Raw genomic sequence first — 144,179 nt, forward strand, 5'->3', positions numbered from 1 at the left:
GTGTCCCACCATTGCTTGTGCTTGAACCCCTTACACAAGCAGGTGTAGCTGGTTCATAGACCATGGTATGGCACCATGCAAAATTCCTATGCTATATAAAATATTTCAAGTAGGTTATCACCTTCACTGGTCATTCTTTTCTTCTTGGTGTTCTTCTTGTTTTCTCTCATTCAAAAGAATAAAACAAAGAAGATCATCTGCCAGCCTTTGCACCCAGGGAATGACATGCTCTGATTAGAGGCACCATCACAAGTCACAGGTCAGTAAATATTGCTGCTGTGGAGCACATGGGGGCTGTCTCCTGCCAGTATGGCAGCCCTTTGTCCTCGGACTCAGATACTGAGGCCATGCTGGCAAATCTCCTCTTGCTGCCCAAATGTTTGTGGTGGTGTCACTTCGTAATCCCTGCAAGCCACCGGTGTGACAAGCAGGGCGCAGTTTGCAGCACTGCTGCCTAAAAACAAAGTTGGGCTCCTGGCAATATTGCAGAACCCCCTGGTGCCTCCACATCTGCCACAGGGCTCCTCCTACCTGCCAGACCCTGGCTCCTTTCCCATCTCAGCCTTTTCTGGTTAGATAGGGCCAGCTGGGGAAAATCAAGAGAAATTAGAGGACTCCAAGCAAGTTCATCATCTTCAAGCAGCTTCACTGTCATGTCTCAGGATCCTGGCAAACTCTGAGCAGATTATATAATGGATGCTGATGGTGAAAAATGTAAAAGTAATGTCATCCTTCTCCCTGGAGGTCCAATCAAAGGAATTGCAATCAACAAACAGTCTTTGAATTATTGACAACATTGTTTTTTCCTCTGGTGTTTTTGTCCCACACCAGTTTGTGCTGATGTGCTGGCTTCTGTTTTGCTGAAGTAATAAAAGCTACTAAAATTGAAAAATTTTTGAACTAATGATTGCATTGCTGCCTACAGTGTGTGCCTGAGTACTTTTGCACATGCCTGAGAGACACAGACTAGAGAGGTGTGGCATAGACCTGACATGTAAATCCCTTTTCCTCTTGAGCCTGGAGAAGAGGTGCTTAAAACTACACAGAAAGCCCTGCTCAGCCTTCTCCAGTGCAGTGCATCGCTCCAGTTTCAGGACAGGGTTTCACACAGATGGCACCAGTTTACCAAAGAGCTTTAGAGCACATCCTCAGAGACACAACTTCTTAAAAATAAACCCATAATTCCCAGAGTTAAATAAGCTGGGGCTGAGGATACCAGTGAACTTGTCTCCTTTTTCTAGACCATCAAACACAGGCTCATTCAGTGGGTTTCTGACAGCAGCCACTGTGTGGGGAGAGCATCACTGGGATCTCAGGGATCCACCAGCTTTGCTAGGACAGGGACAGTGCAACAGGAGAGCAGTTGAGGGCCCATGAGGTCTGAAGGAAGGAGCCAGCGGATTGAGCAGGCTCTGCTCAGTGGTGCCCAGCAACAGGACAAGAGGACACTGGCAGAAACTGATGCAGAGAAAGTTCCACCTGAACTTGAGGAGGAACTTCTTTGTTGTGCGGTGACTGTGCACTGGAACGGACTGTCCAGAGAGGGTGTGGAGTCCCCCTTACTGGGGGTATTCCAAAAATGTCTGGGCACAATCCTGTGCTCTGGGATGACCCTGATCAAGCAGGGAGGTAGGACCAGATAACCCACTGTGGGCTCTTCCAACCTGAAATATTCCATGACCCCAACTTTTTGGGAGCATGAGGGAGCCTCAGGGACAGCAGTCCGAGGGGCAAAGGTGCTGAGAGCCATTAATGTTGTGCTTACAATGATCACCTGGGCACACTCACAAATGGTCCTCCTCCTCCTCCTCTCCAGCAGCTCTGTGGGCCATATTTCACACCAGATAATCTAGAAATGAATGAAGCACAGGATTATCACCTGCCCAAGTCAGTGCCCTGCAGCACAGTGTCCTGCTCCCATCTACCTCCGTGGAGGAGGTACAATACAAACATCAACTTGAGTTATTTTAAATGTCCAGGGAGAGACTCTCAGGAGCCCAGACGCTTTTGGAACTCCATTTCCAGGGAAAGCCAAGCTGCAGCTTAGCAGGGTCAAGGTGAACTGAACTAAAAAGAGTCACAAAAGCCCATTAAAAGCCCAGCAACCAGGACCAATGTGTTATTGGTGACAGTGACCTGGCTGTGGGTCACCTGCCAGCCATTCCCCCACGTTGGCTTTGCCTCTGCCTCCAGAAGCCAGTGGTTGTGTCTGTGACAACATATCCAAGGAGCTGAAGTACAATTAGGACTGAAAAGTGAACACATGATTATTATTATTTTTTACCCTCCCTTCTGCTGTGGGTGACAGAACACAATCAGCCCCTGACGTGCTTGGTTGCTTGGTAGCAGACAGGCACATTTTTAATTATATATTAAAATATGCTAAAGAACATAAAACGGCTGCGTGACTAATATGTGTGTATCAAGAAAGGCACATGACAGCAGCAAAATTGCTTCAGTGTCTGATAAAAAGTGCCTTTGCCAGGCTTGTCATCAAAAGATCAAGGGAAAGGGGTGGAAAGTATTATTAATAAAACAGTGACTTTTTAAAATACCCCTCATTGTTTGAGGTGCATTTTTTTTAATGTCTAGCATGAATTTAATTCTTTTCCATTTATTCAGCATTGATTTAGTTCCTGCTTTTTCAAACAGAACTATTATATTAGACCTAAGATCTCTGCTTATTCTCTTATGATGCATTACTCCAAAGAGAAAAGCAGAAAGTCCCAGCTGGGTCCTTGCAGTGCAAGCTCTTCATGGATCTGTTTGAACAAAATTACTTTAGTGGTCAGAGAATAAGAAGTTAATTTATTATTTACAAGTGCTAAAGTAATTTCTTTTGCAACAACCTGCTCTATAAACTGCTTTTCAGCAGGGAAAAAAGAAGAGGAATATTAATGAAGTCCCAACCCAAACCAGTCTATGATTCTGTGGTTCTGGAATACATAAAGGAGTATCTAAGCAGCAATCACTCATGCCCAGTGAACAGCAGCATTCAGTGTACTCACTGTAAAATGAGGATCAGACAAAAGGTCTTGAAGACATTAAAAGATTTTGACTAAATGTATTTGAAGTGGCTAAAGGAACAGTGATGAACGCAAGAGCAGTGCCCCGTTCCTCGTACAGCACCTGCTCCCCCGCCGTGTGCCTGCCCGCCTGGAGCCGACAGCCCTGGTGTGAATTTCACTGCACTCACACCGAACAATCTGCAAACGACATCAGGGGACCGCAGCTCGCCTTGGAGCAGGGCGGGTTTGCCGGGATGGAACCGCCGGGATACGGAGCACAGGAATCCGCACCCGGTGGGGCTGTGCTGGGAAGGACACAGCCCCACAAGAGTGTGCTGTTCCCCACTCTTTTAATCCAAGTCTAAATCCTGCTGCAGCCACAGGCAGAGGAGGAAAGCCAGAGGGAGCTCTGGAGAGGCGCTGCTGAACAGCGAGGGAGCAGGGAAAGTGTTTGAGCAGGACCAGAGTCCACAGAGCTGTGTGCTCCATCCACCAAACCCTGCTTTGAGGCAGCATCCTCAGTATGGACATCAACTCCATGGTGACATTATATATATATATATATATATGTTAAAGAACAATTGATATTTACATACTTTGCACATAAATATTGCATATCAATATTTTTATGCCCTGGCCCTTCCTGCTGAGCATAGCAGCCTTCTCCTTTCCTTGCACAGTTCTTGGACAGCACTAACACAAAGGGGTCTGTCACAGGAACCATCACTTCCCTCTATGATTCCAGAGCACAGGTCCTGTTAAGAGCATTGCTCCCAGAAACTGAGCTGGAAAAAGAGCAGTTTCCAGGAAGGGTGAAGCTCAGGTCACAGGCAAAGACAATGGTGTTGCTCAGTGCACACACATTTGCCTTGTGAGCCAGCATCCTGTCAAGCCTCATTGATTTTAATAACTCAGGAACACTTTTCCAAGCCATTCCCCTGCAATTTTTAAACAACATTCCCCTGAAATTTTAAATGTATGTCAAAGGAGCTGGAGCAACAGTGTAGGACAAAACTTTCAGTGCTGGGACCACCCCCAGATGTGAGAGCAGAAGGAGCAGCACTGCTGAACCCACCAAGACAGAGTCATCACCATCTCCCTCCTGCCATCAGGAGCTGCTGGGCTCCCAGGTCTCCTGGAGAGGAATGCACAATGAGGTCACATGGTGGCAGTGTCCTGCTGTGCCACCACACCACACAGCTGAGCCCTTCAGCATCCTCCAGCCTGGACATGGAGATTGCCAGTGAAACAGAACACACCAGGCACAGCTGGACTTACTCCTAAAATCCACTTTCTTACCCTGCACTGAAGTTTTCAGGCTTGTCCAACACAACTGAAAAAGCTTCTAAGCAGAGCTGCCACCAACCCTTTACTGACACAGATCTAGTGCCAATATCCCCATGAGGGATGTTCTTCCCTGCTCCTCCTGGGTTCTCTAACCCAGCCAAAACCTTGAGGTGCTGCCACCCACAGCAAGAAATTGACCACAAAAAAATCCAGCTGACAACCAAAAGCAAAGTCTAAATACAAGCAAGAACTCAAACTTAAAATAGCAATTCCATCCTAGGCTGCTACTAAATAGATTTTCTAATGCAGTACTGCTACATTCTAATATTCTGAAATTACATTACAAAACCTGCTGGAAACACTCACAAGCTTTTACTCAAGTATCTTCTATGCAGAAGGAGTGGGACTGTTCAGGTGTAGTTCTAGTAGAGTCAGGCATTTTTGCTGTGTTGGTTTTAAAATTGAGCTAGTAATTTTTAATTCAACTGAATTAGGTATTTTCTACTCTTAACAGGTAGCAGACTTTGAAGACACTGGGCAAATTCAGTACTCCTGTTTACATTCAGGGCTCAAGCCCCCTGAGACAACACTCAATAACCCCCAATGCTGCTGCAGCAAGGTCCACAGAGAGCAGGAATTCAATGCTGTGAGCACAGGAAGCAAAAGGCTGTTGAAGAACAGGACCAGAAGGGATGAAAGCAACAGAGACAGGAGAAATGATGAAGATGGGAAGACACAACAAGACTGCAGCTGGTTCCTCACCAGCAGAAGCCAGGAGCAGCTGTTGGCATGTTGGCTGAGAGGAGGTTTGGGAGGAGTGAGCAGAGAGGGGATGGGGATCCTACCATGCACAGCTGAAGAAGGGGTGAGGTGCTCCTGTGTAGGACTGCTGGGCACAGGTGACCTTGCAGGAGTGACAGCACGGCAAAGGGGGGCAGGTACCCCCAGGCCTCACAGAGCCCATGACCTGATGAGCTCCAAGGGGCAGGGAGGGAGGGAGGCAAATGACATGAGCCCATGGGAGGGGGCTGTGTTAAATAAAACCCACCTGGTTTATTCCTTACTCTGGACCACAAGCTCTGGTTCTTTCTACTTTGGCAGGTAATTGCAAAGCCCAGGTGGGATCTGGTCTGCAGCTTCATTCCCCTGAGTGATTGCCACAAACACAACTGGACAGCTCTGGTGGAACCAAGGATGCCAACCAACACCAGGTCAGGGACATGGACACATCCATGGCCAAGTCACAGACACAGAAGCACTGCAGGGACTTCAGATGCACAGGAAAACAAGATCCACTCACATGGAAAACGAGGGACTTACACAGATGTATGTGAAAAACCAAATGCTTTAATCCATCTATCAAGAACAACAGTTCAAATTATTTCATTGGATACATTAATATTGATCCATAATTTACAGTGCTATGGACCATACACAAATTATTGCTGCAGTCAACAGCAGATGAATATCAACATTACAGTACCAAGCATCATAGCAAGAGGCAGTAATTAATGTCACTTTTTCAAGAAATATAGGTATTTATACTATTATCAACATCAGCTTCCCCCCCAGTGCATTTTATGTCAAACAACATAAATGTAAGTGCATTATTTTGTGCTTTGTGCTTTCCTTATGTACCTTCTTTTTGCTTTTACAGGTTGTAAGAGTTAAATATTGCTTTATAGGCCAAAAGCAGTAAAGAAGAACTTCTCATGGTACTCTGCACATCCCTGCCTGTTGCATGGCTTTGGCAAAGTGAGAATTGGTCGTTTCCCCACCCACCTGCTCAGGGAAGCCACCACTGCCCAGCGTCACACACGTCACTGTCACCAGACTGGGCAACAACTTCTGTCCATCTCACTCCACCCAGCCCATGCCAAACCATTCCTGTGACTGCTGCCTCTGTCCCCCGCCACCAACCCCTCCAAAATGTCACAGCCACACCCTCCACCATGCTCAAACAGGTAAAGACACCTCCCATTAGCACCCACTGGGGGCCTGTGTCTCCTAGAGGTGTCCCCACTGCAGTGTCACCATTCCAAGTGTGGACAGGCTCAGAGGAGGGCTGTAACCTATGGAAACACAGGGGGAAGAGTGAGCAGGGCATGGCCAAGTTATGTGTTACCCCAGAAAACACAAGGTATGGGAGCACACAACACAGCTGCTGCAGCCACAGAGACTTCTGCCAGGGAATCCAACTCTTGATGGAATGGTTGGCCTTGAATCCTAACTCACCTCCACACAGCCAGAAATCAGAAGTCACGGCTGTCAGCGAGTACCAGTGGTTTCACATAAGCTTGAAAAATATTCATATACCAGTCTAGACTTGAATTTCTGAATGCCCAAGGCAGGCACCAAACCGAAAGCCTCATTCAGTACATTCAGTGGTTCTCAGTTACTACACTCCAGCATGCACACCCTGATTTGTTGTACCAACACTGCAGAGCTGCCCCATTCTTTGGGGAAGGGCAACACAGCCCTGTGTTACAGCTACAACCATTTTTTACAGATTTTCCCACCTGTCACCCCAGCCAAACAGCAGCATCAGAAGCTTGTACCCCCACACTTGACTCAAGAGCTATGGCACAGCTGCCTTGCAGGGACTGGAGGCATTTCCTGCCCCAGGACCATGGTGGCAACAGCACATCCTGCAGCCTCCTGGTCCTGCCTGGGCCAGAGCTTCTCTACCCTAGGAAAGACACATTCCCAAAAGCTGTGTGGGCTGAGGGGGAGAGGCATCACTACAACCCAACTCCAGCTCCTCCTTCAAGAACTACAAAAGAAAAGAAAAAAAGCCACAACCCCGTGGTTGCATCAACGCTAACACATCGCTCAAGCGGGAAGGGAGGGCTGGACACAGCCACGGGAAGAGTGACAGGAACACAGACCCCGAGTTCCACAGCCCTGCAGAGCCTGAGCCCCTGTGCTGGGAGCACAGCTGCCAGGCAGGGGACACCAGGAGCCCTTGCCCCCATTCCATAGCAGGGAATCCTCCTAGGGAAATGTCTGGAAAGAGGGCTCAGCGCTGTGGGAACTGCCATCACTACCCCCAGCCACCCTGTCCTACCCAGTTCACATTTGGTTTCTGAACACCACCTGCTGAGCCCAAGGTTTCCTTGGAAAGCTGGCCAAACTGGCACTCAAGTTACTCACCGTTGCACCCATCCTACGTAATTTCCAGTGTAGCACAAAGGAGAAAGGGAAGCTCTGGTTTTCTATCCGTAGGCACCATGCTACACCTCAAGGCCCTACACACCACCACCCCAAAGCTCTGTCTACGCCACACTTCAGTCAGTGCTAGTCGAGGAAGACTACAACTAGAGTTTAAGGCACTTCATTCTGAACGAGCTACGCCTGCCAGTCAGCTGTAGGCTGCCGTGGAGAACTCCATTCCCTCGAACACCACCTGTCTGTCACCTCCGTGGAACACCTAGGCTGGATATAATACAAGGAAAACTACCGTTATTGCATAGGACTACACTTGAGTAGATAATGCACCAAACTACTTTTACAACATGGTTGCATGTTAAAAATTAATAACATTGTTATCAAGTAACAGTTATTTGCAGATACAGTAATTTACTCTTTTTTTTTTTGTTGTTTTTTTTTTCTCTTATGTCAGCCCCAGTGCTGAAATAGAACACGAATTGCTCTAACGGGTATATTAACTACATAGTTATGTTTCCAAGCATAATACTACTTTTTTTCTGTATCACTAAAAATAAATATGTAAGTTCAGTTTCTCTACAGAGTTGTTTTATTACCTAATCTAAATTTTTACTCTACCTTAAATGCGTTTAAAAACATTTTCAAAGTGAGACTGTAATATACAAAATATTCTCAAAATCTCTCTTAAAACACAGAACCCTGCATAAAAGCTTCCTTTCAAGTGTTTACAAAGAACGCAGAAAACTTCCAATGAGTTTTAAAAATGTCAAAAAATCGCTGCAATATTAAGAGGCAAAAATCTTACAAATGAAATACAAATAAATTTAAAACAAAAAGTTGAGGATAACTAAGGAATCCATGCAAATCAAAAGAAACTGTACAATGCAATTAAAAAAAAAAATAAAGCCAATTAGATATGTACAACATAATGTGCCCAGCTATAATATGCATAATTTTTTTTGTCCAAAGAGTGTATCCCAACTTACAGTGCTCCTGCTTGCTTTGCCATTGACAAAGCCACCCATGTGTGTCACAAAACAAAATAAAAATTTAAGAGGAAAAACTTGAACCATGATCAAAAGGAAAACCCAAATCAGCTCAGAGTAAAATTAAACAATACTCTGAGACACTCATATCTCCCTGCAGTTTCAGCAACAGCATTTTATATCACAATCAACACAATCAGGATGTCTTAACACTTGGGTTTAGTTTCTTTTCTGAGTGAAGTCAGGCGGGTATTTTCCCTAAACACCTGTCATGTAAGACCAACATTTGAGGGACACTGTATCTTTAAGGCAGCACTATTCAATTAATACAATTACAAATTGGACTTTTGTTGTTGTTGTTGTTTCTTTACATTCTTAAACTTTACATTTTGTTTCCAAGTAAATAGGTTGCATTTACAATCCTACAATTGCCCCCTCCCCCCCAGTAGAAACAGACTCTTCATCTGTAATTCTATTGCTTTGAGTAGATTTGACCAGTTCAAAGTTCTTGGCGAATCCAGTTCACAGATTCTGTACATATGCTGTACAATATTTTGGAGGCATTGGTAGTTTTAAAATAGAATATACAAGTTTCTTCACAAAAATTCTAAAAAAAATTCTATATATATAATATATACACACACGCACACACACTGATGAAGCACGAGGGGAAAAAAAAAAAATCAAAAAAATTCTACAAAAGGGTAAATTATTTCATCTACTGATCAAAGAACCAAAGCAGTTTATGAAAGGTGTGCCAACAGGTGCTAACAGGCATGGTCAGTGTCCTCCATGCTCACGCTGCTCCGCCTGCTACTTGTCTTTGATGCCCCAGGAGACACGGAGGAGAGCAGTGGGTCAGTCACTCCCACGGGGGACAGCGTATCGTCCATCAGGATGTCTTCCAGTTTGGATCCCATTTTGGCAGGAACGCCGTAGGTGCCAGCTGGTTCAGTCACGTTCCCCAGGTTGTCACTGAAGGTGATGGTGCCGTCAGTGAGGTCCAGGGTGGTGGTGCAGGACAGGTCTGTGTGGTGTGGCATCATCTCCTGGGTGCAGTTGTCCAGCACAGGCTCCTGTTTGATGACCCTGTTGACCATGTCAGGGGAGCAAAGGCCTGTGGAGGGGACAAGGGACAGTCCGTGTGCCCGGGCTTGCATCTCAAGCTCCTGTGAAGGAGAAAAAGGGGCAAATTTAAAGAAAATCTGGAAATAAAATCTGTTGTCTTATGCTCGTCTCGCAGCTTCCAGTTTCCTTCTCCTGTACACATTTCCTCCCTTTCCCATAGTGACAAGGGCTTGTACCTTGCACACTCCAGCCCTGCAGATTTTCACCTGAACAGCAGAGTCTTGAAGAGGTGGGTGAACACCATCCCACACAGGCCCTTCACACTCCTCCTCAGCACCTAGACCAGAGCCAAAACCCAGAGCCCTGCAGCACAGACATGTTCCCCTGAGGCTTCTTCTCAAACCAGTGCCAGATAGGCAGGTTTGCCATCAGGTAGGGTGAGGAAAACATTTAAAAATAGGAAAAAAAAAAAAAAGAACTAGCAAAAGCATGTGTTTTTAGTAATTTTTAAAAAGTCATATGTGAAGGCACAGCATGTCTATGTGATCCTTATCAATCCCTGTTGAGACTCTGGAGGGGACATTTCTCACTCTACAAGTCTGGCAGAGCTGGAAGAGGTCAATCAAAACTGAGCAACAACACTATTCCTGTGCAGAAAAAATCACAAGGAAGTCACAGGAAGGTTTCAGACTTCACACAGAGCCAGGATTCTTCAAATTTCCATGAAAAGTTTAAATCCCACCTTCACATTTAATCATACAGAAACGCTCTCTCACAAATACATCAGCAAAAGAGACATTTTGTTTCTACTTCTGCATTATACTAGGCAATCACAATCTCTGTTGTGATTGTGCTGTTTCTGGATATTCCTGTCACTGAGGCTGATTATTACCCTTTTCCATCATTTCCAGGCTGAAACAAGCTTGTAATGGCACACTGCAGGATCGAGGAGAAGGTGGAATGAGCAAGCACTTGTTCCATCAGCTAATGTGCCAGAACCAGGAGTTTCTTATTCCATGATTAATCAGAATCAACACAAAAAGGAAAATACACACTTGAGGTTATTTGCTGCCAGATGTATTGCCCATTATTCAAGGGTCTGGGTTTTATGGTATTTTGATTGAAGGAGCCAGAGCAGATGGGTAATACAAAGCAAGATGAAAGATGTTTGAGAAGTGATTTCACTTAGCTTTGAAACACCATTGCCTGATGCTGCTCTGTGGAAGGCTTGTGTGTTTTTATCATCTCATTCTAGCAGCAGATTGCTCAACCAAGTACAAAACTGTGCTGAGGCTCAACTTGACCTGTTCTATTTTAAAGCTGTTTACTTCCACACTTGACTCTCAGGTATTTGCAGCTTCATTATCTCCCTGGTGGATTATCTGGGGTGTTGAGGGGTCTCCTGGCAGGCTGCAGCTGCATGCAGAGCTCAGCTGTTCGTGCTGCAGGGGAGCAGCAACACGAGGATATCTGGGATATCACTGTCTCCATGTTAGGTGTCCTTACACCCAGTTCTGGTGCACTTTAATTACCCTTCTATAGAGAGGGGTGGCTGTCCAGAAAAAAAAACCCTGTATTGGCATCAAGATTAAGGTTTCCTATCCAGCTTGAGGTGAAGACGAAGGAATTAGTTAGAGAAATGGAGTTTTCACCCTTCCATTTCTGTGTAGCTCAGAACACTGAGAACCTGGGTGAATCTAACAAGGCAACAACCCACAGAGAAAACATATTCATGCCACCTACTGCTTTTCAGTGCTGAGAACTGTTGTACAGTTCTACAGACTGCAAGCAGCAGGGAAGACTCCTAAAGAGCTGAACTTAATTTTGTGACTATCAACAACTACATGATACATGAAGTCCCAATGCCTTAGGCCTGGCAAACAGAAGAATATATTACTATATAAATGTTTTTGATTGTACGGTTTGGAACTAGCACTGGCCATGGTAGAACAAAAACAGACCACTCATAAGTGCTTCTACTAGAGTGTTAGGATTCTTTTTTTTTTTTTAAGATATTTTTGGCTTTTTCTGGAAAAATCTCTGCAGATTTCTCAGCACTGCCTGCCATTAATTTAAACTCTGGTTCCTTCTAACTCACACCCCACAAGCCACCACTATTTGCAATCACACGCTGCAACACCAAGAGCATTTGCAGCTCATTTCTCAGCAAACCTGTATTCTGAGCAGCAGGTGCCTGTTGGCATGCTCCAGCTTCTTCTGCCTGTTCTCCAGCTCCTTGGTGCGCTGCTGTTCCCTCTGCAGCTTGCGGATGTAATCCACCGACGCCTTCAGGATCGTTCCCTTGTTCCAGCGCATGTCACTTTGGAAGGACACAAAAGGCCGAGGTAAGGCTCTGTCTCACAGCTGTTCCCTTCACACCTGTACCTGTGACTGCTCCTTATCCACACATAACACCCAGCTGCTATTTAGTGCAGGTTTGTGGATGCTGAAGGCGTTTGCAGTGCACTAGAGGGGGCTGGAGCACAGCCCTTGGGAAGCGCGTTTGCTTCAGAGAGAGAGAGAGAGAGGCTGCTGCATCACCATCTCCTCACATCATCTCACTTTCTCTAAATGGGCAAAAAACATCTTACTGCAGCCTGTCAGAGAAAAAATCCACCTAAAAGAACCAAAGCAGTGTGTCCTGGAGGTTGGTACTAAGACATATTGTCTTGCTGGCCTTGGAGGAGGCTGCAGAGCCTCTTTGCAGAGTAACTGTGAAGTTGCTCCACAAGCAAGTGCCTCAAAATACTGGAAAATCTCCCCAAAATCATCACAGGGCATTGATTTAAGTGGACTTTCAAATTTCAGAGCAAGGAAGATTCCTTGCTACTGAATCAGCATTGAGAAAGTGTAAATACAAGCTAAAAGCACCAAAATCATTGTAGAATTATCACAAAGAACATCTGGGAAATTACAGCAAACACTGACAAATTATCAGTGAACAAGCACAGAGTTATGCTCTTTATTTTCCTTCTTTTTCTCCTTTGGAGGGAAGGGGAATGGATGGCTTCCCAGATAAACTGCCCTCCATTTTCACTGAAACAGGGACCGGTTCTGTCTTGTCAAGCTGTAACATCTAAATTAATTAAAAGAATCACTTAGCAAGACCTGCAGCCATCTAAGCAGCCAGACCAGAATAAGGTTTCCCATCCTCACAACTCTGGTAAGACAGTCAGTGACTGCAAGCACCAAAGCCCAGATTAGAGACAAAAATAATCTAATTAATACCCACACAAGCAGGTTCCAAAAGGGGAAAAATTAACCCCTCAAAAAAAAAAATCTTCAAAAAATATAATGGGATCTTTCAAGCATTTCTGCTGTCACAGAGTGCTAAGAGCAAGTAGAAAATATAGGAATTTGGGGGTTTTTTTTACCTCCTCCTTCCCCCAGTCTCCCTGGGCATGTTGTACTTACGGGTCATTTGACTTGGGTATCAAGGTGCCCAGTTCTTTTATACGATCATTAATATTGAATCTTCTTCTTCTTTCAACTTTAGGAAAAACAGCACAAATGTTACAAGTAATATTCACACTTAATCACAACTTATCTATTTTTTTTTCAAAGATTTCTTTAAGTGCCACTGAAATGTATGCCTGAAGCTTAAAATCCAGTGATAATTTATTTTGCTCTCCTACACATGGACTAAGACAGAAGTTCTGTCTATACTGTATATTTTGGGACTGCAGAGTTTAACTGAGACTAAAAATCAGAATGACTGATTCTAGGGATAAGGTTCACAGACAAATTCAGAGACAAATATTCAGAGGCTCAAGGAAATCCCAAGACAGAAAAAAGGACAAAAGGCACAGTCTCTTTTTTCAAGTAGTCTTCCATGTGCAACATTTTGAGGATCCAAAAGTCAAATTTAAATACCAATTCTCCTGCATTACCTTTTCATGCTATGGAAAAGGCTTCTGAGTGGCTCAAGGCAGGAAACAGTTCCTTTTTTCTACTACTATAAAGTATAAAAAGAAAAATTATGGATCCTTTAATAAGTCATAAGATGCTCATTATTTTAAACCACTTTTTTCCAATTTGGAAATACAAGCTCCTTTCAAAAATAAAATTTGTAAAATTGTCATACTGAGGACCCATTTGTTGTTTAAAGTTACAAATTGACCACATATCTAATATTTTTGAAAAAAATTAAAATTAAAAAAGCAAAATTGTGCAAGGTGGATTTTGTAAAAGCAATTGGGTCACATGTTGAACCCAGCAATTCCATTGATAACAACCACTCATTCACTTGCTTTATTGAAAATAAATAAAAATACAGTTACAATTCAGTAGTAGATATAAGGACACATTTTTCAAGAATTTGAGATATTTGATCTATGGGCATAACACAATGATCTAGTGCTTTATACTATGTGTAGTACCTCATCCAGATTTAAAATACCAGTATTTGAACGTTTAATACTGAAAATCATTTTGAGAATTGGTGCAAAATGTGAGGAACCAAAACTTACTCAAGTTGTGATTGTCCTTCTTTTGCCTCTCCTTAGCCAACGCTCTCGCTTCCGACTCTGTAGGAAAAACACACGTGTGCATGTGAATGAGGGAATCAGAATTAAAACAATTCAATCACAGCCTTTCAGCCTGTGAAATGCCTGCACAGGAAGCCTGATGGGTATTTGTCACACCAATCATTACCCCCATTCCAAGGAGCAAGAAGGGCTTGTGGATGCCAAAACACAAGGCTGGGACTGAGCTTCACCTCTGCACCTGTGGAGCATCTCTTCCCACACTTCCCAGAGTGACTCCCATGATGGGAACGTTTCCCACGGAGGCCCTGACTCAGCAAGGGATCCGAGGACAACAAAGTGCTGAAATCCAGCATAGCTTCTACGTGTGCACACCTATTCCAGGGGAGCTGAGCCACGGGAACAGCATGCCCAGGGCATTGCTGCCTGCTCAGGATGTGACACAGGCAGGACACACAGGCTCTGCTCACCCACATTAAGGCTGCATCCTTCTGTGGCACGTGCACACACACCACCACAGCACTCAAGGGATCACTTAAGGGACCTGTTAAGAATAGTGTATTTTCTAGCTATGCTAACTGTTTCTATTATATGAAGAAAAAAAAAAAGGTGAAAAATTTAACACTTTTCCTAGCAATAAAGTTGCAAAACAATGGTTCTTGCTTGGGGAAAAGCAAAAAAGAAAGTAATGGCAGTCATGCTGTGCAGAATTTTTCTCCTCAACTCAGAACTGCCCTTCACCTTGCTCCACACACTTAGTATCTATCTTTAGTATTCTAATATTATCGCTATTATATTCTACAATAATAACATAATTATTAACTTCAGGATGCAATAGTTCAGGCAACAGCACAACTAAATTTCTTCTTTTCAGTTTTCATTTGGTCCTAAGTTTCTCAAGCAATTTCAAGTATTTTATCTTTGCTTTACCCCTTTTCATTTTTTTAAAAGGTGAGGTCATTATCCTTGCCCCATTGCATTCAAATCCCCAAACCAGCAAGCACTTTGCAGTTCCTTTATTACACATTCCATTGTGAAAATAATCCCTCACTGTAGCCAATAAGTTTCTTTCCTGTATTACTTTGTTTTGATCAGAAAAAGACTCATCTAAATAAATTCAGGTAAGCGTAGCATATAGACATTAAACTTAGTTCTGTTTTGATGTATTGAGGACTTCAGTAAGACCACTTCACTCACAATTTCCCCTCTCTTTCTGCCTTCTTGGCCTGAAGCCTGACACAAGCACCTGCAGAAAATCCACCAGTCTGCACATCCAAGCTGGGCTGAGCTTGCAGCCTACAGCCCCTGGAACTTTCTATACTTGGGGCAACAAAACTGCCTGTAATGCAGGACTTTGAGTAGCTCTCCTCCCTTCCCACCCTCCTCTTGCATAGTTCCATCTCTGTACAAGCTTTGCTTTTTCCTAGCAGCCACAAATCACTGCGTGCTCTGTGTGTCTTTTTTTTTGGTGCTGAGTTCAAATTCTGTGTTGTCCTATAAATGCAAATATCTGCTGGCTCAGAGAGGTGGCATTTCCTCCTGGCCTATTAAAACTGCTCTGCTTAATCTAATTTCTGCCCAGAACCTGCTTTGCAACTGAGTCAGCCTGTGAGTTTTCACAACAGAAACCCAGAAAGATGACAGACAAAAAAGAAACCAGACCCCTACCCTACTGCATGGTCAGTGACTCCCTGCTGGGCTTAAGAACAGGCATTTCTGAGCATTAATGATTTTGCCATCAGTTCTAGAGTGGATCTTCATTTGTTCAGCCTACACACAACCATTCTTTGTATTTGTACCCTATGTGTGGTTATATCCTTCCAAGTGAGCAGAAATAAAAAATGCCCGCAAATATGAAACTTATTATTTCCTTCAAACTATCTTGCTCCTGTACACATGTGCTTGAGAAAAAGGTTTTTAGTGTCCCACTCTCCTGCCCCTGCCTCCCACAGCTTGTTCAGAGCATCGCTGCAGGAACTGGCATAAAATTTTAAGGAACATTTCATTTTAATTTAGTGATGCATATTCATGGATCACAGAATGGCTTGGGTAGGAAGGGACCTTAAAGATCATCAAATTCCAATCCCCCAAGTGCCTAATTTTACATTTTAAAGGATCTACATGCCCAGACTTCACATCATAACAGGTTATTTGTTCATTACTGCCCTCCCCTACTGAAGTAAAGCCCCAATGTGCATCATTCCTCAACATGAATCCCACAGAGACTCCAGATGTGAAGTTGTTAAAGTTTGGTGTTGATAGAGCAAACAGTAAGCCCAAACTAGAAAACAGCTCTGGAAAAGGTGCATGGAAGCTTCCTAGAACACAACACAGTGCAGGTGTGACTGTAACAATTAAGGACTTTATATGAACTTGTGACAGTGAACACACACGCACCCACACATGAACACAGGGTGAAAGTAACTGTTCATCCATACATTCTTTCTCATAATCACAGAAATTATGTCCAGTATCACCCGAATTAAAGTGATACTATTACTCCAAGGTGGTATTTTAGATGTATTTACCTGTGAGCTCCCTTTTTATATTAGGAAGATTAGCTGGACATGAGTTGCTGATGTTTAGTCCTGGAGGAGGCATGCTCTGGTTGCCATAAAGGTCAATCAAATTGCCAGACACAGGCAGCTGGAAAAGATAAACAAGGAAAAGGATCATTTGGTTTGCCTTTATGAATGCCTTTGTACAGAAGAAGAGTCAGGATATGCTAAGTAATCTGTGCTCTTTTCCATGTGCAAACAGAGCCTGCAAGAAGGTCAGCAAAATCCACAGATATTCATGGGTATGAGGGATAAAACATCTACACTGGGAAAATTCTATTCTTTCTCCTCAGAAGTATGCAGACTTAAAATATTAAGAGGTAACAGAAGAAGTAAAATGCTGATGATATTGCTGCACTGCTGCTCCTTATTTTTCACTAAAATTATTACATCTATATCCCTTAAACTTCTCTCACATCTCAAAGAGCCTACAGAACTCTCCCAGAGAAACCCCCCACTTTTTCCATGGATATGTGAGTGGAAGCACTTTGCAAGTTGTCACATGCTGGAAGAAGAACACTGTATTAATTAATCACATTTTTCATGTGATTTGAAAGCTACCTACACAGAAAACATTTCAGTTTACTTTGTTTTTTGCCTTATATAACAAGAACGCACACCAGTAGGAGGAAGATTATTTTTACAGTAAGTTTCCTCAATTGCTTGTTCACTCTGCTGTGTTTGTTTAGGTATTTAAACAAGTAGATTTATACAGAAATAGGACAGTATTTCAACAAGATCTATCAAAGCTATCCCTTTATATTGAAACATATTTAAAGAAGCTTGCAATTATCCTGAATGGATTATTTTACCCATCTCTTCTTTGGTTTTGAAAAGACAGGTATAAAACACTCAGGTGTCTTATCTGAGTGGCAACACTAATCATCACTGCTGCAAAGAAAACCAATCCCTCCAAGACACTGATCCTGCAGAGATTAACTCAGGTATTAACTTTACACCCATGTAAATAATGCCGGTGAATACAATGCAGTGAGTCACAGCCAGGACTATTAAACTCCTACTGATGGGCCTTGCCAGACTGGGACCCAAGAAAATTTCTCTGCCATATGGAAGCAGATTAAACAGGAGTGGATATGTAAAGTACCACCAGCTAGAAGCCATGCTGATGGTTGTTGAGAACAACTACACAACCAAAGTCCCCTGGCTCAAACTTTAACAGACAGAGGAATAAATGTAACTGAATTCTCACTATGAGTCAGCCTTATTGAAAAAGAAAAAAAGGAAAAAAAGGAAGATCTAACAGTGCTGCTCAGGTCACAGCTGTGCTGGTTGTGACCTGCCCACATTAGTGCCACTCAATCTCACTGCTCTACAAGGCTGACCCTTGTGTCTTTGGGTCCCCCAAACACATCCCTGACACCGACACAGCAAGAGTGTCACACACCCTTCTGACTTGGATGTGCTTGAACTATTCATGCTCCTAAGCATGGGCAGAGCACAAAGACCTTGTTTATAGCCCAAGGACTTGAAGTTCATAACCAGACATGTGAAATCTAATTAGGAACTTCAGGGAATTTAAAAATAAAAAAGATTTTTTGTTAGAAATCTCAAAACTGGCATCTCAAATCCTGGGTTAAGCAACCAGGTTGTAATGAAACATGGAGAACACTGAGCTGCTTTCCCTACTGCAACATGGACCCTGATTGTTACAACAGTTTGTGATTGGTTTTTTTTCCCCAAAGGAGTCAAACACTGAGCCAGATTTCCATGTCAATAAACAGGACCAGTGTGAGCAATGATCACAAAAGGGGACAGAGAAGACAGGCAGCAGCTGCTGAACGTGCACATGTGCATGGCTGCTAAAGCTGTCCACAGGAATGCTTATCAGAGAAATTCACATTAGGGGGAGGGAGATGCCAACAATCTCCACTTATATCAGTGATCCATGAGCAAAAGACTGATCAGCTCCTTTCGTTGACCACTTAAACTCCAGCATCCAAACTCCACAGGTCAAAGCTTCAGTTGTAACATTTTCCTACACATGGTCCATGCTCAGTATGAGTCCTGAGAGGCCTCTTCTCCAGGATGGCTGCAGGTCACATCTCTAGTACTAAGTTACAATAATTCCTTTCCAAAAACATGAAGTGCATGCAACACTCTGGGCCGTGTCACATAAAATACCTGCAGCTAAAGATAAGTTAAAATTGAGGCACATCCTCAGTTCTCAATTTTATAACAGCTCCCAGAGGAATAAAATCAGTTGACTAAGGTAAATCCAATAATAATTTGTGCAGGGTTTAGGGAATTGGGAAAGGGCAGAGGACCCCTGTGCTGAGGGCATTGGTTTAAGATGAACAAGACAGCAGCATGGTGAGCACACAAAAGTAGCCACTAGACTTAAATGGGGCAAAAAAAGCCCAAAAGGAATTTATTATGTGCCCACTGCAGTGACACCCGGGCATTTATTTCAATTGTTTCTTATTTGAAGAAACCGGGAAAAAATACACATTGTTGGCAAACATTTTGGCTCTAAGACAGTCGAGCCTTTCACCACCATGCTCAAGTACAAGAAGGGGAGAATGTCAAAACTTCCACAGCCATTTCATAGGGAAGCTGGAGTCTCAAACTTGAGAAAGACATGGAATTTTCTGGAGCTAAGGAAGCTCCTTCCCTCTCTTCTTCAAATTCTAGCATGTTTCCAACCTAAATATGGTTTTCCTTACAGCTTTCTTAGCTATTTCTGGCTAAGAAGGAATTAAAATGCAGCATCAGCCAGATCATCCACCTTTACTCTTCCAAAAAGTAAATGAAGGAAGGGTGGCTTATGCCAGGTTTTGCATGTTATCTTCATTGAAACAGCATGGTTGAAAATGCTTTCACTTGGGAGATTTCACAATTCAAGGTCCTGGCATCACATATTGCACAAACACCAAGTAAAATAAATTAAAATCTTCCTATCACTCTGCTTCTGCTTCTTTCTTTTTTTTTTCCCTAATAATGGCTTTTATATAACAGAAATTTGAAATATGGTAATTATGACTGCAGATTCATCATAGTGTACATTCATGGGAGTCTGAGGCTTTCATTTCTCCTCCACTACTCCAACAAAACAAGCACCCACATTCTGTCTAAAATCACTGAGACATCAGCTGTATGATAACAAGGCTGTTTCTAAGGTACCAGTACACACTGGATGGGCTCTGCACCCCAGCTCATGCAGCCCACAATGTATTGTGATGTTCCCTGACCTACAACCATCAGCCCCTGTAACAAAACTCCTCTTCTGTGGAGTTTAAATTCCAGAAGAAAGCCACATTTAGAAGTGGAGCTGTACCTATTCACAGAGCTTTCCACGCCAGGCTCTGGCTGGAGTTGATTAGCTGGATGAATTAATTGTTATCTCCACAAGAGCACTTTGCACAGTACTCAGTAATTCAATTAGCAGGTGACATCTAGGCAGAAAACCTTCTCTATAAACTAGTTACCATTTTGTGATACTTTCCACCACAGATACTATTCCACTCTCACAAACAGTTGACTGCAATGGGCCATTTTCAATTCAAGGTACTTGGAAACTCCCTTAGCTTGCCCTGCACAGAAATCTCTGATTTTGCTTATCAATTAAGTACTGTTACCAACTGTAACAAACTGGTCCTTTTGTTCTTTGTTGGTTATGGAACAACAACTGCCTTTGTCACAGACTCAGCACAGCTATTTATAGCCTGTGTCTCTTTAGAGACCATTTCCTCTCTTGATTTCTCCTACCTCAACTTAGCTCAGTCAGTAGGCATTAATTCATTATTAATAAAATGTTGCATGTTTTAAGAGCTAAGTCCTGTCCCAAAAGAAAAGTGTCTGGCTTGGTTTTTTTTTTTCCCTAAACCAATTGTTGAGAAACATGGTTCAAGCTTCATCTCTTCAGGATTGGTACTATGCTGATTTAGAGACTGAAATATTTTCCTCCAGTTATTTAAACTTATCAGTAAAGAATTCTTAATTTCACTGTTTCATATCCTCATTTTTCAGACTTCACCACACAGAGTGGGAAAATTCTGAAATTCCACAGTAAATGTGGATCAAACAGTCTTTACAAGGCTTCTTGCCATGCACCAAGCATAGCAAAGCACAGGAGGGATGCAGACTACCCTAAACAATGACTACAGAGGCTCCTTGCACCAAAAGAGAGCAGAGTATTCTTCTATCCCTGTCTGGGAGCAAAGAGCCACTCTGGGGTCCCTGTGAAATGAGAAAAGAAGAACAGCATGAAGATATTCAAGCCTCTTCTGAATTAATGTGTCCCAATCCAATGGAACTTCAGAGAAAGGACTCCAGAAGAACCTCATCCCTCAATGGAAAAAAAAAAAAAAAGATAAATTGAAAAACAGATTAACTTTTTGAAAGCTATCTTTTGTCAGCTTCTTGAGGTTTTTTCTCAAATTCCAGGACAGCTGCACTTTGCAAGTCATCTTAGATTAAAGGCAAATTTATTCTCCCCAGCAGGACCGTGCAGCTCTTTCCCCGTGTGCTCAAAGGGCACCATTTAGAGAGGGAAGCTGGTGGGACGCTGCCTGCGTCATCCACCACGTCCCTGAGAGGGCTGTGGGAATCTGTGGGAGCACAGGACCAGGTTAACATGACATCAGACAGCTACTGTCAGCAAATGCAAACCTATGCCACAAAATCAATGCTCTGTGGTAAGCTGCAAATTCTGGCACCAGATGAAACAGAAACAGACGCCAGCACTGGCAGACATCTACTCAGCCAGATCTAACAGCACTTAAGCCTAAGGCAAAAAATTCACTGGAGCTACCCTCCACAGAAGATCAAAATCAGATTATGCCAGAAGTATGATTATATTAATTCTCAAAGCAATGTGAACCAAAGCAGAAGAGCCACTTGGAGGACACCTGTGCTTTCCCTCAGTGCTTTCTGCACCTCTATGTTCTTGGCTTTTATCACAGGTTTCTCACATCCCGTGCCTTGTTCAGTTTTCAATCTTCTTTCTTCCTTCCCTTTTGTTTGTTTGGAAGATTGCTTTTTTAATTATTTTTTTTTCCTCCTGCTAAATTCTGTAACATCTTTGCTGACATCTAGCTGGGGACTTCTCCCCACCTGAAATCAGGCAGAGATAAAGCTGTGATGTTAGAGATAACAGAAAGTGTCTCTGGATAGAGATGCTAACACACAGCAGACAATTTCTTACTTGAATATGACAACATTCAGGAACCTGGGATGGCAGAGGTTCCTTCTTTTCTGAAGACAAGTATAAAGTCCATGACAATCTTCAACATCAGTGGGGATGAGCTACTCCTGGTAGCACAGTTTACTCCTCTGCTTCAATACTCTTACCACTGACTTAGAAATAAGAAAAGAAAAATTGTCCTTTGTATTCTTTCCTCCTGACTCCAGCTTGTATTTTTAAATTCACATTTTTCATTGCAACTGTATCACCTTAAACTCTTCAAAGGAAATCTAATTACTCTCTGTAGAACAATGCAATAACTACTTAATTGCAAAGAAGAAAAGTCCTGCTGCAGTTTTGCTTCCTCTCAAGGAAAACCAGTTAGACTTAACAGGGAAACCAGAAGGAAAGGCCCATTGTACCGTGTTTGCCATTTGCAGGGCTGGGTCCACCAAGCCGAGGATTTCTTCATTATAACTGGACTCCAAGCTAATGATGTCATCAATCACATCATCCATCTGTAGCAGAGAGGTGCACAAAGAGAAACAGGACAGTTATCAGAATCACAGGGACACACAAAGCACTCCAGAGGTGCCTGTGCAGCTGGGCAATCCCTCAGCTGTGACTCCTGCTGTCCAGGCAGGACACTCAGCTCATGGCAGGGCTGAGGATTCATGGTCCAACCCCCTCCTCCCACCAGCAGGTCCCCTGCACCTCCTGCCCACGGCCACACAGCTCCTCCTGCAGCAGTGGAGGAGGAAGCTGCCTGTGGAATAAGTGACTCTAAGGACATGATTCCCTCTCCCCACTGCAGCACTGCTGCCTCCCCTCCATAAAATGGGACAAAAACCTGGGCACAGGCAGAACACCGAGCCCTGGACACTTGCAGGGAAGGAGAGGGAGCAAAGATTTGCTGCTGGCCCCCAGCAGCAGAATCCATTGGATTTGTGTGTCACACACCCTCCCAGGAAGCACCACCCAGGGGAAGCTCAGAGCTGATTTTAGGTGGTACAAAACACCTTTTTTCAGTGGCTGGGCTGGAAGGTGCCTCCATAAGCTCCTGCACAGGCAGGAGGAAACAGCCCTTCACAGCACCCACACACGTGCTCCAAACTGTCCTGCAGGATTGACTATTTCAGGACAGGACTAATTCCTTTTTGCTCACTATAAAAACAGAGCTTAAATGACAGAGATCTACAGAATCAATGCATAATGGTGATGGGAAAAGTAGCAGTACATGGGATTTTTTTATCAGCTCCAGAAAGTGTGATCACAACAAATTACACTGACTGGAAGTGAGGGCAAGAAAGGAACTAACAGTTACAGCCCATACTCAAAGTCTTGTTACTGATTCTGGTAAGAAATAAAACCCCCTTAGTTTTAAGAAAAAGAATGGAAATATAAAAGGGTGGTTACTGAGGATGAATTACCACAGACAGATTAAAGCCTTCTCATATCATTTTTTAAAGCACAAGTGTGATCTGCATAGAAATGTGGACTTAGAGATTATCAGGGCAAAACCACATCTATGCAGTCTTGGAAAACCCAGTTAGAAAAGACTTCCTGATGCAAAACCTCAAATGGTTGATGTGTTCTTCTGCTATGGCACCACTGTGCTAGAACAGCATGAGCCTTTTCCAGGTATCTTCACGTGCTTTTGACACCAGTGCTAATAAACAACATTGCTGTATTGTACCTTAAATATATCTTATATTCAACTTCTTAAAGACTCTGTGGGGTAAGTTTATTTTTCAACATAACATGAAAGAAACATGCTCATTAGAAAAGGGACCTGTGCTCCACCTCCTGTGTCATCCAGTACCTGCATGCATGATGCTCGTGAGTGTGTATTCAGAGCCGGGCACTCACTCTCAACCCTGCTTTGCTCTTCAAATTTATAAAATCCCTGCAGATATAAAAAGAAAAAAAAAAAAAAAAAAGAAAAGGAAAAAAAAAAAAAGAAGAAAAAGCAAAGCATGGATCTGAGTTCATGGCACAGTCTCAGTCCCAAAAAGAGCACGAATGAAATAGTGTCATGCACACATGTTCCCGATGACACAGCAAAGTGAAGCTGTAAATATCCTTAAGAAAAAAGTGTTTGGATACAGCTGGGACAATAGGATGGAAATATCTCATTTTAATTTCTTTCAAAACTATGGAGCACAAGTATTACCCTTGCATGTGCAAAATATGTTCTGTAATAACTGTTTCTCCAAGCTGTGTAACATTTTGGCCATGGAATGCATCTGTACTAAAAATCTGGCACAAAAGCTTGAAGGGGGAATTGAGGGGACAAGAGGAACTCTACAATTGCCTCCTACTTTTCATGTTACAAAAATTCTGACATGATTCTTATATTTGTTCATATCTTCCCAACCATTTTCCTTTGGAGCCTGAGCACACACGTAACCTCTAACTCAGTTTTGCCAATAAAGATGAAGACAAGGTTGCAAAGGACTCCTAGACATAGGCTATTGAAGTCTTATATTTGCAGCACTGGAACAGCAATCAGTGACATTTTAGGGCATATTAGCTGGGATAATCTGGCCTTCCAGCTATGCAGGAGACTTGCTCAAATTTTACCATAAAAATACCTAAAATATCTCAAAATAGCTTTGTGTTTTTTCAGTTATTTTTGCTTTGCTCTTTGCACTTTCTAGACGAACAAGCCATAATTAACATTATTCCAGAAAGCTACAGCTTAAAAAGCTGCTTTGTATTCTCCAAAGGTCAATTATTCACTGTGTGCATCAAGCAATGGGCTGGAGAACAAGAAAAGTAGTTTTAGTAAGTATAAACTAGCTAAAATAGTTCAAACAAGAAGCTGGAGGGACATGGGCTTTTTGCCAAAAATATCTATTAATCAGGCAGACACAGAGGTAGCAGTTACATTTTCACGATGAACAGAAAAAGATAAACAGAACATCTTAACAGTGAGCAAACACGGTTTTAAAACAACTTAATTAAAGCAGATGACAGCTCTGTTTTCCTGAAAACACGAACGGGAGAGCTCTTACCTCTTTCTCACAGTTGGAGTTGAGGGTGAGCATAGCCATGGGGCTGTTGGGCGCGCTGCTCCCCGTCCCAGGTGGCATGACATGATCCCCAGGCTGGTTTGGACATGGCAAGCTCAGGGCTTGGTTGGCATGTTTATTTGCTAGAGTGGTAGAGAGGTACTGCTTTACCTGCTGCCGCTGGGCCTGCTGAATGTGGTACTTGGTTGGATTCTCAAGGTGAGTCTGCACCTATACGACATAATTTGAAAAGGATAAAAGGGTTTTATTTTTTTACAACATCACTGCAGGTGCTGTGGGTCTCAGCTATAGGTTTGTGACCTAAGGGGAAACCTGTACAGCTCCAAGGAAGTCCACAGTGCTTCACTAACTCACATTTGATGGCAAGAAACCACTTTATGATTTGGTCTTTCAACCGCTGACTTACTATCAGTACACCAAAAAGTTCCAGTTATTTTTCTACAACATGAGAATTCTCACTTAAGACCAACACTTGGGTTTTCAGTTGATACAGACACTCCAGAACAGTCAGTTCTGAGTTCAGACCTTCAGCTATGTGACATTTAGTTTTCACTAAAATATGGAGAAATGACTTGTACTGCAGGACTCATTTTACTTGTTAGTAGCTAACAATTAAAATCAAGAAGTATGGATTGCTATCCTTAATCCAGTATTAAATAACAGAGATATAAAAGGTCTGTTATTGGTTGTTTAGGTTTTGAATGTTTGGGGTTTTTTAAAATTAATACCTTGGTTAAATAAAAGAAGAAACAAAGACACCTTTTTCTGCCTACAGGCTATTTATACCTCAGATATACAGCCTAAATCATATACAAATAAGACAGCCTGTTTATAAACACATCATGCAAATAAGATGCAAGAAAAGAAGTGTTTCATTTCAGATCAATCACTGTCGTCAGCAACAGCTATTTTTGTATTTAAGATAAGCTTCTCAGTACTTAGGAATTTTTTACATACAAAATATGAAAATCCTCATACTGAACAACTGTTGCACATTCTAAATAAGCAAGAGAAGAAAGGCCATTTTTTTTCCCATTAAAATTTTCCACCATATCCTAGAAACTCTTTGTTGCCTTTCATTGATAATTAACGTTTTATCAGAAGCTAGAAATCAACCCAAAATATGGCAACACACTGAGAACTTATCTTGCTTTAAAACAATTCTATTAAAGTGACTTTTGCTGTTACAAGTGACCCCCACTTATTGGAATGAAAGAAATTAAATAAAGCACCCAAGAAACCAGAGGAAAAGGGTTTCCTGTACACTGTACACCTTCTTAGCAACAGGTTTTAAAATAAGTCTCCAATAACAACTCACCTGATAATGGTTATACTCAAGCATTTCCAGCATGCTACCTAGAGGTTGCAAGAGAAGCGACTGCAATATCCTTGGTCTATGCTACTCCAGTTTGAGGTATCCACACATGGAAGCACAACAAACCCCAGAAGAGCGGAAGAAACTTGATGGCCACTGCTCAGACTTTTAGTAATCTATGCTAATTAGCCATACAAGTGGACAAACAAACAGTTCACACAAGGCCTCCTCTTGGAAGTTATGCAAGTTTAAGTTAAGCTCTAAGTATTGGTATTTTTTTCCCCGGCTTTGATGTCATGCTTTTTCATAAACATAAAAGGACCTTTTAAGTGATGGGCTATCAAAGTCAGATTGACAGTTCGCTCAAGGCAAATTCGCTATTCAGCTTTCGTTCCAGTCGTACTAACACACAATGGTAGTTTTCTTTAGCAGTAAGGTTAAAAGTTTTAAAGTACAGAGTAAGAAATAACTGAATAAATGCCCTATGAGCCTAACACATATTCCCTGGTAGTGGGTGCCCTGGATAAACCCACAGGGCTCTGCAGCCCTGTCCTCATCTTCCCAGCATCAACCCAGGACCTGCAGCGGAATGTGAAGCACTTGAAAAAGCTCTACCCCATCCTGGTCCTTCAAAGCCATTAATTCTGTCCCAATCTAGAGTTGCAAGAAGTTTTCCCATTCAGGAATGGCTGACAAAGGGCTAATGCATGTTCCAACTGCATTTGGGCACAGTCCCCCTACACCTTCCAGAAGTTACTTTTTCTTTCTATCCAGCTCCTTGAAGAAGTCTGTGCTCAAACACATAAAAACTGCACAACTGGCATTATTTTCTGAAATCTGAACTTCCAGGAAAGCACATTAAGATAGCATTTCTACAAATTTTAATCTGCTTTGTTGCATTGTATCAACAGACAACACTGTGCTGTGATATGCTGTTGCTGTCAGTCCCAAACTGCATTATCAATTTTCCTATCATCAGTGCTAAGAGCTACACTGTCCAGGTAAGTCTATTTTTCACAAAATTTTCCTCTTCCAAGTAGATGAAGTTTTCAGTAAACAAGTGGTTTTTGTAACACTTATCTTTGAACATGTTATTTTAATACCAATCCCTAACTGCCTGGCAGAATCTGCACATTGCTTTTCCTCCACAGGTATCTCTGCTGTTCTCCATACCAGGATAGAGCAAAGTCTCTCCTCTCTGCACTCATCACCTGCCCACCCTTCACACTCCCTGGAGAGACACCAGCAAAGTTCCAAGATCTACATCACAATCCTGTATCATCAAATACTACATTATTTATAATATATACCAACACATTTAACTGAATCCACTACCTGTCAAGTTTTGAGACACACACTGCCTAATTGACAGGATTTTTGTTGGTGAAACATAAACTTATTTCACAAGAACATACTCTCGCTGTGATTTTGTTGTGCTATTCTACATTAAAATATTTTATTTTGCTACTCAATTAATAATTTTTTTTATGGTCTGCGCTGCTCTCGGCATGCCAGGGAAGGCAAATTCTGAGTTCACGTGTCACAAGCCCACTCAAGTCTAGTAATGAACCAAAGAACATAGAAAACTGCCTTTTCTGCCATTAAGTTGCTCCAAAATGACATGAAGAAGACTTTGATTCTCTGTTTTGTCACTGGCTGCTCTCTTGAGTTTCCTTGGAGTTCCATCATGGAAATCTGGTGGGGACTACCCTAATGGACTCTATGATGTTTGTTGAGAATTTGTCTTTAGCCTAGAGCATCCTATTCTGCAGATTCTACATCAAAGACAAACTACATGTGCCTTCTTGGGCAAACTCCCCAAGATGCCCCAGAATCACTCTTTAGATAAGCCATAAAGCACTCTTCCTTTTTGACAAAATATCCCATGAGCAAAGAGCTGCAAAAAAACCCCAGAAACCCTACAATGAAATTCCACAACCCTGAACTTGAAACCATGAATAAAAGCTTTGAATCAAGGTCTAATTTTGGTTCTCAGCCCCTTCTAGCATTTTGGGTGAAGAATAGTTCCTGTTGTTCATCGAAATTCATGAGACACAAAGAGCAAGATGATAAATTATTGGTTTGGATACACTTCCTAAGAAATGTGACTGAATAAGGACATTAAAGGAAAAATAAACCCACTTGAAACCAAAACCTCTGGATCTCCAACCCTCTATCTCCAGCAATCTCAACCAAAGTGTTGCTGTACTGTTACTCAATTGAGCAGAACATTGGGTTTTGGGCATTTTGATATTGACAAACAAGAAGTAATGTAAGAATTATTATTATCATCTGCAGAACTTCAGAAATGAGTTAAGACAAGATGGCAAAAAAAGATAAATTTATCACAGCATAGTAACAGAAGAATTTGACTACAAAAGTAAAACACTGCCTCAGAAGTAGAGCCCCAAAACTGGTTCAGTTCCAGAAGAGGCTTCAATGCCAGCTCAGCAGCATCTCCCCTTCTCCATGGGCTGGCCCCAGCATCAGGCACTCCTGCACTGAGTCTCTCTCTGTCAGCCACTCAAGCTCCATCTGCTCTTGCCATGCTGGCACTGAGGAGGATCTCTTTTCTTCAGATGAAGCACAGAGAAAGGCAGTAGAAAGAAAACAACTTGACTGCACCCATGTGTAACCCAGCTCAGGCCTACAAAGCTGAGCTGGGCTAGAAAAGTGTTGGATGGAGCCACCCTGACTACTCAGCACTCATCCCTCACACTTTGGAATACCCTGGAGAACATTATCTGGAGCAGGGGAAAGGCTTTCTCATACCTTCACTCATCTTGAAATCTGATGCTAATTCCAGGGCATACATCCAGTTCAAGTATCTGAGTAGCTGCCCTTTTTCTTCCACATCATGGAAAGAACAGTAATAACCCACATACATAGAGCACATTTCCCAGCCTTTGGGTCTTGTATCAATCAAGCAAACATTTAATCAATGACTTTCACTAGCTTTAAGCACACAAACCATATCAGTGGAAATTTTAGGTGAATGTCAGATGACATTCTTCAGAATCTGCATTATATCACACAGAAATGACAGAACCTCTGAGCAGACCCACACACTTCCTTCAGTTTCCAAAAGTAAAAATATTTCCTGTTAAGTGATCAAGGACTCAGGAATTTAAACACAAAGCATAGTTGTGTGCTTAAGCACAAAGCACATGGCTCAAGTAGTTCCTCTGCATGAAGCCAACACAAACAACTGAAACAATACTGCTGATACTCACTCCTTCTGTCGAGTCTTGCTGGGAATCACTCAGACTTAAATTTACTAATGACTTGCTAATGATGGCAAGAACTTGGAACAGTGCTGCAGTAACCAAATTCCTTCTGGAGAGGCACCCAGGAGAGCTCACTCCTGGGCAGGCACAGGCCAGGGCAGCCTAATGGCTTGGCAAATGTGTTTTGCACAGTGTAATCCAGAAATTAAATGGCTAACAATAAAAACTAACGGGACTTATACCAGAATAAAAATATTTAATGAACTGTGGCATTGCTACCACTTGTCCTCTACGAAAGCTTCAAGGTCATGGAATCACAGAAATATTTAGGTTGGAAAAGACCTTTAAGACCATCAAGTTCAACCATAGCTGGGAGTCAATTAATTGCTGTAGGCTCAAGCTTTGAGTCTCTGGTACATCTGGATCAAGGTAACCAGGCTCAGGTAGTTGATCTGGGTTATTTATACTCTCCTGAATTTGTCCTTGCACAGGTTTGATTTCTATGCAATGGGTAAATCCTGGAAGCAAGCACAAACCCAGCAGGTCTTGTGCTGAGAGTATTTCTTGAAGGTGGAACACCAAGAATTGCTTTTCCCGTTGTAGTTACAACTTCAAATCACATCATCTTGCTTGTTCCATCTCCAAATACTGCTGCTTTCAAAGCAAAGCTGGAGATGCCCCAAAATCCTCTGTTGTTACAACACAAGTGAGCAAAGGCCATGACAATGCCAGCAGCTCCAGGCTGCCCCACTGTCCTGGTCCCCATGAGCTGGGAGGGAGCATATCCCTGTTCCCAAAACCACACAGATGATTTTTCTCACCAAAAACATCCCTGAAGCTCCCTGTGACAGTAAAGCTGAAGCACTCAATGCTTTATTGAAGCAGGGACATACCAGAGATGTCCAGAGGACAGTGAACCAAGGGAGAGGAAGACTCTTCTCCCCATCCCACTCCCCCCCGCCCCCCGCTCCCTTTTTTTTTTTCTTTTTTTTAATTAAAAAGACCATTTGTTTCAAGCAAATTGCCTTAGGACTTACAGTTTGCAATTACAAGTAAAATACTTTTGGGTCAGTTTTCTCAGTTCAATAGAACTTTTTGTTGCCTAGACAGCTAAATGTCATGGGATTTTTAAGAAAGGTTAAAATTCTGTGTCATTTAACAATTAATGGTACCCAAAGAAAAACGATACAAAACCACATCCACTGATGTGTTCTGCAAGGGCTTCAGGCCTCAGCTGTGTCCACTGCATAACCATGCCTGTTAACCATGCTAGCCCTGGGCTTCAAAGCTGCTTCAACCCATCATTTCCAAGTATAAAGACCCAACAACAGCAGGAACAAGCTTTTTTCTAGGACTTTGAATAAAAATAGGGAGCTGTATAAATAAGTGTCTGTTCTTTGCTGCTAGGGAAAAAAAAAATTAGGAGACTGATATCTGAGAAAGATAATCAATTAGTGCCACTTAGATTAAGAGTGATTTATTCTCCTTAAGTTTTCCAGTACAGGTTCAAGATTCTGTTAATCTGTAAAATCATATTCACCATAGGTTGGTCACTAAGTCTGAGAATCTTAAAGACCATAAAATCCCTTTAATTAACTTCATTAATTATTGATCATGGGTTTCACTGCAATGCCAGGAAGTACCCTCCTACTATGAAACTTGGAGCAATCCAAATAACCAGACAATGGTTTAACTCATCCTCAAAGACATCTCCTCACATGCTGCATTCAAACATTACAAAACAACATCACATTTCCCCCGCTACAGACGTCAGTGGCCTGCAGTAGCTTCACATGAGAAGTTCAGTCCTCTTGCTTTCTGAGACCTTCCCAGTCCTCCAAGATGGAACAGCCACCTCATTTACAATGTCATCAAAACTAAGTTGATTGGGTTGTGATTCCCCATAGGGCCTACTGTGAATTTAATAATAGATAAACCTTTTCAGCAACTTCTCCAGCTGCCATTCTCCCCTTAATGCCAGATTTTCTACAGTACATTTGCTCCCCTTTCTTTTAACCCATTACCCAGGAAAAATGGCCAGAACAACACTGACCTGAAAGCCCAAGAGCAAGAAAAAGATGAAAAGTGACTTGTACTGACTGGGGAATGACAACCATGGTGAGCTGATTCCATCATTTCACCTTAGGACACAGCAAACACAAGGGAACTACATCAGTTAGCAAACAAAACTCTCTGGTTACCTAATTCATCCCAAATCCCTCTGAACTTGAAAACCAAAGCAGACAGGAGAAAGTTATTTAAGATCTGCCATCATGACTGCAGTCTAAGTAAGTGAATCCAACACTCATCTTCAAGCAAAAAGTTATGAAAAAGAAAAGGCAAATTGTACAGAATTATCATCGTTTACACAACCAGGGATTGTTTAGCCCATCAACAAAAATTCCTCTGTGTAATGTGACTTTTCTTCCAAGGGAAAGCCAAAGTTTCTGTAGATTAGTATTTAAAAACTGTGCTTTAGCTATAGAAGCACATGACAATGGTATCTAAGGAAATGAAAGAGAGTTTAGCCAAATGTACTCATGGAGATAGGAACTGATTGAATTTGCATGTTAGTGGCCTGCTGGCTGCCATTCTACAAGTGTGGCTTTCAGTCAGAATTAGGTCCTTTGAAGTCTTGCTACTTGTCTGTTAGGAAACCAACATTTCAGCTGTTTACTTCCCAACACACATGCCTTAAATTTTTATTTTATACAGTTTCTGAGAAGATACCAAAAAACACCGCAACATTTTAGGACAGACAAGCAACTGACTCCATAAAACGTCAGGCACAAATATTTTGCAATGATTTTACCTACCCCTGGTGCTTCAGAGAGTAAATATTTTGACTTCATAGGCAACAACAGCAGCCAGACAACTACACCTGACACACAAGTTTGAGTTATTGTACTACCACGGTGAAAAGCTTAATTCAAGCACCACATATTTAGGTCCACTTCTGCCACCCTTCTCTCTCAGAAGGAAGCTGAGCAGCACTTGCATCAGCACTAGAGGGTTTGAGATTACTCACAGTAGGACACCGATGACTCCTCCTCACAGGAATTGTCAAAGATAGATATAAAGTTTCTTCCAAAATCTCTTGCAAGACTTGGCATAGAGATGTGAATTCAAGAGGGAGCACAGTCACAGGACTACAGACATTTCAGCTGCCTGAAAGCCCAAAACCAGTTCAGGCAGATGGTCTGGAGCGACCTATTCTGCCAGCTTCCCCTTGCAAAGCCTTCCACAGCCCGAGCACAGCCCCCCACCCTTGCTACAGCCCAAGCAGCACCAACACAAGAATTACCAGACAACTCTAGCACAGATCACTACTGGCTTAAAAGAGTCACATTAGAGGGGTAAAACAATTTGTCCAACCTTATCCTCCTTCAGGGGCTGCCAAGCACAGTGCTGGCCAGGCCAGCTCGGAGTGGCGGTCACGTCCTGGCAGCCTGGACAGGTCAGTGACATTTCCCAGGGGTGACTGACCCTGGCACTGCTCCAGCCCACAGTAACCCCTGCTAGACCTGAGGGACAGAGCATGGGAGCTCCCAGGTCTCCAGTGCCTGTAAGACAGCTGCAAAACTGGGGGTGTTTTAATGCCTTCACTGCATTTCCCATGGCAGGGAAGAGGTGCAGAACACCCAGGTCAGAGCGCTGCTTAAATCACATCAACCTTCACATGTGCACAGGATTTGGAGATTCTGGGTATATTTCTGGAGCCCAAACCTGAGAAAGCATGCACTCTGCTATAAAAAAGGAAGAATGTGTGTTTTCCCCCAGCTCCTGAGAAGCCCTGAATATGCAGCTTCCACAAGGGAGAAGAGGCATCCTTCTGCACACCTGGTTTTGCTCAGGTTGCTCATCCATCACTCATTTGTCAAATGTGAAGAACACAAATGGGACTGGGTAAAGATAATGGCATCTTTCATACAAAATGAATAATGGTGAAAATTGAAATCACTTTTATAAAAGATGTTGGGTAAAAAGTAACCAGAGCTAAGCTTAAAAAAGCAGGAGAGACGGCACATGCTGACTTTTAAATGAAACTCCTTATTATCAACTTCCTAGAGATGTAGAGTTATCCATGTGCAGAATGGCACAGGTTATTTGCTTGTCCAGACTTTAAGAAATAAAATTCAAGTAGCTTCAAAATTTTAATGCAGTAAATCTACTTTGCCCCTGTATGATCTTCTCTTAATGTGCCATGCAATACTGATTTTCACAGGTGAACATTAACTTAAAATTGGCTCTTTTGCCCAAACCATAAATAAAAAGTGTAAGAGTGGGAAAAGCAACCAACCTGTTGCTTTCATAAATCTTAAAACCTGATACCCTCAAACCTGGTGTCATTTGTCTATAAGGTTTGTGAAGGGTTGCTCAAATATATAGCACATGGACACACACCTGTGCCAAGATTACTCCCAGTGCTGAGGAGCGTAACTGTCGGCATTTTGGGGCTAAGCAAGAAAAGAGTTTGATTTACAAGTCTTTCATATCCACAGCATTAGCCAGTGAGAATGAATTGGTGTTCAGAATACTGCCTGTGGGCTACTGAAGTATTTATTTACAAAACTTCAACATTCAGCACTGAAACACAAGAGATGTAAAGATGGCACCAGATCAAAATCTATCAAATACCCAAATGCCACACACAGAAACAGTTGTATCCTTCTCTTTTTTAAATAAAAGCCATTTGTAAACTCAATGCAACTCTTGGGTTATCACAGAAAAAAATCTCTTTTTGGGGGCACACTGTATATCAGCAGGATGTCACAGAAGAGTTGGAGTTGAAGGGACCTTTAAAGGTCATCAAGCCCAACCTCCACATCTTGTTGCTTACTTGTCCAAAGACATCTACACTTCTGACCTACTTGTCTGGAAAAGATCAAGTGAAAGACTGCTCCATTCACTGTTCACATAATTCCAAAGGACACATTGGGTTGCTCTCAAGGTCACTTACACAGCACATACCAAGAGCATGCCACCAATCATGACCCCAGTGTGAAAATACAAACACACCAAAACCCAAACAGCTTGCTGGAACAGCTTTCAACATCAACTGGAAAGTCTTCCTACCAAAATATTCAAAGAAGCATCCCAAAATATGAGTGAAAATAATTCTGAAAGGACCATTTATTTTAACAAAGCACTTGGCAACACACTGGCTACAAGCACAAAGGTCACTGGTCCTGGAACATACCTGTTGGGAGGGGATCTGCTTTACAGCAAACACACAGAGCCACCAGAAGAAGCAAGAGAATGAAGATGGTGTTAATCCAAACCAGTTTTACACTGGTAACATGTTAGAGCTAATAAAGAATTAGAAGGACTTAGCTGGGCTCTATACCACTTTGCCTACAGCTGATGATGTCTCATGTCAGCCCCAATATGGAAGGCTTGAATAAGCAGAAGAATAAAGCACTCCAGATACATTCATTTTATTCACACCACTAATATGGCCATTAGACACAGCCTAAAATAATAATAAATCGCTGACTTCACTTACATGAAGGAAATGCAAGCTGGCTTACCACTGAACTCCTTGATTTTTATCCTTCTGCTCAACGAGCTGTGCTGTTATTTATGACTGTATTAAAACCTACTGAGTTATAATAAAAGAGTTTCAGTCCCTCAGAGTGCTTGATCATCATGTTTGCTAAGGTAAGATAATCCAAGTCACCTTCATGCAAACCCAACTGGCTCTGATCTGAAGTATTCTGCTAAATACCAGAACAGGGATTTTTTTGAGGACTTTGGCAAGCCACAAAGGTGGGTCACCCCTTGTGTGGAGTAGCATGACACTGCTCTGGAGGAGAATTAACCCAGGGGCCAAAATGATGCCACACAGAGCATTCAGACTGAAAGCCACACTGTCAGGGTTACTTTTGAATGATGGTGGTTCTTCCTTGGGACTGGAGTGCTTAAGACCAACACTTCCATTAAGCAACATCACTTCTTTTCTTTCCTGACATGTCACTCACAAAATAGATGCCAGAGCAGACAGCACAGCAGCCACAAGAGATTAAAAGTAACAAGAGTAAGAAATTAAGTAAGCTTATTTCACTCTTCATTTTAAACCCAGAAACCACAATGGAATTTAGTGTTTTAGTTATCTCTTAGCTAAAGGCACATCACCATAGTAATTCTGTAACAGAAAGACATATTTAGGACAAATAGGCATTAGGCTGCATGACCTCACCTCTGCACCCCATGATCTTATTCCCACAACAGTCAGACAGTAGCTATCGTCTGGCTCCCAAAAAAACAAGAGTAACATGGGCTCATTTATTAAACAAAGATGCCAAAAATTCAGCCCTTTAAGATCTCAAGCTTTACATGCATGAAGCCATGACATCACAATCTATTTTATACGTACAAAAACAAGATACATCCCTTGGCTGATTTTTTTTAACCTTCCCCACACCTGCCCCTCCATGTCTTCCTGAGATGAGCTGTTGAAAATCCTCCTCCTCATGGTATTTCACATATGGCAGGCAAATAATTATTTACCCTGTGAAATGAGAAGCTGCTGTCCATATAAATGACCCTCAATGAGGCCAAAGGATGGGGCACTGGCAGGACCATCAACTGAAGGAGTGAAATCTTGGACAAAACCGCAGTCAGCTGTCAGGAGCCCTGTTTATACTGCAGTTGTAATAAAGAATGGCACTCAAGGTTCATTACTTCAACAGATGTGGCACAAGCATGTTCCTTATCACAAAAATGTTAGGATTGAAAAACAGGTTATATAAAGAGATAGTCTGAAATTCTGCCACGGGTGTTTTTCCAACATATGCACAAACCTGTCAGAGCAGCATTTGCAGCATGTGAGCAAATATAAAACCTCCAGCTTGCAAGGGACTACAAGCTCTTGTTTCTCTCCTGTGTGAAATCCTGTCAAGGTAAGGGTTAGGGATCTTTCTGCAGGACTGGAAACACATTTTATTACATGACACCAGAAAAATTCCATCTTGCCAAACATCTTACAGAAAACTCTTTTTAATGATTTCATCTGAACTTCAAAAAGCACAAACCATCGACTCACCAGGGGAGGCACATTCACAAAACACAAAGAGCAGTGTGTGTTATCATTCCAGTTCTCCAAAGGTTAGCTGCAAATATGAAGCACCAAGAAATTCAGAAGCAATAGTTTGTCAGAAGATCAAAATGTCTTTTGAGAAAGAAATTCAGGGCCTGCAGGGCTTGGTCTCAGAAGAATCCTATTTTAAACCGCACCTGACCCGCACTAACGCAACCCTTGAAGTGCTATTGCAAGAACAGCTTGATGTTCACAAGGGGAAACTGGCAAAGTATCTTTCACTAAAGGTGTATTTATGCAAAAAACTGTGCATCTCCTTTTAACACTGAAAAATATAAACATGACATGTACTTCACAACATACCTCAGACCACTGATCAACAACACACACAAGGTTGTAGCTGCTCAAGAAAGTGTATGGGAACATAACACAATTCAAGGCAACTAGATGCTAGGGATGTAATTAGAGACTAGATGGAGATTAACTAGATCTTAACTCAGACTTTAAACCTCAAGAATAAACCCATTTAAGCATAACACTACAGGAACAAATTGTTTTTAATTTGCTTTAAAAATACAAATAAGCTTACACTGTAGAGTTTATTTTAAATGAAGTTTGAACAGATGAAAAGAGAAAGTTTAGGATATTTTAACATCTGCTGGAGCCAAGGAGATGCCAGTACATCCACCATATCCAATGATGTGGTCTGAGATGCAGGACCCACAGGTGAATGGCTCAGAACAACTATGTGTTTGAAGTCACTGGTGTCAGACCAGCTCTAGCTGCTCTCACAGACTGAACTCCCAAGAGTGGCTGCATAACATGAGCTCTCTGGATTTAATTTCCTCTGACGAGAATGCAATTAATATTCATCAACAGCACTGGGCAAAAACAAGCTAATATGTAATACCTGGGGACAACTGGGAATTGACTTCAGAACCGTGTTTCTGCTCCACACTAAAGGCAGAGTCAGCCCCAGAAGGTGCCAGGGCTGATGTCCAACTGTTTGTTCTTGCCCTGCCACAGCAGCTCCCTGTGACACAGGTGCAGATATCTGCAGGACCACAACAACAATCCAGGTAATCAAAACCACTAAAGTGACTTTTAAAAAGTCACCTTTCTATGGCAGGAGGATTGGCCTAGATGATGTTTAAGGTACCTTCCAACCCAAATCATTCCAGGATTCCATGCCTGAGTAACAGTCAAAGCTGCTTCAGATTTTTTTCTGAGTTGACTATGTACAGCTGGCAGCAATAGCTACCTGGGCATGTTTTCTGGAATTGCAGCTACCAGAGAAGAAAACACAAAGTTGAACTGGGTTCCTCTAAGAGTTATCTGTCATTATTCCCTGGCTCCAGTAGCAATCAGCGCATTCCTCACTCTGCATCCAAGGAGGAGCATCCAGACTGTGCTGAGATCATGCAGAGACATTGAGACCCAACTCAGTCCTTGCAGCCTTTAACCAAGGCACATAAATGGAATTAATACATTTCTTTGGTGAAGGTGCAAGTTCAGAGAGAAGGATAATCCTGCAGAAGCCCTGGCTGGAAGCTTTCTCCTCATGTCTTAGATGAAACACTGCAGGGAAAGGCAGAAGGCAATTTGGAACAGTGACCCATGCAGGAAGTGGCACTTTGCACAGAGCCACCACTAATTGCATCTGCAGCACTCCAGAGCATAAGGAATCACCCCTTCCCTCAAAAAGCCACTGTACAAAAAGGATAAACTCTTTTGAAAAGCCAAAGTAGCATGATTAAATAGTATTTTTCCTTTTACACAGCAAACCATACAGGGCTGAAGCCTTAAGGAATATATGAACTTTCATGTGAATGGAGCCCATTAAGTGCCCTGCAATGAATGGTGCCTGTGGTCCAGAATTCATTTCCTTTTGGAAAGCAAAGAGCACGGAAGGCTTACGATTGCTACACACAAGTGCTGACTCATTCAAGGTCATTTTATTCCCTCCCTAAACAGTTTCTTTGAGACATGAGTATTTCAGCAAAGTATGGTTTTGGTGGCAGTCAGGAAGCAGAATTGTGTATAGCACTACAGAAAAAAATGCTTTCAGCTCAATGGACAAGTTTTCCATCAGTAACTTTTGATAATATGGATGATTGCCACGATTTTTTAAACAGAAGTTTCATTCCTCAGAATTTTCAGTTTAACAAGACAAAAATGAACTTTAAAGCACTGTTATAATTAATTTTAAAGCAGCTTCTGAAATGTTAACATTGCTCAACAGAACAGCCCTACTTCACATGAGGATGGCAGAACTAACAGCAGGTCTTCCCCCCCGCCCAGTAAAAACAAGCTGTCTCCCCAAAAGCAGGTTTATCACTTAGCTGCTATCAGGACAGATATGCTGGTTAAGGGCAATGGCACCCTAGATCACTGATACTGGTAAACTGGAAAAAGCTGCCCAAATTGACAAAAAAAAAAAAAAAAAAAAAAAAAAAATCCACACACCTATAGAAAAAAACCACAAGCAGACAAGTCCAGCCTGAGGAAGTCAGAAGTAGTCTTAAAATTTAGTGTGTTGCCTGCAGGTCTTGGCACGAGCTTTATGAAGACCTGAGAGAGGCAGACAGGCTGTTTGCTACACCTCAGCCTTCAAATGTCTTCAAGGAATGGACTGATTTCCAAGAAGAGAACTGTTATTTTCCTCTGACAGAACAGAAAGATTTAATTCACAGCCAGCCATTACGTCCACTAACAAAATTTAGTTTTGGTTTCAACCAGGAACTTCTGGGTGACTTTTAGGAAGGCAGCCTGAAATACAAGCTTTGCTTTGCCTTGCTTAGCTTCCAAGCTTTGTCTGAGATTAAAGGAGTGGTTTGGACTGTAGGTGAGGATAACTCCAGGTGCCCTGAGCTCATTCCAGATCCATGGCACAGGCATGGCCTGTGATGCTCCCTGGTGAGCACATCTGCCTCTCTCTGAACTCAGAAGGAGAGGATGGACACACAGACAGATACAAGGAGCACATTGTTCCCAGAGAGAAAAGCAGCTCTTTGAAACTTTGGCTTCTTTAGACACGCAAGACACGCTCCTGCTGATGTCAGTGTGTCCATGGGGGACAGGACACAGATTCCAGCCAGGTCAGTGACAAAAACGTGGCCAGAAGCCAGGGATGCACAGAGGAGGGGTGCCCAAAAACAGCTGATGCCTTCTGTGCTCTGCAAGCCCCATTTATTTAGGAACACACTAATATTTGTTACTGTTTCCACAAGGGCATCAGAATCTCCTCCAAATGATTTTTCTTTCACTAGCTGACATTTTCTAAAAAATCCAGAATTTATGTCACAAAGCAGGAAGGAGTAGAATTTAACACAGAACAGTTGTGTCTTATATAGCTTTGAGGATTGGGAATGTTCAATGGAAAACACTGTCTTTTAACCTTTTCTAATGTTCTATTCTTACCTGCTGAAAAAGTTCATTACTTCTGCTGGACACCAGGAGCAGTTTTATTTAAAATCAGGCAGCCTGCCTTAGTTTTCAAATGCAATAACTATCACATACAGCTTTTTACCTGGTTTATGGCTTAAAGGCACCTCTGGGAAAATAAAATACAACAACACAACCAAACAACACGATTAATATAATGGGTCAAAACAGGCTTAACAGCTGAGTATTAGCCCTCATTGGTGAAAGGAATAGTTTAGAATGATGAATTCCCTGGCAGCTGAGAGCTTTCCCAAGGAATACACAGTCCTGGAAACCGTAATGCCATCTGCTGAGAAATTATGGAAGTGCAGCACTATGAATTACTGTTTAATTACTGTAACACGGCTGTGGAAGTGCCTGCTGCTGGGGATCAACTCAAAAACAATCTGTTTGCACTATATAACTGACACAAGAATTTTCAAACAACTGACTCGAACTTCAACTACTGATATTCAGCAAGTCTAGGACTCAAAGTCACAGAGGTCTATAATAAATATTGTTCCAATATGTTATAAGAGTATGATGATGCATAAAACCCAAACTATTAATTTTGCATGGACATTCTAACTTTACAAAAAGAGGTATTAGAGTTTTGTTTGTTGGAGGTCATTTTGGTTAAAAGATACTTGATTTTCTGTTCAACATCGTAACAAGCTGGAAAGAACAAACCTAGTTTAAAATCAATTTAAACTATCAGAGTTTATTAACAGGTCTCAAAATAATAAATAAGTAGGTAACTGGCATCCAGTGGCAGAACTTCAGTGACAACCTGCAGGGTTGAGCTGTTATCCCAACACCCCAGAGGCCTCTCTGCAACCGTTTGCAGGAGCAAGTTATTTTTATCATTGGTGACAAAAGAATCACTGGCAGAGTTATATTTCCACAGAGGCCATCACATTTAATTTCTTTTTTTTTTTTTATTAATCTGCCAAGCACATAAAAGCAGACACGTAGTTTTGTTGGGTCACAAAAGCACCGATGGAACACAAGATTCCAAGAATAAGCACTACCCCAGGGGATGGAAAAGAGATGGATGGAAGATGAGCAGGAGGATGTTCTTTCTTATTTGCACTGAAACACTGCATCCAATTCTCCTCCAAATGATACTGAGAGGTTCCATGTTCAGAAAGTCTTACAGAGGATTCCATCAGCAAAAGGCCAGCACTGCCAGCTTTTCCTCAAGCCCACAACAGCTTCAGAGGTGTTGCAATCTAAGTCTGACATTAATTATTAAAGGAAGATTTACAGTGAGTTCATTCTTTAATCCAGGCAGACTGACCCAACCAGATCTCCTGGCCAGCAAGAAGTGTTGCTGTAACAAACTCCAAGTGGACACTGAGAAACTCTCCCAGACACTGCAAAGGCAGCAGTGCTGATCCAGTGTTAGCCTGAGCCTCTCATTGAACTTCCAAGTAATGCTATTCCCATTTGTAAAGAAAAAGAGAGACTGGTACTTGGTTTCCCAAACAAATACAAACTAGATGAGTTCTGTCCTCAGCTCAGGGAAAATTTCCACTACAAGCACTAAAGAGATGGGTTAATAAAATGGATAATTTTGCTCAAAGAACAAGACACTTAGCTGGCACTCACTTCTGAGAGATAAAGGGTTAAAACAGTTGCCCATTTCCTCAACTGGACAACTACTACTATTGTAAAGTCCTTATTCAGTTGAATTCCATCAGGCCATGCTTTCTTAACACAATCTGACAAGTACCTTTTCAAGATTTTGGATTTTTCCCCTCTTCTCTGCCTCTCAGCAGTAGACACCAGGAATAAATACACCCTAAAAGCCAAATGGCAATCCAAACAAAGTAATATTTAATTATCAAGTTGGGGAGACTGATGACCAGACGGAGCAATTTCTTTTTTATAAAAAACAAAACAAAACACGCTTGCCAGGTCCTTTGCAGACAACACAATACTGGGTTTTGTTTCAAGTTCATAACTTGGCTCTTAAAGTAGTTGATAATGAACCAGCAGGCATTATTTTAAATCAACCAGTTTTATTAAATGAGCCAGAAAGGAAAGAGGCAGGGCTAATTACCAACATTCCTTGATGAATTACCTAGCGGTGTGTGGTAAATCTCCAGGCGTCTTTGTCTTTATCCCCAAATTTATCCCTTACTTATTTCTCAAGAGGTTAAAGGACATGGGGCTAATTAAGGAACCAATCCAATGACAGACAGAATCATTCAAGGTAAGGCTGGTTTTCACTCTTTCAAGCTTTTGCATCTCTGCCTGGTACTTCTTAATCTAATTTAAAAAAAAAAATTACTGCTGGGGAGAGGGAGGAAAAGTACTAATCTTGTCACGGTCAGGCAGGTTGAAATTGCCATGCAGTGCTGGGCAAAATGCTACATATTTGTAATTTAGCCAATAAGAAATTCCTTAAGCCTCTCTTGAATGGCAGGAATGCCTCCAGCTTGTCACTTTGAATTCATTCACTACACAGGTTCAGCATCTTGGAGAATAATGCTGCCAAACCAGCTGAAGAACTGAAATATTTGTGAGTATACCTAATACCCAACGATTACTTTAAGCAGATCTGAGTTTTCACATTTAAAATTTAAGGCCTATCAAAGGTGTCAGCAGAGGCCCCCCAGGATCTCCCCCCAGCCCCCACATTTGCCAGCACTGTGTGTGGCTCTGGGCATTATTTTCTGCTAAATTAAGCCATGGCTTCAGCAAACACAACTGCAGCGACCAGCACTCACCCTCCTCTTGCAGCCTTGGCTCCAGGAGTAAGGTGGTTATTAAATTCATGTTGCCTGACAAAGGACTTGGTACAAGCTGCTAAAACCTGTTAGCTGGGGGTTGTGGAGCCTCATCAATGCTCTTAATACCCACAACTATGGGCACCTACAAATCTTAATCTGCACAAGATTAACTCATCTTCTGCAGGTCCAAAACAGCCACTGACACGTGGTGAACCGTCATTTTCCCAAGGTCTGGTAACTCAGCCAGCAGATAATATGTCTAGACCATAAAAAAAGGAGTGCTTTGAAGCTGTAACAGACTGAACTTAGCAAGCTCTTCTTAATTTTGTGGCTGTTCCCCTGCCAGCAGGAAGACAGCAAATCGTCAAGACCACCAACTAGGATATAGACCAGCAAGAATTTCCAAGGAGCAATCAGAGCTTGGACCCCCAGCTATCTGCATCATTTTGTCTGAGTATATCCTGATTTCCTCTGTGGCAAATAAGTTATTTCAAACTTCCAGGCAACTACTGTGAACTTGCAAGGCAAGAGCTCTGTGATGAGGAGCAGTTTCTCACCTATTTTGCCACCCTGCTCACATCATTTTCCCAAGAAATCCTCTCAACCCCAGCAGCAGCAGCAGCACAGTTTGTCCCACAACTTTGGGAGCTGCATTTTTGTGCTACAGTGCCCACAGTTGAAGAAACAAGATGGAAAGATCAAACTTCTTCATCAGCAACAACCATTTCTCTCAAGAGCCGAGTACACACATGTTTGCATGCATAGGAAAAAGGACATTTGGGACGAAGGGTGAAAGCAGTGTTTTGCACTAGCAGTCAACCATCAGATACTTGTACACAGAAGTATGTTGCCCCCTCAAATTCCATGCATTTTTAATGTCTAATACCCTGGGTGTTAAGCAAGAGTTTACATTTTACCTCTATTACTGATGCAGACCTCAAGCACCAGTGCTTGTTTTAAAACAACTTTCAACCCACTGAATAAGCAAAAGATTTAAGGCCTGAGAGATACTTTTACTTACATGAAGGCTGAAGAGGCAAGGCAGACTTTAGTGGTTCTGTAGTTAAATGCAAGTTCTTCTCTGCCAACGACTTAAAGTATGTCACCAAGTGTAAGTAACCTTAGTTTAAATGTTTTATCTGCAGCTCACCAAGACTCAGTCTGGCAAATCACTTGTCTAAGTTCTTGATTGCAAATACACACCAGGCTTACCTAACACACCAGCACACACTACTATCTACCATTGTCAAGTGAGATTAAATTAACTTTCAATCAGATAAGCATGTCCACAAACATACATCTGCTGGGGCAGGCACTACCACACATTTATCTTGCCATCCCATTGTTCTGTTCTTCAGAACTGTGAGATAAGTCCTCCACACAATGAAGCCTTATGGTAATTATTACACCAAGAACACTACTGCCAGCTGCTGAGCCTTCCCTGCCAGGCAGAGCTTCCAAAGGTCACTCTCTGGAATAAGCACCTTGGAAATAGAATAGGAGGAGTTTTGTTTTTTTTTTTTATATATATGTCCAATAGTCATTAACATCAAATGGAAGAAATGCTTGGCATTTCAAAAATGAAGAAATACAGGGTTTCTGATGCAGAGATTATCGTGGTGGCACATCTGAAGTCTGAGTGAGTAATGACATGAGGGTGAAGGAGAGAGGCAAGGCTGGCTGCCTGCACTCCTGTCCACTCAGAAAAAGTGGGAACAGGAAAAGATGAGCACAAACTGCAGCAATGGGATGGCCTATCAAAGGTCAGAAGACAACCACACCCACTCTGGTATCAGCAGTGATCAGCCCACAGTATTGCCATGAGGTGGGCAAAGATGTTGGAATAATAAAGCAAGAGAGGGAATCCAGTACACAGGATCTGGCTCTAGGCTTTGAAAAGGTTTCACCTTGCTTAGGACAAGAAAGAAAGGCCATGAGGAAATTCTGGCATCAAAAGATGAATAACATCTACCATGAAGACACAAACCAAGGCAGTTTAGCAGGGGGAATCCAAAGTGAGAGCTTTAGGGCGGACAAATTTTTGAATATTTAGCATATTATAAGCATTGTTGTATGGAGACAGGATATTAAAATGCCTTAATGACAAACATTAAAAATGAATTTGTGGTCTATGCTTCCATACATATGTTTTAGATAGATATATACAAAATATACATGTGCATATTTTGGGGTGAACTGCCCTATTAGCAAGGGCTGGCAGCATATGCACGAGTAGGGATTTTTGTCCAGAAAGCAGAGACCTCAACATGTAGATCCCCAAAGCAGGACCACATTCTCCAGATCCCCTGGAGCAAGGGAACTGTTTTCTTATTCTCCAAAAACAAGCTAAAATGGGATGAAAGGGACCTGCTACATCATCTGCTGGTGAGGAGACCTGCTTTTACCTTATTACCTGCAAAGCATTTATGCAGCTCTCCAAAGATATCCGTACCACTGCAGGTTCCCACTGCAGGCCTGGAGGCTGATCTTGGCAATAGTATCAACCATCTCCTATCTGTGCCAAAGAAAAGTTATATTCTACAAACCCCAGTGGCAGACAAAGAAGGAGGAAGAGGTATGAGAAGTCCAGCAGATTTCTGTCATGCTATTTACTTGGTGTGACAACACTCAGGAGGAAAGGGGATGCGCAGTAACCTCATCCCTGGGAGCATTTGCATGCAGCAACAGGGACAGGGACCCAGAGCACATCCAGTTTAGGTTCCATCAACCCATGACCTGGTGCATCACATCAGAAACATGACAGCAAGTGTCACATCCACGCACCGAGGAACGCCAACAAGTAACATGGAGGGCCAGAGGGAAGAAATGTTCACCCTTCACTTTCCACCTTCCATCTGCTTAGTGAGACATGCAGAGGGCTGGGTGTCAGCTGCCCACCAGAAATGTTTTCAATCCTGCAAGAACTGGTAATATTTTCAGTGGAACTGATTTGCAATTCCGTGGGCCGGTGCTGGCTCTGAGCCGCATGTGCTGCCTCCTGAGGATGCTCCTGTGCTGCTGCTCCCATGGAGCACACACACACCAGCCTGTGCTGCCTCCTGAGGATGCTCCTGTGCTGCCTCCTGAGGATGCTCCTGTGCTGCTGCTCCCATGGAGCACACACACACCAGCCTGTGCTGCCTCCTGAGGATGCTCCTGTGCTGCCTCCTGAGGATGCTCCTGTGCTGCCTCCTGAGGATGCTCCTGTGCTGCTGCTCCCATGAAGGACACACACACAGCCTGTGCTGCCTCCTGAGGATGCTCCTGTGCTGCTGCTCCCATGGAGCACACACACACCAGCCTGTGCTGCCTCCTGAGGATGCTCCTGTGCTGCCTCCTGAGGATGCTCCTGTGCTGCTGCTCCCATGAAGGACACACACACCAGCCTGTGCTGCCTCCTGAGGATGCTCCTGTGCTGCTGCCCCCATGGGGAGGACACACACCAGCCACAGCTCCTGCAGTGCCACACTGGCTTTTGGGCAGGTTCAAAGGATTTAGGGGATTGTGTCATACTTCTTCTATACAGTAAGCTTGATGCAGAAATCAGGCAAAGCAATACAAGTCACATAGCACAGCTACAACTCAGTTTTAAGATGAACTTTTTGCAAAGATGCTAATCCTTTTAAATATAAATAAATAAAAACATAAGGAATGGGTCCTTATGGGACCCACGGGTCCTTATGGGATCCCATCCTTAATGGGATTTACTAGGGCTTGAAACTACTCCAATAAATAATTTTTATGTTATATTCCTATTTCCAAGGCAGAGAAAGAAGGTGAACTACAGCAGAAGCAAAGAATTCCTGGTGACATCTCTCTGTAGTAGTGGAGATGGATGAGAAGGCGCTCAAAGACAAACCAGCCCATGAAGCCAATCCCAGCTCTGCAGAAGCATAACCACAAGCTGTAACAAATCTTCCTTTTGCTATTAGAATTGAAGGGATACTGTTCCAAAAGCATCAAACCTACTCCCAGACCGTCTCTTAATTAGGCAGCACAAAGCAATGCAAAATTTGAATTCCAGCAGGTCATCTCCTACCTTGCCAAGCTACATTACTTGGCAGAAGAGTGATGTAATGAGAAGTCATTACTCAAGAAAATGAAATCCAATTTATTCACATGGCCTTGAGCATAAAATGTTATGCAATTTGGAGATGCCTATGCAACGTGACATAGATTAGTACATATTTCTCTTTCTGTATTGTTTCTAAATGGACATCTTGAAAACAAATATAAAATCCAAGCTCATTAACACCTCTGGCTTCTTTTTAAACCAGTCATTCTGAATTACCATCCTCAGATATGCAAGTATTATTCTCCTTCTCACACTGTGAGATATGGGTGAAAGGGCAAGTCACACAACAGAATTAAAACCACTAAACACTGACAAATTCAACAGGCTTAGAGTCGGATTTTTTGATGCAAAGTTCCAAAACAAACAAACAAACACAACAACAAAACCAGCTGCTAGATTTGGTGTTGTTTGTGAAGTAACACTGAAAAAGATCACTTTTAAACAAAGTTGCCTTGCAGGTTAACATTCCTGAAAGTGTAAAAAAATCCCTTTTTTGTCAATCTCATTATTTAAGGTCACTAAATCCAGACCATATGGATAGTAAAGTTAGCAACTTAGCTCCCTATTTATCTATTAAAACTTCTGTACAGCTCATATGGAAAATCTGTCTACAGCTAAAAAACAACTGAAGTGTAAAAAGCAGCTGCAGGGAAATGATGTCACTGCAGCCAGAGCTGGCTGTCAGCACACTGGCACCAGGAAGATCCTAAGTATTGTTAATCTCAGCTTTTGAGCCAAATATCCTATTTGGAAAAATGAAAAACAAAAAAAACCCGAAACAATCCCCCCAAAAATCACAAAGAAAACTATATGGATCTGTTGCCAAATCTTACTCTCACTGAAGCCTCAGTGGCAATTTTCAGGAAGATCATGACTTCAAACCTGACATTTTGTACTAATTTATTTTGTACAGAACTGGCCCACTGCTAGTGGATGAGTAAGGATAAAAGGGTGAATCTTTCACTGTTTTTCTTCACCAAAAACACAAGCAGCAAAGCTATGCAAAGCAGTTTTACAGTTTTTCTCTCCTCTCACAGGCAGAGCCCAAGAGGACTTGGTTTTGCTGATTTTGACTGTTACTTATGGAAATGTAGGTGATGAGAAGACAGACATCATTTTGATCCAGCAGGTTGCTGATATTTCCACAACTATCACCTTCAAAATGGAATTCCATTGCCAAAAGGTACCTGCTGCCAGTAACTATTTTTATTTTACAAGCTGCTTAAGGACACATTCTCCTAATTTTTTATTCTATGTGGTCATGCATTCTTATTTTGAGCTAAAGACAAGTGGAGGAGAGGTGTCCTACCTCTTTCCAGGAGATCCTTCTCCATCAGAGGGAAATGGGGAACAAATACCTTTTTTGGAATCCTAAGGGACAAGGGGTCAGGATCAAGTCCTTCAGGTGAAGTTTCCTAGCAATGCTTCAGCAGGTTACAGCTTTGCACACAGATCCTGTGACAAGCAGGTCCCAGGAACCCCATTTGCATCACCTTTTGGCTGCAGAGATTTCTGAAGTTTGTCCCTCAGAAATCAAGGGCTGCCTTCCCTCCTCTCCCATAGAAAGAGGCATTTGCAAAATAAACAATAATGACAACTGCTAATGCTTCTTCAAAATGTTATATTCCTTCCTTATCAGTAAAATATCACCCAAAAATAAACACTTTCCTACAAGTTTTCACAGTACTTAAAAAATACCCTAAAACTCATATTGTAACAGATTAGGATGAAAGGATGTGAAAAACGTAATATAAGTATATATGCAATATATGTAATAAACATATATAGGTAATATATGTTTATTTAGCTAGGTGCATGACAAAAAAAACCCTATTTCATAGCACCTACACATCTGCTGGGCCTGAATTATAACTACAGCCATAACCTGGAAACAAGCTGAAGAAATTGTTATACACAAACATCGTGAGTAATACACAAACATTAGACAAAACAATTCTTCCCAGACAATTTCAGACTCCTTACTACAGACATATGCTCACATGCTCAAAGAATATTACATTTAATTTTCAATGGAAATGTGTTTGTATGGAGAAAGAGAATTCAAAATTCAACTGCTGCCTTTTTGCTCCTAGATCACATACTGGATTATGACTCTACTACCCCAAATCAAGTGTTAGTTTTAGTGCTGGCAACACAACATCATAATGCAGATTCAATAAATAAAATTATCCTATATTTTCCCCATAAACCTGTCACACAGACCCCCTCAAAATCCTGAGCCAGCAAGTCTGTTTTAAAACTGAATTTCTGACTGCATATCATTGGTATACAACAGCAAAAAGCACAACATGAGCGGTTTGTCACCAAGCTCAGCTAACTCATGTGGTAAGAATATGCTCACTGACTAAACAACAAACTGCAATAAAAAGATCCAGCAATAATGCAGAGCAAACTCTACAAAACTGCTGAAAATCATATTTTCATGAAATATGTCAGCAAACTTCTCCAAAACATTTGACATTGTTTTACTCACACATTTCACGGTGCTTCAGCCTACTTGAATTGAAGCAGTGCGTGAAATTATCTCTTTTCTTATAGCTGTGCACCTTTTTCCCTGAGTAATTAGCAAGCTACATCCCCTTTGACAGAGGGACACTAACAAGCTCCTACAGTTACCAGTGGGACAAGGAATCCAAAGCTACTAATAGCAAACAAGTCATTTAAACAAAAAAAGGATTACAAAGACTCATTTTGCAAGTAGCTGGAAACTCACCCATATTTCAGATTAAGGCTTTCTGAGGAACTCTTTTGTAAAGAGTTTTGACTCCATCTTACAAAACTATTTCATTGTTTTCCTTTATAAACCAAAACATTGATTTTTTTTATCTACTAATAATTTCTTCATATTGAAAGTAATTAAATACTAGAAAGATGGAGAAGCGTTTTCCAAAGGGAAAATGACGGAAAACTCAGTTTTGTTATAAAACCTCCCTCCAGAGATCTCAAAGTTGAAAGAAAACAAAAGTTATACAAACTTTTTTTAAAAGTTTTCCATTCTTTGCTACCAGGCCAACAAAACAAGCTGCAAACTAAGCCAGAGCGCAGCTCATTTGCAAAACCTGGTTGCCGAAAACGCCTAGAACCACGTCCCTGTTAAATAAAGCGGGTTTTGAGGAGCTCCTGAGCGGAAAGGTGCGTACCTTGAGGACCTCCATGGGCACCTGGGTGGCAGGGGGCAGGCTGGTGGGCACGCTGACGTTGATGGCAGGTGTCTGGCTCACGGGCACTCGCTGCTGCATGAACTGGGCTGCCTGCTGCTTCTGCTGCTGCTCCCGACGCTCCTGCTCCTGCATCTGCTCACGCATGAGCTGCTGTCGGAGCAGGATTCGTGAGGTCATGCTGGAGGAGCTTAAGGGAGGCTTGGAAGCGCCAGGATGCTCGGAATTGCTGTGGGAAGACCAGAGAAAGACAGCTCAGCTTCCACCAAGCGGGATGGCAGCTCCAGGGGCCAGAGCTGGTGGAGTTACAGGGGAATGTGGGGCGCGATGGGTGAGGATCGGCGGCTCCGCGCGAGGGGAATTCAGAGCTGACCTACGCTGCAGGTAACTCAGTGGCCACATTAGGCTGCCTTAACCTGACTGCAGCCAAACCATTCCCCAAATGCCAACATCCAGCTGTAAAGAGCCATTTGCTCTTTTGAATTTTACAGCAACCACCCACGAGAAAAACAAATGCATTTATAGACAGTAGTAGGCACATTTATTCCTTTTTCCTTAATAATAAAAAGCTGAAGCAAGTCTAATGATTGCTATGGATAATTCTTCAGTCCAATGATCTAACTCAAAGTAAAGTAAATCTACCTTTTCCATGAAAACACAACAAAACATAGTTCACTTATTTCCCGCATAATGCTACCTTAGGGTTGGACTTGCTGGCAGTGACTTTTCAGAGTTAGAAAAAAGATCTCTGCCAAAAACTCAACTACCACCCCAGGCCTACCACCATCTTCTGAGCACTACCAGATACAACAGCCAGGCAAAATAAACAACAGTAACAGCTTTATTCCAGTCATACTTTAAAAAGAGCAACAGGCTGGCCCAAGCCAGCACACAGCTCAGCTTTACCACCTAAGAGACATTTCTACACCATCGGCAAACAGACCATAGGATTTCACCATGGACACTTTCTGGAGCAACTCATCATTTTCTTAGCATGCACAACCAAAATCCATGGGCCATGCCTTGGCAAGCCAGCAGTAACCCTCCTGGCTCGAGGAGGAAGCTGCTCTTGAAAGCCCCACCTCTGGCTCCAGTGCTGATACCTGTGGGATGCTGGCAGGACACGCAAGTCTGGGAGCCAGCATCCCTTCCAGGTCTTGCTGCTTGTGTTGCAAAAGCCTGAGCCAGCACTGCTGGAAGTTTTCTGGCTTTGTTTAGGACTGATGTTGAACACAGTTCAGGGCAGAAACAAAAAAAAAAAAAAAAAAAAACAAAGAGAACCCACACTTACTGCCCCAAGAGATCAAACTCTGCTCTTCCAGAGCACACATTTTGGGGGCAGGGAGGCAGGGGACCATCTTGCTATTTAAGACCTGTCATGTTGAAACATTCACAGAGACACTGATCCTTTTGATAAAACAAGAGAAAACCTTTGTGGTGAAACTAATGCAGCTGCGGAATAATCGTACTAATTAGCTGCTCAAGACAAGTCATTGACTGTGATACTTGTAAAAAACACTCCCTTTTCAATTAAGGGTGAAGCATTCTCACATCTAAATCCAGCAGTTTGTTTTCTGGCTGCACATCTGAACCACTTTCACATTTCTAAACCGAAGAGATGCTTTATTTCCATGACCAAGATAGTTACAGATGAGTGGTCTCCCAATTGTTTTGATTATACATTCCTACCAGGAATGTCTGAACATGCATGCTCAAAATGTTTACTTATTTATTTATGAACTACATACATGTATTGCTGAAGTGCTCACATTTTCTTTCTGCCCACTAACAACACTGTGCATCCCACCTCAGAGACCACTGTAATACATGAGAAAAAAAAAAGCCACCCAAATGCTGCATTCAGGGAAGGATTCATTCTCCTCATGTTGGAAAAAGGCCAATTTTGTACCACACTTGTCAGCATTCTCATTTGTGTGCTACTGGCAATTTTTGCAGATACCTAATGTTGCAAAATTGGTAACCCAGCAGTTCCTCCCACCTTCTTTCATTTTGAACTGTTTCTCCGCCTACCAAAGCCAAGTGTGCTGGAAACCATCTCAGAAGAACCTTTCCATATACAAAAATGTTGGGGAAGGAGAGAGAGCAGGAAGGAGAAATTATTTCCACAGCATTTCAAACAGCTCCTGCCAGAACCTCACCTTGCTCACACAACTACTTTACCTACTTGCACCAAGCATCCTTCCATCTTCCTGCAGGTGATTCAGGGTTCTACTGTTGATCAAAAATTGTAAACAAAAGCTTCAAGTATTGTGACTTTTAATGAGATAACAGTCCCAGAAAATGCTGTTCTACCAAATTCTTCCCCAAAAGGCGAAGATACTCCCAGGCTTTATTTCCTCTGCAATTCTGCTCAGTATTTCACATGGCAAAGAGGCAGATGAGCCCTGAACACAGAGAGTGTGGACAGCCACGTGCTGCCAGACTGCAGCTACTGCCACAGAATCATGGAATTGTTTAGGTTGGAAGAGATCTCCAGGATCATGAGGTCCAACCATTAACCCAGCACTGCCAAGCCCACCACTAAACCATGTCCCCAAGTGCCACAGCTACGTGCCTTTTAAATACCTCCAGCAACGGTGACTCAACCATCTCCCTGACAGGCTGTTCCACTGCTTGGCAACTCCTTCAGTGAAGAAATTCCTTGTAATGGTCAATCTAAACTTCCTCTGGCACAACTTGGGGCTATCTTCTCTTAGCCTACCCATTACTAACTGAGAAAGGGAGATGGGCACCCAACCATCACACCATCAGTGCAGGTGAGTTCAAATAATGCTTGATCTGGAATAAAAGCTGCTGCACAACACCTGCCTGCCTAACCAGATGCTTCTCTGTCACAAGCACTAGGAAGGAACACGGACAGATTTCCTGTTACTTATTCCCAGGTGTCTGCAAAGCTCCTCCTGTGTGCATGACAGTCTCCCTACACCAGCATTCCTTCCACCCGCCACGAGTGGCACTGATCAAACATGGAAAAAACACTTTGAAACTTTGGTATCTCATCCTCTAAGTCTGTCCCATGCATCACAAGGTCACTCTCCCATCCAGCTTCCCTTCTGCACCATGTCTGCTCATCTCAAGCGCAGAACAGAAGGAACAGAAGATGGTTTGGGTTCCATGACCATCTTGTCAGAAAATCCCTTTTCCAACCAAAGAAGCGATTAAAAACTTGCTATTTCTAAAGCTTCATCCAGAGTTTTGAAAATGCTAATTTTTAAAGCTTCTTGACCCTTCCATGCTGGTGCACAGGCAGATGTCCCATGACCATGCTTGGTGCCATGTACCACAGAACAATCCAGAGTGGACACGTGGATCCAAAACTCCCCTACACGAACTGATTCACCCCCAGATTACGTGGAGCCAGCAGCAGAGCCCACACACAGCTAATACACGATGCAGTTCAGATACTTCCTGCAAACAGTTTATGGAAACCATCTAATTGCAATAAATGAAACCGACTCATCCTTTTAATTGACACATGATTAAACCAGTTATCCATTAGCACTCTAATAAGCACAGTGCAATTGAGACTGGGAGTTATTAGTTATGTGTCATGAGCCAATCCAATTAATCACGAAGTGATAAAGCTTTATTAAATAGTTTAAATTACATATCCTTTGCACAGATGCCTGGGAAATGTTAGATACTGCATACATGAGTTATTATGCAGGTAGCCATTACATAATAAAAGGCAACTGATCACATTAAAATCAAGTTTGATTTTGTTGCCATCAACCCACAGAGACCATAATCTTCCCAGATGTTTACTGATTATTTTATCTGTCCCTTTAGGCAAAAAGACAAACTCATCTTTTGTTGGACAGTTTTGTTTTCAGATTCTATAACTTGATCAAACAAATGCTCTGGTTCACATGCATTAGTTATGAGTTATCTGATGTATAAGCATGAGTTATCTGATGTATATTACTTTGCACTATGTATGCATTGATTAAGAAACTTCTCTGGAGACTTTGAACTGAAAAAAAAAATTAACTCAACTTTGCTTTTTAACTACTTTAGAAACTTTAACTATTTTTGAATATTTTTTATGAAAAATAAATTTCCCCAATGTAATCTTTCTTATACAAATTAGACAAAGAGCCTTCAAAGCCACTTGTTCTAGTCAGGATGGACTACCCTGCTCTTAATTGATAAATGACACATAAGAGAGAGGCTGCTGCTCTCTTCCCTCCATTCATGCCGACTGTTTGTTAATGGGTTAGTCCACAGAGAAATCAGCCAGGAAAAGCAGATTTAGCACCTCAAGAAATCCACTGAGCTGCACCAGATATCAGAGGTAAGAAATAACACCGGATTTAAACGCTTTTGTTTATGTCTTACCCTTATCCCATTCATAATTATTCATAGAGAAAATAAAGGCATCCACATTTGAGTAGTAATGTTGGCAACCTCTCATCTCCTTGCTTTAAAGACTAAGATTGTTCTATGCTATGATGGTGGATACTTAAATACTTGACCTCCAGAAGACATTTTCAGAGGAGACCACCACTCGGCTCCCTACATCACTCGTAGAAAATTACTAGAGTTTCTTCAAAATTCAAGTTGATTTCTACAAATTCTATTTTCAATCTCTCTACCAAGCAGTAAAACCTCAAGAAATTTTTTGTTCCCTGTACTGTATATGTGGATGAAGCAACAATGCCTGTATTAGCTTCTGACCTGCTAGCCAGCAATGCTGTTTGCCTCAGAAAGAAGTGACAGAAAAGTGAATAGCAAAAGAAAAAAAGATAAATGCAAGGAGGAGTCAGATTGCACACACCACCACCACTCCAAAAAAAGTCTAATACAAAACACAAAATGTCCAAAACAATAAAAAAAAACCCTACACAATCCCTTTTCCCCTTCAGCCAAGGTAAAGGGACTCCAACTACTACAGCATTTTCCCTGGAGCACTTTGTACTTCATTCCTAACATTTAATAATTGATTGTGGGTTACAGCAACGCTCCGCTCACCGCCAACTGCCTGGCGCTGCTTGAAGTATCAATGCAAAAAAAAAACAAGCTCAAGATTTGGCACCCTCCTACGTCCTGACTTGCCAAGGACAAAGCAGTTACAAAAACGGTGTGGAGACCTTTATCAGCCTTTATAATAAAGCCAGGACTGCGTTTCAGGCTCCTACATGAAAGGTTTCCGCACTTGAAGGTTACACATTTAAAGAAATAGGCTGCCTGCCCCTGCTCCATCATCGATGTAAATGTTTTCTGTGCCTCCTAAATGCTTTTGTATCCTGACCTGCACTGCTTGCCTTGCACCATGGGCTGCACCCACAGAACAGAACACAGCCCAAAAGGCACCCACCCATCTGCCTGGATGCACTGAGTGCACCTGGTTGGGGAGGGAAGGCAAAACCCCGCAATATCCATTCACCACGCACACCTACTATCTACTATACCAAGGAGATAAGGGTTGAATTTCAAATCAAATTAATTCAGAGGACCAACCTGCTTTGAAAAAAAATTTTTTTAAACCCACACACATACAAAACCCCTCCAACAAAACCCAGCCCCACAAACAAAATTATTCAATCCTCAGCTAAGAATTTTTTTTAAGTTGTTGTACACCATGTAGTAGTTTTCCATTTTTCTTCCTGTCTTTAAAACACACCTTCACAAGTGGCCGAACATAATGCTTTCTGAACTTAATGAAAACCTCTCTCATGACCCAGGAGCACTCAGTAAATAATTATTAAGCTCTGGAGGTGGCTTTTGCATGAGTGTTGACTTAATAAAATGCCGCAAGTTGATCTGCTTGAATGCCCATTTACTTGGGGACACAGCCTGCAGTATAGCCTGGAAAGCTTGATCATGTCCAGGTTAAGGAACAAGGTAAAATTAAGAGGTTCGATCCAGAAGCTGCAAAGGTCACATTTTACAACCCTTTACTACTATTGCTGATAAAAGGGAAAAATTGAAAACCTAAAGTATCCTCAAAGACTTCCATATTATAACAGGGATAATACACCAAGTCTTTTTACACAGAAACTGAACCTCTGTTAGCCCAAATCTGCAGTTTTGCCATCAAGTTTCAGAATAAGAGACATACATATGTATGTATATTTAAACCCAGAATCTTCCCCTCCTGAAAGTCACCATCAGTACCTGAGCTGGTCGGCCCAGCTGCTGGGGCTCTGCAGAGGACAGTGGCCAGTGCCAAGCACAGCAATCCTCAATTCCCAGAGCACAACCTCCACCACAAACCAACCCCGCAATCATCCGCTCACGGTGCCCCAGCAAAGCATCACTCACAGACAGAGGCTGTCAAAGGAGCTGGGCATGAACATCTGAACAGCTTCCATCTTTTCCCCCAAATTTGGTGTCCAAGGGCTTGTGCTGAGCACCCCCGGGTGAAAGCCAAGCAGCGTCCGGGCCGGCTGTGTCTCCAGGGGAGGCTCCAGATAAGGACCTGGCAACTCCAATCCCCAGGGAGCAGCAGCTCCCAGCACTGCAGACCTGTGCAATCCAGCACCTACCGAGGAGAAAACAACGGGCTTGAGGCAGCACGGCCAGGGGGTGCCACGAAAGGGCTCCAAAACAGCCCAGGAGTCTGGAGCCAGCATCTTGCTGCATCCTGTCTCACCTGCATGGGAGCGCCGCGCAGCCTCCTGATGGGCACCTGGATCCGCAGGGTTTGGGGTAAATTCCCGGCACTGCCCTGGGCTGAGAGGATCCCAGGGGCTGCACCACCCTCACCGCCCCGCAAGGAATGGGAGAAACCGAAGACACGGGCTGGCACTGCAAGCAATTCTCCCATTCATTAATTAAAAGGGGTGTGATCAGACCATTAACACCATCAGTGGATAAGGGCTGTCTGTAACAGCACCTTTTTCTCACGATCTTTATCGCCAAAAAGATGAAGGGAAAGGGTGGGTGCAAGACAAATTTGTTTTCTGGGATGTAACTTCGCATTCAAGGTTCACCTAGGCGAACCTCCCACCTAGGAACCACTGGACATGCATCTCCTCAAGAGCCTGAGCTACATCTGTAATGGCACAGAGTCGATGTGACAGTGCACACACCATTTCCCCAGCTCCACCTCTGCTCAAACAGGCTGGAAAAGAACACACAAATACCTCAAGCTCCCAAAATTGTCCCATGAAGAGCTAAAGGAATTTAAAATGTAGCTGACTGCATTCCCTGCTATTGGTTTCATCTTTTTCCTCAAACTTTTGAAGTTTCCATCACAAACTCAGAAAAAATATTACCAAAAAATAAAAGAGGAAAAAAAGGCACGACACAGATTTGCCTTTCACTTAAAAGTCTGACCTTGTTAAAGGCTTTTTAAACGATTTTTCAGACACCACATCTATGGGCACTTCCCTCTCTAAAGGGCTCTACACAAATTTGCAAAACAAAAGGCCAGATTGCTAAAACAACCAAAAGGTGATAAAAGAAAAGGCAAGGAGATAAGGTTCCACTAGCAATCTCTGTAGTTTTTGATTTTGTAATGCAGAATTTACCTTTTTTAATCTGGGTAAACAGCAATGATAACACTGTCGCTGACAGAAGATGACGTATGACCACCACACTTTTTGATACTTTACAACTACACAGTGCCCAGGTCTGGCTTCACAGCACCTTTCCATCTTATCTTGGTTTAGAAATTATCACTTCCACAGCTGGATAGCAAGTTTATTCACAGAGGCAGTTTTAAGCAGAAGATAAGGCTCAACCAGGCAGCGCCCACAGCTTGTATCCATAACTCACATGCCCAGACTCCTTCCCAGCTAAAAAGCCATGGTGTCCCTCAAGGCTTACCAGGAACAGCAATTCCCAGCCTAAACCCTTCCATTCATCCAAGGCTTTCTGCTTATTGACTCCACTGTTACAGCACTATTCAATGCCTTCCAAAGAGGATGAGGCAGCTGGAAGCCTCATCTCCTGCAGATGACATCCTCGCTCTGGCATGCTGAGCAAACAGGATCTTGAGGAGCAAAAGGGAAAGTGTTTATGGAAGATTTGCTTTAAATGATTAAGAATCCCAAACAGTCATGATGAGAACCACACAGTGAATTCTGTGCTCGGTATGTTGGCATTATCAGCACGTAGGACTTGCTCACAACACTAAAAACAACATGCAAGGGAACAAACAACCCACCACTGCAATAATTTTAATATTAAACCAATCTTGGACAGGTATTATGCAAACTCTCGCTTCAATCTCTAGCCACAGCACTAGCTGTTCATTACTGGACCTGATCAGATCAGCAAATGTCTTTAGCAACTCTTCTTTCTAACAAATCAACTCCCCAGGCTGCATAAACCAATTCCTCAGCATCCCCATGCTTGGAACAAACTTCAATTTTAGAGTCCCTTAAGTATTGCTCATGTTTCTTCTACCTTTTTATCTATTTGTGGAAAAGTTATTGGGGCAAAGAGGATTGTGCAAGCTAAACTACTTGGGGTGGGGGTAAAAAAGCCCTTACTCAGCAACGAGTTACTTTACCAACCGCTTGGATATTTACACTGCAATTAGGATTTGCAATTGCAGGACAGATGTGCCAGACTTGCTGCCTTGGGTTTTCACAGCACAGACAGGAAGGTGGGATAAGCTCCAGCTGTCCATGTATGGAAGCATTAGTGATGTTTACAAACTTGCTAATTGAGGCGAAGCAAAATGGAGGAATTGCCCAACTGCAAACAACTGAAGACAGGCGGCCTTCAATTCCCTACTTAGGCCACTCAGTGCCCCCACAACATCCCTGATGTGGGAGAATCCCAAACCAAGGTTCCTGGAGGAAGCAAACCTCCTCAGTTCATCAGGAATCACTGCTATGTCAGCAGCATTCTCAGTACAGGCACACCCAGTAAAGAGCCCTTCTGTCACCAGGTACCTCTCCCAAATCCCAAGTTTGGGGATTCCCAAAGTTGGGGACAGTTTCTGTGTGCTTACAACCTCAGAGTGTGCACTGTGGGGCAGGATGGCTGGGGCAGGACAGTGCAAATATTATATCTGCCATCCAACAGCTGTAAATTCTGTTTTAAATTTGTCACATTTGCAGGAACTGCAGTCTTTCACAGAAATATCTGGCATTGATTTAAAGCCTTCAGCACTGGGGAATTGCATCTCCAAGGACTATTATGGTAATTCCTCCTCTTCCCTCATCAAAATAATTCTGCATCTTGTTTCAAGCCAGAAACTGCTCATGAACATCAGAGAGGGAATGAGGAAAAAAATTACTTAAACATGGGGTGACATGTAAATAAAAGAAATACCAAATGAAAACCATGGTACAGAATGAAGTCTCATTCAAAATAAAAACATGCAAGCAACATTTATACTTCTTGATTTCACAAAGTCAAAAATATATACAAAAAGATCCACCCTAACCTATTTATAGGTCTTTTAACACCTCAAATATGGCCCTGCTAATACACAGCCTTAATTTAATTTTGCAATCACCCTTCTGCTTTGCATATCTTATGTTGCATCTAAAATGCACAAGCACATCTCAAAGAGGAGACATCAGGAAAAATCTTCAGAAATAACTTTATGCAACCAAATACAATCTCAAAGATTAACACAGCTGCTGAGTTTCTAGAAAATGGGATTTTCTCAACTAAAACTGTTCAGCACAACCCATGTTTTGCACAGTTCAGTGACAACTAAGCCATGTTGTCCGTGCCACTTGTAGCAGGAACACCACTTCTTACTTTTCAAAATACATTACAGCCCTTGGTTTACTTCTGAAAAAAGAGCAGCCAACTCAAAACTATTTACAAGCCTTTCTGTCAGAGCCTCCTAATCTGTTCTGCACTGCCAGAAGCACAGCACTTGAATGGCTATTTCTGTTCAAAGCTATATTTGTTGTGGAACTACTGCAAACTCCTGAATCATGTAAACAGAGGCAAGAGCCAAAAAAATGTTTCACTGGACTTGAAGTTCACATCTGCCTTAGTTACTAGGACAAAAAAATAAAGGCAGGGCTTAGCTTATAACCAATAAATCCTGCAAAGACTACAGTTAATCACGCATTCCTGCAACAGGGTTTTGTTTAATCTGGTTTACTTAGCATTTGTGACCTTGGCAAAGTACCTGCTGGAGCACCCACCATTGGTGTGGAGCAGCATTTCACACCTTCTGTTATTTTAGGCTTCAGCAGGCCACTGTACAGTGCTACATTAGTGAGCCAGGTCCATAAACATGCAGCAAAGTCACCTGGAAATGATGCGCAGCTCCAGACTTGCTGGAGCCCAGCAGCCAACTGTAGTGCTGTCCCTAAAGAGCAGCGTTGTAGCAGCTCTCGGTCAGGACCTGCAGCTGCACCCTGGGGGCAAACGTGCTGCTGGAGCAAACTGACCCTGCCACTTCTTCATCTTCTTGGCTCAGAAAAGTCAGTGCTACTGCCTTCATCTCAGCCTATTGGTGTGGAAGAAAACTTCACCTTCCCTGCACTCACCACCTTCCATTCCTCATGATCCTCCTCCAGCAGGAACAACCCCCAGTATTCCCAACATGCTGGAAACCATGAAAACCCCCAGAACAACAATGAAAACCCACAGAGGAGTTTGATCCCAAGTTCCCACAGATTACACTGATCTACCACTTTGGGCAGGGGCCAATTCTGCCCAGTGGTCTTTGGCACTGAGGTATAGCAGGCAGAAGGACAAGCAGCATGTGCTTGGGTAAGAATGGGACATCACAGGTGGATTAAGGAAAATAAAAAAATGTTTCCTTCAGAACCCACATAAGAAATCTGGATTAACTTGTAGTAGCTTTTTTTTTTTTTGTCGTACAACCATTATTGAATTCAGAAATTTAGTGGCTGCCTGATACTTAGTTGCCAATATACATCTAATACACTGAAAATAGTTTTCCCTTCTACATTCAGGAACTGCAACTAGCTTTACAATATTCAGGAGAGGAAAAAATTATTTTTTTTTCTAAACTTCAGAACAAGCAAGATGATATGCTATTCTTTCTTGTTTTTAAAAGCAGATAATGCAAGTATATATGGATAACAGCTTTTATCATCTATCTTACCATAGTTTATTTTTGTACAAATCTTGAACTTCATCTTAAACTAAGATACTCTACCTTAGAAGTGTTATACTTCTGTGCCACTTCCCTTCACACAGCTACAACCTGGCTACAGAATTCTTAATCTTAATAGAAGGATATATATTTAAATTTGCCTTGAATTGACACTACAGACTACTTAAAACTGCATTAAAGCCTGTATTATACTGCACACTTTCAGAGTGTCAAAAATGAACATCAGCTGACAATGCCAGAGTTATTCAATTAACACTTGCAAAGCCAAAGCACTTTGCAGTCCTATAGACAAGCTGCCAAAACAAACCCCAAAACAAAAGCAGCCAGAAAAGCAACCCCCATGCCTGGACTAGGGGAAGGCAGCTTCTGTAGGATTTCTCATTTGGCCAGCTCCCTGACATCTCCCTTTCCACACTAGATGGAGCTTTGTCCCCTCTTCCCCAGCGTCTGGCAGAGCCCTGAGCTGAGATAAAAAGGGTAAAGAGGCAAAGGGTGAAACAGCAGTGTCACCCCAAATAAACAGCCTGCAGCAGTGGCTCCAGGAACAGCAAGAGACCAGCGAGGACCTGGGCTCTCACCCTGCCCTCCTGGCTCTCTGATTTCAACACAGCCTTGGTCTTGCCATTTTTGAAGAATGGAAGATTTCAACAATTCCAGGTCCCAATCCATGCTGAGCTCCTACCAGCCTTTACTATGGCTGCAAGGCACTGCCTGAGCTCTCACCACACTCAAATTACACTTCTTTTCCTCCCCTTGTAAAGGGACAGCATTTAAACTTATTACCAGATTACACACCTGAATTGCTCACTGGGTTTTCTGTATCCCTCTTAATATTCCCAGTTATTTTCTTTCAAAATAAGCTCTTCAATCTCTTCTCTATTAACCTGAAACATCTGTTCCAAATGTCTCTGCTCAGGCTCCAGCCTTGGATCCACTGACACTTCGGGGAAGCAACTCATGGATAAAATTCCCCTTGATTTGTATCTGCTGGATTTGGTCTGTATTGTTTCAGATCACAGGTCAAGAGAAACAGCTCATCCTTCTGGTGAGCTGCCACAACTCCATTAGGATCTTTCAAAGCACAACAGGATATGGTACATCATCTGTATTTCCCTGATGAATTTAAACTCAATGGGACTGAGAGGAGCCCAGGGGAATGAGTCACTGCCGATGTCACAAGTGGCCAAGCACTGCAAAGCACAAAAAGCAGCAGCCTCGGGCTGTATCAGACAAGGCAATGCCAGAGAGGATGGAGAAGCACTGTGTTCCAAGAGCAAAACCTGTGTGTGCCTTGTGGGCAAGGGCTCATGCTTGGGCAATGTGCTCAAGAACACAGAGCTAAAATTGAGGGGACAAAGGGAAACAAGCCCACGTTATAGTGGGAAGCTAAAGAAAAGTTTGGAGGTTGACAGGAGTGAGTGTTGCTGTCTATAAATACAGCAGAGAAACAAACACCCAGGAGAGAACAACCCTGGCATGTCACCAAGCGATATAAACCAGCCATGAACAAGATTAAATTGGTATCAACAGTCTCATTCTGAGAAATTCAGACCTGAAACCACTTCCAGCTGGAGGACTGGCGAAGGAACAACATGCTCCTTTGCAAATAAAGCCTGGCTGCCTAATCAAAGTAGGTCACTGTGGAATAAAGCAGCCAGCAAGGAATTGCAGGAAACAGAATCACAGAATCAATAAGGCTGGAGAAGACTTTAAATCATCAAGCCCAACCTTTGACCAACCACCACCTTGGCACTCAGTGCTCTGCTCTGGTTCACATATCCAGCCATTTCCTGAACACAGAAGATGCCCTGCAGCCAGAGGCTCCAAAAGGACAGATACAGAGCAAAGCAAACTCCTTGGGAGAGCAGATGGGTCTGAAGTGGTGCTGGAATATTGCACACAACAAGAGCCTTCATATACACCACGCTGAATTAAAACAGTAAATAATACCTCAAAATGCAACCCCTACTTTCTAAATTAAAGATTAGAGGTTCCCCCAAAACAAACAAATTCAAGAAATATCTACTACAAGAAGAGACATCGTAAAGTAGACAGAAGGCATGCAGAGCAGGAGGTTTCATCCAGAGCAGATTAAGAGGGATGGATACCTTTTGAAGGAAAGACAGTACCTGGAAGGTCCAACAGCCACCATCACCCATGACTTCCAACACAAGGCTTTAGAACAGAGCCCCTTGGGGACACACAGCCTGGGCAGTACAGACAGAAGGGGAAACCACATCTCTAAATCCCAGAATGCTCCATCCTCTGTAGCCAACAGCCATGTCCTGTTACCCTACTCAGCAACACAGCACTGAAGGTGAAGCTGCCAGGCTCTTACAACACCTGCTCACAGGCTTAGCAGAGAAGAACCTTTCAGTTTGTCACAGCAGCATGAAAACCCAAACCTTTGACAGCCTGTAACTGTTCTACATCCTGAACATGCCATCCAAAATTTCCCCTGAAGTTCAAGAGTGGAGCATAATGAAAACACCTTCACTGACCATGTTATTTCCAGCCTGGGAACAAAGAACTCCAGCCTCCGGTGTGCTTTTAATACAGGCTAATTTATTCTGAAAAAAGTAATAATTAAGTACACAAAACCAAAGTATGGAACCTGAAAAACACCTTCCTGTCTGGCAGAGCAAGTGCTTTCTAAAGACACTTACACTAGCTCCTGCTGCTAAAATCGTTTATTAAAAAACTCGGGAAAAGCAAAGATGATCTCAAAAATTCACAGCAATGTTAAGCTGGAAAAGTTACACTGAAAAAAACCCAAAGCAGATCAAATGCATTAATATATTCTTGTGATTAAGTCCATATCCACGCTGTTTGCAACTGAAGTCCTTAATATTTGAGTGATTGTGTATGTTTTTAAAAATCTTACAAGTGTTAAGTACTACTAAAAAACCAGCACATTAAATCTTTACAGCCTGGGATTGAGAAATTCCCTGAAACAAGAGGAAAAAAGCCCTAGGCGAAAAACCATAATAATCAATTTTCTCCACCCATCCCACCGCATGCCTCTGCAGAACCAGCATCAGGTAAATTGGGGATTGCAGAGTCAGCCAGAATAAAGCAGTTCCCAGGCCAAAGGGCTTTCAACCAGGTCCAAGACCTTGGTACTGTGGTGGCCCAGGACAAAAAATGCAGATGAAGCATTAGCAAGTGCCAGAAGGGAGGTGCTGACACCAAAACCAGCCTGACAGTTACTTCTTCAGGTAAACTGTACCACTCCTTAGCTAAGAAAACCTCAATATACTGCCATTAAAAATAAAAAGGCAATAAAAGGCTACTCTGATTCCAGTGAATGTTTGAGCCCTTTCCATGTCCACATGCAAGTAACAGCTGGAGATGGCAGGGATGGGCTGAATAGCCTTAGCCTGGTGAAAAAACAGGTTTAAAGCACAAAAATTCCCAGATTTATCATTTTCTCATTGCATTATTCAACAGCAGCATCATTTTATCAACCCCTCAAGTACCACCCTCCAAGAAGCAATACACGAGGGGTTTTCTATAAGGTTTTCCATAACCACTAGAGCACCAAAAAAAAAAATACGTTGGCAGAAAACTGATAGGTTTTCTACAGCAAAGTCCTTTATAATTTTTCATTTGAGATTAAATGTAATAAAGTTTTCTTAGGACTAAAAAAACAAATCGCAAATCTAAGGTGGATCCCAACCTGCAGGCATTTTTTATCAGTTAACATTTCACATGCAAAAAAATGTAAACAGTGAAGTTCAAGCCAGAACGAAGTTCTTTCCTCATTTCAATTAAAAACATTAATATAACTATTTATCTTAAAATAGTTTGAGCAACCTGGTCTAGTGGAAGGTGTCCTTTCCCATGGCAGGGGGGGTTGGAACTGGATGATCTTTAAGGTCCCTTCCAACCCAAACCAATCAATTATTGCAGGATTCCCAGTGGGAATCTATAGATGCATGAGAAGAAGACAAGGAAATGAAAAGCAAAACAAAGTGCCTACAGAAAACAGATTTAAAACTGTATTTCCGCATGGCAACAAAGAAACATGCTGCTTGGAAACACCCATTTCTGTTTAACATAATGGTGGTGGGAATTCCTGCCAAAGTAAACTTCAAAAATTTGTTTGCCACAGAGGAAAACTGAGCAAACTGGAGTTCTGTGTGCAGAATCCTGTTTCAAGAGGGTGAAGGTTTCTTTGTTCCCTCTAGTGCCAGGTCACTTCAAACTTTTGTGCCTACATACTTTCATGCTTGCAAAACCTTCAAAACAATAAAAAGAAAGAAAACTAGAAGATGAAAAATTTTAATAACCCACTCCTAAAAACCAAAAAGCCTTCCACAACATGCCATGTGTAAAAATATTACCAAGTTTGACATCTTTCTTATTCTATCAGTCTACTTCCAAAAGTTTGGCATCTTTGAAACCAAAATATTATTCACACAGTGCAGAGAGGTTTGTTTTTATAAAAAATGTTTGCATGACATTCAGGAAAAAAAAAAGATGTATTTACAACGTTGGTGCAAATTACATAATCTGTCCTCTTAGATGTCAGTTTCTGGCCATTAACAACCGTAGCTACAGATAAGACCTTTTATTCAATTATCATGCTAAATTTCACATTTCTGTAAGCAGCACGATAAAGCAGCTCAATGACTCCTCCTCTGCTTATCTGTTATATCAGTATCATTTCTGACACTAGAAATATAATTGCAACTTTCTAGGCTCAGCTGCCCCAACAGATCCCTGTGCACTAACATGAGTTTTCCTTCTGCAGCTCTCCTTTCCAGTTAGGTTTTCTGCAATTCTGTGGTTTTAAGTTTGTATCTTCAGCACGCAGACACATGGGAAAACAGCAATTCCTGAAATTTGTTACTTATTCAAGATATTTCTCATGGTATTTGTCACACCAACCTCAGGATGTAAACTCAAATTGTAAATCAGACTTTCAACTGCTGCAGGACTGGGGAGAAAAAGAGGCTGGTTGAGATTATTAGACAGCAACTCTCAGGGAGCATTTAATTCCATCATTAAATTCAGGCACATACTCAGCACATCACAACCAGACTTAGGTGGAACATGGTCCCAAACCCAAGGAAATCAATAGGAGAATCTCATTCTGATTTCCCACAGAATCTTTGGGCACAGCATAGCATTTTGAACCAAAAACCTGCCTGCCTTTCAGCACCTGAGGAAACTGCCCTCGCAGGCAGCGTGGATCCCCCCACGTACAGAGTCAGCTCTGCAGTCCACAGCATCTGCCACGGAGCAAACCCTGACCCAGCTGGCTGCACATGAAAGCACATGCAAAAGGCCTTGTGCACGCTTGTTCAGCTGGTTTGAAAAAGAAAAAGAAATGAGCGAGAAAATATTGTAGTTTCTTGTGGTTCCAAGTCAGATAATTTCTCTATTTTATTCCTACTTGGGCCAGGAGGAGAGAGGGAAAACTGAAACAAAATTATTATATATCACTGCTTCTTCTCCATCTCTGCCAGCCAGCTGCAGGAGCTGACGTGCAGGCACAACCCCAGGCTGGCACCAGGAGGGACAACTGCTCTGTGGAGCTCTGCTGCAGCTCAGAGAAGAAAAAGGACCAAGGACTTACCCAGGGGATTCATCCTTTCACCTTTCAATCCAAGGCAAGGCAAGAGCTCCCTGGGACCTGAGCTCCTGGTGGCCACAGAACCAAGACTAAACAGAAAGGTCTCAGCAAGCACTGGCTTCCAGAAACTGCACTTCCACTCCTACCATCCACCTCCTAACCCTGCTGCTGCATTTGTGGCTGCCTTTGTTAGAACACTTCTGCAAATGAAAACAGATGAGTAACTATTGCTGCTTTAGCAAACTCCCAAGCCCATGGTCACTAATAATAGCTTTGTTCCTTTTATTACTAAACAAAACCAAAAAAAAAAAAAGTTTAAATGCTTGTATAAAATGCACATTGCTGAATGTTTTCTTTCATTGATCCAGGGCTGTTTCCCCATATGAGCTTAGGCCCAGGACTCTGGAACAATTTCTGTGATCAACACGATGTGGAGTGATCTCAGGCTTCCCTCACAAAAAAAATTTTAAAATCACATTTTGTGCTCCTTCATTTGAGACGCTGGGAGTTCAATTAAAAAATAAATCTGAACAGAGACATTCTTGCACAAACTGGAAGGCAGAGGCAGGTCAGAGCACCCTGGCAGGAGAGCTGATGGATTCAGGGAGGCAGAGGAGCTCCGGCAGCTCCCGGCTCCTGCCCAGCCCCAACTGTGCTAGGAGCAAACAGGTGGCACACAGGGAAAGGGCAGCATGTGGGGAAGAGAAAGTGGAGAAGGGTAACAAGAGAGGAAGAAAACAGAGAGGGGATGAAGCCATTGCTGTGAAGTGACAGCGGGAGAATGACCGCAGGAAAGCCTTCCCTTGTGTGAGAAAAAGAAACAAGAAAAGCCACAAGAACTACTGTCGGTAAATAATTCTGCTTTTCCTCTCTGCAATCAAATCAATTACAGGAACTTCTGAAAGCAATAAAAATAACAGGGTCCCAAATCACCCCAAGTCTGCCATGTTTTATTTGATGAAGCCTCCTACCACACACCCCCTTTGGCCTGGGGTCTGCTGTAGCCTCCTGCTCCTCCCATGCTCAAGCCCCTGGCCAAGCAAAGGCCATGTCTCTCCCCTTCCTTGTTTTGGGGTGCAGGTTTTACACCAATCATGGATTGAAATGTAGCACAATCAAGGCCAAGGCCTCTGTTATCCTACAAATGGTGCTGGAAAATGACTCTGCTTTGGCTGCCCATGCTGGAAGGTGAGTAGATATCAAGAAAAATAAAAAAGATGCTGAATATTCAAAAGTCAAGCCACAGCATTTTTCCATCTAAAGCTTCTAGGGGTTTTTAGCTTATTAATTTCTGTTATTGGGCTGACTGCTGCTGCATGATCCCAAGCATTGCATGGTGAATGTTTTTTTTTCACAGGAAGTAACCAAGCCAAAAGCAGCGAAAGCATCCTCTTGTTCTTGTGTGAGCCCTTTTCTATTATTTTTTTTCCTTAGTTTATTTGAACAATAGCACCATGAAACAGCCTACAATAATGACTGTTACAAAATAGGAAGCTGAATTATTAGGCAAGCTCTGTCTGCGTAACTCAATCAGCCTAGGGAGGATATGACAGGCACGACCAAGACAAAGGACTGGACTCTGTGACCCCAGACATCCTTCAGGATTCTCTTTCTGAGTTATTAAAAGCTGAAGTTTGCTTTTTGCTCCTTGATTAGAGGCACCATTCCTATAAGTGCAGTTTTAGCAAAGCACTGGCATTTCCCAAGAAAGTCAATCACCGAGCGTGCACACAGAAAACAAACACTTTGGAGAGGCTGGGATGAGAACTCTACCTGAAAATAAGGTTCAAAATGGAAATTCCAAGTTGAGTATTTAACCTTTGAGCACAGAGGGGATTCACACAGCAGGAGAGGTAAATCATGAGGTAGTCTTTAAGCAAACACCCAACAACAGTTTCTGCAAACTAACAAAAAATAACAGGTAAAAGTGGTTTTCAAGCAGTTTAAAGGTTCAACAGCACAGAAGTTCTTCAATCCTGCCAAGAGCATCATCAGGACCAGCTCTGGAGGGATATATTTTGGACCAGTAACCAAGGGCAGCCACCCACCACCCTGTCATTACAATAACCCTACTGAAACTATGAAAATCAGGTCTTAAGTGCTCGGCTGAGCAACACTTTGGAGCCAACAGCAACACCAGTGACTGAGCAAGAGCAATACAGGAACCTGCAAGTGAATCATTAACGAGCAATGATTTCTCCATTACTCACTGTGGATATAGAGTTACTGTGGGTAAGATTTGTTTCTAAAAAAAGGGAACAGCCACCAACATGAGCACTAACACATTCATCAAAGCCCAGCACAACGTGGGAAGGAAAGAGGAAGGCACAGCTCTCGGGAAGGCTTTGTCCAGAAGAGCTGCTCATTGAGGAGGGCTTGGTGGAGCAGAGCAGACGTGCTGGGAGCAGCATCTCACACCATCCCCTTGCACAGGGTCACACTCAGGGGCTCGGGTCAATTGGGTGTTGATTTTGCATCACACCAAGAAATTATTAACTAATTCCACAAAAGCCATACAACTGTCAGGCTGCTGATAGAGATCAATAACCGACTACTAAAACGTCAACAGTCTGACCTCTAGGCAAGTGTTTCCATACCCCTTCACCCATGTACTACAGAGTAAACCCTCCCAGTACATTTTCCCCAAGCATTTGCAGTCTGTGCTATTGAGAATAAGCAACAGGAGAACTGAGCCGACATTCTCAGCCAATCTTTAGGCAAGATTAGCAAGCAATTAAAGCTGTTGTATGAGGAATTTTAAGTGCTCTACAACTTCATGCCAAACAAGAACTAGTCAAGCACTGGAATTTATTTTTTGCAATTCTGTTCTACACAGAAACAGAGACAAATTTAAAGAAAAGACTTTTTGAAGCAAGAATTCAACCAATTACTAAAACATCTATTATAGTTTAAATACTAACATATCTGAAAGAAAATCTGCATCAAAAGGGGACGTGCAAGGCTTTGTGATTACTTGCTACCAGAACATTTCAATTTCAACTGAACTGGGGTGTTTCAATCACTTTTTGTCCTTTTGTTGGTAAAACAAAATTAATGGTAATGCTAATTGCACCCTAGCCACTTTGGGTGCAGCACATCCTGGGAACACTTCTGAAGGCCAGAACTGAATCTCAGCCCCAAAAGCAAACAAGAGCTTTGCCATCCCTTACCTACAACCAGATACACCATGACAGGTGGCAGAGAATACAGCTTTTGTCCCAAGACTTGATTATTTAGCTAAAAAAACAGCTAAAAATCTTCATTAAGTTGCCAGGAAAACAAGAGGGAGTAACAGAGAAAGCCACACATTTCATCAGGGTAAGAGTTACAAGATGTTCAAGAGGAAAAGCTTGGTTTTAAGTACAACAGAAAATAAGGCAGATTTGGGGAACTGTCACCCCCAGCCACAATTGCACAGCTTGCATGGGTCTGACAATAAGGGTTGAAAATAATGATTTTCATAAACACACTCACTGGAGCAGAAAAAAATGTTACAATGAACAAAGCAAGTAAGCAAAGTTAAATAAGGTAAGTGAAGCCTGAGGTATGGTCTCAGACTGATCTGCTGTTCATATAAAGAATGCTCTAGTTGAAGATTAGGGGTGAGAAATAAGAAGTCATTAGCTCTTCTTCAAGGTTCATGATTCAAATCTGACAAAACACACACTTCAGTGTTTCCAAGCTTAAAGAAAATTCCAGCAGGGTCACAGAAGTCGCTATTTTTAGCTGGCTTAATCTCTGTGCACTCAAACACAGCTTTTGTACATGCACATATTTTGTTAGCACTTATATAAAGAAAAAAAAAAAACCTCTGCTACCAAAAAATTAATCATCCACAAGTTCTGAAAATGCAAATGAGCTTTCCTCTTAATATTAGCTGCTTTTAGTGAACAGCACTGAGAAACAGCCTATAGCTTTTCCAGCCAAAACTGCTACCGGAAAAAAACCCCAGGTCCTGGAAAATATTCAGTGACAAAACCGAGAAAGAAGAATGTGGGAAGTTACCAGCAATTAATTTCTTCAATAGGAAACAAACTCTTCCCACCCACGATGTACCTAACAGTACAGCTGCGAATGTTCTGAAACCTGGAACATCCAGGCTGTGAAGTGCATTGGGAAGTGCCCAGCACTGGCACTAGGAAGGAGAAGCAGCAGCCCACAGCCCTGGCATTGCTGAGCCCTCTGACAAAAAGGAAACACCTTAGGAATCAGTGGGCCTGTCTTGGTTCCTTGGCTGGCTGCTCACTGCCAAGGTGGTTTAGAGCTGGGGCTCTTAGAAGGGCAAAGGAGGTTGGTCCAGAAGACCTTCGGGGGTCCCTTCCAACCCAAATTATTTCTGGTCCAGAAACAGTGACATTCAATCCTTGTCTCTTAATTTACTTATCATATACTTAAAAATATTTCGTTCATCCACATTCAAAAGGTTTCAGCCACAGAACAATGTGGCCCAGGCACTGCATCACCCATTGGAAAGATTAATAAGAATATTTATAGTTGCAAAAAGCCTCTTGATACTCTTCAGCAACTTCTCTGTGCATATATTGCTACACAGGTTCTACACAAGTCATTTATTCTCTGGGCCCCTGTTGTTAAATTCTTCATTAATCTTTTAAGTTTGTCCATTGACCTGCTGTAATTTTAAGATATTTGGAGACTGAATGCTCATCCCAGCCAAACTCTTTTAGTAGAATTAACTAGAGATATCATGTAAGCTTTTAACAATGTTGACAACTACTAAAATTCAGTTAGCTGAGCCAACAAGAAACCACTGAAACCTCTTACACATGCTCTCCTCTCCTCATCAAGCACAGAACCTCATGTGGAGGCAGCACATTTCCTGACTGCCTTCTCAAACACCAATGGATCAAATCTGACTGCTCTGAGTGGCTGAATTCCCCTTCTTCCCCTGAAACAACAGTCAACCTTCAGCATTGCTCCTGCCCAAACCCAACACGTGCACACACACAGGTTGTTCAGCATACTGCTATTCAGCACCAGTGCCAGTGTTCCAGAGCACTTTTTGTCACCTTTAAGCAAGTTTAGGAAAAGATTATGGCTTGGAGAAGCACCTTCTTTACTGAACATCAGCTTCAGTGACAAATCCACAATACTGAGTTAATAGTTATTCAGAACTGAAAACAGGAAGTACTAGACCAGTGTATAAGCATTGGAAAAAATTAATCAGAATCAGTCAGAATCTCTCCTTGTTAGTTTTCTGTAAGTGGCAGAAATCTTCTAGCAGTCATAATTCATAACCAGCCATCACTTCTCTTAAGGTACACCCCCCCAGGAAACTTGATGTACATCCAAACTTCTGCAAGCTTGCTCCTTTCTGTTGGATGCATCTTTTATTCTCCCTAAGAGTGCAAATCATGTTCTGGAAAGGCTACAGCATGCCAGGGATTCTTAAAATAGAAGGGCTGTAGCTGGTGATACTGCAAACATAAATACAGCTATTGCTATAGCAGTGGGAGTAACAGCAGTGACATGGACCCAAAGCAGCCCAGTGGCCAAACTCTGCTGGCAAGCAGCCCGTGGCTTCCCAAAACACAAGCAGGAGAAAGGGAACTGCCACTGAACTGTCTGAATGGGCATAATGCACACCAAATGAGTTGTGGCAAATTCACAGCACAATCTAACTCTTGGGCTTCAACATTTCTAAATTTAGGTGTTTCAGTGCAGGAAGGGAGGTAAGAGAGCTACAAAAAATGCTTTATTAAGGTAGCAGAGCGAGCTGATTGCAGGTCTGTGCAATTTTGACCTTGCTGTACCAAAAAAAAGCATTTGCAGCTGGCAGCTGGGGCATCGTGTCCAAGTGCCACTGTGGTATGAGCAGGGAAAAGCACAACCCTGGCTTTCTCTAATTGCAGCCTTAAGAGAAGGATACAAACACCAAAACAAGAACATCAAAGGAAAAAACGACTGAGAAAGGCTTATCCACCAAACTAGCCAAGGCTGTGAACCTTAAAGTCTGATTAAAACTATTAGATGTCAAAGTTATCAAAGCTCACCACCAGTCAGAACTGTGGCCAAGTCTAATATAATAATGTCATGTTTATTTTTGTCCCTGACTCCAGACTAGGTGCTCCAGCTATATTTGTGCTTCTTGTAGCACTTTTAAGGAAACACACACACTGACTGAGCAGAGCAGTAGAGGGTGTATTGGATGATCTATTCCAGACAGCAGCCTTGCTGCATCACCAAGTTAATAAGCAATTTCAGTCAACAGAAATACCAGAGCACATCTTGGGAAACACTTTCTCCAAACACTTTAAAATGGCTGTTTCTATTGGACTAAGAGCAAACACTATTCCATAGGCTTTGGAATAATTTAGCAAGCCTTGTTCTATAAACTAAAATAAAAATATTTCAAAAACATCATCTAGTAGGTGACTAAGCCTCCAGACATGTGAAGATCTGGCCAGTGGTCAGAGCCACTCGAGCACAGAGTCCATCTGGCAGTGTCACTCACTGCCACCAGACACTGCAGCACAGACATCTTGACACAGCAAGTCTCCCCAAAACTCCTGAAGAAAACACTCATGGTCTCTCCAGTTTCTGCACAGCACAGAGCACTGCTGGGGAGAGGGGAGACCCCAGTGCTCCAGTGCCTCTGATTCCAGCTGCATTGTCACTGACTGGAGCACAAGTATTAATTTCTATGTAGAAAACAGACAAACCAGCAAACCCCACAGAAGATCCCACTTCTCACATCTCATCCCTAAGTCAGGCTTTGAGCTTCAAGACAGAAAGTTGCCTGCCTGTATCCTCTTTTCCTCCTTCCAGCTTGGTCTTAACCCCTCACCCCACACTCAGGATGACAGGTTGCAGATACCATGAGCTGGACCAAGGCACCCACACAGCAAAGTCATTGTTTAAAGATCCTGGGCCAGAACTCCAAGACTCAAAGGAGTTGGCTCAGACCACCCTTGGCCAATCTTGACAGTATTCAGTACAGCTCCTTTGCCTTGCCTAAATATAAAGAAAACCAGGACAGATGCCTGCAGGATGCAGATCCACAAAGTACTTGTTGAGAGCAGCTGATGAACAAACATGTTCGGCCGAGACATCAAAAGTTATATTCCTATAATAACAAAAAGGGATGTGCTGGCAGCCACAACACTCACAGGGCATAAACAATTCCAGAGTTTGCCAGGAGACTACTTCTTTAGATCAACAGCAACACTTGGAGGGGAAAGCACAAGCTTTTAGCAGACAAATGCTTCATTAGGCTTCCTGGTGCTCACACTACCACCAGGCTCCAAAACCCACCTTTTTGGTTTTGGTATTTCTCACGCAAGACAGAAGGAGGGGACAGGACAAAGCCATTTCTCTCTTGTGAGCTCTGCATGGTTATATTCCAGTTGCAGCATCTACAATGTCACATGATTAAGGAAAACTACCAAACTATCAGAAAACACTTTGCTTGATGGCTGACCAATCTAAAATACCATGAAGTGCATTGCTGTTCCAATGGCATGTCAACATGTGGATCATCTTTAGCAACACAGAGTTTTTTCATGTGCTACTGGTTGCATAAACCAAGAAAAATGCTGCTATTGTAGAAGAACTGAGATGTTTCTATGATAAAGTTCTTAAGGCAATAATTGATTCAGTTCCACTGCATTTTTCAGGAGCCCAGTTCTTAGATGCAAAGCTGACTGCTTAAATTCTATTAGTCTTGGGGAGGGAGGGGGTGGGTGGGCAGGAAATAATAGTTTATGAACAGAATAGAAAAATGCAATCAAGCCTCAGCTTCCAATTCAGTTTTCCTTTGCTGTATGATGGGAACATGCAAATTCAAGGCTGAATTTCTCCTCTTCCATGGCAGAAGCACAGCAAGGCTTTAACATCACAGGCATCATGCAGCACAGCCCTCATGCTAGATCCTGGTTACCCCACTTCTAGCCATAGAAGCAAACAGTTCTGAGCAAACAGGCAGAAATAAATCACAGTGAGATGACAGCTACAAAGCACACATTATGGTTAGTTTGGGTCATGGATATAGGGATTAATGGATAGCAAACAGAGGATAAAAGAAAAAAAGTGACAGAGAGGTCAGAATCACTTGTCACCCTACCCTGAACACAAAACAAACTCATGTCCTGCCACAAGTGCTTGCTCTCCACCCTAGCCTGGTCTCAAAGTGGACAGTTAGCAAAATCTTTACAATTTCCACTTTTAAACAAAAAGTTCTTAAGACAGAGAGCAGCCTCTCCTTGTCCTGCAAGCTGAATTTGTAACTACTACGACCATTCTTTGTTTCTAGATTATTTTCCTACCCTTTGCTCCCTAAATTAAGTAAGTTCACAAAACAAGAGTTGTGGGGATCACTCCTGGGTTTGTGCTGTACAAAACACTATACAGTAGAGAGGTATTGCTGGGATTCCTTTATACTGTAAAACACAAAGAACCAAGATCTGGCTATTAGGCACGAAGTAGAGAAATTTCATTTCTTCAATAGTAAAAAGAGAGGGCAGAGGAAAAAGTGAAGAGAAGAAAATATAACACAAAAGGAAGAATGTAGCACAAGAAGCCTTCTCCTTCAGGAGAAAAGGGCACAGGAAAATGCAAGAAAAAAGAAACAGAGAGAAGGAGCTGTCAGGACAGAGTCAGTGTGTGAGGAACAATCCCAAGGGATGTGACACAGGTGGAGTCTGAAGCATCAGCAGCATGAGAAAGGTAGGAGATAGGGCAGGAGAGGTAAGAGGCAAAAAGACAGGGCCAGAAAAGTGTGGAGAGCACAAGTGAGTATCACTGCAGTAAAGATGGAAGAGTAGCTCTCAGAGTGTATGGAGAAATAGACAGATGGGACAGGAGATGAGTATTTACAGGCTCAAGAAGAACTTAACCATCAGATCTTAAAAAAAGGGAAGTACTGTAGAAAAAAACAAACAGCATTGAAGAATTGAGAAAATAAGGACAAGAAACCCGAAGGCTTTTGGTTTTGTTCTGTTTAAGGAAAGGACAAGTGTTGTGTAACAAAATCTAAGGAGCAGCTTCACAAAGTGAGCTAGTCAGAGTTCACTCTCCATGCATGGGACCACTAGAAGAGCAATTCCCAGCCCCAGCCATGAACAGAAAGTACAGAAATTTCCTTTCTCAGGAACCTGAAGGATGAGAAGCAGCCTGCTCTTGCTGTCATTGTCTGCCAGGCCTCTCCAACTCCAAGCTCCAGCACTGACTATTGAGCTATCCCTACCTGTCAAAGAATATCACTGCCAGTAGCTTAAGGCCATGATTACCAGTAATTGCAACTAATCCAGCTCTGGCTGCATGGAGGGAAAGGTTGTTCATGTTCTGAAATACTTTGCAATAAACTCTTATTTTACAAGCTCACAGGAGAGTTTTACTCGATAGCACTAACATCAGATGAAATAACTACAGGACTTGGTGAGGACAAGGATCCTGCTCCTCACTGCTGCTCATCTCCATCACCTGAGGGTAAGCTGCTCCCTTCTCTCTTTATTTCCCCATTTGCAAGGCAGGGATGATGATAAAGGCCTCTTCTATAAGGCATTTTTTGACTTAGAAAACACAGCCACTGTTGTCCAAGCGCAAACAATGGTCCCTGTTCTAAAGGAAATGGAGAGGGGCCAAATGCTTGGATGTATAATCCAAGCAGAGCTGCACCAAGGGAGTGCAGTCTGGCAGAAGGTGCATGGCAGCCCAGAGATGCTCAGCAGCACTGGCATTAAGGGGAGGAAACACCCCCCCTTCTCCCTGCCTGCTCTCCCCCTTCCTCCCTGCACCACCCAGAACAACACTCCACGCACATAGCACTGCACCGCTCAGGCAGCTCAGCACTGAGAGTATTTAAGCTCCAGACACGTATATAAAAATAATTACAAAAAATGCTGGGATGCTGAAAAATTTGCTTTCATATTCACAGCATGTTCCTTTTGCCTCTGCAGTTTCCTTCAGCTGCCTCTGCCCAGATGCAAACCGAAACTGGTTAAGTAACAGTGCAGTTCACCCTTGATGATGCAGAGTTTCTAATGAGGGACTTCCCAAGAAAATAATACCCAGACTTTGAGTAATAATTATTCATACATGTTATAAATAAACACAGCTCCTAATACTTTTAATTAGATGGTTTCCACCAACAAGTTATGTTCCCTTTAAATATTTATGTTGTGAAAAAAAAACCATACAGCATTTATCCAGTGACAGAGGAGTTCAAGAGTGGACTTATATCAAAATGGACTTACTGGAGACCCTATTACAGCTTTCTCTTTCTGACTGGTAAAAAAGTGATGAGGACCAAAAGCATTAATACACTCTATTACAGACATTTGAACAAAATTACTTGTTTAAATGAGTAAAGGTTTGTCCATCTGCATTAAAAGTTACAGTAACATTTAAAAGTATTAAACAAAGCAGCTGCTGAATGACTCGTGTCTGCAATTCCTGACAGCTTCCTGTACTCAGAGGCTTCTACTTTGCCACATTCCCTTGGGCACACTGGGTACCTGAAAACAGTTTATTTATCAAAGTCACAAAACCTAAAGCTCTGTATTTCCCCCTCCATATTAGCATATCAGGGGGGTTATGCACATCCACTCATACATACACCAAATCTCTATCTGCTACTTAATTACTTGTTTGCACTGCCACAGAGCACAGGAGCAGTCAGCATCAATCAGCATCTTGTACAAACAGCACCACACAAATAGCAAACATGACCACTCATGTCCTGAAAACCTTTAATTATAGAAGACAGACAACATAAGAAACATGAGGGGAGACAGAAGAGTGCCAGGAGACAGCAGCAGTCCTTACAATAGATGCTAGCCAAAGGGTTTGTTTGTCTTTTTTAATAATGACAAAAAAGCCTGAACCACTTCATAATGTGGATCTCTTCTTCCCTTTGAAGAAAGGAAAAATATCTTTTCCATGTGAAATGGTCAATTCATTTTGATGCAACAAAGCCAACACAAAGTTTTACTTGAAACAGCACTGTAGCTGGGAGTCCGCCCTCTCCTTCCTCCCCAAGTGCTGCTCTGCTGACCCTTCTCCTTGACTTTCTTTGAATGAAGTTGCCATAGAAGTGTTGCAACAAAAAGTATCTCAACATCATCTTTACCTGCCAGTTTATCCTCTGCACTGCAAGCTGATGATCTCGAGGGAAAGAATGGAAGACAGATGGCAAAAAATAAGCTAATAAGTCTCTTTCTATTGAGAGCACCTTGCTAAACAACAACCCAAAGAAACTGGAGAGATGGGGCAAAAAAAAGACCATGAGGAAAGAAAGGCAGGTAAGCAGATTCAGCCAGACACCTGCTGCAAAAGCTTTGTGAGATGACTCACCCTGTGTTCTGCTCCCTTCTCCAGCTTAGCTCAACACTGGATCAGAGGGATGTGCTACACATCAGGAAAAAAAGGGTGGAGTTGACAGAACATTTCCTGGGCAATCACAGGAGCAATAAGCAGCCTGTTTGTCCACCCAGTGCAATTACAGGAACAGCAACACTGCTCAAACACACTCAGCATGCCAGAGAGCCCTGAGATCTGCTCCATCAGCCTCAGCTGCCCGAGTGCAAGAGGCTGGACAGAGTCTGTGCCTGGGACAGCAAGCTCTAGAGCACCCACTGGGAACAGTGCACAGGCTCCTGTGTGCCACCAAGAGCTGTAAAAACATGACACCCACTCTCTGCCATCTCTCAACTTACAGCACAGTTCCCTAATAAAATAATTTTAAATGGCTCACAAAGATAACAATCATGGAACACGATCTGTTGGACGCAGAAAAAGCTTTGGGAAAGGGAAGTAGATGTGGTGTAACACAAGATAAATCTGGAACAGTGACTTCCAAGACTGGAAGGAAGAAGGTGAAGAACATGCAGGAAATTATGGCAGCCAGCTCCCTTTACTAACAGACAAAACCACCTGAGGGACTGAAGCCATGCTGAAAGAGCAAGTACGAGAAGAAAGGGATGGGGAGCATCCTGGGGACAGAAGATGGACATGGAAGGATAAGGAAAGTTCTCACAGCTAAAAATATATTTGACATACTTAATTTCAAGCCAGAAAGAATGGGCAAGAGACAGATTCTAAAGGCTTTGAGTTCCTCTTTGTGCTGCATAAAAGACCTAAGGATCTTGTGGGGATGCAGTCCCACTTATTCCACCTGAAGGGCCAAAGGCACATACACAACAAAGAGAGGGACTGAAGCCAGAGAGAGGAGATGAAGCAGAAACTCACCTTGACATCAGCTCCCAGCCAGGCTGCTGACACCTGCCCTAGAAACCCTCCTGAAAAAGCTCCCTCCAGGCCAGAATGTCTCACGCTCCCCTGCTGTCTTGTTCCCTTCTCCTGCTGTCTTGTTCCCCGTGGAACAAGACTCCCACTACCCCATCACCTCCCCTCACACATCCAGCCAATACCTGCACATCCTGTGCTATTCATCTTTCTCATCTTCTCTTCATCCTCATAGCAGAGCTATTACCTACAACACTCCTAATCACAGTTAATTGGGTGTCTGCTATATGGAAGAGATCCATAATCTTCAAAGCATCTCCCAAACAAACTGGAGCAGGAGAGATTTCCCCCTCTGCTCATGGCATTTGGCAAGAGCACAGCAGCAGACATTACACCAAGTAGCCTTTTTGTTTCCACTCCCTGAGTCACAGCCCTATGCATCAAAGATTGATTTCACACCTATCTGGGATGAATGAGCTTTCCTAAATGTTTATGACATGCTTAAGAAAAAAAAAAAAAAGGCAGCAAGGAGAAGGTATGACTCACCAAGTATTTGCTAATCTATAGTTGATCTGCAGAAGTTGTTACACTTGTATCGTGTTTCAGAAATAAACGTGCAGATTTCAACACTAATCTCAGACCTACAGCACAGCACTATAGAGTTATGGGTTACCACAGCTGCTGGATGGACAAACCACACACAGTAGCCTTCTCCAGGAGACATGAAAATACCAAGGTACACAGATCAGTCAGAAATAAAAGGCTTCCTTAATATTACATACTCATACAATCAAGGCTCTTTTCTTGAACTCTGCTGTAATCCCTACTCTCTTCTATTAGGTGCAAATGGCAGCACAAACTCAGTAGATTCAAGTTTATTTTATTTCTTTTTAACCACCAAAATTCTTCCCAGGTTTCCAGAAGGACAACGTTGTCTCTTCCCATCCTCAAAGGTATTTGGCACAAGAAGTGGCAACGCCTGTACCAGAGCTGAACAGATAAACTGTCTCCCTTGGCTGGCTGAATCACTGTCTTAAATTAAGCACAAGGATATGGAAAATCCCAAGCTTTCCTTTGCCTCCACATATTCCTACTCCCTGTTTCAAGGGGGAAGTCCTACACTACTTCAGGAATCAGTTTGGCCCCCAGGTGCAGACAAGTAAAGCACATGCCAGCAGGCTCCAGGTTCCTTGGCCCAGCTGTGTTTTCTTCTCCCAACAGCAGCCCCTGAAGTTACTTTTAGGAGATGAATCCATGCAGAATCCAACCACACAGGTGGTCTTTATGCAAGGAAAGGGACAGTAACACTCAGAGGCAGACCTGGAGCAGTAGTTCTTTGTTTAGGGAATCCTGCAAACACCCCAGCATAGATTTTTTTGCACCACCAATGTTGAAGCCTGAAAAAGCCGAGCAGAAAGAAATGGCACCTATGGAAAAAGTTTTAAATTGCTGAAAAATCCATTTTCATGGAAACCACTGGGGTGGGGAAGGGACAACTAGGGAGGTTGGACCTACCACAGCCAGGGTGCCAACAAACTGAACTCTGAATTAGGAAGATGAGAATTGACACTACAGACCACACCACCAATCCTTGTGAAGCAACCTTCACAACAGCTATTATCAAGTTCAATAAAATAAACTAAAAAACCCAGTTATTAGGGAGGCTTTCCCCCTCCTATTCCCAAGCACAGAGCTGTGTCCACTCTAAGAGATGCTCACTTGCCTCAGTTATCCAAGCACATCCAACTCTGCCAATCTCTCAGCAACAACCCAAGAGCACTGATGTTCACAGGACACAGGCAAAGGGCTCCCTCTCCCAGGATCACTCCACACACTTTCATAGAAACTCTTTTGTTTTCCTTAATCAGACAAAGATTTAGGACTGTGATGTCCCACATACAAGAAACAATGCAATCTTAACACCAAAATCTCAAATATGCACAAAAATAGAGATGTAAAACCTCAACACCAATGTTCCTCTAAAATTATATCCATTGATAAGTTACTGGACATCAAAGCAGACAGAAGATAAGTAATTCTGCAGTGCCCACACCTGATGCAGAACCTCCACATTCCACTGCCAGCTGTCAGATGTGATGGGACACAAAAGATACATCATGGCAAAACAAGTTATGTCCCTCAACCTCCACCAAATCAAGGTGGGGTTTCTGTCTGGTTGGAGGTTTTCTTTTTTGTTTTGGTTCATTAGTTTTAGGGGTCTTTGATACTTTCTCCCATTTTTTCCCCTTTTACTTCAGCAAACCCAAAGCCTTTTTGCTAGTTTTGATTCTTTCTTTTCCCCAGCCCTATTTTTACTGTGTGTGGGCACTTGAATTCTCTTTGATTACAAAAGAATTAAGCACTCAACAACCTTAAAAGCCGTGTTTCTTTTCAGCATGTTGTTCCTATTGTATTCCTTTTATGTTCCTCTTCAATGGCTACTAACATACCAAGCCCAGGACTTTGTTTTTTTTTAAATGAAGCAGATCTCCTGACAGCACTGGCAACAGAGGCACTGCTTGAACAGAGGAACCAACAGTTACTCTTAACAGTGCACGGTAATGAATGAGACAATCCCCATTAGCCCTGGCTAATAACCACAGTTTCACAGCCTACAAAAGTCCTGCTGCTTGGCAAAAGAGGAACAGGCAACCTTCAATTAACTCCTTCTTTCTTGTTTGAATATAGTTTCCTGAGCTTACTGGTGGCCAAATCCCGTTTGCCTAACTCATCAGAGCATTTTATTTTGGTGGGAAAACTCAAAGAACTCGGCTTCTTTTCAAAGAAAATCTGAAACTGACTTCACTCCCCAGTGACATTAAACCCCTCTTGTGGGTTTAATGTCACTAGGGAGGAATCTGATCTTTTGCCAAGACATTAAATCTTCCTCTCTACCAGGTAAATTCTCACTGGGTGACAGCTGGAAAAGAGCTGGATGACTGACACACACGAATCCAACAACTGAAAATAAGCAGATTGATCTGTTATTCCCATTCTTGCCAGCAAGTGTTGCTGTTTACCAAGGGAAAGCAAGATTGGGGGGAAAAAAAAAACACAAGAAAAAAAACAGTATTGCTAAATTTTCTTATTGTGTTTGTACCCAAATCTTTCCATGCAGAATTCTGATTCATCAGTTGAAACTCAATGTGGCTTCAGAAGAACGTGCTTTCAATAGCTTCTGAAAGCAGAAAGCTTGCAGACTGTTTTCTGAAAAAAAAGAACATGCATATGATCTTCTGCAGTGTTGATAAGCACATAGCAAATGCCCAGGGAGAAATTTGTGTGGGGAGATAACTGCAGAAACTATACTTAGTAACAGAGTTCTGCATCTGTTAAACTAACTCTGTTGGCACTGCGCTGAAAATTTATATTCACGAACACGTGTTCCAAATGTTGTGAAAAAGATACTATTTTAAATCCTGGTTTATGTAACCTGAAACATCTCTGAGAGCTCATGGAGGTATTTTCATTGCATACCAAGGAGGAGCAGAGCCTGGTGGTGCCCAGCACAGTGGGGACTCAAACAAGAACCAGTGGTGTGAGGACAGCAGAAGCCTTCAAGTTAAAATCACAGCAAAAAGCAGAGCAAAGCCCCAGCACCCACAGAAACAGGTTATACAATCACAGGCCTAAACGTGGATGAAAACCAAGGCTTTAAAATTGGGGTTTTGCTGTTTAAACCGCTGCCACGCAGCACGGGGAACTGATCCTCAGCAAAACATTTAAGCAAATCCTCGATGTGCAGTACACCATGGCATTCCATTTTCTGACTGTGCAGCAACACAGGATTCCCAAGCAAGCCATAAAGCCCTTAAGAGGACTGCAGATGAAAATAATATAGTGCAAACCTCGTGTGTGACAGTGAATAAGATAGGAACTTCCTCTGAAGACAATGAAGCATTAGATCCTCAGTTTTATAGACAATTATATTGATGAAGCTTCCAATAGTTGTTTTAGCCATCTTATTTCACCCTGCAAACTACTTTTGATAGGGCAAAAGTTCATTACAGACTATTTATTCTCTTCTATCATCAGCCACTTTTTTAAGTCCTCCCATTTTATTTTTGGACACTCTCAGAAGCTGGGAAGAAGGTTCCTCTCTCCCCAACACACTGACAGTGCCTCCAAAGGACTAAGCAGAAACCATGGCAAATTACCCTTTTTTGCTAACTCCTTTGTGGTTATGCCTCTAAGTGCCAAACAGAACTGGACCCCTGGATGCAGCTGCAAATAACTGCTGTCAAATGGAATAAAACCATTCACCTCTGAACCCATAGCTGAAATCTCATCAAGCAGCTGAGAATGGTCTCTGTGCATGACAGAACCTGAAGACCACTGTGACACCTTCCTGCAATTATAACTGAACACATGAGAGACTCAAAGTTTGAAAGATTTTGGAGAAAGAAAGAGAGGGAGAAAAAAAAAAGCCTGAAGTTTCAGGGACTCGAGAAAAAAGTGGTTTTTACTCAGTTAATCAGCCAAAAGCAGTATTAGATTGTACCACCCACACCAGATTGCTCAGAACCCCTTCCTCCTGGCTCTCAGGGGCCATATCTTGGTACCAATTTTGAAAAACAGCCTCCCCCTTTAACCACCATCCATTAAAATACTTTTTCTTAAAGCTGATGGTACAGGCAGGCCCTACAGTAGTTGCAGAGAAGGTATTTTTTCTTGCTAAGCCATCCTCATGGCAACAGCCAGAAATACCCTTCAGTAACCCCTACGTGTCAACAAGCTCCATTCCAGCCCAGGCTGTTTGGTATAGCAGTTCTTTCACAAGTCTCTGGTGGGACTGTAAATTCTGGCAGTGTCAAATACATTTCCTTTTATTACAAAACCATTTTGAAGCCATCAGAAAGAAAGACTTCTCATTTGTAAACTAGCACTTCTATATTTAGGATGTTACTTGGATTACAGATTTATTTTTTCTTCCTGACACTGCAGAAATGGAGGAAAATAAAAGGCAGGAACACTAGCAGAGGCGAGCAGGCAACTTTTCAAATACTGGAAAAGGGTTTAAGCTCCTGGAGAAGGGGACTGCTCCTCTGGATTTGAAGGAAAGGCCCAATTCTCAGCTTCCAGATGAAACATGGTCCCTGATTTCACCCCTCTGTAAAATGGAAACTCTTCCCCTGGCCAGGCTCACCTGCAATGTGACTTGTGGTTTGCTTCAGAAAGCAAAGGGTCAAGGTGTTACAGGGATGTGGGGTGAAAGCCCAAAGATTCATTGAGTACCCAGTCAGGAGAGGACCACAGACTTCCATAACTCCCTATTTATTTCTTCTCTGCTGAAAGCACAAATACAACCTACTGACCCCACAGCCAAGCCAAGGGAAGCGGGTCCCCCTCACAAGGCATCTGGTCCCCAGAGACTTTTAGAAACACTGCACTAAGTTGTTTTAACATGTACACTGAAGTACATCATGATATGGACTTTGTGAGTCAAATAAAATATGACAAATAGCTGATGAAAGTACAGATTTCAGTTTTTCAACGAAACCAAGACACTGGGAGAACAAACAAGTCTCCTGTACACGCAAAGATGAACAGAGAACACAGCTTGGCGTGAGAGACTGCTACATAGTTTCTAAACCAAACTACCAAACACAACTGACAGGATAATGACTAAAGCCCCACGTAAAGCAAAACTCTTTCTTATGGACTTGGGAGATTTTGGTGTCTTGGACTGGATTCTCCCAACTCAGATGAGTTTGTTTTCACCAATACTAGAATAACTCACTCAATTACCTTCTCAGGGTAAACTACATCCAAGATTTTGATTCCTTGACTAGAACCTGCTCTGCTGCTAAAACTAACACCAAGGCCTACCCAAATGGCTTGGTACAAATAAACTGGGGGAGGGCTGCATACATTACTTCCCAGATCTCTGGATAGACTTTTTTTGGGGGAGGAGGGCACTGTTCCAATAGTTTCTTAAAATTACGGCAGCAGAACAGAGTGTGAAGCTGGGTGGCAAGGAGCTGCCAACACATCAAGCGCTTGCAATGATTCATTAGTCCACACTTTGAGGAGTTGTTCCTGGGTTGGAAACAACAAGAGAAAGAAGGAACGAGACATCCAACCTGCCAGAGCTTGGCTGAGTGCTACTCAGACCCCAGGTGCCGGCCAAGGGCACGGCAGAGGCAGAGTCACACTCTGTCCTGTTCAGCACCCTGTCTCCAGGGGGAAGGGCACAGGCCCAGCTACTCTCTGTGCTCTGCTCCCCTCCAGCATCCACAGTCATTAACTGAGGGACAGAGCAACCCCAGCCCAGCTGCCCTCTGTCTGGTCTGTCCATGAAACTGCCCCATCTTTTCAAGCCTTCCAGCACAATCTACCTCCACAGCCTCCCAAACAAGCAAATCCATGTGTTAACTACTGCTTAAGATTATTACTTTCCCTACAAGCCTGTATTATTTAATTTAATGAGTTAACTCTTATTTTAGTCCAGGTAGGTATCTCATGAAATGATGGAAAAGTGGTTTGCATCTTGAAGCCACATACATTAGCTGGTAGAAGAAAGAATAAACCAAGAGAACAGCCACTGGCAAGGAACCACTTTGATGGTTCAACATTTGTATTCAATCATCATCTAATATCTCTGCCTGTGCATTTTCTTTGAATGAAAACATTACCATAATTTTCTACTTATTGAACTCTAATCTCTGTCTGTTTTTCTTATTGAAGTTTTTTCCAGGCTTCCACCCTTCCCCTTCCCCTGAGAAAGGGTCTTTGAAAAGTTTTTATCAAATGTAATGTGTAATTGAGCCTGCTCCAGCTATTTCCAGATGGCCTCCAGTGTGTTGAAGTTATGCACTCACGATTTTACAATGGAGAAGAAAAAAAATGGAAGCAAGACAGAATTTCCAAAGCAAGAACCTAGCACGTACCTCGGGAATTACAATTCTTCATTTCTTCTAATAAAATCACACAAAATTGGATCCAACTTAGAGATACCAAACTCCCAATGACCTCACCCTTGTCTCCAACCCAAACAGCTTTTTCATGGAAAGAGGGCCACAGCACATGCAGGTATGCAGACTGCTGGCACACCTTACTGGAATCTCTTGCCTGAAAATCCAGCCATTAACATATGGAAGAACTGGAGCAAGTGCTTCTATTTTTATCATACACCATCTCTTCTGAGTTATAATGTTCTCTGCATTGAAGGTATTTGGCAAAAGACAAAAAAGACAGAAAATTGTGAATTAGGATCAAGAATTACAGCACAAAGCTTAGTCTGGCCATCAGCATGATGGTACTGTTTTCTGTATAGAATCCTCATTCAAGTTTTATGCTGCACAGTACAAATATTCTCACAAGAGGAGCTCCTGAATAGCATTATCAGGCAGCTCTTACAGGAGGACAGCCTGGAAAATGAGGAGACAAATGTGTCTCCATGCTCCTCCACATCTAAAACCAGAAGCATCAGTAAAGCAAATATTCTGCTTTCATTACAACAGGTTTTGTCACTTCACCACAGGCATTACTTCCTTGGCATGTCACGTCTTACCTGAGACCCTACACCTGCCCAAGGCCCTGCTGCCATCAATCTCTGGGCTGCAACAAAGCACCACAAATACCCCAGGGGACAGGGCTAGGATCCAGAGCCCAGGTTCCTGATTCTCGAGAAGGAAACCTGGAAGATGGTCACCAACAACACCACATTTCTCCAACAACACCTGCTCAGTGCTTTATCCCACTCACAAAGGAAGATCCTCAGAGGTACCTCCAAGTGTCCCTGCCCCGACCAAGTCCATCAAGAGCTCCCTCCAGGGCAGGACACGGAGCAGGGTTCTGCCAGCAGCAAAGCAGTGGGTGTGCTAGGACTCCATCCCATCATGCTGACAGCTCTGCCTCATTGTTTCCCCCCCAGCCATCTGCTTCTTGTGTCTTATTCTGAGATAGCAGAGCTGCTGTGAAGCAGCCCACCACCTCCCCTCATGCTCACACAGCACCTACCAGCAGCACGGGATGCTGTGTCCCGAGCAGGGACCCAAAGTGTTACAGTAGAATAAGTCATAACACATGGAACTAAAGCTGTTTACAGAACATGGTGTTGTTGGAGCTTCCCAGATATACTGCTGACAAAATAATACCACATTTCATCACAATTTCCCTGATGTGTGTCAGCAGCAGAGGAGCCCTCTTCAGCCAGTGCAGCTGAAAGCACCATGTATCAAAGGTGTAGGTCTATATTCAAAGCTGCTGAGGAGAAACAAGGTTTATATTCTGATTAATTGTTCAGGATGAAAATATGGGCTCTGACATAATGTAATAGCTATTTTGGCACAACTTTTGAGGAGCATGAGTAAGCAGCCTCTCCTAATTGATGTGCAGATCCTGGAGTGGGTAGTAACTGCATAATAGCTTCATGTTGTCTTCTGAAAGTTAACACAGATGTGAACCCTGTCAAACTAGTCCACAGTTACCAGCAGCAGCTACTCACGGGAAGAATTTAACCCCATTTCATCCTTGATCTACACTTTCTGTCTTCCATGGAAAATGGATTAACACAGGACAACTTGGTCATCACAGCCTCAGTCAACACAAATGGTTCCAGGCCTCCATGGTGGCAGGAGGACTCAAACAGTCCATCGAAATCCCTTGGCTAAACAAGTTACCATCCAGCAGCAGAGCAGACAGAGCAGCCAAGTGTGTGGTTAGACAACAGCCAGCGTGTTTTAAGACAGTTCAACTTAGTCTGTAGTCAGAGGGGTTAGTGTTAACCTGCATTACGTGGTATTTGCTGTGAACCAGGACTTTGCACACAGATAACTCCTGCTGTAGAGCTGACAGCAGTAAATTATTACACAGAATTAACTCAACTATGCTTGAGCTGTAAGATGATTAGCTCAGTGAGCCTGTATTTTTGGGTCATGGTTCCTCTGGAGTAAGCATAAAGCTCAAGAAGAGAGCCCTGGCAGGTTAACAGACCACTGGCATATGATTCTTGTTAATTTCAGAAATTCAATAAATCAAAAATCAGACACAAAGTCCTCAAACTGGATTCATTGGTAAAGGTGTCACTGGCTGTGTGGTACTTGCCACACATTCTACTGGAATGCTGGTTTTAAGACAGCAAAATTCAACCTAATACAAAGAAACAACCACAGGCCAGCAACCATGCAACTCACACATGACTTCTAACACGTTTTTATAAGATCAGCAACAGGATTTTAAGTTCCATCCAACTCAGGATAACTGCAAGCTGCCACAGCAGGAGGAGTCTGGCCCACAGTCTGGTTCTCAATCCTCCCTTGGGTTGGGTCTTGTAACTGTGTGGCCATAGCATTAAGTCAGTTCTGTCAGCAGATAGATAACCTTTTATTTTGGAACATGTGTGGTCCCTTCCCACTGAATCAGTGAGATAAACCAATTCTCCTTACAGTCATTCAGCAGCCCAGGACTGAGCAGAGCCATACCTTGCAGAGACCAGGTGTAGCACAAAACCACACCCATGTAGTGCAGAGTCCTTCTGACACGCGTGAGGTGAACTTTTACCCCACATTACTGCCTTGAAATCAACTAGCTAAGTAAGTGATAAGAAGCTATTTTTTACCTTAAATCACTCAAACGATAGCGAAAACAAAGCCTCCGATTTCACATACCTAAGTTAGAGAGGAGATGGTTGGAAAAACACTGAGACTTCTGCATCTTCGCTACCAGCATTTTCTGAAGTAGACAATGACAAAGAATTGGTAAAAGTGCACTTTGATGTGAGAATGCACATTACAGGGCAAAAGCACGATGGACAGCATTGCTCTGCAAATGTTCATGTTCTGAACTTGATCTGTTACACAGTCAGACCAGAAAGAGATGTGTGATCAGCATTTTGTGCATGCAGTGTCCAGCATAAAAGGGGAAACCTGTGTTTTATCCTTGCAGTCACCCAAAACTCTTGGGCAGCAGAAACTGGTGCAGTGTTCCAGGCTCTCTGACAGCCTGTACCTTATATCCAAAGGCAAGTCAGCCTGTATGAACCAGTGTGATGCCAGCAGTCCAGCCCTGAAAAACGCAGGACTTACCAGCTGGCACATACTCCACACATTACACATGCAATAAACTGACACTTTGTGAGGAAAATTAAACACATCTGTATGCAGTGCTGGGAGTAGTTAAACAGTCCCCTTGTTGAAGGAGCTGGGGACTTTTCTTTGTAACACTAATGGCTGTGGTAGGATGTAAAATACAGACACAGCAGCATGGAAAGCTCTATCAACTACATCACAAAGACCAGGCCAATTTCTGTGGAGCAACTCTGCTGCCTGCAGGTGTAATTCTCCTCCATGTACCACCTTCTATGTCTCTCTCCAACAATAAACTCAGCAGAATATGCTGGAGTTGGGTTCAAACTTCCATTAGAACAAAAAAGGGGATCTTCATCTTTATACACCTCTCCCAGCCCCTGCAAATGCCTCACACCTTTTGGTGGTTGTACAGTCACAGCCATCCCACATCCAGATTTCAGAAAAAGCTGTACAATAAAACCTCAGTGCAACAAAACCTCAGTGGCAATGTGACAAATACCAGCTCCACTACTAACTCCCAATTTAATTCAGAACATCCCTTAATCTTGCAAGTGCAGAGGCAAGACTGTGCCTTTAACACACTTCTCATTAAGAACTCAGCTCCCTGTAAACTGTATATAATCAAATTTCTGCACTACCCTGTTTCGGTTTCTCATTACTGCATATCTTTCATGTTTTAATTCACATGACATTAGATTTGCTGCTCTAAATGAGCACCTTCTGATCTCCAGAATAAAATGGAGGTTAATTACTAAACCAGATTTTTAAGTGAGAGTAAAACTCTATTAATGCCTAAAGCAATGCTAAACTTGACAACTTAATTGAAGTTAAGCATTGCAGAGTTAAACTGCCCCAACAGCTTTACTCAAGCTGCAGCTCACACATTAAGACCTCCCAGGATCCCACATTTTACACAGATGACAGGGGACAGGACTCCTGACCCTGAATCTTGCATTTGCAGTGAGCCACTCAAGTGGCACTTTGTGATGCATTTGTAAGCAGATGCCCAGACCTCTCCCCCACCTGCTTCTCACCTGCCTTGTCCGCACCACTGAGCCTTGGGATAAACATGGGGAGACAATTTAAAGCAATGGGTAACAAGAGCTCTCACTTCATGAATTACAGGTAGATGCAAAAACTGCTATCAAGATCTGCCAACATTCAGCATTCACATGGTATTAATTCTGTCACCAAAGCACTGAACAGCTAACCATGCCCTAAGTATTCTGACTTATACAGGTATTGCTGTTCACTGTTAACCATCCACAGTCACTCTAATCCACACAAGAAAAGCCCAAAAGGATTGCATAAATAATAGTATCCTCATCTAAAATCGTGAAGGATCACTGAAGGACCACTGAACCTACAGGGTCCCAGGTTCCTTTGGAGCTTCTAGATGGCATTAAGAAATCTTATCTCTTCCCCAAAAAATGCTGCTTTGGGAGATCACCTGTAACCTTCTGCTTATTTCTCAACAGTTATTGGAAATGCAAAATGAACGAAGTCTGGAACAGTAAACATGGCTTATTTTCTATATTTGATGTTTTGCTGTTGCCAGTCAACTGCAATTATCCAAACATGTCAGAGCTGGGGAACACACAGAAATGAAGGCAGCCTCAGAAAACACAGACTGGAGACTGAACATGGTCCCCTTGATGGCTAATAGCAAGTAAACCAAGTGAGACTGCTACAGCAGGACATAGCACTGTATTCTTGCTTGTCATTCACAGTGTCATTGAAAAATTTTATTTAATTGCTACACTTCATTTTATCCTGGAAGACATCTCTGAAATAAACTTTTCCAGTAATTCCAATATTTTTTTTAATGCTAAGGAACATATTCTTTAAAATCTTCAGTTTATTGGCCCTTGAAGCTGCCAAAAACCATCTGCACGAAACTGAATCGCGGTCCTATAGAGTCAAGACAAGATCAGTCCCAGCTAAAGATTAGATGCTCAATTCCATGTGGTATGTATTTAATATAGCTTGGCCTAAGTGCATTGTATGCTGTCCTGATGAACAGAAACAGCTACAGGTTACAGAAAGCCACTTTGTGCACAGCTCACCAAGGAACCAATTCTAGAATTATCCCAGAGCAAGAAATGGCCAAAGTTCATGTTTACTATTTTGGAAGTAATTTCAACTTCAGTGTATGAATTCATAGCAGACAAGTCAGTGCTGGTGCATCAAAGAACAGGAATATTTTAGTCAACAGCCTGGTGGAATTATTATACATGTTAAAGAGTCCAGATAACATCGTGAGCGATGAGCATCTGTCAAGTGCTCTGCACAAACAACACCAAGGCACAGTTCTGCAGCACTGGACATAACCTCTGAGGTCTGAGGCTGAACTGCTCATTAAATGCAAGGTTATGTTGTAGGGTGCTTTGCATCCATCCACAATGAGCAATGGCAGAGCTAAAAACTAAACTGCGTCAAACAGGGCTGAATCAAGATGAGGAAGAAAACTCATCAGCCCTTGAGCCATGACTGAAGGATGCAGAAGTTTTGCTCACCAGGTTTTAAGCTTGATCTGTACAATCCATTGTTTTTAGGGCAAAATCCAACAGTTTAGATAAGAAATGCAGCTCCTTGTTTTACTTCAAAAAGCAAACCTGAGGGAGTGCAGCTTGGGGAGATGTGCAGCCTCCTGCACAGTCCATCTTATGTGCACTGAGACAAAGAACTCAGGAAACAGTTTATGTACAACTCAAAAAATAACCCAAAACACAAAAAAAAGTTCCCCACTTTTTTCACTGTGAGGGTCATCAGTACTGGAAGAAGTCATCCAGAGAAGCTGTGAAGTCTCTGTCTTTGGAGATACTCAAAATCCAGCATGACATGGCTCTGAGCAGTGGAGCTGGACAAGATGATCTGCAGAGGTGTCACCTCAGTGACTGAGAGTCTGTCCAGCCACTGGGAAAAGCTTCAGACTATTGAAAACAACTGAATTCCAAACTTTCAGATCCTGTCCCTGTGACACCCAGCATCAGATCTGACAACATTGTGGCTGGCTTTGAGAACAACCCAGTTTTGGATCCAAAAAATTGTGGTCATTTTGAGCTCCTTTTCCAGGGAAGCCACACGAGCCCTCCCTGTCACAGCAGGCAAACACACATGTGGGGGCTGGAGGAACTGTTCTGTGATATAAGCATGTGCAGATCTAAATACTCATCTCAAACATTATCATCAGGACATCAAAAACTAAATGGGCAGTTAAGTCTTTCGGGGGAAAAAAAAAGAAAGAAAATAAAAACCAGCTGATACTTATCATCCTCTGCTAAACAGATTGTATACCAAAATTCAGTTAATTCTGCATCTCATGTTGAAAAGATTATGAATTTATCTTTTTCTAGTGTGATTTTTCACTTTTCTAAGTAGTATTTCAGTGAAAGTGGAACATATTAAAATCACAGTGTCAGGCTGGAAAGTACATCAGATTTAGGATCTTGCCATATGCTGAACACTCTTCTCCCAATCCAACAACATGGATTTGAGCTCAAACCATGAGCTGAAACTGAAGCACAAATAGTTCTGAGCAGCACAGCTCGCATGCTTCAGGCTTGGTGGATCTCTCCTGTGTTTGTTACAGGCCTGGGGCTACAACAAGATGAAACCTACCAGTACAAAACCATTTGAATTATTTAGGATTCTGAAATAAAGACTACACAGAAGTGTTGTGTTGAACAAAGGTCTGATTGAGGCAGATCTTTAAACATATGCTTAACTTCAGCTGGCATTTAAGTCTGATTTCTTTCAAAGAAGCCTCATCCTGAACACTGGATGCTTTCTTAGCTTGCAGCTCCCACTATGCCAAGGATTTAAAGTAAATTTAGGGGGGAGGACAGTCTATGCAGGAATTTGCTCAGGAAGAATGCTTTTGGGAGACACTATACATCATTTTAATATTTCAATTGCTTCTAAAACCTCAAACAAGCCCAAATTGTTTCTAAAATTCCAAAACATCAGATACCTCCCTGAAGTTTCATTCAAATTCTCATTTTTTTTCTAACAAGATGCCAGGAAACAGAAAAGAGCCTGTTCCCAAAAATTTCGATAAAATTCAGTTAAATTACCCAGATGGTTTTCATTCCACAGAAAATACTAAACCAGCAGTCTGCAAAGCATAGCGTTTTCTAAATACACAAAATAAAGAGAAAACAATGCACAAGTGGAAAGTGCAAATGCTGAGCCCATTATATTTTTGTTCCAGCAGAAATGCAGCACAATCAATACAATCTTGCAGTTCTAAAGGACCCAGCTTTCTGCTGCCAGGGGTGCTCTGCAGCTGTAAGCACCACCAAATAAACTGCACGCAGTTCAACCACTTAATTTTTCCTGTGATACATGCAGAAAGAAGGAACTGCATTCCCACCCACTTAACCTCCAAAACCCAGCATTCCCCACAGCACAAGAAGCCAAAGAGCACCTGCTGAACAACCTATGTACTTTGAATGACTCTGCAAGCAGCCAAATTTAGCAAATTTGCTATTTTCTCCAAAGCACAGCCTGATTCTGCAGCTCTTAAATACAGGGAAAACTGTCTTACATTAAATAGTGATTACAGATTTAGAATTTCAAGAGCTGTGAAAGTCCTTGCCACAGAAAATAAACCCACTGAGAAGGGATGAGGAGAGATACTGCAATTTTCTGTGCTGTGCTATTTAATAAATCTCAATGCAAAGGAATTCAATTACAGATAGGGAAACAAGCATCTCTATAATTACACAACACCTGAAATCATTCAAATCCACCACGGGCAGAATCAAAAAAACTGATCAGCAAGAGATAAGCCACGAAAAAATATCTCTCTGCAGTCAGAGATGGATATTCATCCCTTTCACATGGCATCTAACTAAAATGTTTCATAGCAACGGGGCAGGAGCTATCCCAGAGCAGGGGATGGGACTCGTTATCACACAAAGCAGCACCATCCTGCTAAGTACACCCCAGAATTGAGAGGAGAAAACAGGCCAGAGAGAAAACTCAGTACTTAAACTGAGTTTCTCACACAGGAAGAAATCCCTGAAGTATTTTCCTTCAGATCATTAGCATGGTTTCTGATGCAGGGCTGCTGGCTGGGCTCACCCGCAGCCCTGCAGCACAGCGACAGCACAGCAATGCTCCCGCACTCCTTGGGGAGAGCAGGACCCTGCCAGCTGCCCTCTGTGCCTTCCTAAAACAGCTCCTCAGGCTGCCAGGAAAAGCTCTGAGGATGGAAATGGTGGGATCAGTGCAGCTGAGAAAGCCACCATCAGGTGTCCCTGGTTGAAGCTCACTGCAAGAGCCACCTTTTCTCAGCAGCTTCCTTTCACAAAGCTGGTGCCCAGCATGCCTCTCAGCACAGCAGAGCAGCCTTCAGGAACACAAAATCACTGGACCTGTTTCTCTGCAGGTCTGTTTATAGTGGTGCTGCAAGGCAAAAAGCCAAATGGTCCCCAGTTCCAAAGAGCAAGTGCCTGAAGATCCCACCTGAGAACCAAGAACACACGCCCCAGACTGGGGCAAGAGACTACTGCAGGCACAGACAGGGAAACTTTGCCTTATGGACATCTTTGCACCCCAGCACAACTCTTACAAGCACCTTCATTAGAAAGACTAAGTGAGGGATAATTATGACTCCTCCACAAAGGAGGACTGCTTTGGAAAGACAGCAATTACTGCCTGCTCAGAGGGATCTCTCCCAGAAAGCAGGAGGCTGCTGCAAAGGTAGGGTGGCCAATTCCTTGGGAAATACAAAAAAGCTGCAAGGAAGACCTCCCTCCCCAGCTCTGAAAATGTCCAGCAGCAGGCCCCTTCCAGCCAACCCTGGTTTTGTTGTAGGGGCAGCTCCAGCACCTTTGAGAGCCTCCTAACAGGCAGACCCATTTCACACTTTTCTACATTACTGGACACACTTGAAAAACACAAAGTCTTTGCTAGCCCACAGCATCTTCAGGGCTAACAGCCCCTACAGCTTTGTACAGTATCAAAGGTTGCGTTAGCTGGGAACCAAATTATCACTTGCACAGTAGTTTTGCAATTAGATTGAAACTGTAAATTGTGCAACCAGCTAAATTAAAAAACAAGTTTGTGATACAGACACAATCTTAATTCAGCTCCTGCCTTACTCACCTTACTCCTTTGTAACTTGTTTCTACACAGATTCAAGCTCCTTTTGCTGTACCACAAATGACTTCACATTCCTAAAAAATTAAGCACTCCTAAGAACTAACGTATGTTTGTCGTCACTCTTAATATCCACCTTTGCCTGGAGCTGCTTCACCAACACACAGCACTCTGAGAGGCCTTTTGGGCATCAAAGCCCACACCACCCTTCAACTTCCTTACCTTCCTGCAACATTTCAGAACTCCTTCCCTTCATCCAACTCTCTCTGCCCCATATATCACCACTCTTACTTTGAGTAGGTCCCCATATGTCATGCTGTGACCTCAAGTATAGAAATTTGGACAGCTACCTTTTAGATGGAGCTGAAAATCATCTAATTTCTGAGCACATCTTGCTTCTTGATAGAGCTGTTCCACTTTGTACCAGTAACTATTTTCTGGAGCAAAGTCAGAGCATCCAATGCAAATATTCTCTCCCTTGTGTTACACCAAGTCACTCCTGCCCCTACCAGGCTCAAACAACACTATACAATGCAAAATGGAGTAGCTTCTGTAAAAAAAAAAAAAAAAAAAAAGACACCTCACAAAGTCCATGGTTTATGTTTGGGCACTCCCAAGGACAGTGGGCACTTAAAATCCTGTGTCTTGAGTCACAGTCAGGACTGGAACTCCAAACTTCTATGTGCTGAGTGGACAAAGCTGGGGCAGGGGGGATGTCACACTACCTGCTCTTCCTCATTTCTGTCAGAGCACACCTGCCCTGGGCACGTCACTCCAAGGAGGGTTTAGCAACAGCTCCCCTGGACCTGACACCCAACTCAGCTCAGCAGCACCAGCAGCCTCTCACAGCCTGCCTGGCCAGCTCAGGCATTCCCCAGCTCCAGGCCAGTGCTCACCAGCTCACTTTGAAGCCACCCTGAGTTCTTTGAGGAACCCAGACACCCACCTTGTGGGGTTTTTTTTAAATTCCACCAGGCAGCAGAAGGCATAGAAATGAGATGATGCAAGGCTAACCCAGAGCTCCCCTAATGAACACAGCCCCAGTGTCCCACAGGATGTGACAGGTGGAGGGGCAGGCCAGCCCGGCCGAGATGAGGTCACAAAATGAGCACTTTGCACAGCACACTACTCATCTTAAATTCCAAACTCATTATGCACAAGCCTAACAAACAAAGGAGCAGCTTAGCAGATTTACAATGTACCTTCTCCAAGGGTGGAATAATTATTTATCTGATAGCAACCTTCGTGATACAACAGCAATAAATAAATAAATGATCCCAGCAATTCTTGTTGCTGGGATAACTGTGGCTTCACTGGACAGACTGACAGCTGTAATGTGCATTTAGCTGGCTGAGCTTGGGCAGAGTTGTGACTATTTGCTACAAATAAAATAAAGCTTGCTGGATTGAGCAGAAACCCAAACACAGTAGTTAATGGCATCCAAGGGACACACTGCAAGAGACCCACAGGCCCCTGAACTCCTTCCAGCTTCCAATGGAACAGCCCCTAATTTTTTTTCCCTTTGCTTTTCTCTAAGATCATTCCCTCCTGCATGTGTACACATGTCAATTCCATTCTGATTTCACTCTCTCAGGTTGCAACTTTTATCCAGACTGAAGTTCCCAAACATTATAGAAAGGGTTTGTATTCCTAATTTGGCTTTACAGATGCGTATTACCATGCAGCAACACATCCAGAAAAAGCATTTCCAAAGTCATACTTTATACAAGCTTTCTCCTTTATTTAGATAAAAACCCAAAGAATTCTGAAAGGAAATAGTACATGTGCACAAAACATGCTCAGCTAAGCTCTCCCACTCAGATCCTTTTCCACTTCTATGGCATTATTCCGACCTCCCAGTTTGAAGCCCCAGAACCACATGTTCCCCTTGCCCATATTCCCAATTTCTCACCATCTGACAGCTTCCTATGTCTGCTCCCATCTTCTCACCCTGAAACAGTACCTCCAGCCCAAGTTTTCTAGCTGGCTGCTTCTCTTCCAGGAAGGATCACAGCAGTTCCTGTTTTATGTGTTTATATGTTACAACAGGACAGCTGGCAGTAAGATTAGTAACAATCATGGATTGCTCCAGTCTCCATCCTACAAAGCATCCTTCACTTGGGACATTCTGGTTGTTCCCACTTCTTGTTACTTTTCTCCCACCTCCAGACCCCAATTCCCCTGCCCTACTTGTTTCCCCCATTCCTCCAGCAGTTTGTGTTGTCACATATTTGCAAAGAAAAGAGACACCATCTCAGCATTTGGGTTACAGGCAAGCTTTAACAATATAATATGTTATCACCATGCTGTTTTAAACACATTAAAACTGGCAAGACTCCATCACCTAAATATCTCAGAGATTATCAACATCTTTCCAGGAACCCAAAATACCAATATTCACCCGGATTTTCTCAGAATTCACCCCAAATAAATTCTTTAATGTAACAGTAGGCCAAACCAGGCACGTAATCCTTGCACACAGAGATTGCTTTTGTAGTTTTAAACAGACACAGACATCCTTCCAACTCTCCAAAACTTCAGTGCTCTCTTCAGAAGCAGCCTCACAGGGTGGTCTGAGAAGACCAGACCCCCAACATGCTCACCCTGGCTACACCAGCCCAAACAGCAGCTTCAGGTGGGTTTATGCCCATTTTCTGCCAGAAGAGCAGCACAAAGGAAGGTGCAACATACCTGTGAATTTAGATCAGTATTTTTTGGGGAGCAGTTGAAGAGGATGAATCCAAGTCTTCCCAGAGGTGGCAGCTGCAGCATCGTCCCCAAAGCAACTGTTTCCCTGAGTTGTAATATCCCTATGAAATACCAACTGCAGGACTGGGCTCCAGCCACCTGACACTGGACCTGAGGTGCTCTAGAGTAAGAGAAGAAGGGTCTGAAAAAAAGGCAATTGTTTGTTCTTGATGCTCATTTCTGCATGGAACACAGAATCCATAAACCCCACATCTGCAAATGTATGTCTGCCTGCATTGTAAAGGAATAATCTTCATGGGAACTGATTTAAAAAAAACTTGTTTACGGTTAGAGGCTGCTAATTACAACATTAAAATACTAGCCCGAACCCCACATTACACTTGCATTCTGTTTTACATAGCAGTACACGTAACAATCATCACAGCAAGCTGCTCTGTTGGGTCATGCTGGAAGAAGTAATTATATATCACAGCAACACAATTTTGCCCTTCAACGTGCCAGTCCAGTCCATGCAGCAGCTGCGAGCAGCAGGTCAGGGTGGGGGGAGTCTGCAAAGTATTTCTACATAATCACTTACCACTGAAGGAAAAAAGCTAAAAACCACCAGCCCCTGGCTTGCATGCTTGGCAAAGCTGCTAACACAAACATTACAGCAGGCCTTGCAGCAGGGATGTTACCAGAAAAAGTGAGCTCCATCCAAGGGCACTGTTAGTGTTGAAGTATTAGCTGAGAGTTGTAGTGCAAGCCCTCATTGGTAATTGTCACCTTTTTTGTGCTTGTACCAGTGATACCCACACTATCCTCTTTCACCTGGACACTACTGTGGCCTCTCTGAAACACCTATTCTCAGGTGAAGCCCACAGGCAGCAGTGACTAAAGCCTATGCAAGTCACAAGCTGAATTTCTGGGCAAAGACACTGAGACAGAGCCTTTCAAAAGGCACCCAAAACTGTTTGTGCCCACCCACAGCAAGCAGAGCCTTGGGCTGCCTAACACTGAAAACTGCACTTAACTTCTGCTTCAGATGGACTGGAGAACAGGATGACCTCTTCCAAGACTTTGGCTCCAGTGAACCTGAATATTTCAATCTTGACACTCAAAACAGCATCAGGTTTTTCACAGCTGTTGCAGATAAAGCAGTGGCATAGTTATATTGTGAATATGCAATAAAATTAATTTTCCTGTGCTGTTTTTTTTTTCACCAGTATGAAATGAAGTGTAAAACTACACACAAGCCATTAGTTGTGCTGTTACTGTTTAACTAGAGATTATAAAAAATAAATCATCACAGTTCTTGTATAATATGATAGTGATGCAACAGTTAACTGTCCAGCAAAATCTGCCATGCCAGGCTGCTTAATCATGTTGTCTTTGTTCCAGCAAAAAATTATATTAAAAGACAGTTAATTTTTCTAAGCAAAAATGTTACAGCCTGTGCATCTCAAAAACTTTTTAAATCCAAAATAGAACGAGACAGACAATAATGGCCAAGAGCCTGACCAGCTTAATGGAAGTTGGACTCTCATTTTGTTCCCAACACTGAAACAGCAGATTGTTCACAGAACACAATTAACAGCCAACACACAACTTCAATTTTTTTTTAGCAGAAAAGTAAACAGAAAATTACTCCTTCTGTTTCATTTTCCAAGTCTGAAAGCATGTTGCTTTTAAAAGCAAACACAGAAACAGGACAGCATCATTAAGTGTCAGAACAGGTTTCTCCTGTACCCTCATTTTTAAGCAGCTGTACTGATTTTTTCCCAATCAACTTTTAATCAGAGAACATGTTTAAGAGGCTGAATTTGCTTGCAAAATAGTACATCTGCAAATCTCTTCTGCTCTCACTTCCAGTTTTCTTCTAGATCCTGACCAGGCTGTACAGCAGGAATTAGTCATGCTGCCTACCACCGTGCTGATACATTGCCCTAAGTGCCAAATAAAAACATACACAGTGCACAAGAGGCTCTGCAATTACTTGTTAATGACAGTGGACAGATTCACAGCAGCCTCACAAATTCTACACCAGAAGCTTGTGAGATGACCTCCACTCTATGTGGGGAAATGAGCAGTACCAGGGGCAGCCCAGCTCTCCATCAGCAGGGCTGCACAGGCTTATTTTCAGCCTTTTAAGAGACAGAATATATTGATTCAAATTATAACCTGGAATCTGCAAACCAACAGCAGCCAGCTAGGGAAGTTTCCAGCTCACCAGAAAAGTACGGGTTTATTTCAAGCAGAATGCATATGTACTTGTACACAACTAATGCAGCCAGCAGTTTGATAAATAAAAAGCAAACACATGTGCTTGCTAAAAGATGCACAGTCAGTGCAGCCAGCTCAGCCTCAAAATATCTGTGCCCTCTCTGATCAGCTTGGCAGCCACACAAAACCCTCCCGAGGAAAGCAGGCCAGGGAAGCAAAAAGGTGACGCTCAATAGTTCGTATCAAAGCAAATGCTGAACTGAATTTCATGGGCTATTTCTGTTTCCTTGCTAAATAGCAAAGGCCTACTGCAAATAACAGAGTGAGAGTTTTGCAGGAGAGAAAAGGTCACCCAGGATCTCTCACCATGGCAAATGCTGTGCTACAGACAGGGAGCAGCACCGGCTCCCTGTGTAAAGGAATATACGGAAATACCACTTATTGTCTCCACATGTTTATACCACAGACACTCCAACAGCAGCCTTTCCTTTTAAGACTGTTTTCAAAAAGAAAAAAGTACAAAAAAGCTGTGGTGAGGGTTTCCTTCCCAGTGCAGCAAATTTGAGGTGCAGAACAAACATGGAATTATTGACTCAGTCACAAAAATGTTACCGGAGAGATTTCAGAGACATACTTCTGGCTTAGCTCTACTCCCACTGACGTCGGTTCAGACTTTAACCACTGATTTCAGGCAGTGCTGGCCTACGTAGCACTTCCAGCTCAGCTATTATTACCTTTTAGTTTAAAATATGTAATGTTCCTCTGTAACAGACGGAAAAATATTTCAGGAACTTTTTAAATCTGTTCCTCCAAGATACATTTTGATTTTTTTTTAATCACACTGAGACACGGTTCCTGGATGCAAGAACATGTGACCTGTTCTAAATAAAGGATATTTTCCACTTCTTGCACAACTGGAACAGATATAAGCAGTAGCTTGAACAAACTGCATTGCAGAACCCAACCAGAATATAAAACACTTGAACAAGATCCATAAATAGCAGTAATATGAAAAGACTACCTCCAATAAGGCACAAACTCAATGTTAAGCCTAATGTAATCAAGTTCAAATTCAATCACGCTGCAAAGTTCATTTACAAAATTAAATTTGATCATCTGCAGGCTAAGGCACTAGGGCACTTCAGAAGAGTCCTCTTTGGCTCCAGAGTAAGCACACATCTAAAAAACGTGTGTCTATATGGTGAAATTAATATTTTCTCAACAATCACTGTGTATTAAAAGGGAAGATTTAACTAAATGAAAACTTCAACACTGAGCAGTTAAGAGGAAAAAAGCAAAAAAGGAATGCTTTACAGAGGATTCTAACTGGAGAGAGATGAGGCACCAGCTGATATGAGTAAAATACTGAAGGTTTGCACAAAGGAAAAGGTTTTTGGACAGCAGGAATGAAGAGAATTTTATAAAGACATCACCGTTTTAATAATGACAAACTCTACATCCCAATGTTATTGCTCATAAAACAAAAATAAGCCTCCTAAGAAACTATCATGCAAATTAAATCCATTTCCTAATATTTTCTTCCACTAAAAATACTTCAGTAACTGCATCATTCAGGTGCTTTTTAACCAGTCTGAAAATATAGCCAACAGAAAAGGGCACAAATAGCAGTAATTTATCTGCAGGTTTTATTAAGAGCACGGCAGTAAATTACAACAGCTGACAATAATTTGCTGGTGCTTGCCATGTCACACAGACCATCCAAATGGAAACACATTGCAGACAGCAAAAAACTACGGAGAAAATCAACTTAATATACAAAATTTTGCTGTATTTGCCACACGTGGGTTGGTTTAGAGTGCCCTGTGCAATGGCAGGCTGTACAGCCTTTACCTCCAGATACCAGTTTGACATCTAAAACATTGCCAAATGATTTAAAGTGTCCACATTCAAGATGTAACTCAATCCTCCAGTGCCCTGCTGACTGCGTGCAGACACGTCAGGACTTGTGTTTACTTTTAGTAATAAAATTCCATCGATTTCACTGTACACTGCTTGTACCAGGAAATAAATCTTATTTGCTTGTTCATTACATAAACACATACATATTTAAGTGTATGTACTTGTAGGTTAAAACTATTATACTTTGTGAATATGGCAGGAGAGGAATAAAATATGAATATGAGGGGAAAAAAAATGGATCTCATTGTCTTGCTGGGTAGCCTGAAAGCTCATTTTCCTCCCACAGAGAAAAGTGACTTTGGAGAAACCAAAGCAACTGAAACATCATCTCAGTTTTCAAAGCCATTTGACCATGGCAAATTCCAGAGATCCCATGAATGTAGGTATTACTTTGACCAAGGATCCAACTTCTCATGAGTCGGGAGGGTTTGGGAAGTATGGGTTTGACTGATCCATCTCAGCCCCATGTATCCTCTCCACCCCCTGTGATTAAAGCTTTTGCTGGGCTTACATTTTAACTTGGCCTCTAGCATTCAATTGTGGCTTGGCCTAAGTTAGTACAGTATTTACTGCAAAAAGCTTTTATTATTGGACCCCTTGCGGCTTTGGATTGCAGACTTGAATTATGAAACAGGGATGGAGTAACTGTGAGGGCACACTGGAGAGGAGAAATCTTTAACTGGATGTCACATATTGGAAAACAAGCAGTCTGGGAGGAAGCAAATAGGAGAGCTTCACTGAGAGAAGGATGGCAGTATCAGCAGGGCTGAGTTAAAATGGACAACAAAACTGTTTCTTCTTGGTTCAGAGCACTGACATTCTTACCTATTTCTGAGCAGGATGAAATTTTCTCTGTACTCACAATTTCAGCTGCTATGAGTAAGCCAAGATGCTTCTCAACTCTTATGATTAAAAAGATCAGAGAAAGCCCTGAATGTTGCTAGGAAATCAGCAGTTCTCACCAGGGAAAAGAGCAGATTGCTGTTTAGACTCAGCTCCTCACATCAGCTCTGGTTTGCCTGCTCCCCAGGCACCCTTCCAGAGCCAGGCTGTGGAGAGGGTAAGAAAGCAATTCCCATGGCCACAGTCCCACAACTACACCACTCTGACCTGCTGCTACTCCACTCACTCCTATGCAATTACTCCTGATTTACATCCACAAGAGAAAGCAGCAGAGTGATGCTGATACCCTCGATAATCATCAGTCAGACTGGTTCCAGGCCTGAGCAAAGCTGAAGGCCTACAGAAGTCCTCTGAGATATGATCATGAAACAAACAGGTTTGGGAGCAACTTCTGCCTCCTGTTATCGTCAAGTTTTATCAGCCTGGCTTCAGGGACAGGTTTATATGGACCTGGCAGGGTCCCCTGACTCCTTTGCATCTTCATCTCCCACAATACCAGCTGAGACTCTCCCTCGAGGTACGAGCGGTACGTGAGCTGGGCAGGCTCCACACTGAGGTTAACATGACAGCTCACTATCTGCCAGAAAAACCATGGGTTGTTATTCCACCCTCGGGGCTGCCTCTTCTCACACACATGGCTACATGTGGAGGGACACGAGGCAGGCTGGGACGAGCTGGTCACTGCTCCAAATGCTGTCCTGGAAGCACCAGGGCAGACGTTGGCCTGAGGCACCACCAGGGTGTCAGGATGACAGACCCCTTTAAAGCCAAAGGGTGGGCAGTGCTGTCTCTGCAGGAGCATCAGGTAAGGATGAACTGGGGAAACTCACTCCAGGCAAGTTTGAAGTGACAACATTTAGAAGACAGTAAAATACTCCAGTGTTTCATTAGAGAGTTTATTCACTCCTCCCCGAGAGAGGTGAACAATGCAAGGCTGCATTTGGGTCCCAAAGCACCAAGTCACAGGAAGGAAAAGCAGTTGCAGCATCTGTGCAATGTCAAATGCAGACCTGCCACCTAAGCTCCAGTGCAGACCTGCTATCCACGCTCACACCAGGAAAGCACAGACAAACTGCTGACTACAGAGAGGACAGCCACAAAGGGACAACTCCTGCACACCAGTTAGGACACACAGCTGGTACAAACAGGGCTACTGGGCCACAGCACAGCACTCATGACTGCTGCACTCCACTGGCAACACAAGCACTAAACCCGAAGCCCTGTGCACCTCTCAGCTTGCCTTCATCGCAGCTGGAACCCATCAGTGCTGGTGAACCCCATCTGCTCTGCACATTAGCCTGGCTCTCAGATAATTATCTGGGTAATGGCAATTTCCCTGCATAACCTTAGGGAGCAAAGGAGTTCTGGCAACTTCAGTTTGGTTGGATGGCCTGTCAGGCTGCACATCACCAGCACTACCTGCACCATTTCTGAGCCAGACCAGGGGTACAGTGTGAGGCAGGGCTACTGTGAAGACAGGGCACAGGAGGTGGCCCCACATCTGTCAGCCCTTGTCACAGCAACAAAATTTTTAACACCTTTTACTACAAACCTTCAGTGTTTCAGAAAATGATCAAAAAGTCATTTATTTACTCTGACGTTTGTCTGACAGGCTGTATAATCCAAACTCATTCTAGTGCTTCTTTTTTTAACATTTACATTCTTGTTTATTTTTCCACTACACACAGACGTACGAAGAGCAGCGTTCAAAACTAAAATGTGAATATAGAGACAGGCTAACAACAGACCTGATTACAAACACGATATGCTTGCAGCAATGACCTTATATTCAGCAGAGTGCTGCTAAGGAGAGTGTTGAGGTGAAATGGATGGTTCCTTGAATGAAAAAACAGAGGGAGAAACGTGCCATAGCTGACAAGGAGGATGCTCAAGGCGCGGGAGAGCACTGACTTTCTTCTTCCAGCAGCAGGACGGACAACGGGTCGCTAAGAGCCCTCAAGGGAGGGAAACACACACAGACCGCCTTATTTCCCTTTACAGAGCGTATCTACGCGATGCAGCCGCTCCAGATAAGCAAACAGAATCTATTTCAGGGAAGAACTACTCTAGGAAGAAAGTGACCTACCTACCAAAAGTTTTCAGTCCCCAAGCAAGTCACAAACCCGCTGAGGCTCAAAAAAGAAAAACAAACACACGCAAAAATAAACCAAACAAACAGCCAAAAGCCAAACAATCCAGAACAACCTTAGGCGCTACAAGACCTTGCAGCCACCAGACCCTCGGCAGCTCCGCGCCCGGACGGGCTCTCGGCCGCGGCGCTCAGCGGGGCAGGCGCGGCCCCGGCCTCGGCCCCGCTCCCGGTGGGGCTGCCCCGGCTGACAGCCGGGCCCGCACGGCCAACAATGCCCTTTACATAACGCGGGCCCGGCCCGCCCTCCGCCAACAACGCCGCTATTATGGCACGGAGCGCTCGGCGGCCGCCCCGCTGCGCAGCGCCGGCCGGGGGATGCTCCGCGCCCGCACCCGCCCGGGTCCCGCGCCCCACCTGCTCTTGAGGGGCTGGCTCTTCAGCTCGTAGTACGTCTTGGGCTCCTCGTGGAACTCCTCGCCCACCTCGAAGTCCGGCACGATCCCCGACTCCGCCTGCATCGTCGCCGCGGCCGCTGCGAGAGGGAGAGACGGGAGGTTACGGCTGCGGCGCCGAGCGAGCCCCGCCGTGCCGCCCGCCCCGCTCCGCTGGCTCGGCTCACACACAGCGCCGCCCGCCCCGCCTGGGACTTGTAGTCCGCCCCGGGGCCGGCCCGGCCGCCTCCGCCCGCCGCGCACTACAAGTCCCGCCGCGCCGCGCCGGGAGGGCAGGGCCGGGCCGGGCCGCCGCTGTCAGCCGGAGCGCGGGGCCGCCCGCCCGCCCCGTCCATCCCGCCCCATTGCCAGCCCATTGCCAGCCCGCTGCCATTCCCAGCCCGGCCCGGCCGTGCGCGCCACCTGCCGCCCCCTCCCTGCGCCGCCCCGCCCGCGCCGTGACGTCACGCGCGGCACCTGTGCCGTCAGAGCCGCGTGACGTCACGCTGCCCGCAGCGGCGGCGGCCGGGCCGGGCCTTCGCAAAGCGCTGCGGGTGTCCCTAAAATGGCGGGATCGTGTGGGCTGGAGGGGACCTTAAAGCACATCTCCTTCACCCCTGCCATGGGCAGGGACACCTTCCACTGTCCCGGGGTGCTCCAAGCCCCTGGAGCCCTCCAAGGCCAACCTGGCCTTGGGCACTGCCAGGGATGCGGCAGCCACAGCTGCTCTGTGCCAGCGCCTCCCCCCCATGAGGGAACAGTGTCCTCCTCATACAAAATCTAAGCTGCTCTCTCTCAGTTTGAATTCATTCTCCCTCATCCTGTCACTACAGGCTCGTAAAAAGTCCCTCTCTGTCTTTTTGTGGGCTCCCTTCAGGTACTGGGACCAGCACAAAGGGCTCTTCCCTTGGGAACATCTGTGTCCAGCTGCAAACAGCATTCCTGCACTGCTGCAGACCAGGAATTAGCCCTGACAGGGGTTCAGTTAGAACCCAGGAGTCCAAACCCAGTGATGGGTTTGAATGCCCACAGCAGAGATCATCAAGTGGTGACAGAGCATGGGACATTTACTGTAACTTTGATGGGTACAAAAGCAATGAGCATTTGCATGCCAGAACTTTGCACTTCTCCAATTAAGTTCCCAGCACAAGAATTGACAGCTCTAAGTGGCTTCCTTTAAACTTTATCTGCTTTCATAAAGAGTCCAAAGCTCATCAACATGGCAAAGAAAGGTTCAGTAAAATGGAACCTTTGAAGCCAGCTGGGCTTCTAAGGAAATCAGCAGTTATGCTGGCAAATCAGTTATTTCCAGCAGAAATGTTTTAATGCCATCTCATCTTCCAGTTTGGTTCCTGGCACTTTTGGGACACTAAGAGCAGATAATCTCAGAACATGGGAGTGGGAAGAGCCTCTGCCCCCAACCAGTGTACCCACACAGGTGCCAGTCCCAGGGAGAGCCAGGGAGGGAGGGCTGGGTGGGAGGGTGGCAAGGAGGTCTCAGCACAGGAGGATTTGGGTGGTGTCAGGGATCAGAGATGTCCTGTGCCTGCTCAGCCCCTGTGAGTGATGGTGTTGGTCCTTCCTGGGGTTCAAAGACCCTGGAGGGTGGAGGGTCCCATTCAGAACTTGTTAAATGTTCCTGTTTGGCCTTTCTTGTTTTCTTCAGTTTGGGGGTTGGTGCTGCAGGAAGATGAATTTCAGGAATGGGGCTCTGTCCCTGTGCTCACAAGGGCCCTTCTACCAGCACTGACTGACTCAGGACATCTCTAATCTCCCCCTACAACACAGAGGGCAAGAAACCTTCCCCAGCTCTGTCCTGTCCCCTTACCTGCTGTGACATTAGGATGGCAGGGACCACCCTCAGTACAGAAATTCCATAGAGAATTTCATCTATGGCATTTTCCCAGAGCTTTGGCCTCACTTAATGAAGTCATAGCACAACTCAGAGGCCTGGGACATTTGAGGATGCTGTTGATAATTGATGCCTAAAAATTGTGGTGCCATCATATCACAGCTAAAATCACACCACTCCTGTTGTGCCAGCGGAACACCAGTGACTCTAACACACCAGATAAACCAGAAAAAGTGTCTTTTCCACACATCCTTTTCCTCCCTCACAACTGCCAAAGCTGCTCAGGGCTGCACCAGGGACTGCTCACACCTGGGCAGCCAGGACTCCTGCTCATTTCAGGCAATGTGAGGTTTTGATAAACTAAACCCAAGAATTTTAGCTTGCTTCAGAAATTTAAGTCTCAGATTATTATGCAGCTGCCAAACTCCAAGCAATAACTTAATAGCAAGTGTAATTACTTTAATGAATCAGATGCAACAAATTGGATAATGCCCTGAAGAATGTTCTTTTGAGCCCACATTGGCAGATGGCTGGGATGGCTCGACAGAGGAGTAGGCTTGCTAACAGTGCTTTGGGGATAAAAAAAAAAAGGCAACCAACAAACAATTAAAAACAACTTAGAATAAACCCATTGCTAGCTACATTTACAGCCTGAGCCTCTGTGGGTTAGGGGGTGTTGCTGAGGAGCTGTGTTTTCACAAGTGAGGAATCACTCCATGATTTGATGAAGGCAGTAAACAGCAGGACTCATCTCTTTGCAATGATTTTGCTTCTATTTTTCCAGGTGTAAAAATGAGATATTCTCTTCTGCTGTTCAAAATGTACAGCTTATGAGCCTTCAGCTCTGCTTTAATTATAGCACTAGTTCTAAAGAGCAAAGATCTCTTATGCAAATACATATCCCAGGCAATGCTGCTTCACTTGAGTTACCACAGCTTCAGCAGGAGAAAGGAATCTGGTTTACTTCTCATCAGACCATGAATCTTTTGTTTCTGTCTTGCAACCTCTGTGCAATGTAAAGTTTCATCTGGTGTTCAGATCAAGGCAATTTCTCATTGCACCTGGGCTAGCTGGGACCTTGACACTGCTTTGCTGAGTCATACAAAACGTTCTATTCATAATAGAAGTCATCTGTGTTTATAATATCATTTTAGAGTTCATCTTTCAGGGTGAAAGAACAATACTTCCACTGTACCTAAGCAGCATACTAATTCATAAGCATGGCCCAAAACAAAAATGGCACTTAAAAATGAATCTTATTATGCCAATATTGCAATTAAATTGCTATAAAGAAAATTAAGTGAACCCCAAATTACATATCAGGTAAAATTTAAGATTGACTATTGTGTTGCTGCAGGTTTCAGATTTCTATAGTTACTCTCTATAGCTGGAGTTCTGTACAGCTCTGTTGATTGCTTTCCAGTTATGAATGTCAGACTACTTTAGGGAGGTGAGCAAGAACAATTATCTAGTTTAGCAGTGAAAAACAAAACATGGAAAGGTCATTTGTCAAACATCAAATCAGTGGCAGAACATGAACTTCAATCCAGTGTTCACATGATGGGCATAACCCTACAAAGACTCTTACTAGGAAGTAGATCTGTAGAATTGTCACTCCAAAAAGGAGACTGGGCTAAAAGCAAGTCCCAAACGCTCTCTAGGAGGTGAACTCAGGTTTCATAAGGGATAGCCTTGTATTCAGATTTAGGGCTCACAGGGAATGCTCAGCTGGATTTTTCTATTGCTTGGAAGCAAATCCTTGTTAAGTCCTTTCCAGAGTTGGAAATTAACCCAGCAATAAAGGCAGCCTCAGTGTTTATGTGACACTTCTGTCTCATTTTTCACCCAAACTAACTCAATTCCCTCAAAAGCCATGAGCACTTGTGTCTGGGCTCCCCAATGCCATGTAGACACTGGTCAGCATTGTTCAGTTATTCTTCAAATGATGGGTCTGATTTTGCTAGAGCCATTAAAATGTGTTCAGTTTATTGGGCAAATTCTCCTTTTCTGAGTGGATTCTCATCAAGACTGAGAAAGCAGCACAAAGGTTCAGGAGACTGAAGGACTTTGGTTGTACAGCTCCTGAGAAAGATTTATCAGGAGACACAGCTCTCCCTCGTTCTGAACCAATATTTCCTGTGATTTCAGCAATACTTTTCAGATACCGTGGGGTACAAAATTTAATGTGCAGCAAGCACATTGAGCAGAGCTGCTGCTTTCCCCCCCATTACTCTTTGCAATTCCCTTATTTGTAACATCCTCACTTATACTTCTCATCATTTGTATTTTTCTTCTTATTCTGGCCTACAAGTACCATTTAAAATTATTCTCCCATCAGTAATGTTACTCCAATCACAGTCTGGGGATCTCTAGTTGACAGCAGGGAGCAACAACATAGATTGATATCTCTATAAGTAGGCAAAAAATTGACACACAACTCAGCAGAGTTTCCAGTTTGCAAGAATTCCCCCGCACCAACTATTTGTGCATTCATGTGAAGAGGAAAGGAAGCAGTCAATGCTGCTATTCAAAATAAAAAATAAACAGACATGTGATTTAATGTTGAAGAAAGTTCCCAGACTTTTGCATTCATACTCGGCATTGTACACTGTGAAATTCGTGAAGAGAATGCAATTTACCCCTGCAGACTAAAAGACAAGAAGTTGTTATCATTCTTTATCTCCCTACAAGGAAGAAGACTTGGTAAAAGCTTTCAGTATTGAGTATGAAAGAAAGGAGGCATTTAAGAGAGAGCTTCCAGTAGCCATGGAGAGATTCTGTAGAGTCTCACAGGAACATCCCTGTCCCATTTCTTTGCTCCACCAAGCACATATAATGCCAGTTAAAATCTCCCATCTCCAATATCTCTTTTCTTGTCCCAGTTCCTTTTTCTCCAGCCACACTGGGGACCCCCATCCTGTCACCAGTCTCTTTCTTTTCCCAGCTGCCATCCCATCTCTTTGCCCAGGCAAGACACATTTTCTCTCTTTTGGACTTCAGCTCCCTCCACCTCCCAGTGATACCCATACACTTTTATTTAATCACAGCTTCTGACTACCCTGAGTGCTGTTTGAGCCTTTTCTCCAATAAGGTGCAGTTTTCACCCTTTCTGCTTTCAAATCAAGGGTTTCCTTTTCCCCACTCAGGAAAAGAAACCAAACAATCTCCTCTCAGCTCCCTACAGACAGGACCTCAGAAGTGTAACAGACAGGAAATCCTGCTTCCATTCAGGGTGGAAAATGCCTGAGAGGGATGAAACTCATGGACATTTAACTGCTGCTTTGCTGTCTATATACCAGGTAGAGTTTTGCAAAGAATTATCATTTAGCCTGATTGTCACAAGAGCAGGACATGACATATCTCTGACATACGTGAAAACCAGCAGCCACATACAGCAAGATAATTTTTCCAAGCTTTGTAAGTTTTCAGGCAGGGCTTTGCTAGACAGCCAGAAACAACCAGATGTTTTGAGAAGGAATCGAAAAAAATCATTTTATGAGGGAAAACAACATGTCTCAGCAGGACAGCCTTGCTCTCCACAGCCTGCCCCGCACAAGATGCTATTGCCAGGGTCTAATAATTCCCCTGCAAAGTTTGCATTTGCTTCTCTTAGAAAAAAGTTTGGAGTTCTCAGATTGAAAATGGGCCCCCTTGTTACAGGAATACACCAGGAGAAATAAGGAGAGTTCATATTTTAAAATATAGTTTCTAAGAATGTGTCATCAGTTTGGAACAAAGTCTGAAACCCTGTCAGTCCCAGGGTGGTTTTATCAGCAGAACTGAAGGAGATTAATTCTGCAGCTGGGGCTCCCGAATGAATTATGTTACTCTAATGAATCATTCACTAATTCCTAGTCCTCCCTTTCTTCATCTCTGCCATATTTGGATAGGTAACAGAAGAATTCAAGGGGGAACTGGACAATCTCTCTTGTTCAATATCCTTGTTTTGATTTTCACATGTTCCTCTTTCCAGATGCTAACTCATGACACTGGTTAGCAACAGCAGTGGTGGCACAAAGAGAAGCTGGAAGAGCAATGTCATTCTGACTTGGCTTTAGGGGAAAAAAAAAAAACAAAAAAAACAAAACCTAGACTGGGATTAAGTCATTCCCTTTGGTTCTTCATCAAAAGAATTGCCTTCATGATTTCCACGCCAGAGACTGAGCCTGGTGCTCGAGGCAGATGTTCCTGGGTTCAAACAGAGGGTGTGGGGGGGTCACAGCTGCCTCTGCAGGGACAAATGGTCATCCTCCAAGGTTTGGGGAGGTATTCAGGGACAGGACTTGCAGGATGGAGTCTGGGGACTCCTGCCTCAGTCCCTGACCTGGAGAGCAGGATCTGACCAGCTCTGAGCTGGGCTTCCAGCCAGTAACACCCAGTCAGCTCGGAAGTGGTGACTGTGCATTTGCAAGGGGAGAAGCAGGGACTTGGCCTTTTCTTTGAGTGAAAGCTGAGGTTCTCCTGGGCTAGAACAGCTCTAAGAACTACTGCCTTGAGAATGACAAATCCAAGGCAAAGAACAGGGTCAGAAGAGCTGGCAGCAGGCTGCATGTCATCAGCTACTCCTGGGGACCAGTTTTTCCTCCAGTGGGAAATCATTTGGGTCTTGCTTCTCAAGGCTCATCCTGCTGAGCTCTTGTGGGCAGGGAAGGCAGGGGCAGAAGCAGCCAGAGCTGGACCCCAGTAGGTATCACAGACTGGCACTTGGAACAGCCATGGACAGGCTGGCAACAAGGGCTGGAAACTCAGTAAACCTCTGTGGAATAAAGTTTGTGAGGCCAAACCTCATGTGGCCAACAGGCATTGCAAATCCAGTTAATTAGACTGGCGCAAAGGCCAGAGCAGACGTAGATAAACCAGGTTAAACTCTCACTTATGCTGATTTAATGTAATTCAGTACAGCATCAGTGGTAGTTAAACTGATTAGAGAGTTAACTGGTTTAAATGCATTTGCCCTAAGTACTGGCACTGGTTTAACTGGACTGCTTTAAAGTGAAAAGCAAACTGTAGACCTCTGCCAAACTTCCCCTGTTGTATTTAAACCAGTACAACCTGTAGAGACATGTGAGAAGCTGCTTTTCTCCAGGAGCAAAGAGCACTGAGAACAGGGGACTTGGCCCAGAAGCCCTGGTCTCTGGTGCCTTATTCTCCTCAGCTTTCCTGAGAAACAGAGCCATCTTCACATCAACAACACTCAGGTCTAAATTTGCTTCCCAAAAATCCTGTTATAAAAGGTGAGACTAAAATCACAGCCCGTTTTTAAAATACACAATCTCATCAATTCAGAGGGAAGGTGTTTGTTTCCTTTCCCACTGTCTAATAATAGTTTTGAATGGAAAAAGTAAAGATTTTTCAGTGAAAACTTTCTCAGGCTGTTTCTATACAATCCCACGAATGATTCCTGTGCTTTATGTGTCTTTTGAGATATTTCATTACAAGCACTATCTGAAGAGAACAAGACTTTTTTAACATTAGAAATATGAATATTAGTAGCCACGATGAGTTCAAATAACAAGATTTTTGTATTTCTGCTTTCCAACAGGCCTTCACACACACATCATGAAACTAAACCCTCCCAAATGTCTTCAATTACTCACTCACCTGAAATCAGAATATCAAATATTATTCTAATTAATACTAAAATATTATCCACCTGAAATCAGAATCCCTTTTTTCCTTCATCTACTATATTTCTACATTTCTATGTCACCACCTAAAGAGTTTGTCTTCAAACAAAAATTAAGCAGTGAATCACAAATCCAAAGCAAAATAAAAAGTCTTTAGTACATAAAGCCTGCTGAGACTTGTGGGGTTTTTGAAGTAGAGGATTTAAAGGATAAAGGCCAATTTGCTGAATTTCTCATGCTACTTTTCACACTCTTGGATGTACAAAAAGGATGCCTTCAGCTAGCAAGACAGTGTGGCAAGTATTTTAAATCCATATTATACAGAGGTAATTGGCAGCATCAAGGGCCAGAACTATGTATAGTTGAGATCAAAACTGCCCATATATAAAAAAAAAATGCTTCCCAAAACTCTTCTTGAATGATCATAAAATGCTTTGCTCAGAACATGTGCCTACTTCAGATCCCCACAGGGATGTAATACTTTTTTTTCCCCTTATTGTCTCAGCAGGCTGCCATTTGATCTGAACAGGCTTTGTGAGGCCATGTCATTGCCTCCATCCACCTGGAAAGTACAATTTGCCAGAGGATTCTTTTTCTTTAACAAGGCTTCATTAAGAAAAGGGCAGTTAAAGGCCTGTGAGCCCAACCCAACATGCTGGATGTGAATCCATGTCCTGCTTGTGAAGAAAGGCCACTCAGCCACAAAGGGATGTCCCTTCCCTTAGTGCAAATCCAGGGAGGAGTTTAAATGTTTACTTCAAATATGTGTGCCCAAGAGGCAAAAAAAGAGGTACCTTGCCCAGTAAAATGCCTTTGTGGTTTTGTCCCTCTGTTTGCATCCCTCCATCAGCTGTTCCCTCACACTTCCCTTAGTTCTGTGTTCATCCAACATTCACATTCCTATCAGTGCCAGCCTGTGAGGAGGATGGGGGAAATGCTCTGGGAGGAGCATCGGTGTCCCCAAACACACATCCCAGCCACGTGCAGTGCATGGCCCCAGCAGTGCAGCTTCAACCACCCACTGCTTCTTTTCATTTTGTCAGGCCTTTGGGAAGCACCAATGCTCTTTTCTGTATGGGGAGAGCTGATATAGAATAGCACAGCCTGCACCAAACTGTACAGAGCTCAGTGACTCCATGAGCAGACACGTGGCTCAGTCTTCCACACCCTGCCCAATGATGTAGTGCCTGAGAACTGCATGCTCAAACTGCTTCAGATGGCCTCAATAATCTGGCAGAGCAGCTTTCATGGCTATGGCTGAAGGGAGCTGACTCCTCTCCAAGGAGCTGGTCAGTCACAAAGCCAAACCTGGAGCTCTTGTTGTCTGCTTTCCCAGCAGTTAATGCCATTACTGGGTAAAATGAAGTAAAAGGTACACTCTGTACAGCTGTGGGGGAATGGAGGAAACTCTCTAGTGATATCTATGGAAAGTCATTGCACAGCAGGCCTTGAGGAGAAATTATTGCAGCACAAAGGCCTTGCTCAGCAGCCAGTCAAGGGTTGAGTCTAGAGCAGCCAAAGTTACCTGAAATCCACCTTCCTGTGCTCACCTGGGCTGCCCTTGCTACAGAGCTGGTTGCCTGTGGCATCCAAGCAGTGCAGAGCAGCCTTGAGTATCCAGGAACCTCACACCCCTGCCTGCGCCCAGCTAATTAGTCTGATTGTTGTCAGAACCTCCGGAAATCTTTTACATTTCAATAAAGGCAAAGAGGAGGCTCCATGTTGTGGCTCACAGATGCTCTGATACACACCAGTGGGAGTTCCTGTATCAGTTAGGCCTGATCCCTATCAGGGGAGAGGTATTTGTGAAGCAGATTATTCTGTCTGGAGCTGATAAAGCCTATCTCACTTAATTTTCCCCAGCAGTGGCTGGATTTACTGGATATGGGGTGTATTGGGGGCTACAAGCACAGCAGGATCAGAGCTCAAGATGTGTGGAAAGCCTGGAGAAGGTGCTGTCCAAGCCCAGGAACTCAAGTCCTGCTTCCTATAAAGAGCTAAATTTTGCCTTGTTCATGCCAGGTGATTACAAGGCACCTCAATACCTGTCTGTCATTTCATGGAAAATCATCTTCCTCCCCATGAAGAAGGGTTTTTAACCAGCTGCATTTCCCATCCACTGCAAATGCAAAAAGCACTATTCAAGCCACTGTGATGTCCTTGCTGAGATAGAATCAAATATGTGGTTGAGACCAGCTCTCATGACTCCCTCCAGAGCAATGCACCCGAGGTCAGATACCACTTCTGGAAAAAGGGTTTCTTTGGGAAAATAAATTCATGCCTCCTTCTCTTTGAGGCATGAAAGCCCTCAGGTTTCTGCTACCAGAAATTGACTCTTGCCAAACCATGGAGCAAGAAGCACACAGTCCCCTATCCCTGCCCTGGTGTGAGCATCAGAGAGGTCAGGGCTGCTGAATGCTGTTGTGAAAGGCCAAGGAAAGGCCACCTATTAGTGACACTAACTTGTCTCAGGCAGAAAATAAATACATTATTTATCATTTCTACACATTATTAGCAGAAGCAGCGCAAGGTGCAGTCACTGGCACTTTCCTGTATCCTAAGTGTTCATCAACCTTTCCTTGATGTTAGCAAGTCTATTAATAAGTGTTGGAGGCAATCAGAACTGCTCCACCAGCCTGGGAGGGGGAGTGTTGGTGACACCGTGTTCCAGCTGAAAGTCATGTAAAATCCTCTATACCTTTTTCTGAAAGACACCATCATCAGCAGCAAATGTAAATGTGCAATCACAGCACCTTGTAATTAATGAGAAATCACAGGCCCTGTTAGCACTGCAGCTCCTCTTCCACTGCTGGTGAGTGAGCAGGATTCTTGTCCAGCTTGAGCATCACCAGTAAAATTCAGCACATCCAAATGTAAGGAAACAAGATGTCACCCTGTGCTGACCTTCCCAGGTGTGCTGTGTCCCCTTCCCAGGTTTGCTGTGTGGCTGAGCTGAATAAAGCCACCCTGTCCCTCAGCTCCCTGGGTGATGGAGAGGGCTCTGCCCTGGACCTCAGCAGCAGGGTGATGCCTTTGCTGACTGCAGACACATCTGAAACCCCACGTCAGCACTCTGGGGAGATGCTGTCTGAGCTCATTGCAGTGTTAATACTGGAAAGATCATGTAGGCCTCATTAAGAAATAGTTTTATTCTTGAGTCTGTCTTGTTTTTTAAAGCACCCAGGAGACAACAGAACCACCACATTTCCTCTTGCACTCAATTTTCTGACTGGGGGCCTGAAGTACTTACTGCCAGATGTTGCCCTGTTCTCATACAATGCATGTGACACAGGCATCAATGCCAGCAGCTACGTTTGCCTGTGGTGTCAGTGCACACAGCAGCCAGGAGAACATTCTGGGGTGGCTAACAGGGCCATACATGCAAGATCATATCTTTTAGATACAGCGTTTTGGTCCTAAACATGCGTTGCCTAAACCAAACATCGAGCTGCCTCTGCTCAGCATCACACCACCCCCATGTTTATGCTTTGTCATCATTCTTGCCCATGCATCATGCTGTTGGTGACACCTAGGTGTATTATTTTAAGTGAAAAATTAAGAGTGGGAAAAACAGATATCTATTTCATTTATCCAAATTCTGGCCTGGATTTCTATAAGATTTTCTAGAAAATTGCATTATTATTGTGAAGAGAGAAGTATGTTAATGCTGTGCCATTGCATATATTTACGGTTTCTCCTACACTCAACATGAAGAAATAATTCACCACAAGTAATGACATTCTGTTCCCATTCCAGCTTTGCCCACATCCTCAGATCTCCATGCAGCTGCAGCACAAGAGATCAGAAACAAGAGACATCCAGAGGACAAGGAGTGCTTGCTGGCAGGTCTGGGTGTGCACCCACAGCTTCCCATGCTCCTGACTCGTTTGGTTGTCCCTTCCTTTGCTATGTCAATAAAGCCAAGGAAAAACCCACCTGAAAAACACTTCAGCAGCACTACCAGCTGCTGTCTGGTTTTAGACCCATCAAAAGCTTGCAGGGAGCCTTCCAGTACCAAACCAGAGCAGCAAAGGAAATATGAGGAGTCTTCAAAGACTCTCATCTGGGAAACAAAAGGATCTCCTGGTGTGATGTCAATGGATTGAAGATGCTAAGCAAGGGGCTGGTCCTAGGACCTCACTGTGCTCCCTTGGTCAGAGAAAACCCTGTGTCTCTTCTCTGCTAGAAAGAGGACATGAAAAATGTGGAGGAAGCAAAGGGGAATTCCAGAGAACTGAGTCGGGGAGCAGAGAAAAAACTGTTGCATGTCTGGCATGCACCTGACTGGCATTTCACTCTTAAAAATGCTCCCAGTAGATAAATTCAGATAAAGGGGCAGAAGTCTTATGATTGAAACACATGTTGAATAAGAAACCACATAAATGAAAATATCAAGGATTCACTAACTGATGAAGCAATGGGCTCTATTCTGTAAACATATTTTCAAAGGAAAATCATGTGCCTTGTGTAAAAAAAAGTTACTTTCTTTTGGCAAAGCTCTATGAAAGTTCACTGAGCCACATCCAGTTACTCTCAGTGGGATCTGAAGCTTGCTTTAGGCTGCTTTAATATCTTAAGGATCTATTTATTCTAGCAACATTGTCACATTCTGTCCATGGAGTGTCACCTTGTGACACAGCAGGACACCAGGGGCTCCCAGGCAGAATTGTGGGGTGGCTGGACCGTGTGCCACCAGGGAAGAAGCTCTGAACCTGGGTCCTGAGCTGGTTCTGAGCTGCAGTCAGAAAGTCAGGCAGGAAAGTCCTTCCAAACACTTGCTCACTCACCAAAATTAGGTCACTAAGGGGGAAGAAATGTCCCTGAAGACTGTAACAGTGAGAAACTTCCTACGTGAATTACGTGGGACTGGCAGCCTCTACGAATGCCACTCAAAGCACCCTCCCACCTCCAGGAGTCTATGGAGAGGGCATAGGCAATGGGATTTTTCCATTCTCTAAACAAAGTTTTTCCTTTCGCCCATTCCCAGCTCCTCTGAAATGCTTCAGGAGTGGGATTTATTGAAATACCTGTGGACTGAGTGCCAGAGGAGCCCAAAATCTCTGGTGTTGGGGTGTGCCTGCAGTTGAGAGCTGCCATACTTGGCTGCCCAACATCTCTGCCCTGGAGGTGCATGGACCAATCTGCACAATGGGTCCAAGATGTCAAGCAACTCTTTTGTGATGGCTTTTCTACACAGTCAACACAGGAAGCTACAAATAGACTCCTTAGAATCATCCATAAAATGGCAAAACTAAGCATTGCAATGTGCATGACAACTTTTGCAGTCCTCAAGCTGGTTGCCATGCTTTGAGCTGCCAGTATGGGCACTTCCAAGCAGGAGTTCAGGTACCATGAGTTCTATAAACCCTATTTTTTACACACATTGCTTCTCCTAGCTTCTAAGCTCAGTCAACAGAACCCAGAAAAAAACAGGAAGGAAACCAGTTCAGAATAGAGGAGAAGAAACCTTCCCAACTAAAATCACCAAAACATCTTTGTTTTTCTGGATCTGCAGAAACGCCAACACAACCTTGAGGGCATTTATCTGGAATTTGGCATTAGTGTGCACGCATTCCTGGAGTTGTAAACCAGAGGCCCCTGAAGAGCTGTGTACACCCCATCACACACGTACAGCTGTTTACTCATGTTGAGTATTGGTGCCTGCCATGAGTAGTCCTGTTGTAACCAGTGACTGCTTCCTCAGAGAGGTACTGCTCAGCATGAATAAGAACACCATGGCTTGAGAGAGGGTGAAGGCGTGCAATGAAATCTGGTTGACATCACTGGCAACCAACTTGCTCTCAGTGTGGGGCTAATTAGGATGTCCCAGTCACTCTCAGGGCACCATTTAATTCTTTTTCAAGGGCACCACTCTCCTTGAAGGGTCTTAAAACCCATGGAAGGCTTCCTGCAGCAAGGACCATCACTCCACAATCTGCATCCACGGACATTTTAAGCCTCTTTTCCCTACAGGTGTAATCCCAAACAGTCCAAAACACAGAGGCACTGGAGCGCATCAGCTGACTAAAATCAAAAGTGTTGTATCTCAACCATCTGTTAAAAAATGTGGGACCATTGACTCATTAGTCTCATCTAACTCTACCAGCACAATAAAAAACCACACGCCTTCTGGAGAACAATATCAACATGTGTGGGAGGATATCATCTCTGCAACACAGGGTGGGATGTTGTAGTTGAGAACAACTCTCTGAACTCTATCAGGTCAGAGCTGCAGTAGATTGGCAGCATTGCCATGGCTTTATTGGGGTCTGGATCAGTCTCTTCCCTGGAAATGGGATTTGGGTCCTCTCTTTGACTGGGGATCTGGTGGTACAAAGCCAGGTGGGAGTTTGTCTGCTTTTACCACTCTATTTTAGAGCAGTTCTTAAGCAATTCATTTTCAAGCTGAAATTACTCAAAACTAGCAGAAAGAAGATGTAAGCAGCAACCTCTCCCACCCCCCTGTTGGGCTGTCCCTGTCTCATCTGGCAAGTCCTGATTATCTGGGATTGCAGAATTCTGGAGGATTACTCACAGGCCGACCACAGCCACTTGCAACAACTTTTTCCAGACAAGGAGGAGTGAAAGCTGGTGAATATGAGTTTAGCAGAGTGTGCCTCAGTTCAGGGGAGCTGCTGAAGAAAACATAAATAACAAGGGAAACCGGCCCTCGGCCGAGTTCAACCTTTGAAAGTTGAAGTCTCCTGCTCATGAGCTCACCATGCTCTGTTGAGCAAGTGAGGGGAAACATTTTCTCTCTCCAGCGTGACTTGAAGAAAGGAAGTTGTGTGGGCAGAGGCACTGAGGTGACTCTAAATACAGTGATGTCTCCTTCCCAGGCACTCGGGCTCGGGAGCATTTGCTTTCTTCCACTTGGGGAAATTTCAGTGGCAAGATGTATGGAGGGAAACATTCAATACCTCCTGCTCTGGAGACATTTATTTCTACAGCCAGTTATGACTCCAGCCATGAAGTTTTTATTGCTACCTCTCATGCAGATTATTTATTGTAACTTCCTTTTTTGAGTAGGCTGTTTATTTTTAAGCAAGTGCTGTTACATTTTTCACTAGATTACTAATAGCCACGTGCTCTGGCTGCTGAAGCTGAATAAGCTGATGTAACTGTAGGTCAGGATCTTAGATCCTTCCTTAGCCTGTCCCCAAAATAAATATAGAGGATGAACTTGGGGCTTTCTCTAAGAGGCCTGTGCACCTTCCACTTGGAGGATAAGGTAGAGCCCTGCTTCCAGCACAGCCATCAGGGGTGGGATGTGATGGGTGGGACTGAGATTGAAGTAAAACTTCTACCTACCATCAACAGGGCTTTGCAAAGTACAGGGTCAAGGCAGAATTTGGCATTTAAAATTACTTTTGCCCCTTGTTTATGATGCAGCTCTTTAAACTAACAGTGCTTTAAGAAATTCTCATCCCAGCTTTGGACACTGCTTTCCAAAGCCCCAGCAGAAGGTGGACTGCATTCTCTGCCTCAGGTAGTGGCACGATATTGTGGTGGGCATCCGAGCACTCTCCTGGTATTGGGGTGCTTTGGGGGTTCCTTGGCCCATGTCCCACAGGACCAATTTAAAGCCTCTCCTCACCAATGCACTCCACCCACCAGAATTTTTTATCCTGCTGGGAGTTTCTGACATAACTTTTGGGTTTTGCTGGGGTTTTTTGTTTGTGTGTCCAGAAATGAGGAAATAAAATTGCTCTGGGTTTCCTGAACATGCCTTCCTCTCATGAGAGGAGCTTACTGGAAACACACATTCCTGGATGGGCCAAACAGCCCTGGGCTGCCCCTGCTGGGTGCAGAACAAGCCTTGTTGGAAAACAGATGCAACAGCCAGGCTGTTTGGGGTGTCTCCTTACACTCCTCTGTGCTTTGCTCTTGGGCATTGAGCAAGATGGAGCAGGGCCAAGGGCCCCAGAGCATCCCCAGCCTCAGAGACAGACACCCTGCCATGCCCAGGGGAGATCCCTCAAAGTCCCTAATCTGCTCATCAGTCTGACAAGGACCTGGTATTGGGCACCTCCACTCCTCCCAGAGAAAAGATTTCAAGGACACAACATATAGACCTACAAGTAGTTTTTAGGTTATTCATGTTTACAGGTCCCTGAGATAAAATGCCCCTGTTCAACACCATTTCCACAGGATTTCCAGTTGCCAAGATCAGTTCAAGACGTGGTACCCACATTTTCAGGTGATTGGTGCATCTGTCTGGCACGTCCTATACGTCTGTTGAAAAATAAATTTGTTCTCTACTGTTCTGAGTGAAGATTTACTGGGATGAGTACACTCTGAATTCCCCTGCAGCTGAAGTTTTGGGATGGGCTTCGAAACCAATATGCTTTGGATCAAGCCTTCAGCACATTGCTCAATTTTCCATTCTTTGCAGGAAAACAGTTTACCAATTACAGGGTGGGAAAGGGCAGCAGAGAAGTTTCCAAACAGCTCTCACAGCAGTGTCAGTCCTTCATGTAATGACCTCACCAAGTGCCACTACTGTCCCAGAACTGCTGTGTCCTATAGCTCTCAGATACAGAGGTCACACCTCAACTTCCTCCTTTTCCGGGATTAAATCAGAGGTTTTGTCCAACTTCTATAATTAGGGAAGACTTACTTCCCCTGACTCCTTTCCATCTGAAATGCCTCAAAGGCTCTGTGCAAACTTGACATTTCTTATTTTAGCAAGGCAGATTTACATCGGAGTTTCTGTTTCTCTTGGAGCACCAGCTGAGCCCATTGCTGTTCACTGGGCAACTCCAGCCTAATGTTTGTGCGATTTACAGCGCGGTCTGCAGTCAGCATCTGAGCCCTGAAAGCCACATTGAATTCCTACTCCTGCCGTTCTGGCCGTCTGCAGCAGATGGTGCTGCTGACTCGCCGGGAGCCAGCATCGCTTCCAGCCTGCCCGGAGATCCAGGCACCCACCGGGAGCCGGTCCCGCTGGGCGAAGGGCCCAGAGCACACCCTTCCCACCCTTCCCTGTGCTTGTCACCCTCCAAAGGCTGTCCAGCACTTGCTACACCCTTACCAATCTCCAATTGCAAAGCAAGTTTTGCCCAGGGAAGTTTGAGGATAAGTTGAGGAAAATATGCACAACCTTTTATTTGCTGATGTGTATGATCCATTTTGGGAGTGAAAAAAAATTCTTACATAGATATAAGTACACCTAGGATCTCACCCTAAATAAAAGAATTACTTTCGTCCTAACTCCAATTCCCAGTCAGAGATTTTGCCCAAAATTCATTAGGGCACCCCCTTTCTCCCCAGTGAAAGCAGGGATTGAGGTCTTTCAGGAATGCTACAAGAGCAGCTCATTTTCTGTCTGACACCACCCGAGCTGAATCCCTGTCCCTTGGGAGGGGATGGGCTGGGTATTCCTAATGTCCTGGTTTGGGCTGGGATAGAGTTAATGCTCTTGCAAGTAGTTGGTACAGTGCTGAGTTTTGGATTTAGGGTGAGAACAACATTGCTAACACACTGGTGGTTTAGGTTTCAGCTGAGCAGGACTGACACAGAGTCAGGCACTTTTCACCTTCCCATGCTTTGCCAGTGAGCAGGAGCACAAAGAGCAGGGACAGCTGACCCAAAGAGGCCAAAGGGATGCTCCAAACCAGAGAATGTCACACTCAGGACACAAACTGGGAGCCACTGATCACTGCTCAGCAAAGGGCTGGGTATTGGCCAGTGGGTGGTGAGCAATTGTAGTTTGAGTTTTACTCCTCTCTCTCCTTTTCATTACCATTATTATTAGAATGATTATTAATATTATTGGCCTGCTCCATCACCCCAAGATCAGACCATGTCCTGGGGCAGCTGCAGCCTCCACACAATTGACAATAGCTTATTTTTCCAAGCTTAAACAGAAATACCAAAGTGGCTCTATGATTTTTCACCAAATCAATATCTGAGAGCATAAATTCCTCACCACATAAAGCAACATATCAGCTCTAAATAATAAATGAGGTAGAAGTGTACAGCTGGTTTAGAAAGACCAAAGAGACCAAGCATTACATCATTTCCTGTCTGTTGCTAAATTCATAAAAAGCCTTACCTTACAACCAATCAGCAAATCCCACTTTTCTGTGGTAGAACTCCAAACTCAGGATGGCTGTCTCATGTCCTCAGAGATCTGCAGCAAATATATGAAATATGTTCTTTTAAGTTAGCCAGCTTCAGTACTCCAGCAACCAAGCCTCACCCCAGGCTGGTCCCCTCCACCAAACTCTCTGGCACAAGGTTAATTTGGGCAATGCAATTATATATGTGTATACATATATATATATGTATGTATAATCACCATCACACCCCACCACCACCAAACTGCATGTTACAGGCTGCATCTGCTCCCTGGAAATCTGGATAACTTAGGAACCTTAATTCTGAGATCCTGCCTCTCTCCCTAGGGCGTGCTGCCCCAAAAGAGCAGGGGATGGGCAGTGGATGGAGGAATGCTGGGCCTGGTCCAGCTGATAGAAACTTGGCCAGATCTGTAGGGTTTCCCAGCAGCCTGCTGGGAACACTTGAGGGTGAAATAATTCAATGGCCCCAAGCTGCTGTCCTGGCAGCTGCAGGGGGAGGGAAATATCCCCCAAAGCCACCCTTCAGCCATCCTTTCCTTCTAGAACTGAAGATGCTGTTTTCACATATCCACTCTGAAATACAGAGGAGCCACAGGCAGGAAAAGTAAATGTGAGCCCTCTGTGAGTGTTATTTGAGAGCAGTGAGTTCAATATTTAAAGCATCCCTGGCTGCAGGTGCAGCTCACTGCAGTTATCAACATTTCCCATGTTAGACAGCGGGCTGGTGCTGACCCCAAGGCTTAAATTAGTAACAAGATTACTCAGAGAAAAGTAATGTTCTGAAAACCTTTATGGGACAAGGAAATATGCCAAAAGTAAGCTTGGCCAGTGTACTTTATAGATAGAAACCCATTTGTTTCTTTTTGAGAACTTAATTAAATTTCCCATGAATTCATTTGTAATAACAGTAATAAGCACCATATATGGAAATCTTCAATGAGCCCTTAGCAAGGTAATTTCCTGAATTTAGCTTATATCTTTGTAATGTTCAAAGCCAGCTAGGCTCTAAAGTACAGCTGGTGTGCATTATTCCATCCTGAGTAGGAGGGTGTGGATGGAATGGGTAAAATAAATTACTTTGGTGCTTTGACACCGAGTTTTATTGCCTGTAGAATGATGCTGGATCATATTCAGAGAAGCATCAAGCAGAGAGTTAACATCACTTCTTCTGTTTAACAAAGAAGCTTTGGGGAGGGCAGTGCACATGCCTTACACACTCCAACACTCTCCCTCAGCACCTGGCCCTCAGTCAGGACCAAGCCACCTGAAATCAAGGTGGAAGGACAAGCTGGACGCTCTCCTGTGCTCTACAGCCTTCCTGGACAGTCACAAGAGAAGGAAGCCAGAGAGGGAAGAGCCTTCTTCCCATCAAGGGATTCACACACCCAATTTACAACCCCACCTGCTTCTTGGGCCTTTTTCTGTGCTTCACATGCACAAGCATGGTAAAAAATCATAAGCTAAGCATTAAAGAAGAAAAGGTCATTGCTGACTAAGGCTGATGGCAAGTCTCCTTCCTTTATACTGAGGATAGAAGGAGCTTTCACCACCAGTTCCATGTACGCGCTCTCAGAGCCCAAGTGCTAATTACAGCAGCTGTAATTAAAACCTGGCCAAGATTTCTAAAACTTTAACCTCCCTACCATTGATTTTGGATGGCTTTTGGTGAATATTCCAGTCCTAAGAGTGATAGGGTGAGTCACAAACAGCCACCCGGGAGTACCTTGGGACACAAAGCAGAGATCAAGTGGGTGCCAACAGCCATGGCACACCAGGTATGCAGCTGCTCTTTGGAAGTACCACAGGAGTGCTGGGGAGGAGCAAGAGGAGAGCCCACAGAAGAAAATCCCAGAATGGACATAAACTGGGAAAGTGCTGGTGTTCCCCCTCACAGCCCAGGCAGGGCAGGGCACTGTGGCTAACACAGAAACAGAGCTCCTGCTCAGAGCCCACAGTAGCCCAGGGATAAATTAAAACACATTTAAGTCATTGGACTCATGCTCATAGGTTTCAATGAGCTCCAAGTGTCAAGAAATCCTCCCAGGAACTAATTCTGTGCTCAACAATGCCAGCTACCAGAGTTTCCACACCTCAGAAGAAAGTGATGTTATATTTTCCATCATTAATATATAATAACAAACCCTCTGCTCACTGGGAAGCTTCCTAAGCTCCCACAGTGACTCGGCTCAAAAGCTACAGGCCTGGCAGCACAACCACTTCATCCATAATCTCCTTTTACAGCTAAGCCAACGCTCCTCATGTGGTAACACAGCTGCCCCAGGGGTCAACTTACAGGTCAAAAGGGGGATCCCAGCTGGAGCTTCTCTCTTCTTCCTGACTCATCTGCTCCTCCTGAGGAGCAAGGCAGGATGCTGAGAGTTCCAGGGGTGTTTATGCACAGGAAACTGCAGCTCTGCAGTGAACCTCTCCCAAGCACTGTCAGACAGCCCAGGGAGAGCTCTGCCCCCTCCTGCCTGCCTAAATACCCTGCCCTCAGCACCAGCCAGGGGGAACACACAGCTTCTTCTCATTAACTCTTTAATCATCCCAATGGATTTGATATGTCCCAGCTTTCTAGGGATATCATGGCCTCGGTTATCCCACCTGCTCCAGCAGTATTATTCTGCTCTGAGAAGCCCAGGGAGAGCCCCGTGATGATGGTGTGGATCTGCTACACCCCAGCATCTTCCTTACTTCACTAGCAGTTTTGCTCTTAGTGTGAGTTTTGTTATAGTTTTACAAGGTTTATTGATGCCCTACTCTTTCATGCACATTTACTCAAGAGTCTTTAAAGTTTCCTTTACCCAAAGGCAACGTGCCCACAGTGATCACCCCTGGTTTTACTGTGACATCTGCACTGTGGTCAGAGCAACCGAGTCTCACCAGTAACAGGTTCAAAGCAGAGTGGCACCCCTGGGGTTAGCTGAGGTTCATCAGCAAATGTGAATGACTGGCAAACTTGGTGTAAAGAATTCTCTGATGGAACAAGACCCTTGAGTCCTGTCCTTGTTGTCAGGGAAATGCCCTGCTGGTCCTTGCTCCATCCTCCTCATCCTCCACAGCTCATCCCTGTCCTGCTGGGATGTTCTGTGTCCTCTCTGGGTGATCTCCTGACTTTCAGTGGTCAGGGGGAGCTGAGCTGGTGCAGGGCCCCTGCCAGTCTCCAATTCCTCTCATTCATCCAAGCCCCACATCCACCAGACCCCCAGACACCTTTGGCAAGCCCTTCTCAAACACAAACCTCACCTCAAGGCCCCCCTGCTGAAGCATTGCCATGTATTTCTTGTTTCCCAGATCATCCACGTGAAGCTGGGAGAGATGTTCCACACTGGGAAGCTCTGCTCTGGACTGGTTTCTTTCATCCCTCCCTGCACATCCTCAAAGTGTGGCAGCTGAAAAGAGCCAGCCTTGAGAGAGCTGCCCTTGCTCCAGGGACAGTATTCTGTTACACTGAAGAGAAGAGATTATTATTATTTCTGAAGAGAAATAATTCATGGATTATTGCTTTGCTTTTATAAGCAAGAAAGAACCAATAAATGCATGACATTTAATGGTCAAGAAAATGACCTAAACAAAATTGCTGTAGGATATTGTGGAAGCCCAACCTCCTCCTGCCCATTTGTTCTTAGAAAGCAGCACACTGAACTGAGCAACCACAAAATGAGCAGGAGCTTAGCAAAGACTGTGCAAAAGGGACCCTTTGCATTTGACATGCTCTGTCAGATTGAATTTTAATTACAGCTCCCCTCTGGAGCTGGAAGGGAGGGGAATGCTAATGACAAGGGGAGAGGGAAGGGAGCAGCAGTGGCAAACATAGCCCTGCACTTCACAAAGTACCTGATGGCAAGGAGGGGTAACCTGGATGCAGACAAGTATAAATCTTGGTGGTTTGGTTTCCCATTTAGGTCCTACTATTTTGGCTCAAGTGTGGGCTCCTGGTTGGAGTAAAACATACTTAAGTATTAATTTAATGAATTAAACCATTGCAAGGTGCAGCCTGTTTGTGACGGAAATCCGGTTTAGTTGAACAAATATGATTGAAGGAAATCAGGTTTGGTTGAACAAATATGACCTCAGATCACTCTCCCAATGATCAGCAAGCCATCACTTATGAATTATAATCATCTACTGACACTACTTGCTGAGTGCTGTGTCTCTCAGGATCCTGGTTGTTGAGTTTTATACAAACACCTTTGGCAAATATCACTTGAAAAATGCGCCACCATGGTAGCTCCAGTAATTCTGGCCATGGTCATGTGCAGGCTCCTTGCATGGAATAAACATTCTACACACACTCAGTGCTCTAAACAACCACAGGCAGCATCAGCAACATCCCCCCTGTTCTCTGCCTGGAGAGAGAAAACCCCTCAATCAGATGGGGATCACTGAATGTGTGACAAGTATTAGCACAGAGAATATTTGGGATGCTGATACATATCTCAGCAAAACCTAATCAGGACATGGGCTCCATGTAAAGAGTCAACTGAGGACAGAGTGGATTTGGAGCACAAAACCCACTACCAAAAGCTGTATATAGATATTTAGAGGCTACTCAGGATATTATACCTCCTTGAGGTCTAGCTGCAGTCAGTCAGGGACACACTGTCCAGCTGGGCATTTCAGACCTCTTCTTGCTTCTTCCTTCAAAAAAAAAAAAAAAAAACAAAATTTATATTTCTCAAAATGGTCAAAGCACCATTTTATTTTATTTTATTTTATTTTATTTTATTTTATTTTATTTTATTTTATTTTATTTTATTTTATTTCATTTCATTTCATTTCATTTCATTTTATTTCATTTTATTATTTAATTTTATTTCATTTCATTTTAATTATTAATTCATTTTTTATTTATTTTATTTTATTTTTTCCTGCTATTCAAACAGCAGCCAGCTATCACAGAAATGCAAAGTCTGCTTCTCAGAGTGAATGGCTGATCTACATAGATTGTGTGACAATCATAAAATCCTTAGGGATCAGAACAAAGGCTTTCACAAGCTTTTGTTGTAAGAGCTCCATCTATTCCTGAGGGGAAATTCTGTGTTCTGTTGCTGTTTGCTTGCACAATAGAAAGATGTTTTCCCTGCATTATTGGGGTTAGTAATGCAATGTTTGCTATTCCATCGCTGGATGCTCCTGCCAAAAGAATTTGTATTACCTCTCATGCTACTGATAACGTGGAGTTGCTTGAGAAAAACTATTTCACCCAGAGGAATAAATCAGGCAGGAATTTCATAAAATTAAAATACCATTTAAAGCTATAAATAACCTGTGACCTGCAACATGTGTTGCTGTGTTCCATTCTTAGTTTCTATAGTTTTTATAATTTATTCTCACCTAATTTTTCTGTCTCTCCATTATCCTATTCTGCAAGTAATAATTAATTCATTTAAAATTTCCCAGTGGATAAAAGTAGCTGGTTTATGCCATCTAGCAGTGATACAAGATAAGGTAAGATCTGTACCTTCTACATTGCAGCAACACTTTTAACCACAGCCAGAGCTTCCTTCACTTTGGCATCAAAGGTACAAAATCATTTCTTCAGTACCATTTCCTTCTGCCTTTTGCCAGAACAAGATGATCCCAACAAAGGAGAAACAGAAGAGTGAGCAGCCGTATTCCTGAAGCGTCTGGGAATTCAGGGTGGACAACTAAATTACTTATTCACCCTAAAATGTTATAATTTCTACATTTCTTTCATAAAAATGCTCAGTCATAATGTATTGCAAGATTAGGGGGTTATGGTTTGCCTGAGAAAGTCTAATACAATCTGAGGGGTTGATACAGTCCTTAAATACATTAGCAGACAGGTTTCACAGAGCAAGAAGAAGCTAATTTTTTTATTTTTATTTTAAGTAATAAATCATTTATTTCTCCTTTACTTACATTTTGGAGGATGGTTTTCAAGACTCTGTTATGAAAGTAGAAGAGCTCCTGGTGTAGTTCAAAGAGTGGCTGCATTGATGTAAAGGCCTTTGGGCCAGCTGGGAATGTCTCTGCATTACAGAAGTAATTTTCAAAGAGATTTTAAGCAAAGAATACTCATCCTTCTGGATATTTTTATATAGACATATGCCATATTAATGTCTATTTTCTTTCCCCAAGCTGCACACTCAGCAGTGTGGCCCCAGGCCAGCCCCTGGCTCCAGGCAGGCTGAGACACTCTGGCTCACACCAGGATTTCATGTGAATTCTGCTCCTCCCAGGTGACCCAGGGAGGGAGGAAACCCCAGTGGATGGAGCCACATCCCCTCAAAATGGCAAAGTCACAAAAGTGGAGCTCTCCAGCTGGGTTTGATGCTATTTTCTCCTCCTGTATTTCAAGTATATCTGAGCAGGATGGGGGCTGAGCATCCACCAGCCACCAGTGGAAGAGGGAAAATCAGCCTTTAAGTCAGCACAATTCCCATCAGGCAAACTCCTAATTCTCCCCTAATTGAGCCTGGCAGCTGAAGCTGGATGAAAACCATGTTGTGCTCCATCCAGCCTTTCAAGGGGTCTCTGCTAAATCAGAAAGAAGTACTTTAATCTGTGCTAGGAGAGATTTTAAGCACAAAACTGTGTCTGGAAAGTCAAATCCTTTATGCATCCCTCAGGCACATGAAAAGATCTCCCCCAGCAGAGCAGGGGAGAGCTGAAATCTCCTATAGCAACTGGCCAATAGCAACAGGAACAAACAGTCTCTTGTCCCATTATTTCAACTTTCTGCATTATTCTGTGAGAATAATTCCCAAAAACCTAAATAACCCCAAGCAGAGATGGTGGGAGGCTGATGGTGCACGAGGTTCAGATTCTGCACCCTGCAGGATTCAAGTCAGAGGCAGAGATCATGGGTTTGGTGCCTCAGTTTCCCTTCCCCCAAAGAGGAACAGCTTTGTTTCCTTTCTCACTCCCACATGGGATGCCAAAGTCCAGGAAAGTGGATAAGCCAGAGGGCCCCACATGAGTCAAAATTATTGCTTGTACATATTTGTGCTGCATTTGCAAGAAATCCTCTTGGCTTAAGGAGGAATAAAAAGTTGGATGGATATTTCCTGGCATCTTGAGCAAATGGACTTAATATTCCAGTTGTTTTTTTATGTTTTGAAATAAAATTTAAAAAAAAGGTTGTTTCCACTAAAAGGGCTGACAAAGGCAGGCAGCTTCCCAAGATGAGGGTTTTTTGAGCATTATGTGAGAGATAACAGAGGTCCTGCTGTGCTGGAGCACCCATGGTGCTGGAAACCTGTGTGAACACAAAGCAGATGAGCATTTCTGCAGCCAGGAATGGCCAACTCCTCTCAGTCCACACCTTCCTGAGGATTTTCAGTGAGGAGAATTATCATTAAAGTTCACATATGAAAGCAAAAACATCCTCCTGCCCTCAAACCTTCCCCATTTAGTGCATTTTTCCTCCTATTTGGATTCTCTGCTTGTTTTTTCCCCCTGGTGCTGCTTAAAGCAGAGAGGATCCATGTCCCTGTGCTCCCACCCTCCCACCCTCCCTCTGGCCAAGGAGGAGGCTTGAGAATCCTCACAAAGTGCTCAACATTTTTATTGCTTTTGTGCAATAAAAAGATTACAGCAGGAGCAGATAACCTTTTTCCTTGGTGCACATCACATACCACCTCTGGCAACATCATGAGCTGCTGCTTGCAGTGCAGGTTTCCTCTACAAAAAATAATGGAATTCTGCCACTCAGTGCCTGGAGGGGAATGGACTGTCCTCCTTAATAGAAATTAGATCTGTGTAGCCCTTGAAACACCTGGCTTGGTTTGCACTCAAATGCCACCGAAATATTCCCATTTAATTGGGTAACTGTCAACACAACTGTCAAAATGGCTTACTATGAGAAACAAGGGCAATTTACTTAAAAATTAACTACTCAATTGGTTTCCATTTAAAAAGCAATGCTCTGACTCCAGTGACAAACTTGCTCATTTTTCATCAGTGTTTTATGCAGGATCCCACCACATGTTACCATTTTCTCTCCCCACAGCAAAGCCCAGGGAACAAAAAGTGCTCTTCTATGCCAGCCTTTTGTAAGTCAGACTTGTGCAAAACACAGAAAGCCAGAATAATGCAGATGTGATAAATAATGCATGGCCAAAGTGGTCATACATAATCTGTGGGGCTGGGAGCTGTGCAGCTCTTCATTGTGCTCCTCTCAGTTTTGGTGGTTTCCTTTGACAAGGTTAAAAATAATCTTGTATTCCCAAAATATTCATTTCCTTCCCATCAATTCCTCCTCCTGTGCTCTCAGTGGGTGCTGAGGGTTTGCTGTGAGTGTGGATCCATTTACTCTGCTCTCAGGAGAAAAGCAGGATGCTGACAACCCCAGCCCTGCTGAAAGCCATGGGATGCACAGCCAGGCCATGGGATGGCTTTGGTCCTGCACCCAACACACTCAGCCACCTTCATGCAGCTCGTGAGCTGACCCCAGGATGGGCCTTGCCTGCCAGAGAATACAATATCCTACTAAAACCATGCTTTTGGGGCTGAAGGGTGAGGGATGCAGTGTTTGGGTATCTGGACAATGGTGTACTGCTGTCAAGAAAGAGCAAGCATGGGGAAGGAGCCCACAGGCTTTCCTTGGAGGAAGCAGAGGGAGTGGGAAATAGTATTTTGAAATGAAAAGTGAAAATTATTTCAACTAAAACAATTCAATTTGAACATCCAGCTGCAGGAAGCCTAATGAAAAATCTGAGTTCACAGGAGACTGAAGCCAGGTGGTGTTCAGGCTACATCAGGCTTATTACAGCGTTTTAGAATCAAATACTTTGATTTTTTTTTTGCATACATATTATGGAGAAATGTCTGTGGGTTTTTTTCTGTACCATCTGGTGCAGCCCAAGAGGATTGTTTGAGGAGCTGAAGACAACAGGCTAACACACACCTTTTTCCTACAGTGCTGTCAAAAGCAGAGCCCCAAATACACCAAGCCCCTTGCCCCAGCAGCCTTGTTGTTCTCAAAAAACAATTTAAGCACATTATAGCCACATCAGTGCCTTCTGAGATAGGCCCCATCTTTCTCTATGTAATACATCAGAGCAGAAAACAATTATAATATAGAATCTAACACATGCTGTCACAGCTGGAGGCCAACCTGTGCCTCACACGTGAGATCTACTGCTAAGCTTTCTTAGGATGCATAACTTGATATGTGAAAAAACAGGGAACATATTGGGGGAAAAGAAACAAAAAAGTCAGTGCTCTTCCTCCAGGATGAAAAGAAAAAATGCACAGAGTGCAGAAAAAAATTACTTCAAGCAAAGTGACCTGACCTCAGAAGAATTCAGGTACTTGTGTTTGAAAACACAGGAGGAAATCTGATCAAAAGAAGAATGGGATTATTGTAATTTGATGGTAACCTGAAGGCTGGCCCCAGCCCATCTCTCTCTGAAGCCAGTGCAGAGCTGGCAGTTTCATTAAGCCAGTGACAGCTCCATGAGTTCCAGGGAAGGGCTGGAGCTGGGGAGCAGGCACAGGTCTGAGCTGGAAGGTGCTCCTGGGACAGGCTCAGGGGCACACAGCACTGCCTGCTCCCAGTGTTCTTGGCCTCCTTTGCCTGTTTATCAGCACTCAATTGCTCCATCAGAACAGGCTCTCAGCCCCAGGCACTGAAGGACCCAAGCTCCCAGCCAGGGCTGGTGTGGCAAGGAGGGAACCTTCCCATGGCCACCTCCTGGAATTCTTGTCAGTGCTGCTCAGCTCACCAAGAAAACTGGGCCAGGCTTGTTTTACCAAACCCAATTCAAGGTTAAACGCTGCACTGACTGCAATCACATGTGCATCTCCCCATGTTTTCATCTGGAGGGATGCTGGAGCAAAGCACCTGCCAGTGACACCCCCTCAGTGCAGGCTGGGACTGCCTCTTCTCCATTCCTGTGGGAAGTTGCTCTCAGTGGCTTCTCAACACAGCAAGGAGATCACAGCAGGACAATACACTGTTCTGTAAAAAGGGAGAATAATGAATACATGAAATAAAAAGACCCTTTATTTAACCACAAATAACTATTTATTTATTTCATTAAAATATTCATAAATAAACACTTTTAAATAAATAAAATTCATAAATACATACTTATTTATTTTATTCCAAATAACTATTTCCCACAACTGATTACATTTGTTTTGACCCTTACATAAAACAGGGCTCCTAACCTTCAGTTTGCTTAAAAGAAAGAGATAGGCAAGAAAAAAAGTTGAAGAAGACAGCAAAATTCATATTTTGACTATGATGAAATCAGGTTTTGAGAAAATATCCCTGAAGAGTGCTGGGAGAAAAGCATGGTATTATTTTGATAAAAAGGATTCTGGAGTTCAGGACCATTTACAACTTAGTGTTGGAACTTAGACATGTTTTTAATGACACCTTTTTCAAAGCAGCTCATTGATTTATGATTTTGAATAAGCTAAGAGCTAAGACCTGAATTTCAGATAAGATTTTACAGTCTTAAATCAGCAAAAGCTATAAAGCAGTGACCAGACCATTCTCCCTGCTCTGACTACCTGCTCTGAGACATATCTGTAGCACTTAACTGGCCTGCAGTGATGCCTTCAGAATTAATGTGTGGAAAGGATTTGAAGGATTATTTGGAGTTCAGTGTTATGTACAAACTGAGGCCAGGAAATGCAGATAAATCATAGAGAAAACAATGAGGTTCCTTCAGGAGTGTTTCTATCACTCATTCTTTGATTTAATTATTTGCCTGATTCCAGAACACAACCCAGAAACCACTTCTGATGTGAGCTGTTCCCTAAGCAGCAGGAATTGGGCGTGATTTTGATGTATTGATTAAACTGCCACTGAATGATTTGAGATGAAGATTGAATACACTGAAGGTAATAAGTTATGATTGAAGCTGAGCCCTTCCATGGATTAGAAAGGACAGCTTTTTCTGCCACACTGCTCTCGTTTATCAGAACACCAGTAATGTTTATTGCTTTAAGAGTTACAGCTGGCTGGTTAGATTTAGACAAAACTGGAGCTGCATGGGCACAGCAAACCCTTGTGCTCTGAGACATTTAAAGCTGCTGGGCAAGGCAAAGTGCATGAAAACTGCAAGAAAGAAAATCTGCTCCTGAGATAACTCTGAAACTGCAGACACCAGGGCAGAGACAGCAGGTCCTTACTGGACCAGATAATCCCAAACTGGGGCACATGTCCTTCAGTCTCTCCTGCCAGTCCTTCAGTCTCTCCTGCCAGTCCTTCAGATTCACCTGCCAGTCCTTCAGTCTCTCCTGCCAGTCCTTCAGATTCACCTGCCAGTCCCTCAGACTCCCCTGCCACCTTTGCACCCGTGCACAGGGAGCATCTTCACAGCACTGGACAGGGAAGTCCCAGTTCCCTCAAAACTTGTATTTCCAAGGGCCAGAGAGAGATGGAGCCCTACAGAGGGCCAGAGAGGGATGGAGGTTTGTGTCTCTGAAGTATCTGACAGTTAAAATTCACAGAAAGAGTCATGAGCTGCAAGCAAGGCTCATTTTTTTTTCTCTGAAAATGTGAGGGGAGTTATCTGAAAATATTATGGGTTTAAATTTCCTGTGCTCTTTTTCTTCCTCCTGTGAAGTCTTCCTGACAGCCTTACCTCTCTGATTTCAGCAGATCTCCACAACCCCAATTCTGAACACTCTTTCAACTAATTACACAGCTCCTCTCTCAATAATGTAATCTCCGTTAATAATTTATGAAATATGTTTGAGTCATCAGACCAAAGAGGTCATACAAAGATAGTGACTGTGAAATGGAAAATGTGTTGCTCAGTTGCTTAATGAATTGCAGATGCATGCTCATAACTTGGAAAAACTGAAGTACATCACATTTTGGGGGACAATAAAGCCTTGAAGTGGATTATGGATTTATGACCACAAGCAAAGCTACAACATAAAAAAATATTGTCATTACCTAAATATGCAAATATTCCAAGTATTCAGTATGCAAGAGGAAATGTCTGCTCTTACAAGCTATTTGCAAACTAATGAAAATGAATTTTTCTGAATTATATGATCATGGAGCATGTAAAGAGCAATTTGTACTTCAGTGGGGATACTGTGGATTTCTGATCTCAGGGCCTGTTTTATCAGCCCTGCCAGGGCTCAGCAGCCCTGTGTGATTTGCAGAGTGCATGTTTAGTCCCACCCTGAGCTGTGCTGCCCCTGGCAAAGAGATAAATGAATATATGAAGGTTTCTGGAGGAAGGCTGCATTTTTAGTCAGTCCAAAGGGAATTTTAAAGGTAGCATCCCCTTCCCTAGCTGAACTAGGGATGGATGAGCTGTCCCTGTTTTGTAGCTGGTCTGCGGGGTAAAGCTGTGGGTTTGAAGTCTGTCTGTCCCTAAGGATGCTGAACACACACCTTGTGTGTCTCTGCTGCCCAGCACGGCCAGCCAAGGACAGGGATGTGAACCAGGAGGTTCTCAGCTTGTTCAGCTCCAACCACACACCCTTGTTAGTGATGCCAGGTGATCAGGCAGCAAAATCTGGCTTTATCACAGCCCTGTTCTGCTCACTGGAGAGTGAAGGGAAAAGCATGGCCCCCGCACTGGGATTTGAGGATGAGCAGTTCCATGGAGGGCTGTCCCAGGGACAGAGCTTCCTTCCCTCTGCATGAACAAAGCTTTAAGGACACAGCTTCACATCATGGAGCATCAAAGCTAAACATCATCTGTGTTACAGGGCTGTGATTTATTTAAATTTCTCACCAAAGCACTGCACCATCAAAGTCACAAACACAGAAAGCCCCATCTGCTGAGGCACTTGGGTGTGTGGAAGGGACACAGCCACCGACAGGCCACGAGCAAAACCCACTCCCTGTTTGCATCAGTGAAGGAATTTCTGCCTCTTAAACCTGTGCAGGGACCTAACAGAAAAACCACAAGAAGGGCAGCACAGGTTTGTGCCATCTCCACCAGCTTTGGTGCCCACAAAAACCACAGTGGCCTGTGCTGGTGATGAGCATCCTGGCAGGAGCAGCTCTGCCCTGTAAGACAGAGGTTGGACCATTTGGGATGAGCATTTGCCACGCACCCACAGACCCCGCTCAGAGCTTCTCAGAGCTCCCCAGGCGACGCTGTCTGGCTCCCTGGCTGTTAATTACTCAGTCTACTGTTAATTAGCTGTCTGCAGCCGGTCCTGTGACAGCCTGGGAGCCTCTCCCCATGGGCTTTGTTCCCCAGCTCCCCCTCCCCAGCTCCCAGCCAGAACATTTCATTTTAGTCACGGTGCCAGAGGCCAGGCCCCGCAGGACCTTTGAAATTAAACACTGTATGAAGTACAGTGTGGAGAAGAGGGAGGAGAAAGGGGCAATTTCAGCTCCTCAAGCATGCAAGTCGAGAGCTTTTGTGATGCCTCTCAAAGCATTTTTTTTTTCAACCAGCCACAAATCATGTCCTTGGCTGTCCAAGGGAACCTGTCTCTATGATGGAAATTTCCACACTTGCCTTGCTTTCTTTCTTGCTCTTTATTGTGGCTTTGCTGCTTTCACAACATTATAAACAACTGAATTTTTACAGAAAGAAAGGGGTTTTTTTGTTGCAGAAAAAGAAATTAATCCTTGATTTGCTAAGTTTAGAAACACAACATCCAGAGTAAGTTCTCCTCTTGATATTTGCAGGTGCTGGGAAGCAAAAGTTCTTCATTCAAAGACTTGGTGATTGAAGACTCATGACATGCTTTTCAGCAAAAGAGGTTCATCACAGGATACATTTCCTAGAGGCATTAAGTCTGAATTATATTTCTTTTGTTAACATGTTTAACAAAAATAAGTGGTTTGGAATTTGAGCTAACATCTGTGAAATAGTCTGGGCAAAAAAAAAAAAAATTACTGGGAATAATTTATTCATCCCTTTCCACGTGCAAATTGCCTGACAACAGGTTGAGTTCTTACCCAAATGTTATGGTGATTGTTAAAACATTACAAAATTATTTTCACAAATGTTTCTTGCTTGGTAATTTCCTGGTGACCCAGTCACTGTAGACATTTGACATTTGAAATTCAAATTCCAAGCCCTTCTGAGGGGATTCACAGACGGCAGGAGCAGAGCTGTGCTCACCTCAGGTTCCTGCTGCAGTTGTCCTGATGGAACCCTGACCATTCCAAAGGAATCCAGCACTTGAGACAGTAGTTCATGCTGGGACTCAGGTGTTTATTATTTCTGATCAGTAAAACAGTCTCACTGCTGTGAGTTGGGCAGCTTTTCATTAGAAGGCACAAAATGGCCAACAATCTCTTGTTCCAAGGTCTTTTAAGACTTAAACTATCCAATTAAGAACTGGCACTCAGATTATTTCCCCTTTTAACCCAATAACTGATCCCACAGAGCTGCAATGGGGACTTTTCTGCCCAATTACAAAATGCCACCCAAACCCATGGAGAAGGAGGAAGAAGCAGCAAGAAGCAGAAACCCAGGATGACACCCTGTGCCCTCCATCTTGCTGCCATCCACAACACACTAAAAACCCCAAAACCTCAATTTCTCACCCAGTGATACCCCTACACTGCTCTCTATAATCCATTTCACACTTTTGTGGGTTCCAGTCTGTCTTGAAGTCTGGTAAACTTTCTCCATGGATGAGGGTCAAAGCCAGTGCTCCCCTGGGAGTCAGGGCACCCCCAGAGCAGACACAGGAATATTCCCAGTGCCCTGGGTTTGCACAGTGCTGTGTTAGCAGCCACAGCCTCCCAGGAGCTGGGTCATGAGCAGCCTGAAGCAGGGGGACCTTGGGGGGCTGCAGAAGTGACCTGGCAGTGAATCAGAGACATTCCCTGGTGACAAACGTGAGGATGTAAAACACCTTTACTATCTGCAGAGCCAAGTGAGAGGGGAGAGCAGGGACTCATATCTCTGCAGCTGTGTGCTGAATGAATTACAGGAGAGAGTGAGGGAATAACACAGGAATTAAAAGGCTTCAAGATAAGATGGAAAGTGGCAGCTGAGGCAGGAAGGCAGGATGGAAGTGGAAGGGTGTTTACATCAGCCAGCAAAGCTGATGTAAACGGGGGATGCTGAGAGCAGGAGGGCTCCTCAATGCCATGAAAAACTGCTCTGTGGAGGAAAGATAGCAGCACAGCAGAGGCCATACTGGGGATTCCTGCAGGAATCTAGGAGGTGGGGGAGAAACACAGAGATGTTTCTCTGCTATAAGGTAACCTAACTCCAATGCTTTTAGTGGAGTTGTGCCATAAGATTCAGCCTGCTGCCCACTGGGCTGGTGTCAGTGCTGGTGCAGGAGGAGGGAGATGCTGCAGCTCAGTTCCCAGCACAGGCAGGGACATCAGCAGCTGGTCTGGCTAGTCTGGCTCAAACTTTGGAAGGTATGGAAATACCAACCTGCTTCAATCTCAGTAATTCAGGGAATTATTAGCACAGCTGGATGGCACAAGTGTCCTGGCAGCTGCCTCAGCAGGCATTGAGGGTGCCTGGCCTGCCTGACATCCGCCCCAGAGACGATTTAAATAAGTTAATGGATTGAACTGGATTGTGCTGATCCCTTTATATTGGCATTGTGGGCCATCAGCTGTCAACAAAGGAAAATCTTAACAATGTATTTAAGGTGCTTTGATTTTGTGGGTCGAGCTGTCAACAGCATTAAAAAAACACCTTCTGTCACAAAATTAGAAAATTGTGCCCCAGGAAACAAAATGCTCAAAGGCCATAACAACCATTCCAACCTTTCCAGTTTGGGCTCAGCACTTATTCCAGCAGTAAGGGGAGAGATAATAGGGCCAAACTAATGAGAAAAGGGTGCTGCATGGGTTAAACTTGCATGGAGGGGCAAGGGCGTGGTAGAGGAGACGCCCAGACCTGGCAGGAATTGAGAGTGGACATCCCCTGGGCCCAGGGGTTAAGGCAGGAGCAGGTGCAGGGACCTGCACTGACATCTGAACACAACATGAAAAATCACCTCTTGCAGAACCACTCGACAAGGGGCTGGGGAAGCTCAGCTGTGCGAGCCAATTTGAGCTCAATCAGTCTGTAGGAAATGGAGAGATAAATCAACACAATAAAACACGGGGCAGAAAACCTGGGGGCTCCTGGGGCATTGGATCATTTGGCATTCTGGGCTCTGCTGGCACTCCTGGAGCCACTGAGGGTGTGCAATACAAGCGGCTGTGGGGAGTGGCTCCCAGGAATGGGAAATCCTGAATGACCAGATGAATATATCCCACACTAAACCTTTCTATGTTGCCTGAAATGAGGTGAATTTTCCCTGCATGGAATTATTTACAGCACTGCTGTGCCGTTTGACAGCATTGTTTCCACTCTGCTGGTCCCTGTCAGAATGCCCCAGGAGCATCTGGAACATAAAAACAAGGAGCACCCTCATCTCCCAGCAAATGCAAACAGAGCTGGCCTGTGGTAGGACAGGAAATTAAAAAAATTCACTTTGTCATCTTCCAAGTGTGGCACAACCTCTGCATCATGGGAAGAAATCTACCCCATAAGGTTAAATCACTGCTTATCTACTTAATGTCAATCAGACATTAAGCAGATTGACTGGGAGAGTCAATTTATTTATTTTTAAATGAGAACCCAAACAACTTAATACTCCTTCTTGACTTAATCTGCTGGCGGGCTGGGTATCCAATTTATTGTGTTTGTTTGTTTGTTTATGCCTCTCTTGGCCTGTTGGTTCCTGTGGGAGTGGATGTTCTGTAACTGGGCAATGGATGGAACCCACCCAGAGATTACCCTTGCTCTGTAGCCCTCTGCATTGGCTGCCCTGATTTTAGCAGCAATTTTTAAACACAGGCTCCCGTGGATTATCCACTTGCTCTGGTGAATACAAATCAAGTTGCAGTTAAGATCAAGATACAACAATTTCCATATCTGGAGAGTGAATCATTATTAATGGGAAAGAAGTAGCCAAGTGGCATACAGGTGAAGAACACTGGATTTGGGAACCTTTTATGGCTTAAGAAAGCAGGAAATGTGGATCTAAGATGGCATTCACTAAACACAACCCAAACTGTTCTAAAGCTTTCACATGAAATTGTCGCTTTCTAAACTGTAACATATTAAGTTCACCTAAGAATTAAAGCTGATTTAATACAACTGGAGCCCTGAAATGAAGGACAGTGAGTCACCACCTCACTTTTAGTCCTTGGATCCAGGTTCCTTCCACAATGGGGCAGATAAAGGAGGTTAAAGAGGAACCAGCAAAGAACTGATGACAATTTAATCACTGTGGTGATTACCAGGGGATAATTAAAGGCTTGCTGCTGTGAGATCCTGTGTACCTTTTGTACCTTCCCAGGCAAATTTTATACTGGTAGCGGATAAAGTTTTCTGAATATGCAGGGTAGGACTTACAAAATTTACAATTTACAGGCGTAGGAGCCCAGGTAACTCAAGTTTTAATGAGGCAGATGCTTGTGGATAATTTCTGGATGCCCTGACATGTTGTGGTCTAATCACAGATTTTGTTTGTTTACACAGTATAAGGTGTACAGGTGTAAATGCAGACATAAAAATTTATCAAAACCAGTCTTCTGTGCTAACTTGCACAAGCCAGAAAACAACAAAAACTTCCCTCTGGCTTTAAGCACTATTCTCAATTGCAAGAAGAGAAGAAAAGAAGGCTGACTGACTCAAGTGGCCTCAGTGTGATGCCTCCCAGCTCTGTGAAGCGCTTACAGTGCCCTCAAGTTGGAGGTTAAAAATCAGAGCTGGCTCTAAGGTTTTTGCCTGATGCAGTCTCCTGTTCCCCTGCCCTCCCCAGACACAGACACTTCCTGTATTGTCTAAATCCTCCCTGCCAAGCACTGCTCTGACCTCTCCTGTCAACCTGCTGGACCTGGGGAAGCCTACACTATCATGAAGTGGAGATGAACATGTACAGAAAGTGCAGACTTTATTCCTGCTGCGGAACAGGCTTTAAAATCCCCTTAGGAAGTGCTCCAGAACTGGTTTAAAGGGCCTCTGGCAGGGCTCTGATTAGCCTTAACCTCCCTGAGCAGCCCCACCCAGTGCTCCACCCATTCCCATGGGCCAGGAGCCCATTTAAGCTCAGCCAGGGGTATTTAGCTTTCCTCTTCAGTCATGTTGGAGGAGCAAAGCTGTGCCTGGAGTCTGCCACAGGGAACCAGCTCCCTGCTTGTCCATGGCTCCACATACTCTGTGAATTTGCTTCTTGAGCTCTGGCCGTGGCCCTGCCTCGCTCAGGTACCCGAGGGCAGAGCCCTGGCTGCTCCTGCTCCTGTGGTGTGATGCTCTGCAGCATCCTTGGGGACCTGCTGGCCCTCTCTGCTCCCTGATGTTCTCTCTGCCCAAGGTAAGATCGCCTGTACCGTGTTCTTCCATGGCAAACACTTTCCTCGTTTATTCTTTAGTCTCTGTGGAGTGTTTTTGCCACCATTGCAATGAAGAAATGAAATTTTGATTATGTCTTCCTGATGCCGTGTTTGCAGGCATCAAGGAGCTCAGCTTCTTTGGCAAGCCTTGGTTTTCTTGTTGAGGTTTTGTGGGTGGGATTTGATTCAGAGGATAAACATGCTGCTGAAGTGTGGCTTATGGAAGCTTTACCATGGGTTTTTTTGGGTTTTGTTTTTTTTTTTTTTTTTTTTGGGTTATGGGAGCTTTACCGTAGTCATTTTTACTGGGGGTTTTTGGGGGTTATGGGAGCTTTACCACAGTCATTTTTACTGGGTTTTTTACATTTACTATATGGCTTTATCTTCATGGAGCTACACAACAGAGCCATAGAATCAGCTGAGCTCCATGATGGCCATGTCTGTGGGCTCTGTCCCTTGATATGTGGAGAGGCTGAGGCTGTGTGTGAGTGTAATTGTATAGTTCACTCATTCACCAGAAGTCATTTCAGAGTAGCCCTGAAGAGCACTCCGGAGGCTGGGAAGGTCAGCAAGTTCATTTTCAATGGGTCATAGTCTGAGCTAGGTTGCATTACTGAAGAGACAGAGCAAATCTCATGGGCTCAATGTCATTATTTCTCCTTGACACCACCATAAGAAAACCCTTTGGAAGAGTTTCAGCTCTTATGATCAAATAAATAGGATCCAACAAGCAGGACTCTGTTTGTCAGAATTATGTTCATTGACCTCTGGTAATATTTTTAGCTGGTTAAATGCCTCCAGTGTTAGGCTGTTTTCTATCTTAATGTGTCTTCCTAAACTGGCTGGTGGAAAGGCAAAACAAAAGCCCTCACATAAACCACCTTCCATGCAGCCATCAAGATGTGTCTGACACCCAGCAGAGTGCCTGTGCTTCTGGTTTATGGCTGGCAAATGTGCCTGGAGATACAAGTTCAAATGTCCCTTCTGATGAAGCCTTAAGCTCTGTCTCTGATATATGAAAGCCAAAATAAGGGTAAAACAATTCTTTTCTTGAAGCATCAGGAAAAAAAAAAACTGACAGCCCTTCCCTAGTGATCAAACAAAATCACAGGACAATAAAGTGGTGGAGAACAGGCCCTGTGTTCACATTTTAAAATATTCTGTAGGAAGAGAAGTTGAGGTGAAGTGCTGAGGGCATAGACAGCATTTTGCTAGCATCCTCTCTGCCCTGCATCCCAGAACCTGCTCTGGGCCTGTGTGTGGTGACTTTCCCTGCATCCAGCCCTGCCCCTCCTGGAGAGCTGAGCCCCCAGCACACCAGTGCTCCAGGACTGATGAAGAGCCCACCAGACTCCCCTTTATGAGCCTCCTCTACTGCTGTAGTCCTTGCTGAGGGTTGTTGGTGTTTGGGTCTCAGGTGAGGTTCACAACATGAAGCTTAGCAAGGACTGAAAAAGAAACTAAATGAAGTCCTGGAGGTACTTTGGGCTGGAGACACACAGGGGGGGATCTGTGAGAGAGGATGGATTTATGGGACTCAGGAGTGCAGCTTTTTGGCTCATCACACTGTTCCCATTTCTTACCCCTGGCTATTTCCATTTATAAAAATAAGGGAAGCTGCAAATACTAATGTATAATGTTAGTAATGTGCTTCTGGATCTCCTGAGGAGAAAATGAATAGTGTTTTGTTTGGTTTTTTTTAATATGTGGTGATGTCTCTAGATTGCCTTGGCACTAGAAGGCCAGATTTATCCACTGTTTGGGTATGGAACAAATTGAGGAATTGTTTTTTAACTGTAACTTTAATGAATACTTCAAATCATTCTGAATGCACAGGTTTATCAGGAATATCAATGTAAAATCTTTCTACCATTTAGAAATAAGTACACAGAGCAGCAGAGGAATGCTCAGCAGCAGAATCTCAGGAACTTCTGGATGCAATGCTGTGGTGGGGGAGTGCAGGGTGGCTGGGCTGAAGGGCTGTAAGGAGCCACTTTGTGTTTCTTTCCCTTTAGTAACCTGCCTTTAATTCTATGGAAACAGGAGTAGGATTGCTGAGTAATGAAGTGGGAGAAATGCAAGAAAAGCCCAGCAGATTGTGCTGTCAGCCATCAGAATAAGCATCATTTCTGTCAGAACAGTTTCAGTGATAACAGGAGCAGCACCCATGCCTCCAGTGAGGGTATTACTGCTGAACATGGGCTGGAGGTCTCTGAGAGCATGTGCAGGACCTGGCTGTGTTTCTTGTCCTTTTATCCTGCTGAACTGCCTGTTGTTGAGAAACACTGGAAAAATCAGGAGCCTAGCAATCTAAACTTTGGAAAAAATCTTTGTCTCCTTCTGCAGAGCTCATCTGCAGTGTCTGAGCTCCGCTATTCTCAATTCTGTGTGTAGGAGACAGGATCTCATTTGCAATACAAACAGACAGAATGGGGAGATGGAACAGGTTATGGAAAGCTCCAAGAATGGAGGTGCAGGGTGATGGCATGGGTAAAGCTCAGGCTCACTTAGCCAATTTTCATAGAATCACAGAAAGGTTTGGTTGGAAGGGAGCTGAAAGATCCACTCATTCCACCCCCATTCCACCCTTCTCTAGACCAGGATGCTCAGAGCTCCATCCAGCCTGGTCTTGACGTTTTAGGTCCTTAATTTTAGACCCTTAAAGTTGGGTAAAGGCCAGGAAAGACCATCACCAGCCTCTCTCTGTAACATGGGAGACTAATACTGGCAGTGGGACCTCGGGTGTGTCAGACTTGTAGGAGAGAGCAAATTACCAGGACTAATGGTATTTACAGTCATTACCAATTCTAATTGCCTTTGTAGTATTTGAGAAGAATATCTGTGAACAGAGCCACATTTAAATGAAAAATAAAGATTGTGCAGCAATGTTTAAGAGGTTTACTGTTGGACATAATTAGCAACCCTGGTTTTTCCCATGTTTAAGTAATGTATTTAATACCTTAGAGTGACATCAATGTATCTAAATTTAAGGCAAAGGATAACTTAAAAATAATTTAATATATTGAATTTTTAATAATTTAATATATGTGAGTTTGACCAAGGAGTGTTTAAAGCACCAAAAGGAAACAATCAGGAAAATGTGGTTAATTATTGTGGACAATACACAAAAACCTACACCTGAGAACAGAGCAGGAGTTGTATAATGGTGCAGACATAGAGGAAGACACTTCAGCTGTGCCAGGCTCTGTAAACCTGGCTGGTGCAAATATCAGGAGTGCACTGGTGCCCCAGTGAAGGCTGAGATTAAGCATCTAACAAATGTGTTTGCTGAATTTGGACCTTGGACTTGAATCATGACATCTAAAGTTGGCTTTACAAAGAGCTTCTCAGGACTTGGAGCTGCTGGTGTATTTTTATAGCACCACTCTGTGTGTTTT

General features: G+C 43.5%; 1 protein-coding gene across 2 annotated transcripts; it reads right to left on the reverse strand.

The window, feature by feature from the left end:
* Positions 1-5,622: 5,622 nt before the first annotated feature.
* On the reverse strand, positions 5,623-105,136 carry MITF (melanocyte inducing transcription factor). Of its 2 annotated transcripts, XM_066557998.1 has the most exons (10): positions 104,927-105,136; positions 49,716-49,962; positions 24,720-24,947; positions 23,525-23,608; positions 22,125-22,220; positions 16,530-16,647; positions 13,987-14,043; positions 12,932-13,007; positions 11,690-11,837; positions 5,623-9,618 (listed from the first exon to the last, which is right to left on the reverse strand). In XM_066557998.1, the coding sequence occupies exons 1-10, from the start codon at positions 105,028-105,030 to the stop codon at positions 9,217-9,219; spliced, it is 1,560 nt and encodes a 519-aa protein (XP_066414095.1). In that variant the 5' UTR covers positions 105,031-105,136; the 3' UTR covers positions 5,623-9,216. The 2 variants fall into 2 exon arrangements, with proteins under 2 accessions (XP_066414095.1, XP_066414096.1); XM_066557999.1 differs by lacking the exon at positions 23,525-23,608.
* Between the last annotated feature and the right edge of the window lie 39,043 nt (positions 105,137-144,179).

This window comes from Molothrus aeneus, chromosome 12, assembly GCF_037042795.1.
Source record: "Molothrus aeneus isolate 106 chromosome 12, BPBGC_Maene_1.0, whole genome shotgun sequence".
Taxonomy (NCBI): Eukaryota; Metazoa; Chordata; class Aves; order Passeriformes; family Icteridae; genus Molothrus; species Molothrus aeneus.

Bases quoted from the DNA above. Each gene is read 5' to 3' on its own strand.
- MITF (XM_066557998.1), bottom strand. From the start codon at position 105,030: ATGCAGGCGGAGTCGGGGATCGTGCCGGACTTCGAGGTGGGCGAGGAG. The intron at 14,044-16,529 runs GTAAATACATCT...TTTTTCCTACAG, and splicing joins TATAAAAAGGGAGCTCACAG to AGTCGGAAGCGAGAGCGTTG. The intron at 11,838-12,931 runs GTAAGTACAACA...GTCCTTCCAAAG, and splicing joins ATACCCAAGTCAAATGACCC to TGACATGCGCTGGAACAAGG.